At 44.0% G+C, this 144,179-nt stretch overlaps 2 protein-coding genes and 2 long non-coding RNA genes across 10 annotated transcripts in view; 2 read left to right on the top strand and 2 right to left on the bottom strand.

The window, feature by feature from the left end:
- Positions 1–2,406, bottom strand: part of LOC308597384 — a 21,838-nt gene extending 19,432 nt beyond the window's left edge. Inside the window, exon 1 of the long non-coding RNA XR_014012911.1 lies at positions 2,156–2,406. This is a non-coding gene — a long non-coding RNA (uncharacterized lncRNA). The remainder of the gene's footprint in view (positions 1–2,155) is intronic.
- Positions 2,407–8,846: 6,440 nt separating this feature from the next.
- On the top strand, positions 8,847–17,684 carry LOC308597381. The gene is made up of 3 exons (XR_014012904.1): positions 8,847–8,999; positions 14,629–14,794; positions 16,724–17,684. It is a non-coding gene; the product is annotated as an uncharacterized lncRNA (long non-coding RNA).
- Positions 17,685–29,305: 11,621 nt separating this feature from the next.
- ALPK2 (alpha kinase 2) lies at positions 29,306–101,068 on the bottom strand. 4 transcript variants are annotated; one of them, XM_081212612.1, is made up of 14 exons: positions 99,881–101,068; positions 95,078–95,389; positions 84,196–84,326; positions 83,076–83,193; positions 80,739–82,470; positions 58,867–61,843; positions 57,223–57,370; positions 55,616–55,743; positions 55,484–55,519; positions 53,198–53,472; positions 52,982–53,070; positions 50,093–50,310; positions 47,045–47,093; positions 29,306–30,882 (listed from the first exon to the last, which is right to left on the bottom strand). In XM_081212612.1, exons 3-14 carry the CDS (start codon positions 84,308–84,310, stop codon positions 30,666–30,668), a joined length of 6,102 nt encoding a protein of 2,033 aa, XP_081068738.1. In that variant the 5' UTR covers positions 84,311–84,326; positions 95,078–95,389; positions 99,881–101,068; the 3' UTR covers positions 29,306–30,665. The 4 variants fall into 4 exon arrangements, 3 of the variants coding, with proteins under 3 accessions (XP_081068738.1, XP_081068740.1, XP_081068739.1); XM_081212614.1 differs by having other exon boundaries at positions 84,196–84,321; XM_081212613.1 differs by lacking the exon at positions 99,881–101,068 and having other exon boundaries at positions 95,078–98,011.
- A 532-nt stretch (positions 101,069–101,600) lies between these two features.
- Positions 101,601–143,873, top strand: MALT1 (MALT1 paracaspase). 4 transcript variants are annotated; one of them, XM_081212776.1, is made up of 17 exons: positions 101,601–101,680; positions 105,065–105,231; positions 112,489–112,610; positions 113,428–113,578; positions 118,378–118,556; positions 120,532–120,628; positions 123,469–123,501; positions 123,890–123,916; positions 125,476–125,508; positions 129,155–129,358; positions 132,723–132,900; positions 134,721–134,795; positions 135,783–135,910; positions 138,715–138,864; positions 140,205–140,362; positions 140,545–140,670; positions 142,089–143,873. In XM_081212776.1, exons 2-17 carry the CDS (start codon positions 105,141–105,143, stop codon positions 142,542–142,544), a joined length of 2,208 nt encoding a protein of 735 aa, XP_081068902.1. In that variant the 5' UTR covers positions 101,601–101,680; positions 105,065–105,140; the 3' UTR covers positions 142,545–143,873. The 4 variants fall into 4 exon arrangements, with proteins under 4 accessions (XP_081068902.1, XP_081068899.1, XP_081068900.1 ...); XM_081212773.1 differs by lacking the exon at positions 101,601–101,680 and adding an exon at positions 101,692–102,257; XM_081212775.1 differs by lacking the exon at positions 101,601–101,680 and adding an exon at positions 102,322–102,624.
- The last annotated feature ends 306 nt before the right edge of the window (positions 143,874–144,179 follow it).

Here is a 144,179-nt window from a genome sequence, read left to right as displayed (position 1 = left end):
TGGGTCAAGACTTGCTACTCCATCCTGAGATGTGCACTACAATCTAATGCATGTCTGCTAGGAAGGAATTCCCATTGTGCTCAATAGGACCCACTTTTTTATACAGGTGTTTAGGCTGCAACCCTAAACCCACTTAAAGCTAAAGGTAAAGGGACCCCTGACCATTAGGTCCAGTCGTGGCCGACTCTGGGGTTGTGGTGCTCATCTTGCTTTATTGGCCGAGGGAGACGACGTACAGCTTCCGGGTCATGTGGCCAGCATGACTAAGCCGCTTCTGGCGAACCAGAGCAGCACACGGAAACGCAGTTTACCTTCCCGCCGGAGTGGTACCTATTTATCTACTTGCGCTTTGATGTGCTTTCGAACTGCTAGGTGTGCAGGAGCAGGGACCGAACAACGGGAGCTCACCCCATCGCGGGGATTTGAACCGCTAAACTTCTGATCAGCAAGTCCTAGGCTCTGTGGTTTAACCCACAGCGCAACCCACTTACAAGGGTCAAATGGCAATATTATTATTGATGTGTTTGCCGCCATGATAATGTTAATAATGAATGAATGAATGAATGAATGAACGAACACAGTGGAATTTACTTCTAAGTAACATGCCATTGGGCTGAACAATTCATTCCCTAGTCATAACTAAGATAATCCCCTTGATTCAAGTGCCAACATATAGAATAAAAAATGAATGATCTCATACAAGTGAGATTTCAAACAAGCCTGAATAGTAATGGCTTGTAGCTGGATAATTAACAAAAGCAGCACATGAAGGCTCTTGAAAGTAGTTGCAATTTTATTTTATTTTTTACCAAAAAAAAAGAAAAAAGAGATGAGAATCTAAATTACTTCTGCCAGCCTGTCAGGCTTTTCTGAGGGGAAAAATACCCTACTTAATAATAAAAGCTTAAGTGAGAAATGACAGATGCTTTTGATTACGAGGGGAAAGCAGCAGCAGCAGAGTTAATGCCGTGCTCTTCTCTGAACCTTAAGCGACCATTTTCTGTGAGTCATCAAGCTGGCAGATAAATTAGTAAAACTCCTTGAGAGAGACAGCCTCATCAATCGGAGTTTGCTACTCTTGCCTATTGCGGTACAGATTAAGCAGCTGAAATGCCTCCGTCTGTATACAATGAGGAATGAAAGGCCTGATCATTTTGTTCTTGAAAAGTGTAAGGGGGGGGCGGACACCAAAGAAAAATGGTTGAAGCCAGCAGGGAACAAAGAGACGAATGTCAGAGGAGACAGAATGCCAAAGGAAGCAAGAACTAAGCAAGCATAAGACAACTGTGCTCCGTTATACCTGGGAGTGCCTCTGAAGGCAGTTTGGAAACAAAAGTTTGGGATATGGCTGCTAGGAGGCTGCTACACTGGCGTCACGCTGATCACATTGTGCCCGTCCTTTGCCAACTTGCCCTGGCTCCCAGCCTGCTTCCAGGCCCAGTTCAGAGTGCTGGATTTGACCTTAATGACTCTTGTGGCTGTGCGTCAGAGTACCTGAAGGATTGTGCTGTGTTCACATGCACATGCTCATACTTTGGAATCAACCCTGGAGACACTCCTCTGGGCTTCCCTACCAACTGAGGAAGGGCAGCAAGTTATGGCTGGCAGGTCCTTCTTCGTGGTGGCACCTTGGCTTTAGAACGCTTAGGGAAGCTTGCCTGGCATTTCTTTCCAGCACCAGGTGAAGGCTTCCCCCCTCCGAAACCTTTAAACTCATTCCTAGTCTCAACATGTGTGCACATTTTCTGCTTTTTGTTTATTTTTCTATATTTAGTTATTCTAAACTTAAATAACAATAGCTTTGATTCCACAATATGTTTTTGTGGCCACTTGAACTATTTTTTGGTGTGGCTGAGAGAGCATAACAACGCATCATTATTTCCAGAGCACTTAACGTGTACTAGGCATGAAAATGTGAAAACAATTCATACCAAATCCTTGACCGCACATACTAATGAAGTTTGAGACAATAGGCGTCAGAGAGGGAACAGAAAGATACTATGTCAGTGTTGAGCAGAAGGGAATAAAACCAGAACGAGGAAAAGCTGCAAACCAATTACAATCCTATGTGTGTTCCCTCAGAAAGAAGCCCCGTTGAAAGAGAACCCTGAGGGTCAACAGGAATCTACCCCACTGTCCCAAAACCCTGGCCTACCTGCCAGCAAGTCAGGACGTCAAGTCTGCGGTCATTCCATGTTTCCGAAATCCAAACCAAACACTTGCAGAGATCCTGGAGTCTTGCAGAGACCTCAGCTTGGCTTCCCTTTTGCACTTGATTGCAGCATCTGGGCTTGATGAGGCCTGTGACCCTCACCTGTCCTGAGCCTACTCCAGCTGAGGAATCATACACCTTCTCCCAGAGCTAGCGAGCCCCACCTGGCCAGCTAGGAACTGGGCTGTGGACCCTTGCCTAACGTGACAAACAAAGAAAAGAAAATCAAGAGATACAAATTGAAAACAAAGCAGTTTAACAACAACAACAACAATATAATTTATTATTTGTACCCCGCCCATCTGGTTGGGCTTCCCCAGCCACTCTGGGCGGCTTCCAACAAAGATTACAAATACGTTAAAATGTCACACATTAAAAACTTCCCTGAACAGGGCTGCCTTCAGATGTCTTCTAAATGTCAGGTAGTTGTGTATCACTTTGACATCTGATGGGAGGGTGTTCCACAGCGCGGGCATATTGTAAGTAATATTTATTATAAATAATATAACTTATTATTATTTTTTTAAAATTAAAAGCATACTACAGTGTCCCCATCTTCAAGAGGCAGGATGACTGCCGCTGGCTCAGGGATTCCTTGACATCAAAATGGATGCAATTTCCCTGAGGGAAGGAAGTTTAGGAACCACAGGACAAAGGCAATTTAATTCATCTAGGCACAAGACAGACACGTTACTGCCTCTCCTCACCAGCTGACAAATGGTTTTATCTGCTGGACATTAAGGTACTTCAGACGGGTAGATTATTTTTCTTCTGAAAAAGAACAGCGGGGCTTCTTTCTGAGGGAACAGGCATAGGATTGTAATTGGTTTGCAGCTTTTCTCCGTTCCGGTTTTATTCCCTTCTGCTCAACACTGACATGGTTTCTTTCTGTTCCCTCTCTGACGCCTACTGTCTCAAACTTTATTAGTAAGTGTGGTCAGGGATTTGGTATGAATTGTCTTCACATTTTCATGCCTAGTGCACCTTAAGTGCTCTGGAAATAATGGTGCATTGTTATGCTCTCTCAGCCACACGAAAAGATAGTTCAGGATTTTTATGCCTTTAGCAGTTTAAAGGCTTCTTCCATATGATATAATAGGAAGCCAAGATTATAGGTGATGCAGCCTGTACTAGGTGTGATGTTCACAGGTCCCTGAAGCCACAATTATAGATGGTACAGCCTGTATGCAATAAAAAATTAACTGGTCCCTAAGCCTTGTTATTCATGACTATCATAAGTTCATTTCCTTTCAATGAGTCTTGTCAAAATAACTTTAGTTAACTGGGACATCAAGAAGAAAAAAGTCCATGCAGCCTCGTACAGGAAACTTGTGGCAGACCCTCTAAGTGTCCCTATTTTCCAGGGACAGTCCCAGATATACAGAAGCCATCCCGGTTTCTGATTTGATCCCAGAATGTCCCGATTTTCCTTAGAATGTCCCTATCTTCATTGGAGAAATGTTGGAGGGTTTGGAGTTACGGTATGTGACCTCCAAGCCAAGGAGATAAGTAACTATACAGCCTTTAGAAGACATCTGAAGGCAGCCCTGTATAGGGAAGTTTTTTAATGTTTCATTATGTTTTTATATATGTTGGAAGCTGCCTAGAGTGCCTGCTACAACCCAGTCAGACAGATGGAGTATTAATAATAATAATAATAATAATAATAATAATAATAATAATAATGGAATAGAACATCCCTATTGTTATGTACTGAGTTGAATAGGATCCAAAATGCAGCAGTCTGATTGGTCCTAGAACAAAAGGATCCAGAATGCAGCAGTCTGATTGGTCCACAGGAGCCACCCAATCCAACTCCAGGTGGAAGTGAATCCGCAACCTGATTGGCCCACAGGAGAATCCTGGAATTAGCCAATCATGTGGGGCCCATTGTGTAAATAATGTATATAAAGCAGACATTTCGGGGGAACTGGCATTCCTCACTACTATGAGCTGAATAAAGAGCATGAAATCCACTCGACTCCCGAGTATACTTCACCTATTTTCATCAGACAAATGTTGATGGGTATGCTGTGTTTCTCCAGATGTTGTTGGACTCTGACTCCCATCAGTCCAAGTCAGCATGGCCAATGGTTAGGGATGATAGGAGTTCGAGTCCAACAACATCTGGAAGGCCTCAGGTTTTCATCTCTGACTTAATGTCTGGGAGAAATTAGCTCCACTGCAGAGCCAATTCCAGTCCTTCCATCTATGACAGAGAGGATCTCTGAGCAAAGCAGAGAGTCCCTCTCCAGTAACCAGAGCTGTAAGACCAGGCAACCAGGCTGGAGAAAACTCAAAGGAAGCTTTTCTCCACATGTCCTCTAAAGCAGGAATGGAGAAATCTGTTCATTTTTGTTTCTTTCCATTGCTCATTTTCCCAGTCAGTTCACCACAGATCCATGATTTTGTGATTTATTTATTTTTTTAAGTCCTCATGAAAAGTCATCAGCATTTAAGTGTGCAATATACCTGAAGGAGTGTCTCCATCCCCTTTTTCCAGCCCAGACACTGAGGTCCAGCTCTGAGGGCCTTCTAGCAGTTCCCTCACTGCAAGAAGTGAAGTTACAGGGAACCAGGCCTTCTTGGTAGTGGTGCCTGCCCTGTGTAACATCCTCTGACTTGTAGAAAACAACATCTGAAGGCAGCCCTGTATAGGGAAGTTTTTAATGCTTGATATTTTATGGTGTTTTTATATTTTGCTGGAAGCCGCCCTGAGAGGCTGGGGCAACACAGATGGGTGGCAAATAAATAATAAAGCAGTAGTTAGTCTCCTAATACACACATTTTTGCAAGCAATTTCTCCTGAATATAATGAATTGGTGTATCTTACTTTCACTAATTCAGTTACTTTCACTCTAATTGTGGTCCATAAATACTGGTTGCGTGTCGAAGACCCCCAAGACACCCCCGAATAAAAACACGGTTCAAAGATCGTTTTTGTTTTGGTTTTTGGCATAATTTTGGCCACAACTTTATTGAATTACAGTATGTGAGTGGTTGCTTAGGCATTGGTTAGCGACTATCTGTTCCCACTTGGAGGTAGGAACAAAACTGACAATCGCACCCCTGTGGAAGTAAGGGTAAACAATTTTGGGGAGAGATTAAAGCTGGGCACCAGGTTCTCACCTCTCCCCAAATGCTCCCAGGGGCTCTTGCGTGGCCCTAGCCCTTTGCCAGGGATTCGGACAAAAGCATGGAGAGCCCCTGGATTCCTTTAACGGAATACCCTTGCAGCAGCAGCATTGGAGGGGCAGGCACAGCCAACCACATCCCCTCCACCAACCAAAAATTAACCAATGCCTAACCGCAACCTTACAAGTTGTGACAATTTGCCACGCAGTAGGCAAAACCCAAATGGCACCAGCCAATCAGCCAAATGGTAAAATTCCTACCAGGCCCCTGCCCAAAGCAGACGACCCCATGACAGGCATAGCAAGGTCAGCATGAACAAACCCTAAATAAAGGGAGGGTGGGTGGGTAATCTGATGTGCGCAGCGAAAAGAGGAAGCTCAACGCTGCACACAGGGAACATTTATAGCACCCCCATCAATCAAATAAAATTGCAACAATAACTTTTCCCCAGCAACAACTGAAGGTGTCCAATCAAATTCATGGCCATCCAAACAAACCTGCCCAGCGACAGGGGAGGTCATGGTTGCTCCCACCGCAACATGTGCTCTCCATGAAGGAGAACCCGCTTTGCTGGAAACCATAGAAGTGGAGATTGTTGTTGTGCTCAGATCTTGCTTATGAGCTTCCCATAGGCATCTGGTGGGCTACTGTGAAAACGGGATGCAGGACCCGATGGGCCACTGGCCTGGTCCAGCAGAACTTTCTTCTATTTTTTTATGGTCCAGCAGAATCTTCTTATATTCTTTTAATCACATGCAACTACGCACAATCCACGCCATATTAGGGTCAATGACTCTGGTGGGCCTGTGGCAGAGATGGGCAAGTCACCCTATTCTGAGTCCACATCCGTTTTCAACTTGTTCTTTGTTCCTCCAAAACGTGCTTCCTGCATTTCAAAAAACCAGTTGGTGCAATGGAAAACCCCTTACTCTCTTGGTATATGTTTGTTGAATGGGGTTTAAGAATATCCAACTCTTATCTGTGCAAGGGTTGATAACTAAGCATAACTTTGAAAGATTCCTTTCACCCTTGAAACCCCATGATGATACTTCAGCATCACTCTTTGTGACCTTTCTCTTCTGATTCATTCAATACCGCCAGAAACCCATCAGGCAGAAATTTTGGCTTGGCTTAGTATCCAAGCTTCTATATGTGGCCAGTGCTGACCCCCTTCCTTTCCTGAGTCATGTGCATTCACATGTGAGTCCAAGCATTGGCCAGACGACTGAGAGGTAGTGGCCTGCTGGCAAGCAGGCAAGTGAATTCATGGAATCTGGACTATTGTTTCAAAATTACTTGGCATGACCTTCCAAAGAACTGGGTCAAGCTGGGAACACATGACTTTTGCAACCCTACATTTTGGGTTGGCAGCTGCATGTGATGGGGGAAATCCATACCCTTTGCAAAATTTTCATTGCACAAGTCTTCAAAAGTCTCATCTGTAGCAACAAGGTGGGCAAGCGACCAAAGGCGAGATGCTGTATCACCGTGAACTCACACAGGGAAATTATTAACACGGAAAATAAAGGGCACAGAACAAAAAGATCACCAAACGAGGCTAAGTGTAAGTTAGGGATGCATCCACTCCAAATAACCCCCTGGTTTGAATTCTGCTTCAAAAGTAGCACATTTGTTGCTGGTGAACAAGCTATGGTGAAGAAAAAAGCCATAAAATATTTGTATTATATTGATGCTGCTCAACATCTCTTCTTCCCCTGGTCTGTTGTTGCTTCTCTGCTATTTTTGTTCTTTGCTCTCAGTTCCTCAGCTGTTTCAAATCTATTTGGCTGCATAACTCTGTTAGGCTGCATTCACATGACAGATTATTCCCCTTCCTGATGTTTTCCTATCTGTTAATTTCTGCATTGTATGTGTGCTTTCATGGAACATAAAGGCCACTTCTGGAAGACTAGACAGCAAGCTTAGCACTCATCTCTGTGTTATTTCCTTCTAGGGGGAAAATAATCTATTTGCAAATAACACAAGTGTCAGGAAACCAATAATAAGCCGCTCTATGAACGCTGAAAACATAGAAAAAAACAATAATTAAAAACACTTAAACATTAATAAATTAAAACTATATACATATATAAAATCTGCTTAAAACATACAGATAATTACAATAAAAACAGCACGGCAGCAGCCCTTTCATCAAAAGCAGTCAGTTCCCCAAAGCCTGCTTGTTTAGATGAACTTCACAGTAATGAAATTATTATTTATTAAATTTGTATACTGCCCTTCATCTGTAGGTCTCTGGGTTTGCTAGTGTGTTATATTTTCTGAGTAACAAAGAACTCAAATAACATTGAAATTCATAAACCCTAGTCAGTCTTGACCACTACTCTGTGTAGCGCTAAAATTGACCCTGGCACTATTTTAATGCCAGCCACTTGCTGCAGAGCTATAACCCATTTGAAGGAAGTCCCATTTGACTCAGCAGGGTGTGTTCTCAAGTAAAGGAGCCTAAGTTTGGGCTGCACATCCCATTCCAACCATGAAACGGGGATATGGTTGTGACTAACATCCATGGATTTCAGTGGAATTTGAGCCTGGTCTTCACAAACAGCCCTTGGTATAGAAAAGACTTGTTTCTTGATACTATCATTCCAGAATGTAAGTGAAGGCTCAAATGGAAGCTCACTGTAGATATCACTCCAAGCACATTCAGTAAATTAGTTATTTACAATAACTCTTTCCCCTATGTGCTTGCTTACTATATGGAGAGGGTTTTTTTTTATATGGAGGAGTTTTCAGTCATATTTGCCCCTACCTGCAGTCTATCTGGTGTGGTCCAGAAAACAGTTTTACTGTTTTATCTGCTGTGTTACAGAACAAGGCCTCTGGGATTATCTCTGCTTTGTGCAGTGGTACCTCGGGTTACATACGCTTCAGGTTACACACTCTGCTAACCCAGAAATAGTGCTTCAGGCTAAGAACTTTGCTTCAGGATAAGAACAGAAATCGTGCTCTGGCGGTGCGGCAGCAGCGGGAGGCCCCATTAGCTAAAGTGGTGCTTCAGGTTAAGAACAGTTTCAGGTTAAGTATGGACCTCCGGAACGAATTAAGTACTTAACCTGAGGTACCACTGTATGTGGTTGCATTGAGATACTCTAACCTTTTTTCTTTCTTTTTCCCTTGCTGTATTTTATTTAGGGGTTTTTTCAGGTTTTGAAATTTACAAACAATTATCAAACAACCAACACAGAAAGAGAATTCCAAATACTCTAACCTTCAGAATACTCTAACCTTTTTTCAGTAGGTCTGGCATAATCTAACAATTCCCTTCTCTTAGCCTCCGATTCTACAACTCTGTCCCAAGCAAAGAGGATAAATAACTTATAGTTACCCCCCTTCCCCCCCCCCCTTGGCTTACTACGTCCAAGCAAACCACCCTCGGCCATGCAGAGGAGCGAAAGCCGTCCCACATGGATCAATATTTTAATGTGACTTATCAGGCTGGGTTGTTTACTTAAAAACTCCGGATCCCATAAAGGCCAAGGGGGAGCCAGTTTGGGGAACAGATGCTCTGAATGCCTCTTCTAGTAAACCGTATAGACAGAACAACAGCGTTCAGCACTTGAGAGAAAAGCAAAAGCAAAGGAGCTTTAAAGCACAAGACAAAAATAAGATCATGCTGCAATCCCACAGGACGGTAAGCGAAATCACTTTCGCGTGTTTCATTAAAAAGGAATGAGGGGTTCAAACTGATGGGTGGATAATTGGTACCGAGAGGTACGTGCCATTAGCGGCAACCACGATCATATCCTCAAATACTTTTCAAAGCTTTCCTCCCATAAATAGTGTGATTATGCTGACTTTGAGGAAGAAAGACATTTCATGTCAGTGGCCCACTTGCATGGGCCATGTTAACATCAGAGCTGTTACCCAGAATCACAGCTCTTCACCCGCAAGATGCAAAACCGCAAGTTGCTGTTTTCTCAGCAGACAGACGAGAAGGCAGGGCGCTTTGTGAGTTTGCAGCGACTCCCCCACCCCACCAAGCTGGCTGCCAAATTTTAATATTTTAACTAACTCTGAATGTGCAGTTTTTGGAGAGGAGGCATTCCTGCTATTAGCTCCAGTGAGCCCTGAGAACAAAAGCTAGTTGAAAATTGACAAAATAATGATGCTAATAATAAGCACGATTGGATTTTTATCAGGGAGTATATTAGATTTATATAAACGACAACAGCTTTCTTCAAATCCTTTCTCCTGCGTGGAGCGCAGTCAGCTACGCAATTGTTCCTCGCTGATATTTTCCTTTGCCGGTTTTCAGCAATTGCTTTCACGTCGCTCCCACGCCATCCTTCAGCCATGAAATCCACCAAAGGGGATGCCAGGGGAACGTAGGGGGCATTCGTTGCCATGGGGCTACCAGCAGGCCTCAGCAGCCCTCTCCTCCCTTCTGCTAGCAAGCAGCCGCCTTGTCAACTCCACGTCTAATAACCATGAGGTTTGGAAAGAATGACAAACCCTAGGAACCAATATTTCTCTGCTGTTCATTTTCTGTTTCCCTCCGAGTAATTGCTATACTATGATGAGTCCTTGATAACGCTGTGGGGAGGGTGGAAGTTGAGCTCTCCCTCACCCCCCCCCCTTCCCAACTAGGCTTGCCACATTGCTGGTCCATTTTATTTTCTCACCTCTCAAACTAGATGTTTGCCAAATTTTGCTCGTTCATCTTCAATTGCTTATAGGTGCAGAGGGGTGATTCTTACATGTGTGAGTGGAGACTTATCTCTTCACTCTACCATGAGTGGACTGGAGATTAGTTCTCTCTCACACACCACACACAACTTGACTAGGAACCTTGGAAGGGAGTATCCGTTGGTGCTAATGGGGCTTTTTCTAAGGCTCCTTCCTATCTGTGTGGACAAGGAGTGGGGGCAATTTAGTCAAGGTGGGTGGTGGGTGGGAATGCAAGCTACCATTCCTCGCTCACTGACTTCTCTGTAAGAATCATCATCATCACCACCACCACCACCATCATCTACCCATACAAAGTACTTTGAGACATTTAGGGTCAGACTCAGCTAATCGGTCCCAGTAGCAGAAGCCTGTGCAAGGATTTCTGCTAGTGCAATTGGGCTCCCCCCGCCCCACTCTTCTCTCTGTATCCCCCCAATTTGGGTTGGGGGAGAATCCTAGAATCGCATGCGTCTGGAGGAAAGGTGAGCTAATTCTATCAGGCAAGCAGAAATTCTTGCACCGATAGAGCAATCTCCTTAGCACTGCATTGAATTCTTCCCATAGTACAGTATCCTGTTAATGTATCCCGTCACCAAGCAAGGATTTCCACTTCCACGGTGGGACTTTAATTCCTCTTCTGCCTCTGTGCATGACCTGAACTCTACCCAGGTCTACTCCAGAGGGTTGAGGGAAACTCTAGAACAGATTTAGGGTGCCTGGAGGAGAGTGGGGGAACGTTCCATTGCACAAGCAAAAATATTTTCACTGGCAAAACAGCTTTCTTAGTGCTACCAAGGAATTTTCACAGTGAAAAGCAGGGTATAAATGCATTAAATAAAGAAATAAAATGAAATGCATCCTGTGCAATTAAGCGAACGTTTAGTTTGGCCCTCAAGATAACTCACTCTTTCATACCTCCCACTTTTACCAGATTTACAAGGACTGTGTTTTCCCAGTGTGAGTGTTGTTTACTGTTGCAAACTGGAGCTCTACTCTAGCTCACTTGACAACAGTGCTTTCCTGTGAAAATGCTGAATGGCCTCTTTGCAATGGTTTCCAATCATTTATTTCTCAGGCCTCATCAGAGTTCCCCGAGAAGAGAGATTGCTTGTTAAAGCACTCTTGAGAATTGTAGCTCTGTTCGTGGAATACAGGCCTCCTAAGAACCAAATCACCCAGTTCCCCGGATTCTTTGGGGGAAGCCGGGACTGTTTAAAGTGGTATGATACTGCTTTAAATGTATGGTGCAGATGAGGCCTTAGGAAAATCTCTGGAAAAATATATTTTCGCTTAGATCACTTCTGCAGAACCCCCCATCACTTGATGGGGATTCTGGAGTGAGTTTCTGGCCACACCAGATACCCAGAAAGCCTCGCTATCCTATGGGGATTTAACATGAAATCTAGTGTGTCTCTGCTGTGGGTTGCCTTTCACCTCTGGAGGAGAGGCACATGTCTAAATTCAGTCATGTTGCTCTAATTTTGATCCCATTTTACTATTTACCTTTTCCTTTTAGGATGTCAGGTTTTATATTGTCCTTCCCGTTCAGCTGTATTTATTCTCCAGTTTATCTCTCATCTCTGGCCCCACTATAATTGCCTCCTCTGCCTGTGCATTCCTCTGGTTCATTGTCACTAGTTAAAGCTAGTTAAACCTTTTCTTCTGTTCCATGCCCTTGACCTTTTCCTATCCTTTATCCTTTTCTGTGGAACTCTTTATACTCACTGATATTCATCAAACCGCTTATCTTCCACTTAAAAAAAAATGCCTCAAGACTAATTTATTTCAGCTTGTGTGTGTGTGTGTGTAAAGGGCAGAGCTGTAGCTCAGTGGTGAAGCATCTGCTTTGCTTGCAGAAGTTCCCAAATTTGATCCCCGACATCTGCATGTAGGGCTGGGAGAGAACCCTCCCTAAAATCCAGGAGAGCCACTGGCTCTGTATAAGGCTAACTGTTAGTGGTTCAGCAGTAAAACTGCTCACACATTTGCAAAGCTAAGCAGGGTCCCATCAAGTTGGATAGGGGACTGCATGTTTAGATTCTTGCATTGTGGGGGTTGTACTAGATGACCCTAGGTGTCCCTTCCATTTCCTCTGAGATAATATGCCTTCTCTTCCAATTCTTAGTTTTTAATTTTTCTTTTTAATTTTATTTCTGTCTAAATTAGGTTGCAAGCCCATTGGGCTGGGCCTGTATTTAATTATTATTATTATTATTATTATTATTATTATTATTATTATACCCCACCCTCCCCAGCCAGGGAAGCTGACACTATTAAAATCACAGTAAAAACATAATGTGGGGGCGACCGGGACCAATGTAAAATACAGGTTACAAATGCAATTTAAAATGCAGCCTCATTTTAAAAGTAGCCCATTTCTGCACAATGCCTCGTTTGTTTGGGTTTTTTTAAGTCATTACAACAATAATTGTTCTCATAAGGTTAACCATGATTTACCTCTGTGCTACTCAAAGTGGTGCTTCACAGACAGGCGCCTCTCCGTGAGCCATTGGCTGCTGGACTGTGGTGATTCCATCATAACCCAGGTTGGGTGGGATGCTTCAAAGACCACATATGGTACCTGTCCCTGGCACACTGGGGCTGGGGAATTGCTAACCCACCACTTCATAGTTTGAAAAGCACCGATTTGCATGACAACAATAGCCCCTTAATGAAGTGGAAGGTTTGTGGTTGGGTGCACATTTAGATGACTGCGCAGACAGAAAGCTTAGCAGAAAGACAGTGCAAGGCCAGGCTCTCTAGACTGCAACTCTGAGCAGCAGAGAACAAGGCCAGAGGGAAGCTCTTCCTCTTAAGAGCCTACTGGATCAGGCCAACGGCCCATCTAGTCCAGCGCCCTGTTCTGACAGTGGCCAGCCAACCAGATGTCTGTGGGAAACCACAAGCAACAACAGATATCCAACTGCCTCCAGCTATGGAGGCAGAGCCAGGGCTTGCCCACCCATGAGGCAAGCTGAGGCGACTGCCTTGGGTGGCAGGATCCACAGGGGCAGCAGATCCGGCCTCCAAGGAATGCATTGCCTGCTGCTGCAGTGGTAGCGATGGCCGTGTCACGCTCCCTTGAGGCCTGATCTGCTGCCTCCTCAGCAGACATTGCTCCATGTTGCATCTGCAACGGCCTTTCTGTGACTTACATAAATATGTTTACCATCTGTGGTGTGGTTGTTCACACAGCAAGCTGGGGAAGTCAACATTGCGGCTAAAACTAGCCATGATGGAGACAGCCACACTTATTGTTCCCTCTCCCTTCTCATCCTTTGCAGCAAGCGCATTACTCTCAGCCTGGTTCCAGTACTTACAAGCAGAGAGAAAAAATGTCTGATGTGAGGTAGATAGTGTCAAGGGGAAGCTGCAGAATGGCTAGGGCCAGCCCTACTGTTAGGCAGGAGTGAGGAGGCTGCCTCAGGTGGCAGATGTTGAAGGTGTGGGGGAGCAGCAGAGAGATGTTGACGCTCATGCGGCCTACCCTGTGCCCTCTTAAGTTAGCCCTCAGTTGCCCCATCCCCAGAGTTGAAGTAATATTCCACAGCCAGTCTATTCTGGTTCCATAAATGGAATGAGGGTGCCATCTTGTCCTTCTCAGGCAACACAATGCTTTGGGCCAACTCTGTTGGCTCGCCTCAGCTGTGTGCACATTCTGATGGTTACATCAGATCCCACCAGGCATGTGACTGGGGTTGCCCCTATCAGGTCTGGCCCCAGTTTTGGATGCAGTTCAGTGGGTCCACATCCCAGTCAGTTACACCCAGTACTATCAACATACAGATCGTAGGAAGAAGCCACCTTGCACCAGATCAGGCTATTTGTCCACTGAACCCGGGCAGGGGCCCTCCAGGTCATTAACTATGTGGTCATTATTTTTTAAAGCAGATTTACCAAAGGGTCTTCTGCATGAATCTCTTCTCTACCCTCAAACTACAGATTCACCCCCAGACCTTTGATTCTGACTTTTCCCCAGTACGTACTATATTGGGTGTGAGTTGGCAAAAGTTCCCCCCGCCCAGTTACACAAAGAGGAAAATGTGTGGTTGGAGCTGAACCCTTGCTGGTGTTTGTAACACAAAGGTTGTCCAGATTGAAAAGAATCATGTGTCTGTTCCCGATTATCTTTGTTTCAGAAGCATTCCAACAAAAAACAGAAAAAGCCATCCCCTTCCCGCTATGGAATCCTGCAGGCCAAACCTGCTGTATCATAAGGAAAAATTGGCTTTCACTTTCCCCAACAAGTTTCTCACCTTGACAAGCTTTTCCATTTCATTTCTCGAAGGTTGACAAACACCTCTCTTTTTATTGTTTTCCTTCATTAGGGAAGGAACAAAAAATGGGCACTTAGGAAAATGAAATGCCTGTTCCTTCTGAAAACTAATCATTTTTACAAAATAGCCTTACACCCACAGTGCCACTTTAATCAGGTTAGTTAAATCTTTCTCTCTTTCTCTTCAAAGGGGCTTTTGAAATTAAGAGTGAAACACGATTCTGGTGGGGGTGAAGGAGAAAGGGCGGGGGAGCTCTGACACTGGAATACTTATCTCCAATCTTCTGACTTCCTTTTCCTTTCCTATTTGCAACAGCGTGCGTCAAGAACCAAGGCTTGACTTCTCCACAAAGCCATGTCAAGAGAAACCCCACAATGCATCTGTGATTTTATGGATCGTAACCCACTTTGGTATTAAGACGCAAGAGTTCAACAAGCAAGCAGTTCCTTTATCTTCGAGAAAAAAGCAAGTTCTCTTCCAGGTAACATGAAAGATGCTATTTGTATGCAACATAGTAATGCACAGTATTTTGCCCTGCCTCTTCCCTCCATCCCCCAAAATGGTGGCAAAGGAATGAGCAGGGGTACCCTATAACGGAGCCAAAATTCTATATACTTCAGGTGCAACAGGTGCCCTAGGAGTTTGCTGCACCAGCTGAGTTTTCAGGGTGTGATGCCACAAACGATGCAATATACTCAACTCAATGCCACAGTTTAGGGCATGTGAAATAATCCAGGCCTGAGTGCCAACTGCGTTTCTGCCACACTATGTTGAACTAAGGAAGACTTCGAATCAGGCTGGTGCCCGATGTAGGGTTTTAAATCAGCTAATAGTGTGTTGCTGTGACCAGTAAGGTCCTATTGGGTCACGGTCACCAGTTGCATCACCTGAATGGCTGATAGGTCCCATTAGGTATGAACATACCTGTCAGTTTCAGATTATTTTAATTTCTCTTTCTCTCTCTCTCTCTCTCTTTTTTTTTTTGTTTGCTACACTTCTATATCAGTTTGTGATGAAATTTCCTCTGCCTTTCTCCAAATATACCCATTTATAGATGCCATTTTCCCTAATGCTTTTTTTTTGCAAACTGGTGCATCTTTAGGCACATTTTCATCTAATATTTCCATTTCGGAAGACATTATATGGTTGGAAAACTGCGTCACATAATTCGGAAAAGTACCTGACTCATCTTGCTTAGCCACAGGCCCTCCGGGCTGCATTCTGCATCTGTCCCATTACCTACCACAGCCTTTCTCAACCTTCGGTCCCTACATGTTGCTGGACTACAACTCCCATCATCCCTGACCACTGGTCCTGCTACCTAGGGATGATGGGAGTTGTAGTCCAACAACATCTGGGGACTCAAGGTGGAGAAAGCCTGATCTACTCATTTGGGTAGTTTAAAACAACAACAACAGCAACAACAATAACAACAGCAGCAGCAGCAGCAGCAGCAGCAGCAGCAGCAGCAGCAACAACAACAACAACAGCATTTGACATTCATACCCATGCGAGATTTGTGCTCTCCTTAATCTTCACTCAATCTACAATCTGTTTGGGAGCTGGGAATTTAAGGATATTTTCTTCAAAGTGCTTTCAAAGTATCACTGGTTCAGTCCACATTTCTCATTAAAGAACAACCCATCAAAGGCAAGAGAGAGGGCAGGGGTGGATGTTGCCCTAAGGGGCATGAGCAACATGTATGGGATCTAAACCAGGGGGATAAATCCTATGTAATCAGCTTGAGATCTAGAGCAGGCTTCCTCAACCTCGGCCCTCCAGGTGTTTTGAGACTACAATTCCCATCATCCCTGACCACTGGTCCTGCTAGCCAGGGATCATGGGAGTTGTAGGCCAAAAACATCTGGATGGCCGAGGTTGAGGAAGCCTGATCTAAAGCAAAAGAAAGACGGGAGCAGTCCACACTGCAGCATTTTCTTTCTATTGCTCAGTTGGAATATTATCTGTTTCTGAAGCATGATATGTTATAGTTAGGCTGATATAATGGGAAATTATAGTGCAGGGTTGGTTGTTTCTTCCATTGTAAGTTCTATTACTCTGACTTCAGCAATAGCTGTGATTTAACGAGTAAGCTGTGGCTATTTTAGTTTACAACTAAAATGTCATTAAAAAATATTTTAGGGAAAGTGAATGGGCCAGACACCCTACTGTATTGACCAGGATTCTAGAGTCTCCTTCTGCTTCATTTACCATGAGCTACTAGGCTGGGCTCAGTATGGCTAAATTGGTTCCAGCCAAACCACATTTATAGGTTGGAGTCAATTGGTTTATCAACTGTTGACCGTCTAGATTGCCAAACAGCTTGAATTCACAATGAAAATTATTTCTGCCTACAGAATTTATCATGTTCACCTCTTTAAACGTATTCCCTTTCTCTGTTTTATTGTAGGTACCTGTGGTTATAATTTCGGAAATCTAGACCTGCACGTCTCCCCACTCCTCAGTGCCTCTTTCCTGCTGGAGCTGTGGAGTGTGACAATGGTGTTTGTATCCAATCTGTCAAACGCCATTATCACACTAAATAGCTACTGTTAGATAAGCCATCGGGTTCAGCAGAGGGAAGGAAAAAGAAGAGAATTATTGGAGCAATATATTTTGCGGTGCTAAAATCTCATGCAGTAAATAATACGATCTGCTTTCCTAAAAGTACACATTATGATCCCAGTTGCTTTGCAGAGATGTGTATGACTCATGTTTGTGTTCATGGGATGGAGAGATATTTTAGTGATCAAGCACAAGTGATTATGTACATTTATTCCTACATTATAACAAACGGCCTACACAACTGTCTTTCTTTCATTTTCACTCCCCAAAGCAACACTCTAAGTGTTTATTTCACTTATTAACAAGTTAATAGTTATAGCTATTTCAGTCTTGAACAGGAGCTCCATTGTTGAATTGACGTTTGACAAATGAGCCTGAGAATGGAGGCATAATTCCATTTTTGGCACTCAGCTGTGTATACAAGTCATCATTTAGTCAAATGCTGAGCGGTATTATTGCCATGTCGTTGTGGGGCTTGGCAGAAAAGCAACCGTGATCCTTGTTCATAATTGCTATATAAATATTCCATAGGTGTGTATATTTCACTGAAATCAATGTGAAGTATTTGAAGCACAATGCATAGACAACTTATGCCAGAAACGGAGTCAGAGGTTACTACTTCTTCTCTGCAAAGCATCCATCACCCTGCTCTACTTTGTGATCCATGATGAAAGTAAAAACAGGGTGTTTCACACATTATGCAGCAGCAAAACCAGGTTTGCCACTGAGCATACCCTAAACAGCACTTGCAGCCAATGTTAGCTCTGTGATTCATGTACCTGTATAATAAATGTGTACACTGCTGACATGTAGTCTTTCGTTTTTCCTTTTTTAGATGTATGCTTAAAGCAAGGGGGGGGCTTGTGGCCAGTGGTTGGGAATCATGGGGGTTGTTGTCCAGTAACATCTGCAGGACTACAGCTTCCCTGTCCCTAGTTTCAGACATCTTAGCTTTACACCCCAAATATATACAGTATTGTGTGAATCTGTCCTCAGCATAGATATCAAAATATTGGTGTGCATTCATTCTGAAATTCTGCCAAAGCAAACACATTCCAACCCTTCTTATTACACTGGTACCTCAGGTTATGAACTTAATTCGTTCCGGAGGTTAAGAAACCGTTCTTAACCTGAGGTGCCACTTTAGCTAATGGGGCCTCCCACTGCTGCCGCATTACTGGCGCACAATTTCTGTTCTCATCCTGAGGCAAAGTTCTTAAGCCGAGGTACTACTTCCGGGTTATCAGAGTCTGTAACCCGAAGTGTTTGTAACCCGAGGTGTTTGTAACCCGAGGTACCACTGTATCTGTTATGACAATATTGTAGGCCGTAGCTGTTTTAAAGTTCTCAGCTAGGCCTACAATCATAAAACCAAAACACCTCTTTCCCCTTCAGCCCTCTCCCCTGATATTTATTCTATCTAAGGGGTTAACCACTGCCCCCCCCAGCAGAATTCATAACATGGGGCGGCTGCAGCAGAAGATGAATAATCAAAAATTACTTTTCTAATTGTTCCTTTAATGGATGTCTTTCACCAGTGGATGGAATACCATTGGTGGCTACCCTGTTTCTAGGATCCGGGGGCTTCTTGGGAGGTAGCCAAGGGTTCCTCTGGGCAAATCAGAGGCCGATCATAAAAATATTTTCATTACTGACTGTCTTTGGCAATGAGCAGTCAGAGGGAAAATGGAGGCATTTCTGGTTTGCATGGGTAATAAGTAGGCTTGACAGACCTTGAATGAGCTGAAGTGTACCCTAGAATTGTTGATGCAGGAATACACACACACACACACACACACTCCTGGATGGCCAAGACCCAAGTTTGGGGCAAGTACTTTTTGGTGAGGGAACCCCAGCAGAGATTTAAAGTCACAAAAAATGCAGCAAAGTAAAGCATGGAAATATAGGCTGTTAAACTTTTAAAACAGGCTGTTCCAAGGTTCCCCGCTTTCCCCATCATAGGAAAAGACCTCACATTTGGTAACTTTTTTAAAATGGGCTACTTACAAAATCTTCAGAGCTCAGATGAATGTGCATCAGTCAGAAAACGTGCACAAGCAGAAAAACTTAGCTTTGTTACAAAATGGCAGAAGTTCCTAGATTATTGGCTGGTGAGAGTCATATGGCTGAGCTAGACCAACCAGCTCTTGACACGCTGAGTTTCTCAGGTAGACTGGGGGTAGGGAGCATTAGGCTTGATTACCTATTTCCTCCCAAGGTAAGAGGAAGTGACATGGCAGGAAGCCTGGCAGGAAACTTAAGCTATGGTATTAACCCCTTCATGCATTAACTGGACTTAAGCATGTTGGTTATATGAGGCTGGTTATCCCACAAGAATAACCCTCCAAAACCGCTTGCAAGTTCATTGACAGCAGAAGGCTTTAGAAGCTTTGAAATAGTGCATTTGCCAATTCAGATGTGACAAAAAGCCACGTGGGCAGGAGAAGAGAATCCTGCCTGCTCTCAAGTCAGGCATTGTTCCTGCAAAATTTAACCACACGTATTCATTTTAATTATAGTTGCTGCGTATACTTTCCTTTATTTTGCACTTGAGACTCCAGGTCCGGCCGCCATTAATACAGTGGTGCCCCGCAAGACGAATGCCTCGCAAGACGAAAAACTCGCTAGACGAAAGAGTTTTCCGTTTTTTGAGTCGTTCCGCAAGACGAATTTCCCTATGGGCTTGCTTCGCAAGACGAAACGTCTTGCGAGTTCTTGCAAGTTTGTTTCCTTTTTCTTAAAGTCACTAAGCCGTTAATAGCCGCTAAGCCGCTAATAGCCGCTAAGCCGCTAATAGCCGTGCTTCGCAAGACGAAAAAACCGCAAGACTCGCAGAACGGATTACTTTCGTCTTGCGAGGCACCACTGTACATTACTGTTGGCAGTTTTGTCAACACCCCACTGCCTGTCTCGTGTGCAATTTCAGAAGTGTTGTTTTGTTTAATTGACTTCCCTCAAGTCCTTCCCAAAAAGGATGTCCACAGAGCCAATGCTTCTTCCCTTAAAAAAATAATATAAAATGGATCTGGCCTTGAGCCTAGGATGAAAATCAGCACTGCCAGGAATGCCATCTGTCCTATAGTTGCCTTTGCTGTACTTGGGGAGACTGGAGCCCTGAATATTTCCCCATAGAATTGGGAGATGCCTGATGACAGTGAATGAGAACTGGAATCTCAGAGCCTTATTCCTCAAGTAATGCAGATGCCTAGAATAGATCTAATGTAAGAGATCAGGAAAATCCGGCCTACTCAGTGGTGAGTAAGCTACTCTTGGTCATCACGGTGGAGCGACTGAAGCAAGAAACTGATTTCAAAACCAAGAAAGAAGGCCAATTTGAAATCCAGTCTCCAATTTTCAAATCCACATATTTCCTAAACAGGCATGCATACTAATTGGTTGCTATAACAACGGGAAGATGTCTACTTGCCATTCAGTAGAGTCTGTATATGTCGCCAAGGAAAATAACCCCCAAACTCCTGATCACGCATCCCACATACATTTTACAACACGCACACGCAACACAAATGCACACACATTAAACATGGCCATGTACTAGAAGGCTTAGGTGCCAAGAAGTTTCCAGAAGCAAAGATTGGTAGGTTACGGGGCAGAACTCTTTGGGTGACAAAAGTCTGCAATTTGCAAAATGAACACATTTGCACGATGTAGCATGTCATATTTATAATGCTTACCCTCAAGAGTAATTTTTTTTTGTCCTGGTTCATTCTCATACATGTTTGATTTGCTTTTTGTATATTTTATATAATTGTTTTAGTGGTTTCAGGTTGTATTTTTATTTCTATGGATATTGCTTGTAAATTGTACATTGGCCATTAGTCAGATGTGATTCCTGCAGTGCAGGAAGTTGAACTAGATGACCTTGGGATCCCTTACAACTCTAAAATTTTATGATATTACTGGGAACATTGTACAACATTAAGGTGGGATCAACAAGCAAGTCAATGATCAGACAAATGATCAGATAAATACTCCCCCGCCCCTCCATTTTTGTAATCTCTTCATTAATTAATTTATTTACACTTTTTGTGTTAATTCAATATCAGTGTTAATTAGATTATTTTCTTACTGAATTTTATTATATATGTTCTTGTCTTCTTTCTTTATACATATCGCTGCACATACTCATGTGTATATATGGAAATATATTTCTTTTGGCACCCACCCACCCATATATTATTATTATTTAAATTTCAAAATGTATTGCATTATTTACATGATAATGATGGAAGTTTGGATTTTAAAAATAAAATAAAATTTCATAGCTGCAGACTGCTGAGGCATACTCATTAATAATTTCTATGTATGTAGAATAAACCCAAGTGCTGAAAACAGGATCCGTCCAGTGTTTTGTGGCTCACACTGAACAACAAATGCTTTCCCCTACTTTTTTTGTCCTGGATTGCTTAGAACTACCCAGGTTCCAGGTACTAAATGCAAGCATCCTTATTTGTTTTTCTCAGTAATTATTTCTTTCATTCAGCAGCGAACAGGCAGGTCAGGTTGGGAGTAAGATTTGCAAAACCAGTGAATATTCTCTTACTGTCACCTATAAGGCCCTCCAATCACCATAAGTTGCACGCCCACATTATTGTATGTACAAGGAACCAAGTCTCTAAAAGCTTTAATCACCGTAGCTGCAGGTAATTTAGGGTGTGCTTTTCAAAAAGGCCCCTTTCACAAAAGCTAATGGAAGGAACATCAAGACTGCAACCCCAGCAACCTTTCAGAGCTTGCAGAACGAGCCAAGTGACAAGAGGCTGGTGTGGGCATGTATTACTGGATGTGTGTTGTGTGTGCCCAAACTCAAATTTCAGCAGCAAAAACAACAGGCAAGGAAGCAAGGAAACCCTGAACTTTTTAATTGGAGCTTTGCAAATGCTGGACAGGTGCTTCCAAATTTGGCCAATTTAGCAGGACACCATAGTTGCTGTCCTGCTCTAAGCTGGGGGTAGCCATTATGTTCCATAATGCTGCCATCTCATGTTTCAAAACAACAACTTGGTACATCCAAATACAACATTTAACAAACGTGCACGGCAGTCACAACACGTCCTGGAGGAAGCCTGCTATTGAGAGATATCTCTGTTGTTTTTAGCTGCATTCCAACCAGCCAATTCATAGGTGCATTTTCCTTCTTATTGTGGAGTTGGAAGGGACTCCAAGGGTCTAGTCCAAACCCCTGCAATGTGGGAATCTCAACTAAAGCATCTGTGACAGCTGACCATCCAACCTCCATGAAATGAGAGTCCACCACCTCGAGACCAACTGTAAGTTCTTCCTGATGTTTACTTGGAATCCCCTTTCTTATTACGGTACTTGAATCCATTGGTTTGAGTCCGATCCTCCAGAGCAGGAGAAAGCAAGCTTGTTCCCTCTTCCATGTGACAGCCCTTGAGATATTTGAAGATGGATATCATCTCTCTTCTCAGTCTCTTCTTTTCCAGGCTAAACATACCCAGCTCCTTCAAACGTTCCTCATAAGGCTTGGTTTCCAGACCCTTGATCATCTTGGTCACCCTCCTTTGCACACATTCCAGCTTGTCAAAATCCTTCTTAAATGGTGGTGCCCAGAACTGGACACAGTATTCCATGTGTGGTCTGACCAAAGCACTAATATTGCTTCCATTGAACTTGCAGCACTTGACGCTCTGTGTTTTAATTTTGAATTTCTTTAAAATGTGCACATACTGGCCACCCAGTTTGGAATCTGAAGTGGTGTGTGCTAATTGTAAAACCCATAAGATGAGCAATGATAACAATTCACACATAATAGTAGAATGAAATTAAATTACAAATCAAATGCAGAGTTTTCCAACATTCAGCTTGCTGGGGGAGCTGAATAATATTTCTGAGCTCTTATTATGCTTTGTATTGGAAACTGTACATATGTGCATGTAAGGTTGATTAGAAAAGGAAGGGGGATCTTTTTTTTTTTACATCTCCTATTATTCGTTCCAATTGTAGGGCTACGTCCTTCAATCTGCCATTTGCTGCAGTTAGCCTTTGGCACGGAGACAAAAGTTTGCACAGAAGCAACCCTGCATTGTCCAGCTCCTTGACAGATTAGAGGAACATTTGGACAGGATGACTAAAACGTTTGCAAGCCAGAATTGTCTAATTTTCTCTTTGGACTCAGAGAAGCTATTGCAGCGTTTCTGCTTTAAATAAATCACGTGTGCATTTAGTGCCAACTTGGGAGGCTTCAAAAGAGGATGAGAAAAACTCGTGGAGGAGAAAGCTATCAATGGCTACTAGCCATGATGGCTATGCTCTTGTCTCCATGGTGGGAAGCTTTCACATTTCTGAACACTAGTTGCTGGAAATCACAGGAGGGGAGAAGGCTCTTGTGTGGTGTGGTGTGGTGTAGTGGTTAAGAGCGGTAGACTCGTAATCTGGTGAACCAGGTTCGTGTCTCCGCTCCTCCACATGCAGCTGCTGGGTGACCTTGGGCTAGTCACACTTCTCTGAAGTCTCTCAGCCTCACTCACCCCACAGAGTGTTTGTTGCGGGAGAGGAAGGGAAAGGAGATCGTTAGCCGCTTTGAGACTCCTTAAAGGTAAAGGGACCCCTGACCATTCGGTTCAGTTGTGGCCGAGACTCAGGAGTTGCGGCGCTCATCTCGCTTTATTGGCCGAGGGTGCCGGCATACAGCTTCTGGGTCATGTGGCCAGCATGACTAAGCCGCTTCTGGTGAACCAGAGCAGCGCATGGAAACGCCGTTTACCTTCCCGCCAGAGTGGTACCTATTTATCTACTTGCACTTTGAGGTGCTTTCGAACTGCTAGGTGGGTAGGAGCTGGGACCGAGCAACGGGGGGATTCAAACCGCCGATCTTCTGATCGGCAAGTCCTAGGCTCTGTGGTTTAACCCACAGCGCCACCCGCGTCCCAGGCTCCTTAGGGTAGTGATAAAGTGGGATATCAAATCCAAACTCCTCCTCCTCCTCCTCTTCTTCTTCTTCTGCTCAGGTCCTGCTTGCAAGTTTCCCACAGGCATCTGGTTGGCCACTGTGAGAAGATGCTGGACTAGACGGACCATTGATCGTATCCGTCAGGCTGCTCTTACGGTGTTATGAATTTGTTCCATTAAAAAAATGCACAGAGAATCTGCTGCTTTGTTCTCTTTGTCTCCTTTCATCTCTGGCCCAACAACATTTGCAAGTTTTTGAAGTACTACTACGCAGGTCTACAAATGCTACAGAGACAGTCATATGATGAGTGTTTACTTGTTTATACACCACTGGCAATCATCCTTCCATCATACCATATTTGATCGAGGGGAGACAACCATCTGCCTCCAGGATCTAAAATACGGTCCTTTATCTCTGGCAACATCACCCTTATGTACAACCTTTGTCTTGCCATTTCATGCTTTTGCTTCCATAAAAGCTACTCCATGGGCTGAACTCTTTTTCTCATCTCCAGGTTTCTTCTTCTTCTCTAGTTGTCTTTCCATCTATCCTGTCTTCTCTTAAAATTTCCAATCTCTCCCCTTTCTCTCTCTTTTTAATAATATAATTTTTATTATTTTCATTTAAAAACATAAAATATTACAACAATATAATAACCATTCTGAAACATTTGCCCGTGACTTCCCTCCCTCCCTTCAACTGGTTTCCAATTTCTTAATAAATTACATATGCATTTCTACTGTCAGTTTCTGTCCTTCAATACATATCAAATCCTTCTATTTATCCATGGTCAGATAGCATTTTTATATTGTGTTCAGGGTTAATATCAGTCCTGGTAGAGTCTTCACATTTTTGCAATGATCCCTTAAATATTCAATAAATTTACTCCAATCTCTCTGGAATTTCTGGTCGCTTTGGTTCTGGATCCTTACACTCAGTTTGGCTAGCTCCACATAGTCCATCATCTTCATCTGCCACTCCTCAATCATTGGTCATTCTTGTAATTTCCACCTTTGAGCTAACAAAATTCTTGCTGCAGTAGTGGCATACATAAATAGTCTTTGGTCTACAGTACTTTTGTAATCTCTTCTCCCATCAACCCAAGCAAAAACGCTTCTGTTTGGGGGGGGGAATCTTTTTTAGTTCATTATAGACCATTTCAAAAAAAAAAATCACCTTATCACAAGTCCACCACATATGGTAAAAATCTCCATCCTTTTCATTACATTTCCAACATAATTTATTTTTCATCCTATACATTTTGGGCAATTTTACTGGGGCCAAGTACCACCTATACATCATTTTCATTACATTTTCTTTTAAGGCCATACATGCTGTAAATTTTAAATTCTGATTCCATAATTTTGACCAAGATTCATACTGGATATTATGCCCAAAGTCTATGGCCCATTTCGTCATTACTTCTCAATCTCTCCTCTTTCTCATCCCTGTTTCTCCTTCATGCTCTCTGCTGGCTCTAATCTTTTCATTTAAACCCTGACTTATCTTGATTCCTTCCCATTTGTCACTGTGGCACTTTATCACGGGAATGCTCTGCCTTCTCAAGATTTGTCCAGCTTCACTGCCATTGATTTTTAACCAAAATTAATTCATACTCTTTCTAACATTTTAAACCAATCCCCCCCCCTTTGATCTTGGCAATTTATCTGTGTTTTTTGTGGTTACCTTCTGCCTCTGTCCCTTGCATGGCCCATATTTTGGGCTTACCTTAGATGGGGGGGGGGGCGTAGACTGCACTGCTCTAGGTAGAGATCTAACCAGCTACACATACTTGAGAAATATTTACCGTAAATGCTGTTGTTCTGTTCTGTTTTAAATTTTTGTTGTACCAATAAGGTTGCAATGTTAAATGCCAAGGGATTGTGCTGCGGGACACTTTCTCTAATGTCAAAGAAAGAGGAAATATTAGTCAGCTGAGTAAATTTTCCCACCACGCATCTCCCACAGATCCTCAGGGCAGTCCAGAGCAGCATGTGGGATTGAATTGATGACAGTGAGACCTTGTCAGCATATCACACCTTTGCTCAGAGACCTGCTGTGGTTGCAGATTTGCTTCAAGGCCAAGGATTTCCTCCATGAAATCTGGGGTGTTAGGGGAGGGGCAAGACCTTTGGTGGGGGACACTTCATGCTCCTTCATCCACAATTGCTTCCTGACCCTTGCACCCAGCTCTCACCTGTGGCTCCTAGAAGCTGTCAGCGTGCGACAGTGGCCACACCCCAGGATTGGCTTTGACTGGCCAGCTAGACCAGGTGAAGTTAGCCGATGGGTCTCAAACCCTCAGTGAGTCAGGGACGTCCCCTCCATGTGAAGACAGGCTCTGGCAGATTGAAGGGCCAAGATCAATAGTGGTTCCAATAGTCAAGAAGGCGGTTTCTGCATGTGCTATAGAGGGAAGTAAGGGGAAGGGAGTCCATCTAGGAGAGGGAAAACTCATCCTAAATTAAGGTTACCAGATATTTTTCAATGAATCCAGGGACACTTTTCAGCTTCTATAGGAATGATAGGATTTTGTCGGGACTGATTTGTAAATCTGAGGACTGTCCCCGGGAAACGGGATGTCTGGTAACCTTATCCTAAATCCCCACTGCCTTGCGGGATATCTTCAGATGCAGAAAAGGCTAAGGAGTGAACCCTACAAATCTGGATTGGAGTCCCTAAGACGGGTGGATAGCACCTTGTATGCCTCTTTCCAGCAACTCCTGCAGTCAAGCTGGTGCCAAACATATTGCTCTCCTTTCCTTTGCACCACACTAGCAAGGCTGAGAGGGGGGTCTTGTTGTCTGGGTAGCCCAGAACCTCCATACATACCGTTCAGGCTTGTGCCCTGGGGAGGTCACATGAAACCCATTACAGTTTGGGACCAGTTTACCTGCAAAATCACCTTACCCCATATATGCCCACTAAAGCACTTTGATCTGCAGAACTGGCAAGTGTTACAGGTGCCACATAATACTTGTTCTGCGTTTGAAAGAAACTGGGTTTTTTTTTGTTTTTTTTTTTTGTGGGAGCCCCCAGACTTTGGAACTCCCTGCTGATTGACAAAAAAGTACCTTTTCTGTACACTTTTTGGTGCCTGCTAAAAAAATGATTTGCTTAGGAAAGCCTATCCGAATATATAGTGTGCTGTTTTAATCTGGGTTTTAGCTTATGGTTGATTTTGATTACTTTTCAAAGTTTTACACAGTTGTTTTAAAGTGTGTTTTAAATGATAATTTCATATAACTTTGATTTTTTTGTTTTTGTTTACAATCGAGTGGCATACACATTTTATGAAATAAAATAAATACTTTGTGGAGACTAGATAAAATAACATTGAACTAGGGGGATCCTTTTTAAAAGAAAGAAAAAAGAAACATCCTTTCGTTTGGGAAGTTTGCATGAAATGGATGTGACTCCCTCAAATGCCAAGACGTTCTGAACCAGGTTGAAGAGCCCGCACAGCTTTTTTTAAGTTATTATTATCCTGCCTGGAAAATGGCTATGGTGCTGCCTATTGTCATGGCAACTGATTGCAGCACTTGTCGATAAAGACACTTGCTAAGATTTTGATTAATGAATCAAACTTGTTCTGCAGCTGACCCACACCTCCCACTGAGGCTTCCTCTCTTAAAATTCTGTCCCAGCAAATTATCCTTTTTGGTTAGATGGCAAAAAGGACCAGCTGAAAGGCACAAACAGGAATCTGAAACAGAAATTATTTGTGTATATTTTAGCACATCTGACAGGGATACCGTAATTAGTGCACTGTGATGAATCCTATCTCAGTGCAGAGGGCTGGATTAGCGATCTTGAAGGTCCTTTCCAACCCCTGCTTATAGCCATACAAAGCTCTTCTAATAAAAAAGAACCAAATTGCCTCTATGCATAGGGTGCAAGGTCAACAGTGCATTTAGAGCTGCATGTGGAACAATATTCATATGGATTTTAAAAGGAGTTGATTGCTTAGAGTAGGGATGGGGGGGCCTAGTTTTGGTCTCAAATCACAACAGCAGGCTGGTCCTCAATTGAATCAATAATTATGATTAATTCCATTTTTATGAATTGATGCTCACATTACTTTAATGCATTTTGCAGGTCATATTTTGTTTCTGAACGAATGCGTTTGTAGCAAAATTTGAATGGAGATGTGCCAATACTGGGATCCCATAGAAACATATTGCACATGCTGCTTACTTGCTATCCTGTCGAGATGAGCTATTTTGTCAGGTTTGAAGTTGGCACAACTTGCAGTAGTTATTTCAGAGCTGAAGACATAAGAAATAGGGCCGGTTTCCTTTGAAGCGTATATGCGCCACACTGCCACCCCTAGTAAACAAGTTTGGGGCTCATGTACTAATTCAAGAACCTGCAAAACCTGTTTCAGATAAAGGGTAAAGGGACCCCTGACCATTAGGTCCAGTCGCAGACAACTCTGGGGTTGCAACGCTCATCTCGCTTTACTGGCCGAGGGAGCCGGCATACAGCTTCCGGGTCATGTGGCCAGCATGACTAAGCCGCTTCTGGCGAACCAGAGCAGCGCACGGAAACGGCGTTTACCTTCCCGCCGGAGTGGTACCTATTTATCTACTTGCATTTCGTGCTTTCGAACTGCTAGGTTGGCAGGAGCAGGGACTGAGCAACGGGAGCTCACCCCGTTGCGGGGATTCGAACCGCCAACCTTCTGATTGGCAAGCTCTAGGCTCTGTGGTTTAACCCACAGCGCCGCCCACGTCCCATTTCAGATATAAGTGTGGGACAAAAATATGAGCACATGGTCCACAGATAATGCCTTTGCGGCACAACTCCATTAATACAACCCTCCAGACTTGTTTGACACATATTCAATAGGATGACATACTCATAGTATCATAGAATCATAGAAGGGACCACGTGAGTCCTCTAGCCCTACTCTCTGAAATGCAGGAATCTTTTGCCCAACGTGGGACTCAAACCCATAACCCTGAGATTAAGAGCCCCATGCTCTACCAACTGAGCTATCGAGAGAAGTCAATGCTTTCAAGGACATTTAAAGCAGAGGTGGGGCTTTGTAGGCCAGACCTTTATCAGATCCTAGCCTCATGGCCCAAATTTGACATGTGGTAGAGTCAAAGCCTGCCTTCCCTTCCTAATGCACAGGTGGGAATGCGCGGCTTCCCTATTGTACACAGGTAGCTGCATCTCCACCTGCCTCACACCTGACTTCACATATGACGGGAAGGTGGGTGTGGTTTCGGGGAAATGTGAACCTCTGGTGGGTCAAGCTCAGCTGGTTAGAGCGTGGTGCTGATGACACTAATTTTGGCCTGTGAGCTAGAGGTTCCTAACCCTTGGACTTCAAAGTTTCCTATGAACAGGAGCCAGGCCAGGCCTTTAACAGGAAAAACCTGCTGATGAATTGGTTATCATTAACTGAGCGGGGGGGGGGGTCCTAGAAATGGTTGGTACACTCCTTCACAGCATCAGGCGAATTATCAACATGTTCACAATGCTAAGTCTTGTTTCAGTAGGAATTTAATTGGAGAAAAAATGCATGGAGTATAACAAGCATTATTATTACTGTGCAAATAATTAGGAAACAAAACCATTATTCTGGTACAGTGGTATTGACCTGGAAACTGTTGGTGGGTGGGTGAAATATAGGAAATATCTTAATGGGGCTTCAGGTATAATGAAATGAACTACTCCTGCAGATCTACGTACTCTGAAATCCAATGAAAGAAAATGATGTCAGATTTGTAACATCCACTTATACACACACACACACTCATTTTGAACAGGCAGTCCCCACCCTTTCCTGCAAGGTTCAAGTCGAGCTTCAATCATGTTTAAAGGCACTAAACCACAGAATACGATTTGCTAGGCTTGGGGTGGGGATTCTTAGGGAAGGACACAGCACTGAGACCTTCAGTCTGATTAACATGGCTCTTATTTCTTCGGTTATAAGTCTCACAAATACAGCAGTAACTCTCTGCTCTGCACCATGGAAGCCTTCTCTAACCACTGATGTCACCCACAGACACACACACACACTCCCACAACTCCCACACCCATTTCTCTCTCTCATTTTTCTCACACACTTCTTCATAACAGCCACAGATTAAAATCATCTAGCAGAGGAGACATGATGCGTTGCTATACAAAAGTCAGCCGAAGGCTAAATTAGGGGTATGATTAAAGGATAAAGACATTGTGGGCTCCACACAGTCCCCAGGTCACCTGGTGAATGCCACTGTGTTGTTTTACATTATATCTTTGACATAACTTATAATATTGAAAACCAGTGCAAAAAAACCCAACAACCCAAATGCCTAAGGCCCGCAGGTGAATCCCTCATATGCTTCGTTGCATCCGGCACCTGTTATGCATGTCTGAGAAGCCAGCTTTCGGAAACTTCTAGAAACAGCAGTTCTTCGTTTGAGTAAAAAGAGGCAGGCGAAGCAGGTTCACGCATTCCGGAGTGTGTAGCTTTTACCTCACGTGGGTTGAAACGTCCTACATATATTTATAGATTTACCTAGCAGCTGAGTTATGTGGAAGAAATCTACTAAAAATGCAATTTTCCCAAAAGGCCTAAGTCCTGCACAGCCTTCCAAAAAGATGGATTGTGCAAATAATGCCCCCCAGTCCATTTAGGCAGTCTATGTGAATGGTTATGCTTGGTATTGGGGGTGCTGATCTTTTCAAACGTTCGCGTGTCCTAGACTAACCACTTTCTTCTTGCAGAATGTTGAATGCTCTGAAAGAGCCCCACTGCTGGAGTGTTCGGTTCCAGAAAGTACAGTCTGTATTTCTAGAGAGGTCCATTCTACAAAGATGAGAATGAGAAATGTCTCTTTTGGGAGGAAACAAGTTCCTATGTTCTCTTGGCAATCTGTGTGCTGACCGCGGTTTTCTTTACAGTACTTGAGGTTGGCAGTGCCTTGACTTTGGGGGTTGCTGGCTTCCTCTGCTTCTGACCGCTGGCTTGAAGGGGTTTCAGTCCCAGCATCTCACAGTATTTATTACATAGGTGGAGGACCTTGAACTGTTCAATAAACGAGATGGAGCAGTTACCTTTGAAACCTTTGTACCTGAAGAAGAAGACAGACAGACAGGATTGAAACTTTTTGGTTTCTAAGAGAAATAGGCTACACCTCAATTGCTTTAGCTGAGATTCCTGAATTGCAGGGGGTTGGACTAGATGACCCTCAATGTCCCTTTCAGCTCTACAATTCTATGATTCTATGAAAATGACAAGCTTAACATCTAGCCTCAACAAAATACAATGGCATGTAGTAAAGGAGATTACAATCGGCACCATCATCTATAGCAGAGGTAGCTAACCTTCTTGGAGCGCCAAGGGCCACACTGACCCACTGTCAACTCTTGGAGGGCTGTATGTCAAAGTGGGAGTAGACAAAGTGCTAAAGTAGGCATGGCAAGTACTGAAGTTCTCAAGACAGCCTTCCAAAAGACATTAATCCAGTGGGAGAGATTTAAACATGACCTTCATTCTCTCATTGAAATTAAAGGATTTCATGCACTTACACTTGATAAATTGTGTCCTCTGCTTTCGAAAAGAAGGAAAGGTGAAAAAGAGACTCAGGATCCCACCCCCCACTGTACTTATGCAGAACTGCACAGACAACACGAGGGATTGTTGCTCACATAACCACAAATAATAGTTTGCCTTTCATTAAAAGCACTATGTATTTATTTATACCTATACCAGTGTTTAACTTTAAATAAATAACTTTACAGATATCTTACAAGAGCTAAACATTCATTTATTCATCCATGTCCTGCCATTCCTCCTGAAGGAGCCCAGTTTGGGAAATCAAAAGTGCATCAAAAGTGGAATTCAAACTGAATCATGCTGCAGAAACGCTGCTTGCTCCTTTCTAGAGTTCAACCCAGGTTAGAAAACCTCACCCTGATTATCTCCTTTTTCTTTTCTTCCTCTTTTTTTGGGTGGGTGGGTGGGAGAGCAGTTCAGGTACATTCACCTGACAGAATCAAGGGGAAACAGCACAATGATATGAGGGGAAGTGTACAAAATATTATCCTGTATCATGACTGAGGGTGCCATGTAATCCTTACAGGTTTTTTATGGTGTTAACAACTGCGAGGAATTCTCATCTCTGTTCAGCCTGCCTGCCTGGTTTTAATAAAAATGCTAACAGTTCCCACCCCACCCCCGTGTTTTACGTATTTCCTTGGGTAGGACAGGCCTGTCATTTTGAACAGCCTTTACTGAATGCAGCTCACCCTAGGAGGTGTCAGTGACAAGGGATCTGCAAATACCCATGCGTGCCCATGGATTCCTCTACCTCCAACCTCAGCCCCAATTATAATAAACAACCTCTTAAACTTTAACATTTTAAAGCAGTGAATACGCCTCCCTTCCATCCTCTTGAATGCCGACTGAAAAGGCTTCAACATCAAAAGTCGTGATTCCTGAGCATCTGTAATCCTGTGCAGTGAAAAGCCACTTAGAAACACATCCTTATGCCAGACCATGATGGAACATGTAATTCCACCTTGGAATTGGAAACGGCTCTTTGACTGATTGCACAGATCTTAATGTTTTTCAAACATACCTTCAGCGTAATGCATTTTATAGGCTCTGCTGCTTTTCTTGCACTCCCACACACGTTTGGTGATGATCTTAGCGATGATGACACTGATGTGAAGCTATTACTGGTGCTGATTGAAAGCCTAAACCATTTTGTGACGCTCCCATCCAGAGCTCGTGAGTCCGTAATGTACAGCCACAACCCCCCAAAAAGGCTATTTCAAGAGCTGGAAATGGGGCAGAAGAGGGTGACCAAATAGATCAAGGGGCTTGAGCAACACTCCTCTGCAAAAAATGGTTGCAATGTATGGCTTCTTTATAGCTCGGGGGGGGAGGGGAGAACACAGCAGAGGTGTACAAAATTAAGCACAGTGCAGACAAAACAGATAAGAGGCTTCTCCTCTCCCTCCTCATAATGCTAGAACCCAATAGGGTCATCCAACAAAACCAAATGTTGTGAGATTCAGGATGGACAAAGAGGAATGACTTATTCACTCAGGACACCATTAAATCTGTGGGCATCGCTACCACAAGATACAGTGATGGCCATCAACCAGGTGATTAGGCACATTCCTGCAGGGTAAGGTTATCAGTGGTCAAGCGTAATGATGGCTGTGTATTATGTCATGATGGAGGCAGCATATGGAGGAGGAACCCACAGCTTCCCAAGCAGACCCACCCACGCCAACCTATGTCGACCCTTTAGTCCCCCTTAGAATCAGCAGCCATGAGGAAAACCAGCACTGTTTCTGTCTATTTTTAAAGAACCTTCCCCACCCCCCACCCCCCATTTTATAATACTCCATCCGCTCAAAGCCTGGAGCAGCTGGTGTGCAGGTCTTTTGGTGCTTTGAATCGGATAAAGTAAGTCCTCATAGAAGGGACAGAGCTTGATGGCATTCCCTTGCTCGAGAGGGAATTCTACAGGGGAAAACATGGCTGCCTCCCCCAGTTTTTCCCAGAGGGGCAGCCATGTTTGGTCCTTTATGACAAACAGCTGAAATACACTGTTTATTACCCCAGGCTTTTGCCATCTAGTCTTTTTAAGCTGCTTCTAAGAGACCACCCTCAACAACTCACTTTTCTGAGTTAGTGGCTCCTTCTTCTACATATCTATTAGAAATAGGAGTTACTGGTGCCAAAGGACCATCAGTGAGGCTCCTGGACTCTCATCACTAATAATTAGCCATAACCTGGCCCAACCTAGGCAAACATCATTCGGTTTTCACATTTATGGTCCCCAACTCATATTACCTCATGGTAATGAAGCCACGTGGCAGCTTCCCACATGATAAAGGTAATTTCAGGATCCCAGACCATGTGAAAGGAACCTCCTGCCACTCTGCGAGCGATAAATCAGTTTCCCGCAGCGGCAACACTGGTATGAAGAGCAACTGCACAACAGTTGCCCCATGTATCCTGGGCTTCCAACATTAAATTTCAGGGCAAGCCCTACCATTAGGTAGACTGAGGCAGTTGCCTTTGATGGCCAGTGCAGGAGGCAGGGATTAGTGCAAGGTGCTGGAGGGCAGAGTCGTGTGTGCCATGCCCTGTGCCCTTAAACTAGTCTACTGCCCTCAAATGCAGTAGAAAATGCTGCCCTACTGATAGTGCTGTTGTTGTGTTTTTTTAATCAGTTGCTGGCCCAGTTAACCACTATATATGGAACAGTGGAGGCAGTCTTGTCCTTCACCTCAGACAGCAATATGTGTTGAGCCAAGACCTATAGGTGTTGTGAGATGGAGCCATGCTGCAGTGACTCCCATGTGAGAAGATGAGAGGCTATGGCTCCTCCAAAACCGTATCAGAAACTCACAGGCCCACATACTGTTTTAGTCACCAAGCATTTGTAACCATGTTAAAAAGGGGCGGCCAGAAACACCGGCCTTTTGTTTCTGTTTTGTTTTTTGGCAAAGGAAAATGTTATTCATTTCCAGCCTTTCACGTTCAGCCCAAGTTTTGCTTTAGCACTTGCAAAGCTGTCTGCTGGCCACACTCTACCTTTTGTTTAGGCCTAGCAGAGTGGGCTTGATTAAATATTTGATTAACAAAGGCTAATTTCATTGGCTTAGATTCTCCCTTCCTCCAGAGGACTGAACGGGGATTTTTTAAAAGTTTGTGTGTATGAGAGAGACGCAGAGAGAGTAAAGTGTGCCCTCTACTGAGTTGGAACTATATTGCAAATAATTGCTGTAACGAGAACATTGTGACGGGAAACTGACATTACTATTACGATTACGATTGCTATCATCTACTGTGAAGGCTGAAAGCGGGTTATAATAAAAATATAAAACTCATTAATGTTCAAGTCAGCAACTGAGGGAGGAAACCACAAGTAGCAGGATTAACAGAGCAATCTTCTACTCAAATGGTGCCAGGCCAGGAGGAGGTATATGCTGCTCCTATGTGAGCAGGAAGGCCACCCTAGGACGCTGTGCTGCCTGAGGTAAAGATGGTGCCTCCTCATCATTCCATGTTCAGAAGCCAACTGGTCTGGCAGGTTAATTCTTATTTCAAGACAGGATAGTGTTCTCCAGTGGGATGGGTTAGGGCCCCAGGACAGGGAGCTGTGTGCTATATGCAGCTCTGTTTACCAAAAGAGGATGTGGGGCGCAGGAGCAACAGCCAGAGGCCTACCACAGCTGCCTGTCATCACCTGCTGCCTGAGGCAGCCATCTCACTCTGCCTAATGGTAGGGCCAGCCCTGGTCAGTGGAATGGATGGAAGGGGGGAAGACACAACCCAGAAAATACAGAGACAGACAGACAGACAGAAGCATAAAAACAATAGGACTCCCTCAGTGTCTGCCTACCAATTCTGTTGAACAGCATCCCTGTTGAGACGTTTTTGCATTGGCAAGCTTTGCTAGTGGGGTGAAAAGGTCTCTGTTTTAGGTCTTCATTTTGTTCTGTTTTTAAACCTACCCTCAACTGCGGGTTTTTTTGTACTATTTTAAACGGTATTTGCAGCTTTATTTTATGGCATGTTTATAAATAGTATTGAGACATATGGGGAAAGTGATTCACAAATTAATAAATAGTAATCGGGAACTGTGTTTGCAATGATGCCCACATGCCTGCCCACACAAGGACGGAGCCAATAATAGGATAATAAACACACACACACACACACACACACACACACACACACACACACACACACCAGCACATATGCTTCCCCTCAGTACAGTCCTTCTTGCAACAGAGTTCAAGGGCCATTCAGGAAGGAAAATACTTTTTTCACAAGCAGTCAAAAGGAAAGGCCAAGACATGCAACAAGGGCAGCCATGGAAACATGTCAATTATCAGCAGCTACCTTTGTTGGCTCTGGTCTAGAAGCAGGAGATGCGAGGTTAAACCTCCCCCACCCCCAGGAGGAGATGGGGGAAATGGCCCCACTCACTTTTTGCATGCCTGGACAAAGCACTCTATGGTTGCCTACCCTCTCAGCCACGTATCAGACATATAGGACATTTGCCTTCCCACAACCCTAAGATTCAACCACTGACACCAGGAGCACAAATGATGCAGGGGGAGCCAGGTGGAAAAGGCTCATGTTTCACATGCAGGAGAACCCAGACTCAAACCCAAGGCGCAACCCTGCACTAATCAAGAGATGAGCACCTTCCCGCCATCATTCAGACTCAGTTTACTGGATCAAGAGGGAGACTGCATGGGCCAAAAGCCAGGCTTTTGCAAAGTTCATGCCATGATGCATAAACAAAGGCTACAGTCGGCATCATCTGTAAGGTAAACGTAAAGGGACCCCTGACCATTAGGTCCAGTCGTGGCCAACTCTGGGGTTGCAGCGCTCATCTCGCTTTATTGGCCGAGGGAGCCAGCATACAGCTTCCGGGTCACGTGGCCAGCATGACTAAGCCACTTCTGGCGAACCAGAGCAGCGCACGGAAACACCGTTTACCTTCCCGCCAGAGTGGTACCTATTTATCTACTTGTACTTTGACGTGCTTTCAAACTGCTAGGTGGGCAGGAGCAGGGACAAAGCAACGGGAGCTCACCCCGTCGCGGGGATTCGAACCACCCACCTTCTGATCGGCAAGTCCTAGGCTCTGTGGTTTAACCCACAGCACCACCCACGTCTGGCATCATTTGTACCCTGCTCTTAATCTTAAGAGACATGCCACAAAATGAAAATACAACCCCAGAAGCTCAACACTGTACTTGCTAGAGGCTGACTGAGTATTACACAGTAATCAAATAGCCCCAGTTTTTTTAATTTTTAAAGCCAACTTCATCCTGTAAGAGCTGCTGAAGCAAGGAACTATTTGATCAAAAAACTCCAGCACATCTTGCAAGATATGGAACCAAATTTGGTGCTATTTGGTTTGCAAATTGCTACTTTGAAAACGGTTTCATTCAATTTCTGTTGTGTTTTCATATACGGATACCGTAATGAGAGTGGATTTGTCTCACCATCATTATTCAAGGCATCGGGGACAGGAGAAGAGGTGTTTGCAAAGGGCTACAAATGGCGAGAGAACCATCAGCAAAGCAGGTTCCTTTAACATTGTTAAATATGATATGAGAGATAATTTATAGGTTAGGAGAGCAGGGTACTTGTGGCTGATATTCCCCACAGCTTCTTTCCACACAAGTCAGTAAACATCAAAATCCAGTTGTCAGAGCTGCTTGAAGATCCTAGCTCACAGAGGATCACGCTAGCCAGCGATCATTAAGTAAAAGTCTTTATTGAATTGCAGTTTCCATTCTCACGCTGCTGCGCGCAACTCAACGTCTAGTAGCTAGATCGGCGAAGCTCCGTCTGAGTCTCCGCCCCTTGTGCACCAACTTAATATCCTAGCCCTGCTCCACCTTTTCCGCCTGACTGTCCTCCTCTGGGTCCCTCTACCCCCCGGGGTTTCTTCCTTCCTGGATTCTTCTGACGCTGACCCGGACCCTCCTGCCTCCTTGCGCCGGGCTTTAGGACCTGGTTCCCTTTCCGGGCTGCTTACTGCGCCGCCTTCCTCTGCATTTGAACTTGGCGCGCGCGCCCAACCTTCCACTTTCCTCTTAACCGTTTCTTCGCTCCCCGATGGAGGTGTGGCCACTCCTGACTCATGCCCTCCCTCCTGTGGTGAGCTGCCAGCGCTTGCCCCCTGGCTCCCTTCTTCTTCCCTGCTCCCTGGCGGTGACGCTGGTCCCGATTTCCAACTGCTCTCCCCTGAGTCCCCTCTGGCTCTATCTTCCTGGGGTGCCCCCCTAGACTCCCCCCTTGCCCTGGCCACTGGTGCTCCTTTCTGTGAATCCTCTGATTCACTGGAAAGACTAGGAGATCTCGGGTCGTCGTCATCACTCATCTTTTCTTCTGCCTCCTCCCCTTCGCTCTCTGTTTCCTCCCTTGGCCTTGCCTCTGCTCCTAAATCCCTGACATCCATCCCCCCCTCGAAGCCCCCCATTCCCCCCTCCCCTCCTTCCGGTGCTGGAGCTGGGTGCTGCTGTTGCAAAGGGACGAACGTCGGATATCGTTCGCTTCCCGTGGCGGGCCTCCATCTGAAGTCTCGCGGGTCTCCCTCCCTGCTCTCGTCGACGACGGTCACCTCCGCTTCCATCTCTGTGCCGCCGTGCTCGAAACCAGGGTCGTCCCCGAAAACGTCCATGTCCGTCTCTCCCTCACTTCCTCCTGGCGGCGTTGCTCGTCCTGGGCATTCCAGCCACCTTCTGCGGAACTGCTCCTCTGGTCTATCGTCCCACCAATACGAGGGTTCTGATGCAGATCCCGAGGGTGACCCCTCCGGGGAACGGACGTCTTGTGTCGGGTCCTCTTCCGAGTCGAACCCCCGGAAAGTGCTGGCCGAAAGCGTGGGCGTGAAAAGCCAGTCGTCGAAAAAGTCTGCTGGCATAGGTCTATGTGGGAAGAGGGCATGAAACTCGTCTTTGAGTAGAGGTTCGTCCAAGGCGTAGCCCGGCACCCAGCTGTTCGCACTGGCTGGGGTGCCCTCCTTGGCGAGAAAGTATTCTACCCCCTCTTCCCCCCATCTGGAGTCCAAAATCTCCGTGACTTCGTTGATGCGCTCCTTCTGTGCCACTCCCGCGTGCCCTGTTCTGTCTCTGACCGGACTCGGCACCGTTCCGGGTTCCTGGAACCTGTGTGGTGCCTTGTAGGGAGTGAGCACCGATCTGTGGAACACCGGATGCATTCTGGAACCCTCCGGAAGTGCCAGTCTGAAAGCTACCGGGTTGACCTGCTCTTCGACTTGGTAGGGCCCCAGTTGTTTATGCCCTAGTTTCTTCTTGGCCAACGACCTGGCCGGCACTGCGTGGGCTGCTAACCAGACCCAGTCTCCCTCGTGGAGCTCTTCGCCAACCCTTCTGTGTCTGTCCGCTTGTACCTTGTATGCGTGTTTGGCCAGCTCCAGGTGGCGCCTCAGCTGATCGTGGACTTCCTGCAGCTCCGACGCGAACGCATCTGCCGTCTGCGGCTCCCCCTCCCCCATTCTTTCCAGTCCCGGGAAGGTTCTGGGGTGCCTCCCGTTGTTGGCGAAGAACGGCGTGACCCCCGTGGACACGTGCTTCGTGTTGTTGTAGGCGAACTCGGCAAGCGGCAGGTAATCCACCCACGTCGCAGGCTGTTGATTCGCATAGCATCTCAGGTACTGCTGCATGATGGCATTGACCCGCTCCGCTTGCCCGTTGGTCTGCGGGTGTCTCGCCGACGCCAGCTTGATCTTGACGTTCAGGAAGCCCATCAGCTTCTGCCAGAAATTCGAGATGAACTGCCGCCCGCGGTCGGACAGAATAGACCGTGGCAGACCGTGAACCTTGAACACGTGGTCTATGAACAGTTTGGCGGTTTGCTCCGCCGTGGCCACCTTAGCACACGGAATGAAATGGGCCATCTTGGAAAACAGGTCCACCACCACCAGCACTGCCGTCTTGCCCCTCGAGCTGGGCAGATCTGTGACAAAGTCCAGAGCCACCCTTTCCCAAGGTTCGACCGGAGTTTGCAGCGGTTCCAACAGTCCGGCCGGCGGTCTGTGCACTGGTTTGGCCCTCTGGCAGGTGTCACACCTTGCCACGTAGTCTGCGACCTCCCCTCTCATTCCAGGCCACCAGAAATCCCTGGCTACTAATTCCACCGTCTTCTCCTTGCCAAAGTGCCCGGCCGTGGGCGCGTCGTGCAGCTGCTGCAGCACCTTGGCGCGAAGGTCGTCTCCCGGCACGTAGATGGCCCCTTTACGGATGAGCAATCCATCTCGTAGCTGGAAACCGTCGGCCACAGCCTTGCCCCTTTGCACCTCTGCCATCTTTGCTTGCGCGAAGGAGTCATCCTGCAACGCTCGTCGCACCGCCTCCAGGTCCACGGTGGCCGCGGCGCACGCCCATACTGTTGGTGCGAAGATGTGCATGGCTGCCGCTGGCGTTGCATCCTCCAGATACTGTGGCTTACGGGAGAGGGCGTCCGCCATGATGTTAGTGTCCCCCGGGACATACTCTATGCGGAAGTCGAAGTTCGCAAAAAACTCAGCCCAGCGTATCTGCCTCTGGTTTAGGAACTGTGCCGTGCGCCAGTGCTCCAGATTCTTGTGATCCGTGCAAACCTGCACCGTGTGCTTGGCGCCGATCAGGAAGTGCCGCCACGCTTTGAACGCTGCATGAATGGCCAGCAACTCCCTGTCCCAGATGGTGTAGTTCTGCTCGGACTTGCTGAGCTTCCTGGAGTAAAACGCTCCCGGTCGCCACACCCCCTGCTGGTCCTTTTGCAGCAGGACCGCCCCCACGGCTCTGTCCGAGGCGTCTGTCTCCACCCTCATCGGCCTGCTGGGGTTGACGTGAAGCAGCTGCTCTTCCGACGCGAAGAGACGCTTGAGTGCCTGAAAGGACTGCTCCGCCTCCTCCGTCCAAACGAACTTCTTTTTCTTGGAGCTAAGCGTGTCTGTGATGGCCGCTGTCTGCATAGCGAAGCCCTTGATAAACTTGCGATAGAAGTTCGCAAAGCCGACAAACCTTTGGACCTCTTTCCGGTTGCGTGGGCTCTTCCAGTCCAATACCGCTCGAACCTTGGCGCTGTCCATGGCAAGCCCCTTGTCAGACAACTTGTAGCCCAGAAAATCCACCTCCGTCACGTCGAATTGGCACTTCTCCAGCTTGGCGTAGAGCCTATGTTGCTTTAGTCTGGTCAGCACTTCCTTGACGTGCCTGTCATGCTCCTGCTGCGATTCCGAAAAGATCAGGATGTCATCTAAGAAACAGACGCACGTCTTGTAGAGAAGTCCCGCCAACACGTGATGCATGAAAGCTTGAAAAACGTGGGAGCCATTTTGCAGTCCAAAAGGCATAACTCTGTATTCGTAGGTACCCAGTGGCGTGAACATGGCCGTCTTCCACTCATCCCCCTCCCGCATGCGAATGAGGTTGTACGCCCCTCGCAGGTCTAATTTGGTGAACACTTTTCCCTTCCGCACCTTCGCCAGGAGGTCGTCGATTCGGGGCATGGGGAAGTCCGACGGCTTGGTCACACTGTTTAAAATGCGATAGTCCACGACCAGTCTTTTTTGGGGCGTGTCTCGCTTTTTAACAAAGAATACAGGACTGCCCCCCGCTGCCTTGGACTCTCGGATGAAACCGCGCTCCAAATTATGATCGATGAACTCTTTGAGTTCCTGCAGCTCGTCCTCCGACATGGAATACAGTTTCCCTTTAGGCAGCGCCGCCCCCGGCAGCAGGTCAATTTTGCAGTCATATGGTCTGTGAGGGGGTAGCCTGTCCGCCTCCTTCTCGCAGAAAACTTCCAAAAATTCTGCGTACTTGTGGGGAATCGCTTGCAGCGTGCCTAGCAGCAGCTGTGACTCCTCTTCCTCTCCTTCCTGCCGGTGCATGATGCAGTGTTCAGCACAAAAGGAAGAGCCGAAGACCAGCTGCCTCTGGTACCAAGCCAGCGTTGGGCTGTGCTTGTCCAGCCAACTCATTCCCAATACAATGGGCGTATCCGATAGTTGAGTGACATTGAAGCTGATGATTTCTTTGTGATTCCCAAGTCGCATCGCCATTGGCGGCGTCTGCTTCACCACTTGCCCCCCTAGCAACTCCCTGCCATCCACCGTGACAACCTGCAGGGGCAGTGTGGCCGGCAGCAACTGTATAGCGTGCTTGTCGACAAAGTCCTGCCCTATAAAGTCCGCGTTGCTGCCCGAGTCCACTGTGATGGGCACGTCCATGGTGATTCCATTGGGCAGCTGGAGAGATGCGGTGAGCCTCACCACTGGTTTGGGCGGGAGGGGGTTCACGGGCTGTAAAATCTCTGGGGACTGCGGCACTAACACGTCTGGCTGGGCCCCAGGGCCTCTTCCTCCAGCCAGACTACTTCGTTTCCCTGCTGTGTTCCTCCTTGCTGCGTTGCTGCAGTCACCATTGCCGAGGCTGCAGTGAGCTTGTGGAGCCTCTGGGGACACTCTTTCGCCATATGCCCTGGCTCCTCACAGACGTAACACTTCCTGTTCCCTCTAGGAGGCTTCGCTTTCACTGCTGCCGGTGCTAGGGCTCTGGTTGCTGACTGAGCCCTTGCACCTCCAACCTCCATAGGTTCGGCTCCTCCTCCTGGCGGAGGCGTGGATTGCGCCCGCGCTGCTTCTCTGGGAAGGAAGGAGGGGCCCCTGGCTGGTTCGCGCCCTCCACGCCCTTCGTCCCTGCTCCACGGGCGTTCTTCCAGCCTCACCCCCACTGCCAGTGCCCTCTGAACGACCTCCTGGGTGGTTCGGGGTCTCTCCCCCCTCGCGATCTCATCTTTAATCGAGCTGTGCAACCCCTCCCAAAAGAGGTCTCTTACAGGGGCCGAATCTCTGTCCCATTCCAGGGCACTGACCAAGGCGAAAAAGCGGGCATGGTACTGCCTGACGCTGGCCCTCCCTTGTCTTAGCCCATGCACCTCCTTCCGGGCAAGATCCACGTCAATGCTTGATAAAAAACACCCATCCATCGCTTTAATAAAGGCATCTGCATTCTGGAGCGCCGGATCCTTATCTCTCCATAAATTGCGTAGCCATGCTTTAGCATCCCCATGCAAATGAGACATGATGAATCCCACTCTCTCTTGCTCATCTCTAAAGTCTTTATGCAGCAGTTGCAGTGCGCACAGTACGTCTGCTCTAAAGTTGGGATACTGTTGCAGGTTCCCATCGAAGTGAGAGACCAGCCCGCCTGTGCGTCTCGCCAACCCAATTCCCTCCTGCCGGGGTGTCTGCTTTGTCAGCACATCTAACCTGACCTGGAGATCCCTGCAGGCGGCAGCTGCCTCCTCCTCTCTCTTCCTGGATGCGAGAGCCTCGGCATTCAGTTGTGCCACTGCTTTTCTGAGTTCCTCTATCTGCTGCTCAGCCGTCATGTCGTCTGCCGTTCGTGAGCTCGCTAGTGGGCACCTGCTTCTCTCCCCTCCTCGAGGTTGTAGATGCCCACAATTGAGGGAGACGGAGCTTACTGTCAGAGCTGCTTGAAGATCCTAGCTCACAGAGGATCACGCTAGCCAGCGATCATTAAGTAAAAGTCTTTATTGAATTGCAGTTTCCATTCTCACGCTGCTGCGCGCAACTCAACGTCTAGTAGCTAGATCGGCGAAGCTCCGTCTGAGTCTCCGCCCCTTGTGCACCAACTTAATATCCTAGCCCTGCTCCACCTTTTCCGCCTGACTGTCCTCCTCTGGGTCCCTCTACCCCCCGGGGTTTCTTCCTTCCTGGATTCTTCTGACGCTGACCCGGACCCTCCTGCCTCCTTGCGCCGGGCTTTAGGACCTGGTTCCCTTTCCGGGCTGCTTACTGCGCCGCCTTCCTCTGCATTTGAACTTGGCGCGCGCGCCCAACCTTCCACTTTCCTCTTAACCGTTTCTTCGCTCCCCGATGGAGGTGTGGCCACTCCTGACTCATGCCCTCCCTCCTGTGGTGAGCTGCCAGCGCTTGCCCCCTGGCTCCCTTCTTCTTCCCTGCTCCCTGGCGGTGACGCTGGTCCCGATTTCCAACTGCTCTCCCCTGAGTCCCCTCTGGCTCTATCTTCCTGGGGTGCCCCCCTAGACTCCCCCCTTGCCCTGGCCACTGGTGCTCCTTTCTGTGAATCCTCTGATTCACTGGAAAGACTAGGAGATCTCGGGTCGTCGTCATCACTCATCTTTTCTTCTGCCTCCTCCCCTTCGCTCTCTGTTTCCTCCCTTGGCCTTGCCTCTGCTCCTAAATCCCTGACACCAGTATTCATTTGGGACAGGTGAATTAGCATAGCACTCAGCTCCTCAGGGAGGTCTGTTTCTCTTGAGACCAATTTAGAAATCAGAGGTGTGTCACAGAGCTTATTGTGAGAATCCCCACATAGGTGCACCTCATAGGAAGGTCCACAGCCAAGCTCCCAAGCAGAGTCTAAAAATGAAGGTATCTGTGTTGCTTTTATACACAGTGCAAGATATACACCAGTAAGCTTTAGACAATTTTATCCTAGTCAGTATGTGCATTGAATTAAAAATGTTTTTATATACAGTGGTACCTCGGAAGTCGAACAGAATCCGTTCCAGAAGTCCGTTCAACTTCCAAAACATTTGGAAACCAAGGTGCGGCTTCCGATTGGCTGCAGGAAGTTCCTGCAGCCAATCGGAAGCCACGGAAGTCACATTGGACGTTCAGGTTCCAAAGAACGTTCACAAACTGGAACACTCACTTCCAGATTTGTGGCGTTCAGGAGCCAAAACATTTGACTGTATGAACATGTAGTAGTTTTTTATTGCTATATATATGCAATTGTTTTAACAGGTTTTTGTTAATATATGCAACATAGGAAATGAAATAAATAATAACATTTAAACCTGAGGAGTTTGCCAAAGCCAAAATATCACTTGTATTTTTGCAATCCCTCTATTTAAATTTGAATGCATCCTCTATTCAGTTTGGGACACAGTTTGCATTCCTGCGATGTGAACAATTCTGCCATAAACTTTCTTTAAAACACACACACACAACTGTGGCTAAAATATTGCTGAGAACCAACAGCATTCTTTCCCAGTCAAGTAGTATCTTCCCAGAATTCTTTTCGCTGTCTTAGGAAAAGATTAATGGGATTTGGCCATTGCAGGAAATATTGTGCAGAATATTAATCAGTGCGATCTTCTGCAACACATATTGTATGCTCATTAAAACCGTATATCGTCAAAAGGAAGAAAATAAATGGTCATGAATTATTCAAAGTGCTTTGCCTTAATGGCGTTTTATAAACCTGTGAACTTACATCAAGACATCAGAGTATCTTTTCTCCCCACTCAAAATCTACCAAGAATACAAGGCAGATGAAAAAAAGGTACGGTAATGACCGCAAGAATTAAAAACATTCAAAACTGGAAAAAATATGCACTGGGATAGTGAATTAAGTTTTTTTAAAAGATTTCCGTGTTTACTTACTTTAAAAACAAAACAGAAAAACCAACAACTTATAACCTACTTAATTTTCATAATAAAGTTAAGTTGGTCAAAATGTCACAACAGTATTGAAATATATCGCAACCCTCAATTTGAACACAAAGTCTATATATTAGGAGGCCTGCCAATGGCTCCGAGTTACAATACCTCAGAGGCATTAAGCCCCTCAATACTAGCTGCTGGGAATCACAGGTAGGCAGAGTGCTGTTGTGCTGTGGCTCTCAGTAAGTGAGACTGAGAAGGTCTTCTGCCTGAAGTCTTGGACAGTTGCTGCATTAAGCAGGCCTGCCCCATCCATGAGACAAGGTGAGGCGACTGCCTCAGGCGGCAGGATCCACAGGGGCAGCAGATCTGGCTTCCAAGGAATGCACCACTCGGTGCTGCTGATGCCACGGTGGCAGCGACAGCTGTGCGGCACACTCTTTGGAGGATGGATCTGTCTTCATCCCAGTAGCCCCGCCCCCTGCAATGCTGCCTCTGCAGTGGCCTCTCAGCAAATAGGGAACACTGTTGGTCTCCACACATCCTTGTTCCTGATGTAGATCTTCACACACCCCTTCTTCCCTGGGAGGCATTTTGTGGCTTGCGCAGGTGCCAAAATGTCTTGGGCCAGCCCTGGCATTAAGTGAGTAATCCTCTCATAAGGAAGAGGTTGCACTACCATCAGAAAGGACTTAGGTCTCTGGTTGAATTGCTATCTTCCCTCCTCCTCCGTTGCTGTGTACTGTAGTTACGTGATGCAGTTATGTTATTCTGATAATTGGTTGCTTTGTGGTTTTTATGTTATGGTTGTAATTACACATTTTTTATTTATTTTAAATGTCTTTTTGTATCTTGCCCTGACACCATTTGATGAGTAGCTGGCTATAAATACAAATCCTAATAACTAACACTAATAAATATATAAACAAACGAGCAAACAAGAGACCACATTGGTCCACCATTACTCTTTTAAAAAATGCAGAAGTACATGTTGAAGGCAAGAAAATGGAAAGATCCTCTGTGGAATCATGTTGTTTTGCATTTCAGGTGGCTCCTAGTTTCTAACTATGTAGTTGATGGGTTGAATTTTCTTATCCACCCACCTCTGCTTTCACTTGCAAATTAGCATCGTGATTCTCAGTGATTTGCATGATATGGTACTCTGGGCAATTTATATTTAAAGACAAAGCAGACCATTCTGAGTAGGCTGCATTACATCATTGTTTCAGTTTCCTTCCAGCAATGTAAACATTTCCTTTTTCTTTCCTAGTACAGTACATTATTTTATTCTCTCCGCACCCAGCTAGTTTTTCTTGAAGAAAATATTCATAGCCACTATGGATCATTTAAAAATATCTTTCCTATCTCCTTTCTTATCTAGAAGAATTTATGTTGAATACATCTTGTCCCCTATTTTACTTTTTTACAGCATGTATGCAAATTGCTGGACCTAAGCAGACTCTTGGAAGCATACAGAAGATGCATAAACTTTGATGAAGTCTTTTAGGAGTAACCAAAGCAAGGAAAGGATGGAATGAATTTCCCCATGCAACTAGGGTTCTGAATCTTGAGCATAACATGTCACCTCTTTTTTAAATTCATAAAAATGTATTTTAAAAAACCCACCCACACAATTTGTTTTCATAGAATTCCAACAGATCATTTCTTGGTTTAATGGTTTGTTACCTTCGCACATCACTTCCCCCTTAATGCTTCCCTTTTATCAAGGAAGCTCTTGATTCACCCTGTACTGGCTAACACAGCAAAACTGCATCAAGTATGTGGGTAGAGCTCAGTTTGTGCATTCTGTGCCAGTGAGGTCTGCACTGATATTAACTCTAATACTGTGAGCTCTACATTGGTGAGCCCTGATAATGGATTTGAGCAAAATAATACTACTATATCCTTTGGCTGCTGCTACACACACACACACACACACACACACACACACACCTGTTAGGAAGAATGATGGTTTGTTCCCAGATGGGTTAGGTGGAACATGATATTGTATGGGGGGTAGGGGGACAACCAAGAGTGTCTGCAGTGTGTTTATCACTCCCTCTCCCAGAAGCAAACCAATGAGCCCTTTCAAAAGGAAGGTTCCATTAACATTTTATCCACCAGAAGAAGTCAGCAAGGAAGCCCTACTGAAATGCATTTTGCTTTTAAGAGCTGTGGCATAAAATGGATGCTGCGTGCTGCAACCTTCTCTATTAAGTTTGCAACATCACAAGGCTGAGACAACAATGGGGGGGGGGGAAACCAGGTCATTAAAAAATGGTGCTGCTTCACTCACCCTTTGGCCTGTGTTGCTATGCCAACGTCGGTTAGTTTCATTCCTACACCTACAAAATAAAACAGCAAGCCGGGATCACACAGGGGTATTTCATGTATAGAAAAGCGTTATATATTAATGCAGTTTTTATTGGCTTCACTGCTGATTACAGATGCTATCCATCACACTCTCTGTATATACCGTCACAAATATTTCATTGCTGCAAGGCAGGTTATTCATTCAGCACTGTCATTGAATATAGGTCTACTCTGGAGCATCTCTTCCTCTTAAGGCTTATCTGCACCTTTTGCCCCACTACTGTGCCTCTTGATGAGCTGCTTCGGCTCAGGAAGACTTTTTGGATCTGACCCTCCACTCTTTGTTCGGTTCTGGTGTCCCAATAAAGATCTGCAGTGGGGATCCTGAATCCGCAAAGATCACAACTCACAGGGTGGAATGCACTTGAGTGTTTGTTTATTGCGTTTTTACTCTGCCCTTCCTCCAAGGAGATTCGACCGGGGCATATGGTTCTCTGCCTTCCTCTTTTTGTGTGAGATACCTAGATGAGGCTAAGACACAAGGGAACGGGCCAAGGTCACACAATGATCACTATGGCCAAGTGAGCTCCACAGAACCTCACCTCCTTCTGTTGCGATCACAGAAGTTGTTCCATGCATGGAATGATTTAGTTCAGAATAGTCCAATGTGCGGCTTGAGGGCCACACATGGCCCTCGGCAACATTTGACACGCACAGACCTCACACTGCCTTCCCAAAGCTGGGTAAGGAGGCACTGGGAAGGAGGCATGAGGGCTCTGACAGGGTCCTAGAACCATTCCTCTTCCTTCCCAAAGCCTAGTTGCACTTTCCCAGCTTGGGGAAGAAGGTGGGAGGGCTATAGGACCCTCCCACCTCCTTCCCAAAGCCCAGCACCTCACTTAGGGGGCTATGGGAAGGCAGTGCAAGGACTGAGGATGTGCATCAAAGTTTGGCCTTGCTCCCCCACCCTCACACGGCAAGGCAGTGTGCAGCTGCATTTTACAGGTTGAAAATGGTGGCCCACTTGGTATGAAAAGTTACGACTGTGCTGATTTGGTTGGTCGCAAGCCATTATGCCCATTGCACCTCGGTGAGGCCTGCTCACAGGCAGAGAGGCATTGAAATCCTGCAGCCCCAACATTGCATTGCTGAAACCTCTTTTTTGCCAAAAATGTGACTAGTACAAGACACACTCAGTAATGCAGTTAGGCAATTTTAGACTGTGGACTTAACCATCTCAGAGCAGCCACAACATGGACTGCAGCTGAATGTGGACCAGTCGTTGCGCGTTGGGGGAATGTGGGCAGGCAAGTGGTTCCAGCCAAGCCCAATCACTGGCAGCAGCTTCAACTCAGCAGTGCCACAGGTGAGAATGGCTCTGTGAGCACACCAAAGAGAGTGCAGGCATTCCCAGGCCAGCCCATTCACTGCCAGTAGCCATAGGAGAGCAGCTCAGTCAACAACTGAAGCAGCAGCTCTCAGCCCAGCCCACTGTGCACAACCCAATTGCTGCCTGCACCAGTAAAACTTCTGCTGTGCTGGCAGAGGGCTTGTTTCCCTTGGGAGTACACCCAGCTGAGCTTGTGTGCCAAAGTCTGAACCTAACAATAAGACCTTGTGAAGAGTAACAGATGAACTGAAATGAACACTGCACATTTCTTTTTTGAAAAAGAACCTATAATGCTTTCTATCCTCTTTTCAAACCGGTTACCAGCAGTGGAAAAATGTAGGAATTTCTTGCTGCATTTGTTATATTAGTTGAATATAGCACCATTGTGGAAGCTGAATACTTGCCACAGCAGGTAGATAATTCATTTCTTTCCTCTGACAGGAGGTAACACATTCTGAATAAAAAGCGCTGCAGCCTTGAGGAGGCTGGAGAAAAGGAAATATCCATAAATCTTTTGACAGGAGTTCTACTTTAGTCAGTGATGTACTGTACCTGCAGGCATCCAGCCTGCAGCAGCTACTGAAGGGGTGACCTGATCATGGGTTAGTCACACTTTCAGCTTACAAACCTCTACCCAACTTGGGCCCAGGGCAAGAGTCACAGGAAAAACCAGCTGAGCACCAACTGCAACAATAGACTGTGGGAGGGAGGGTTACCAAACTATTTCTTCTTCCATGTGAACCCGACCAGGAAGGTGAAGTGTAGGTGGGTTCCCAGGAGGCAGGACACAGCAAGAACCTTTATTGAACTACATAACTGGGAAACAGGGACAAAGCAACTGCTTATATACATTCCTGAAAGCCCAGGCCACTCCCACTCCCAACGTGATGGGCTGTCTAAACTTCCAAACTGCGAATCACGTGGGTCACGTGATGTCTGACGTTTATAGAAGCTTCCAGGTTAAACTTAGTTACTGTTCTAAGTGCCACCCTCCATTGAGGGGGGCCTCCTCCCCACCACACGGAACAGCAAAACACACACAAACACACAAATGGAACCTGCTCTGCTTCTATGCTGGTCATAGAGCAGAGGAAGCGCCTTCCTTTGTAGCTTCAGGCTAACAAAAAAGGAACGCAGTGCTCTATCCCTTCTTTGACACCCAGATGGAATTTCAAGCTTTGGGAAGAATGCCTGAAGGTAGAAGAATTCACTTCCATGCTTGTGCACCCCTAATTTTCATCATACTACACAGTAGCAGCCCAGGTGTTGGGTGGAGCTGCAGAGAGGCCTCCCCAACACCAGCCTTTCTGCAGCTTATTTGGACAGGGCTGGGCAGTGGCAAGGTCTGAGCTGCATGGATACACTGGTGGAACAGATCTATCCCTCCCACCAGTGTGGCTATGCAACCCTACCACTGCCATTCCACTCACCCATTGACACCAATGTTGGGAGGGTGGCCTTACTGATACCGCAGATATGGGGACGGGGCTTTGTCTGTGAGATGAATGGTTTGCCTGACGTCAGCCAGTGAACCTCTGGCTGAAGTGAGGCTTGAACCAGGGACTTCATCGCTCACTTGTCAGCTGCTACACTTCCATCAGCTTGACATCTAACACGGCCATGTAGTGATGAGACGCTCACCTTGCATATCTGTTACAAGCAAGCTGCCACTGGTTCTCTCGTACACCCAGTGCTGAAAGGTGCAGCATTTCTGGCCAGCTTCCGAGTCTCTTCGCAGGAAGTTTATTTCTTTTCCATCCCTGATGGAGTATTTCACGAATTCTCCAATTAGCTCCTCTTCCACGGTTGCATAAGGGACGTTGTTCTTGGGCCGATGAACAAGGAAAATAGGAATGATTCTAAAATGAAAACCAATAAATAAGACAATGACACATTATAATCCTAGGCAGCGCTTAAGGCTGCACTCATGAGTCCATGCAGACTGCTGTATTTTTTTCTGTATGTTCTCTCTGAGACTGATGGCACATTGTAAAATGCTGTCACTCCTGGGGGAACTGCTGTAAGATTTTCAACACGTGTAAAAGGAACACTAAAGGGGCATGAGGGGGAGATCACATCAGGATTATGGTTAAATCAACTACATCTGTGTGGATTTTCCCTTTAAAAAAACACCTCTGCATGGAAATGGAACGGAACTTACCAGTCAACAGATGAAAAACAGAAATGAGCTAGATAAAGGCCATTCCACCCACCCCTAGTTCTTTGTAACATATAGTTTTCAGCTTCGGAAAAGTAGTCTGTGATAACTTCGATTTAAAAAAATAAAGAAACAGACTCAAGGAAGTAAAGTGTTTGGAGAGGTCAGGAGGGACACATTTTTAGGAAGAGCTGGAACAGGATTCTTTAGCAAATTACCGCAGCGTTTTTGAGCTGGGTTTCCGCTTGGAAAATCCTTCATAGATATGAGTACAGCTGTTGTGATGTGTAAATAAGAGCCCTAAAGCTATTCCATCATCGCCTCCAGAGCTCAGGCCCAGCACAGTGTGCTCAGATGTGCTGCTCGCATCTTCCCTTTACATTTTCCAGAGGCGACTTCTATTTTTAACTCTGCACTTTCACCTTGTTTGAACCAATATTTTTTTACTGCAGATCTAGAAATGAAGTAGCAGCCCTGCTGAACAGAGAGGGTTGATGCACACAACCAGGACAAACTGTCTCTCTCTTTCTTTGCATTATTGTTGGCATCGGTGTGTCTCAAGAGACAATGGAAGAATGCAAGGGTAAAGTGAAACCGTTGGGAGAGTTACAATGCCTGCTGTGTCGGTGGAGGAATGACATGTTTTATTGCAGATGGAGCAGGTGAAGGCGTCTGCTTTTGCTGTTCCAGATGCAACATGGCATTTCTTCTCTCTGCGCTCCTCCTAGCATTCTCCTCTGGCTGCTGCTGTGGATACACAACCTCACTGCTGCTTCCAGGAACTACAGGGCAGGGTTGTTGTTGCCAGTCTTCACACCACATTCACAGACATCTTTATAATGCAGAGTTGGTCTGCCAACAGGCCTGGTACCTGAACCCAACTCCCCATAAAGCACATCCTTGGGGATCCTGCCATCTTACATTCTGTGGGCATGAGCAAGTCAGTGTAGCTGTTGCTGAGACAGAAGTGCAAACATGGGCTTGGAAGAGCACATCTTTGTGTTATGAGACTCTGTCCTGCCACACATGGCAGGTGCCTATTAAATTTATTTCAGGTTAACCTGCACAATGTATTACGTGTCTCCCTCACTAAGATACTTTTAAATGATTCAGATGCATCTGAAGGAGGTATCTTATATCCTCTTGAAAGAGATGACAAATTTCAGGAATATGCAAGACTCATCCCCAACGTCATGCATGAACAAGAAGGAATTTCAGCGATCACTTCAGGAGGTGGCTATATATGACTATCCTACAGTGGAACAGCAAATCCTTTGAAAAAGATCTGAGGTCATGCTGGTCCAGCCATCCATTACAGCATTTAAACGGCGTTTCCTTACCAATGTGAAGTGTTGAGCTGGCGCCCCACAACAAATAATAATAATGATAACGATAATAGTTTGCATTAACAGCAATTTGAGTGCTCAAAGTGCTTCAGATACATTGGGTTGTACTCAGTGCAGCACTAAGGAGAATGTTCTGCTGACGCAAAGTTTTCTCTTGCACAATTGAATCTTCACCCCCATCTGTTCTGGAGCTCCCCACCAACCCTCCAGAGCAGATTTGGGGGTGACATAGGGCATGCACAAGTAGAGGATTGGGAGGGGAGACCCATTGCACTAGAGATAATTTCTGTGCTAGCATAAATATTTAGTTGAATGCCACCCATTGTTTGTTTCTTGTGTGCATGATGAAAAAAGGATAAGATGACAATCCCTTGCCCTGGAGAGATTTCACCAGAGGTTTTCAACCTTTTTGAGGCCGCGGCTCCCTTGACCAACTACATTATAATGTGGCACCCCTGTGGGGATCAGGAACCTAGTTATGTCACCCCTTGCTTGCAAAGCTGGCAGCTTCTCATCCTTTTTTGAACACCCTCCAATGTCCATTTCCAACAGCAAGGGCTGGTGGACTGGCTGGCTGGGCTCCCTCACCCACTTGCTTGCTTATTCCGAGGCCACCTCAGCTCCTGGCAACCAGCACCTATGACCAGCCCCAAAGGCACCATTTGCCTGCAGAGCTTGTAGCCAGGGCTGCTGCAATAAACAGCCACAGAAGCCTTTGGGAGGCAGAGATGCAAGAAGGCATCAGAGGGAGGGAGGGAAGGAAAGAAGGACAGAGGCCAGTATTGCCTGCGGCACCCCTGACTATCATTCAAGGCACCCCAGGGTGCCAAGGCACACTAGTTGAAAACCACTGGCTTACATAATCCAGTATTCAAGGCAGAGGAAATAATAGAAGAAAGAGAGGCTAATTCACTCCTAATTCTCATTCTTGTCCAACAGCATGCATGGAGCTAGGTGTGGATGTTATCCATCACACCATTGTTACAGTTGCAACACACGTTTTATTTTTTAAAAAATGTTACTCACTCAGGCACCTCTCCAAAGCCCTCCAGAGGTTTTGTTTCCGCAGCATATATCTTGGCGTACTCTCTTGCCGTGTTCTGAACATAACATTCCTATATAAAAGAGAATCCAGTGGCATGGCAAGAAAGGAAACAATTAACACAGTTAACCGTGGCCATAGTTTAAAAGCTTGGATGTCCCCACAGGCCTTGATTACAGAAGGGTACAGCAAGCACTTACCTGCAGTGCCAATTTGTAATTCTTTTTCATGAGTTCATTGTTGTTCCTGGTCCCATATGCAATAGCATTGTGCACTTTCAGAACACAGGGGTGTCCGGGGCCGAACACGGGAACTAAGCCTTGCATGACTTTGCTTCGGAAAGCCTTTCGGTGCACTCCTTCCCCAAAATGCAGCTCTTCGGTTATAATCCTCCCATGCAGGCTGTTGCCGAAATAACTATCACTGATGAAATCTTCCCTGAACATAAGCTCTAAGAATTCAATCTCTTCCAACCCTACAAATATATAAATATGCATAAGACCTCAACGAAGAAACTACATTCTGCTGAGTAAAAAAGTTTATGCATATGCGCACCAAAGAGAAATCAACTGGGGGGCGGGGAGGAATCAAACTAGAGGAAGCAAAGGAGACAGAAAGAAGGCTCGGGGGGGGGGAATGTATGAGGGCTTCTGGGATTTTTCATGCCCTTCTTAATACTGCAGAATCACATAATTTTTGAAAAGCATTTCTGATAGTGAGGGTTACTATGTAGTGGTTTTTGATATACTGCAAGGTACTGCAAAATGTTAGTACTGATTCTGAGGCTGATTCGTACTACCGACAGATTCGTGGTTGCCATGTATCTCTTCCTCCTGTTGGCCATGTCTTGCTCATGGTATCCACATTAAGGTACTGTAATTTTGGCAGTGTGCAAAACTGGTAGATTATGTTCATGGTGAATCAGTCACTTAACCCACATGCCACAGCAAACAATAATTGGGTGTAACCCCCTAAATCTGTTCCAGAATTTATATGAATAACCTGCTTAACCACCCCAATATCTATAGACCTCCAGGCAGTGCAGTGTTGACATCAACAACCACTATATGACAGCATCCAAAGATAAGAGTTCTTTCTATGGTGCTCATGTAGCAAATGAACCCTTTTCAACTTTTCTTCAACTTTAGACGTATTTTTTTTAGGGAAGCAACAAGTATATCCATTTACATATATAGTATATAGCTCTGTAACCTTAATTATATTCTTTTGCTATTTTGTTATTGTAACCTTTTTCTTTTCTTCCTGTTTACTTTAATTCACTGTAATGTTTTCAGTACAAATAAATGACAACTTTAGACTTGGGCAGAGGAGGAATAAACTCTGTGATGAAGGTTGATGTGGAGCTTAAAGCATCTGTGATCATGCATGGAAGCATCCAAGGCTTCAGGTCCTACGTGGATCTTCATTGTTGGAAATGCAGCCTGAACATGCTGTGGGGAAGGCTAATCCTTCTGGCAAGTGGTGATGTGGTTGCTGTGTATTTGGGGTCAGGAAATCAGTAGGGAATCTATGGCCCTCCAGATGCTGACAGACCCTTCCATCCCGAACTGCATTCTTTACCATTTCTACGACTACCTGGGAGTCCCCTCTTAGCAATTCCATCCATGTATCAAATTCCAATAGCAAAGGCACACAAAGACGCATTTGCAGGTAACGAATGAAAAGCCATGCAACTGTTTTTAAAGGGGACAGAATGATCAATGCTGCTTCTTGAAGAGTCAGAACAACTAACCATCCACTAGACTGAATAAGCTAAAGCTGACTAGCACAATATGTCCAGCAGTGATGAAACCTGTTGGCAAAAGTGTTATCTATGTTTAGCACGGGCAAAGCAAAACACATGCTGGAGCGATTAGAGAAATAGCAACATATGGGGAAAGTATTTCTCGTCTCTTAATTCCTTGCCTTTCTCCTTGGGTAGTGTTACATAGCACAAGACTTTGCAAAGGCCACATGTTTGGGCACCGGGAATGCTTGTATCAAAACAGTTCATTGTTATGGTTCCTTTCTCTCAGCAGAGTCCCTGTGGGGCCACTTCAGCTGCTTCAGTTACAATGGGGCTTTCTGACCCTGCAAGCTAAAGCAGCAACCTTCGCCAAGCGAGTGAGGCAGACCCAGGGAACCATAATGATGGGGAACCTAGGTATAATGTTCCTCTTCAAGAAAAAAAGTCAAAAGCAGAATGTGGGCTAGGCTCTCAAGGAGTGGCTGATGCGATCAGCGTAGGAGAGCTCAGAATAAGGTGACTCAGTGTTGATGGGAAGACTCTTCATGTATACTCAGACAGACTTTCTTGTACATTACTGCTTCACATATTTCAGGGCAGACATTACAACCATCTCTGTCACTGCGTCCTAACAAGCCCTGGCTCAAATTAGTAACAGCTATGAAGAATATGCCCAAGTACGATTATGCCTTGGCACGATTCTCCATAGGTGAACAGGAAGAATTCCAAATGGACTTACCTTCAACATCCTGAAGACTGGAAAGATGTTCCAATACTGCAGAGAGAACAAAAACAACACAGGCAAGGTTTAGACAGTAAAATAGCACCTTTAATTGTGGTTTGTCTTAAGAGACAATATGTTAGAATTTACCTTCGGAGGTCAGGTGAAATTCTGCAGACGCTTTCCCATACATATTCTTCAAGCAGCAGTGGTACAGCCCTTGGTCCTTTTTACCAGCTTGAACTATTGCCAGGGATACTGGAAAGTCATCTCCTGCACTAGAAGAGATGTTAACATTGGAATGTTTGTGTTTTAATACCTTTTCTGCTTAGTTTTTCAGAGGTTTGTGTGATCTCTTTGTCTTCCTTCCCCTCTCCCTCTAGTTCCCCACCCCCATTACTGGAATGTAGGGAAATATGGCCACTGTTATTAGTTATTGCTGCTGGAACAGTAGGCAAGTAAGTGGCTAGGAAGGAGTTATTATTCAGCTCAGATTTAAATCCAAGCTGGGGAAGAACATGGAAGTCATAATACTTGCCTTGATTTTAAGGCAAGCACTATGAGTTGCTGAATCTCATACTTAGCAACATTTCTAACAGATATGGTGAGCCAAATTTGAGTCAGGCCTAAAAGCAAACAAGCATGTAAATAAATGCACCTGAATGACCCAATTCCATGTATACATCTGAAGTCACTTGACAGCTATAGGGTACCACACTCACCTATACCACCCACTCCAACAGCATAGGTTTCATATGTTTACAAAATGTGCAAAGGATTTTTTATAGGAGCTATAATCCATAAATGTTCATTTCAAATATATCTACAGGATGCAGTACTTGGTTTTTTTTAAATACTACTTTTATTGATTTTCAATCAATAAATTTTGAGAAAACAATTGTTACAACAGTAAACCACAAATAACTTGTCCTGATAAAATTAAAGGCCATGTGTTGTACTTGTTGAATTTGTTAGTTCTGTTGCCACTGGTTCCATGTGCTCTGTCAATGCTTAGAACGTGTGTTAGAATCCAGGAATCATTTAGGATTAAATCAATCAAGCCCTGCTTCTTTCACTGGTTCTACTGACTAACTGCTCTATGGTACAATAATTTATTGTATCCACAAATTGTAGAGATAATCCACACACACAACCAGTCCTCATCCACCCCTCATTATGTGTACTGCTGCTTGCAGGAGATTCCTACCAATAACTCCTCTTCCTGACAGCAGCACTCCCGTACCTATAGAACTGTGCACATGGCAAGGCTGTTTGTTGCTCAGCCTTTACCAAAAGGTGTCATGGGCTTTGAAGACAATAAAACTCAGGATGCAAGAGAGAAAAGTGCTAAGAGGAAGGCACGCTCGGCAAATCCACACCATGATCAACTCCCACCCGGAAACCAATGTCCCCACTGTGGAAGGATGTGTGGATCAAGAACTGGCCTCCACAGTCACTTACAGACTCATTGTTAAAACCGTGTTTATGGATGACAATCTTACTCGGCTACGAGTGATCGCCAAAGAAGAAGAAGAAGTGAATGAATGAATGAATGTTACCCAGACAATCTGAAGGTTGTTGAAGTAATCCATTATTACAATATCACTTGACTAGGTGCAGCTGTCATTTCTCTCCATCCCATGATACCATCAGAGCTTTGGTCACCAAAATAAGCACACTCCCTAACATGCACACTCCCCTCCAGCCATCCAAATGGCATTGAAAAGCATGTATGTTTATTGCGTAGCTCTCCTTACCTTCTGTGAACTTGGGCAAGTAGCTTAGCGTCTTTAGTCCATGTAATGGTGGAGTCTTCATGAATTTCACTAAACTGGCAGCACAATTTGATATTTCCAGAGAGGTCAGGGAACAGTTCAGCTTGGATTTTCTTCACCAGCTTTGGTGCTTGAAGTAAAACACAATTCAGTGAGTGGCTTAAACACATAGTAAAACCTCAGGACCAATTTAGACATTACATGTCTGTTGACATGTCATTCCTGTAAGTTCATTGTAAGAGTTTAAAAATAACAATGATGCATACACCTTGTAGATTGTGAACCATGTAGATTTATTTTGCTTAGGGCTATGGGTTTCTTTTCTGATGAAAAATCAATCAACCTTTTCACTTTACCCTGGAGCAGCGTTTCCCAAACTTGGGTCTCCAGCTGTTTTTGGACTACAAGTCCCATCAACCCTAGCTAGCAAGACCAGTTGTCAGGGATGATAGGAATTGTAGTTCAAAAGCAGCTGGACATCCAAGTTTGGGAAACACAAGTGAAGCGATTGTAGCAAGCAAATTAATATTCTTCCATAATATTGTTTATTTCTTTATAAATGTTTATTTAAATGTTCTAAGTCAGTGGTGGGTAACCTCTGAGCTTCCTGGTGTTTATTTATATCCATTTATAAAATCTTTTAAAATATTAGGATGGCATATGACAACAACTCCCATCGGTGCCAACCAGGATGATGGGATTCATAGTCTAGCAGTACTTGGAGAGCCTCTGGTTCCCTAACCCTGTTTTGAGTCCAAACCCTGGCCCTGAAGATGGGAGCCACAGCTTCACACATATGTTCATGTGCCAAACTATCACTAGCCCTGAGTCTAATTAAGCAGCACTGTCCACAATCCAATTAAACCAGAGTGGTTTGATTTAATTCTAAACCACATTTTTTATATTATATTTAATAAAAGGAAGGGCACACAAGATGGTAGTTATTAACCGATTGGGTAAGGACTCACAGTTTTGTAGAGAAAACTAAGCATGTATGCAATAGCTGATTTCTCACAATAACAATTTCATGGGACTGAGACGTCAGATGATAGCAATACTTCTCTTTTGGTAAACAATACTGAATTGGGGAGAGCCCATACTTCAGTGGTACAACTCATGCTTTGCATATAATAGTTTCTACATTCAATCTCTGGCAGAGGTGCCAGCTTGTGAGGCCGATTAGGGGGGCAATGTCACACACATGACATCACACACGTCTGGCACAGGACATCAAGAGCAACTAGGGGTGGAGCTTAGCATGGTGACCATGGAGATTCAATGGCCACTGGCAGGACTCTGCTTTGACCCTCCTTCCCTTTCATGGCAGTAGGAGGAAAAGGAGGAGCAGCAGCTGGCCACTGGATCCGCACTGTGCTAGGCTCCGCATTTTGCCTCCTTGCTTATGGGACATTGGGGGACCCTGGCCCCTATCCCTAAAATACTGAGGGGACCAACAAGGGCTAGGCCCCTAGAGCTGGCACCCCTGATCTCTGGCATCTCCACCTACAAAGCAACTCAGAAAGCAAAGACAGGAAAGACCTGTGTCTGGAGCCTAGGAGAATTTCTGCCAAAGGACTGCTGATGTGTAAGGACAATTTAAAAAAATAAATCAGTTTCTAAACTTACCTTTGCTGTCTTTTTTGCAAGGCAGTTTCCGTTGTTCCCTCTTCTCTTCCCTGTGAGTTGGCCCAGCCTCTGTTTTTGAGACTTTTTTGACACAGCTGGCCTGGTTGCAAACATTTTCCTTTGCTTCAAGGCGCGGCTTCTTAATTTGTACCTTTGGTGCCATCTTCTTCTTTACGGTTTCTTGCTTACGCTTCACGTCTTCGGTGCTACTGTGATGTGAGGGTGCCTTGCAGGGTTTGGAGGATTCCTGCGACTTCGTCTTCCCTTCTCCTGCAGTTGCTCCTGAAGTGCATGGCTGAATTTTGACCTGTGGCAGCTGTTCCTGAGAATGATGGCTGTTCTTGGAGGCACAAGGCAAGATGTTGACTAAGTCCCCTATTGCATGCTCTGATGAATTTAGGCTTTGCCTCTCACCATCTGTGAATGCTGTGGCTTGATTGTGACCTATAGATGGAACTACACACTCTCCCACTAATCCCCCTTCAGACACACCAGCTTGCTCACCAGAAAGGACCACAAATGGATGCACAAAGTCTGTAATATCATGCCAAGAATACATCTGTTCTGAATTAATAAGTGCCCTCATGTAAGGCTCCACTTCCTCTAGGTTACAGTCAGTGGGCTTTTGAGTTTCTCTGGCACCCCTTTCACACGGGATTATTTTAGTCTGACTTTCTCTGCCTACATGCTGGTACTCATCCTGTTGTAGTTCACTGTTTTCGTGCCAGGAATGTGTGTGTTCTGAATCGATTAGATTCCTCATATAAGGTTCTACTTCAGTTTCCTCAGGATCATGTGAAATAGACATTTGTCTTTCTCTCTCACACTGGACTGTCTCTGTGTTACTTTTTTCCACCACCCTTTCATACTGATTCTGCCAGTGTTCATCCTTATCCTTCTTAACTCTTACTTGCATGGACTCAGTTTGCCTTAGGCTTTCAACTGCCTCTGGTGTATTTGTACCAAACTTTCCTGACACTAGTTCATTTGTACTACAACCTTCGCATATGCTTTCCTGTCGAATCTTATGCTGAGCACAAACGATTGAATTGCCTACCATATGGCTTGCATTTTGATTATCCTGACCTGTACTGTGACACTCATTTCTGATAATACTTGAAGGCTGAACAGTGTTTAAAGCTGCTGACTTGCAAGGTTCCGATGGAGAACATGCAAAATCCAATCCTAACTCTAAATGGTCAGTAATGCTAGATTTTTTTTCTGATATCGTTTGATGAGAATCTGATGGTGGCATCATATATTTGCATTCTAGGGCAGTTTGCCCTATGCTTGTCCCAAAGTCCCTATTTTCTTCACTCATGTCATTTTCATTGTTCTTGTTTATTTCTAACAGAACTTCAGTGTAGAATCTAACTTTGTATGATGCTGTGAACACTGGTTCTGCTTTGTGCCCCTCTATTTTTTCATTGCCCTCAACAGCTTTAGGCTCAGTAGCTAAAACTGAACTGCGTTCTTCCGTGTGGTAGCTGCAATTCTGTGCATCAGATACAGCTTGAACATCTTTACCATTATTGCCTCTCAAAACATGATAAATATCACAATTATTGTCACTTCGAGCTTTCATTTCTGACTCAGTTCCTTTCTCCTGAAATTTCTCTGCAACGCTTTTATCGACCACTGTAATTGAAAAGTGTTCTTCAGTTCCAAATTGATCATTATTTTTGCCAGAGAAATTACTGGATGAATCCTCTTTCAGTGAAAGCTCAGCAAGATTAGCACACTCTTTTATTCTCGAGTGGCGCAGTGTAACATGAGACTCTTTAGTAGGCATCTCGTCAGCCTGCTTTGCTTTGGGGCCATCTGTACAATGAACAATCTGTTCAATACAAGACAATGGGCTGGGATAATTAGCAGGTAGGCCTTTTAACATTTCTTGGCCATGTTCTAAAGGATCGCCTGGAGCTTCTGTAAGTTTCAATGGAGATTCTACTCTACAAGACTGGAAGCCACCATCAGTCATAATTGTTTCTTCCAGATAATCAGACATATGAGCAGATCTATTATGATCAGGCTTTTCCTTTTGGATATGGCTGCTTAATGGATGAACAGATGGCTTTTCTGTTTCGCGTCCAAAGGCAGAGCACAGACACATGGCATCTGTTTCTGCAGGTAGTGCAAAAGAGCTGTTGTCCGTGGATGTACGGCTACATGCTCCATCTCCTTTTAGCGCACTGCAGTAATCAGTGTGGACTTTCATTACTCCTGCCAATTCTGTGACAAGCTGATTATCTTCTGTTAGATTTCCTGGCACATGCTGCCTAGTGCTTACATCCCTCGCAATGTTCAGCCCTTCAACCTCCTTGGCAGCATCAGTCCCAGCTGCTGAACTCCCAACTTTGCTGCTTGCGCAAGTGAAGTCACAGCCCCAGTCTTCTCCCTCATAAAGAAGCATCTGTAACTGCTCGTGCATGGATGATAAATCAGCATCTCTGACCTCAGGTTCTGCAGCTTCGAAGGTTCCCTGGGAATCCGATTTGGACAGATACTGAGCACAGGGAATATCATGGACTGCTTTTACCTCATTAGACTCACGGGGCTTCCCTCCACAGGCCTTTGCTCTTTCCGTCTGTATACTGGGCACAGACAAAGGAGTCAGAATATCACATAAGCCTTCCAGCTTAGAAGTGACATTGGGGTGTTGTGCTCCAGGCGGCACATTGCGGCTTGCCGTATCGTCCGTGATTGTAAGATGAAGAGTTTGATCCCAGCACGGCTCCCTCTCATTATGAGTCCCATTGGACACACAAAGGCCAGCAGAGTTTTCCAGCACTGCACTGCCCGTTGGAAATCCATTTTTGCCACTGACCTTTCCTGAAGCTGACTTTTCAGAAGCAGGGCTTTTTACGGGGGAAGATTTGAAAACAAATCTCTCGTCTAATACAGGCTCCGTTATAAATAGTTCCAGATTACCACTGATTGGCACTGTGTTGTCAGAGTCAGCTTCTTGTTGCTGTACCTGGAAGAAAGAGGGCGAGGGAAGGAATGAAGAAATAAGACATGTTTATGAATTACGAATTAGGCTATTCAATCAGAAAGCCCAGGTGGGACTGGACCCCAAAATGATAATACAGTGGTACCTCGGTTTTTGAGTGTCTCGGAAGCCAAACGTTTCGGTTTTCGAACGCCGAAAACTCAGAAGTAATTGCTTCCATTTTCAAATGCGCCTCAGAAGTTGAATGGCTTCTGTGGTGTGTTTTTCAATTTCCTCAATGAAAGCTGCAGATGGCCCTTTGCACCTCGGTTGTCAAATGTTTCAGAAGTCGGTCTTCCAGAACAGATTACGTTTGACAACCGAGGTACCACTGTACTCTAATGTGCGACTAACCCCATGATTTATCAACACCCATATTATACCTATTATCCATTCAAGTCAACACGCTAAGGCGTGGTATGTATGAAGTCATGTAGGTTTAACAGGGTTGGCCTTGACTAGGGTACATGCATAGGGACTGCAAAAATAAGGCCTTTTCAGGCCAACATTTAGCATTTTCAATGGGGGAAATGTAAGCACACACTTTACCTTTCCACTGGAATCAATGAGACATAAAAAAGGTTTAACTTTTGCTAGTTCACGCACCTAGTTTAAAACCTACTATTACTTTAGCCTAAGCCATGCTGAAGTCATATACTGTAAGTGACCAGGGATAGATCAATTAATAATCTTCTTATGCTTTCAAATGATGACTTCATGGAGAAACTCTGGACCAAGTCAATGAACTCACTCACCCTGATCTAGTGATTCCTTGTGGGAATCCCATACCCAGAAGGAGAGGGAAGGTCTAAATCAGGTGTGGGAAACCTCCCCACCCCTGCAGATGTTGTTGAACTACAACTCCCATCAGCCTCAGCAAGCATGGCCAGGGGTGATGGGTGTTGTACAACATCTGCAGTGTTAAATGTGTCCCTCATCTGGTCTACATCTACAAAGCACTGCATGTGGAGAGCATTCCTTTCTTTTGTAGCGACAGGGGAAGCTCTGCTAGGTGAGGTCACATTTCTGCAAATCAGAATCAACATGAGACTCTGGATGAGAGGAGTACTTGTGTGTGCGTTCATGAACCAAAGCATGGCACCTGTTCCTTTTCAAGACTGCAGAAGGCAAATGCCCTTAAAGGTAAAGGTAGGAGAGCCTAGTTTCTTAGATCAAATTAGTATCCATAGAGCTTGTAGCCTTCCAAATTCCACCAGTCCCACTCGGATAGCCAATTGTCAAGGATAATGGGAGCTGGAGTCTAACACCACCTGGAGAACCACAGGTTTCCCATACCTGCTCTATGGCATTCAGTAAAATTAATGAGCAAATGAAATGTCAATTAAATATAAAATAAAGCATTTAATGATCAGTAATTCCATTCAGTCACAACAGCTAATAGCTGCAGAACTCCATATGCAGGAACAACGCACTTCTTGGTATCCAGTGCTGAAATAATAAGGTAAGACCATCACCTTCAGATCAAGTTTATGAGCTTATGGAAGCATATGCTTGGCCACTGGTAGAAGAAATACACTAGGCTAGTTTGAGATTGGTCTGGTTCAGTAAACCAGTCTTAGTTCTTAGTTCTTATATATACCATTGATTTATAACTCTTACCAGAAGGGACCCCTGGCTATTAAACTTCAGTCAAGAGAGGAACAGCTTTTTAAAAAAAATTCCAAACAGATATAAAACCATGGATCAATTTATAAAGATGATTATTTTTAATCAAATTAAGAGGATTTGGAAACCTGTAATCTAGACTTTGATTTACTGCAGTGATGGTGATCCTATTCCTCTGGTTGCAATACACGTTCCCAAACCTCAGTGTTACCCACTAAAATATATTTTGGTACATTACTTCACTTGCATTCAGTGAACATAAGCTTATTTTGAAGTCTTAAAATTCAGTACAATTTAGGGTGTAACTTTATGCACTCTTATGCAACAGCAATTCTCACTAACTTAAATTGGCCTTACTTCTGAGCAGGAAAGTATAGGATTGCAGTGCAAGTCAAGTGCTCCTCTGACACTTTTTGCATTGACAGTCACCATTTCAATTTGTAAGATTAGCCTTCTGCAAAAAGTCAGCTCCGTTTCTTGTTGCTTGGTACACCCTCTGCCTAAATTGTGCCTAACCTTTTACTAAAATACTTGCTGGGATTTTGCTAACATCATATGATCGGTCTACCCACATGAGGTGGTAGTGTGAAAAATGAAAAGGGACAGCTGTCTCCAAGTTAGCAGAACTGCTAGATCAAACAGCTGATTGGTAATATGTTCTATAATATATGCTGAGCTCTGTGTTTCTGGCAGTGTCTACCTATATTACCGGTACTTTAAAAAATGCTAAGTATCATAGTTTCAGTCAGCAAAGTTTCAAAATGTAGAGACAATGCCTTCAGAAGGCTGAGGTTTTGATGCCATCATGGTTCAGATGAAGAGCAGCAGTTCCTGATTAAGCAGAAAGGATGTGGTCAGCAGAAACCATACATGCTCATCCACCTACCTGCTTCCCATGGTGTCAAGAACATGCTTCTCCCCTGATCTCAGTTATATAACTGAGTTACGTAATTCCTGCCATTATTATTCATCGATGTTATTGTCAAAGCTATGATAAAGAAGTAGTAAAATATCCATCCCTGAACACAGGTGGTAAATGTTGACAAGTGGCCCTGAGAAGCAAGAGTAGGAACATACTCAAGGCAATCCTGAGGTTTGTAGAAGTGCAAAAAATCTTCAGCATAAAGAGGGCAACTCACAACCCCATCAATTTCAAAAGGGACTGAACATGCCCAGCAGGCATGGAATATTTAATGCCAATTGTAAAAGGAAACTGGATTGTACTGCTTGAACTCCTTACAGGTTGCGGCATCTTGAAGGAAGGCATGGCTGGCTAGCAGGATCTCTGAACAAAAGCAGACCATCAGGAAAGTGAGGATACACTGCATCATTAAGGAGGAAATCGAAAGGGAAAAGGCAGCATTTTGGGTCACTGTACAATCAACTGTATTATTTTCAAAATCTCTTTCATCGTGTCTAGCTGTGGCATTTACAAAAACAAGCCTCTTTAGCAGTTAGGCCAGATTTCCACCATCTAGCAAGTGCGCAATTTTATACTAAATTGGCCAGAGTCTAAAAGGGCTGAGTGTGAAATATTTAGCTCTGGCATACCTTTATTTGGGGAAGTCAAATAAATGGTGAAGACGCTCCACCAGTTTATCATCACAAATACAATGCCTTAACTCGTAAGGCGTTTTTCTATACAGGTAGCTTGCACCTTATCTTTATTATACTTGTGCGATCTTAGTTATGTGTAGATGGGGTGGCTAAAAAGGGGGGGAATGGAGGAAACACACCCTCCATTTGCTTTCCTTCCTGCCCTCTACCACACCTGCAATCACGGGCTTCTTCAGCTTTGGGAAGTAACTGCAAGGGCTCTGGCGGGATCCCAGAGCCCTTGCTCTTCCTTTCCAGAGCTGGGCAAGCAGGGGTGCCAACTCCTGGGAACGGAGCCCTCCAACATCAAAAAAAATCAGGGGGTGGAGAAGGCCGAGCACAGAGCTGAGCACAGCACGGCTTCAGTGGCCAGCTCCTTCTCTTCCTCCTGCCATGGAAGGGAAGAAGGGTTGAAGCAGCCCCTTGCTGGTGGTGGCAGCGGCAGCAACAGGAGCTACCAGCCATTGAAGCCACCCTGCTGCCACATTTGGCTTCACCTCCTGGCTCCTCCCAACACCCTGATGTTGTGCATGCAACGTCACCCCCCCATTGCCCTGGCATGTTGATGCCTCTGTGGACAAGCAGCCTTACTCCTTGTAGGAGGGGTGGTTCTAGGGCTGCCTGGTTTTCAGCATTTTTGCATCTACACATTGGCCCTTGTGTAATATAATAATAATAATAATAATAATAATAATAATAATAATAATAATAATAATTTTATTTATATCCCACCCTCCCCAGCCGAAGCCGGGCTCAGGGCGGCTAACAACAATAAAACAGTACACAAGTACAGCATAAACAACACTCTAAAATCATTCATTATAAAATTAATTAATTCAAGCCACTGGCAACCATTGGGCCAGAGCTCCGCGAAGATTGCCGAGGGAGGGAGTCAGGCTGTGCCCTGGCCAAAGGCCTGGTGGAACAGCTGTCTTGCAGGCCCTGCGGAAAGATGTCAAGTCCTGCAGGGCCCTGGTCTCTTCTGACAAAGCGTTCCACCAGATCAGAGCCACGGCCGAAAAAGCCCTGGTTCTAGTTGAGGCCAGCCTAACTTCTCTGTGGCCTGGGACCTTCAAGATGTTTTTATTTGAAGACCGTAAGTTTCTCTGTGGGGCATACCAGGAGAGGCGGTCCCGCAGGTACGAGGGTCCTAGGCCATATAGGGCTTTAAAGGCTAAAACCAGCACCTTAAACCTTAAAGAAGCGAGTTACCTGTCTTTGCCTCTGAGGGTATTATTGAAACTGGAGGGCCTCCTATTAGAAGATATGGGAAATTCTGTTCTGCCATTCTCAAACTTGTGAATTTGGTCTAATCTTGGTCTAATCAAGGAGTGAAATTAAGGTTCTCCACAGTTGATAGTTAAGTCAGAACTAAATGTTTCTTTTTCTTTTTTTTAAATTCTGTTACTGTTGCAGTTCAATCATGCCTATGACTGTAGGAATCTCTGCCTAGTGAAGGAAAGGACTCTAAGTTAAAGAGAAAAAATCTTGTTATATTGAGCCTTTCTAGCTCAGATGAAACCAGAGTTATTTCTATGAACATTCTTAGTTTGAATAGGTTTAAATCTCTCCTTATTTGCCTCTTTGTCCACCAGAAAGAATGTCCATGCTGCTACATCTGTATATTCAGTAACTAATCTGTATAGTCCTCCTCCTCCTACCCAGTTATCACTAAGCAATCTCCTCTGCTGAGAATGAATCAAAAGGGATTTGTGCTTTTGCTCAGAGTCCAGAGGAAAACAGCCTATCCTGTTACAGCTTAATCACACTTGAAATGTGCCTTTTGAATTGAACATGCTTGCAGTATGACTTTTTCCCAACATTGAGGACAGCCTGTTGAAAACACACAGAGTTAATCTGGGAGACTGATCTATTGGGAAACTGAATTACTCAGTCTAATAACATCTTCATCTCATCAAAATAAGAAAAGGGGCACAGGAAGAGATTAGCTGATGGGATTTTCTGAAAGAATATTATGCCATGGTTGTGGAATTTAGCTCTCTAATATTCAGGATATGTGAACTAGCCTCTCTTACTGTCCTTTAAGCTGCACTGTGATTTTTTTGTTCCCTACGATTTTGTCAATGATGTCACAGTGCAACATCTGCCGTAGTGATGTCATGGACGCCCACAAAGAAAATCATGAAGGGTGGTGGTAATCTGATTAAAAGGCAGCAAGGGCAAATGAGCCTTGGACAGTGAGGGTGAAGAACAAAATTGTGCCAAAAAGCTACAGCCAGGAGCAAAAACAAAAGCAGTGCCAAGCATCATCAAGACAGAATAAACATTCAGCAAGATAAATATATAAATAAATATTTTGTTCCTGGCATCCGAATGGAGTGCGCTTCTGTGGTGTGTGTGTGTGACATAAAACCTCTGTGTTAGCAGCACCTAAGTGACCTCCCCGGTGCACAAAGCCTGGGCAGTGTGTCTGGAGGTCCTGGGCTGCCCAGATGTCAGGACCCCTCTCTCAGCCTCGTTGATGTGGTCCAAAGGAGAGGAGAGCAATATGTTTGGCACCCAGCTTGGCTGCAGGAGTTGCTGGAAGGAAGAAGACAAGGCACCATCCAACCGCTTAGGGACGCTGCTCCAGATTTGTGTAGGGTTTTTACTACTTCTATTTGTTTTTGTTGTATGATTGTGACAGGCAGATAAAGAAATCTTGTGCTTTTATCTTGTTATTTATTAATCTAGTAGAAGGCATTGATTCAGTTTAGAGGTTGGTCTGGTTTGCATGTATTGTGAAACCACAGTTTAGTGTAAGCTCTCTCTTTCTCGCATTTCACACATTTCAGTAGCTTTCTCCCTTAAGATTTATGAGCAGGGGTCAGCAACTTTTTTCAGCCCTGGGCTGGTCCACTGTCCCTCAGACCTTGTGGGGGGCTGGACTAGATTTTTTGGGGGGAGGGGAATGAACAAATTCCTATGCCCCACAAATAACCCAGAGATGCATTTTAAATTAAAGCACACATTCTCCTCATGTAAAAACACCAGGCAGGCCCCACAAATAACACAGAGATCCATTTTAAATAAAAGGACACATTCTACTCATGTAAAAATACAGTGGTGCCCTGCAAGACGAATGCCTCGCTAGACGAAAAACTCACTAGGCGAAAGGGTTTTGCGGTTTTTGAGCTGCTTCGCAAGACGAATTTCCCTATGGGCTTGCTTCGCAAGACGAAAACGTCTTGCGTTTTTTGCAAGTTTGTTTCCTTTTTCTTAACACCCTTAATACAGTTGTGACTGGACTTCGAGGAGCAACTCATAGAACACGGTGTGGTAGTCTTTTCTGAGGTTTTTGGCGATTTTTGAAGCTTTTCCAAAACTTTTCCGACACCGTGCTTCGCAAGATGAAAAATTCGCTAGACGAAAAAACTCGCGGAACGAATTAATTTCGTCTTGCGAGGCACCACTGTATGCTGATTCTGGGACTGTCCGCAGGCCGGATTGAGAAGGCGATTGGGCCGCATCCGGCCCCCAGGCCTTGGGTTGCCTACCCCTGATTTATGAGGCAGAGATATCTCCACTCAGTATTCAAGGAATTGCTTGGCTCAACCATTCACTTCTGTCTTAATTTTTAGCACACCACGTTATTTTCCGCCACGAGAACTACTCATTTAAAATCGGTAAGAGTCACCTCAGGCGGGAACTCACTCTTGCTACGTTCCAATTAATGCCTTCTACATTTCTTGAAGGTAGAGTGACCTTCAAGGTACTATATCCAGTGCTTTTTTGGGGGGTACTCAAGGGTACACAGTACTGGCATCTCTTTTTCTTGTTGTTAAAAAGTGTGGTACTTTCTGTAACAACTTCATGGTGAGTACCAGCACCTATTTTTCTAGAAAAAAGCACTTCCTATATCTGCTACAGTGGGTTGGATGAGGTTAAGGACTTGCCTATAATCAGTTTAACTGTTCATTGGCACAAGTTATTGGAGAAAATATATCACTGATCTGTTAAAAAAAAGTAAGTAAGTAGTAACTGATTTGTGTGTCAGAAGATAGATTTTTAATCATTTATTTTGCTTTTTAAGGTAAAAGAGTTCCTGATTTCTTAGTGACAAGCCAAAGGAGCAGACCATAATTTTAGAAATTATGGTCTGCTCCTTTGGCTTTGGGAAGTTTGATTATTTTGATAGTTTTGTTTTTATTTTTGTATGTTTTATTATGGTTAATGGTTACTTACTAAAACTGAAACTGGAAATTGGTATGATGGGGTTGAACTGGACTTATAGGTTATTGTACTCATGGATCCAACTGCAAAGCTTCAATAAAGTTGCTTTTTATTGATTTATGCTTGATTTTGTTCTATTTATCATCACATTTGTTGTCTCGCGTCCCTCTCCTCTGCTCTGCACTGCACTGTGATGACCCATGGTTATAAGCAGTAAATGTGAACTGAGTGGCATTATTTTCCTATGGTAGCTTGAAATATCAGATGTAATATCCAAATATAAATGAGCACACTGCACGATGGCCCAAATTCAGGAGTGACGTGAATAGCAGTATGTGATACATGCTGGTAAGTTGGTATAACTTACACATCAAGGGTGTGGAAGGACAGCAGGTTGCAGAAAGTACATTAGCCATGGGGAAAGAAGGTAAACAGAATTAACTTCTTATGACATAGCCATATGGAAATTCCCATTTCCATAGCTGGAAGGAGTTGGCGCTAGAGAGAACAGCTGGCTTCCCAGCTGCCTGACAAAAGGGTAATGCAGGGTGGGGGACAAAGAAGGGTCCTTGGTTTGGTGGCAGAGTGTATGATTTGCAGATGAAGAAAGATTGCAAGTAGATAGACTGTGAAAAATCTCTGCCCAAAGACTTGGGAGAGCTGCTGCTTGTACAGAAGAAGCAGTAGTTATTTTTTTCTTCAATTAAAAAAAAATATGTTTTCTGGGTGGCTTACAAATAAAACAAAACATAGAACCAAAGAAACAAAAAAGCTGATAGAAGCAGCATACATAAAATGACAATTAAAATGCCTTTGATGTGGGTCATTCTGAAGAGAGCTTTGCAAAAGCAGGGCACCATCGCCATGAAGACTCTTTCCCCATTATCACCTGAGATGGCAGAGTTACTAAAATGAAGATATCTGAAGATTACTGTACTGTGCAGGCGGGCTTATTTTAGAGAATGATACTTGGGTCTCAGACCATTTAAGACTTCAAAGGCAAGCACCGCCACCATTATTCTTTTTTATACCTTCTCTTATAACTCTGGAACATGTGGTAACCCAGTTAGATTGATGGGCAGCAGTAGGTTCTTGAAAGACTGTTTCCCACAATCCATAATTAACTGGTGAAATTCACTAATCACAGTATGTGGTGATGGCGACAAATTTAGACAGACTTTAAAAAAAAATGATATAAAGTTATGGTTCTATAGCCATAATACATCAATAGAATCCCCAGTGCCAAGGAGCAGTGTACATGTGAATAGCAAATGTTGGGGTTAAACAACTGGGGAGAGCTGTTGCCTTCATGCCCTTCCACGGAACATCTGGTTCGTCTCTGCTGGAAACTGAAACTGAATAGTGAACAAGTCAGACATTTGGTCTAACCCCTTCCCGCCCTTCCCCTTATTATATTTCTAAGACCATTTAATGCAATGTAACCCAACGCCCACTACCACTGCTTTCTGCTGCGTCAGAGGGGCCAAGTCAGAAGGTAGAAGCATTGCAATCACAGAGGACAGTACTCAGTGAAACATTTTAAGAAGGGAATTGACCAACTGGAGCATGTCTAGAGGAAGGCGACCAACCAAGATGGGGGCAGGATCCAGAAACCAAGTCCAAATAGGAGTGGCTGAAAACACTGGGTATGTTTAGTCTGGAGAAGAAAATATTAAGGGGGATGTTGTAGTTGCCTTCAAATATCTGAAGGGCTATCACATAGAAAATGGAGCAGATTTGGTTCTCCATGGTACCTCTGGTTGTGAACAGTATCCGTTCCGGAGGCCCATTCACAACATGAAAGGAATGCAACCACAACGGTGCGTCTACGCACGCGCGGGTTGCGATTCACCGCTTCTGCGTATGACATCATTTTGTGCGTCTGCACAGGCGCGAGTGGTGAAACCCAGAAGTAACTCTTTCCGGTACTTCCGGGTCGCCATGGGACGTAACCTGAAGCGGATGTAACATGAGGTATGACTGTACTAGAATGAATGTGGGGGAATTGCAAGGAAGTGGATTTCAACTGAACCTTTTTAGGATTTTTTTAACGGTAAGAGCTGTTTGACAGTGGAACAAACTGCCTCAAGAGATGACAGGCTCTCCATCTCTAGGGGTATTTAACAGAGAATGGGAGGCCATTCTCAGAATTCATGCAGTTGCATTCTGTACTGCAGGTCATGCACTGAGAAGGATGCTTTGACTAGATGCCTTCCAGGCTCCCTCCCAACTCTTTGATTCTATGACTGAAGCTGTATGCTTCAGCAAGGGCAGAAAAAGTTAGGGCAAACAAGCAGGGGAAAAGCAATAGCAACCAGGCAGGATGCAAGTCTGACAAGAACCTAGGAAAGACTTGGAAATGGTCAGGAGAGACCAAGTCATAAGAGACTGAGGGAGAAACAAGAAGGTTCAAAGATACACTCAATGTGAAGCACAAAGTGAAGCACAGCCAACAAGTTCTTTGCAGCAGCAACAACCTTTCCGTGATTTATTTTATAGGAACTATTGTGAAAATGGAGTGAAAGGAAGCACAGAATCTCATGGGCAAAACTACAGGTTGTGTGGTCCAGTGCTTTCTTTTAAAAATTAAAGCTGCTTCAGGAAGTGGAAAATTCAGTGTCAAGGAAGGGGGTGCTTAATCTTTTTTCTCCTGGTTTTCCACTGTTCAGAATACACACAGTTCTCCAAGCAAGCACCACCAATATTTTGGCATTATGTTAAAGTCTGGCTTGCTTGCATTTCAAAAGATGCTCCAAATCTGAAGATTAAAAGATGGAAGCTACATGGTGTGCTTTGCAACCGAAATGAGATTTGAACTCATGCCTTAGTTCAGATCTATCCATCCTTGCTGCAACTGGGTTCAGTGATGCCTGACAGACTGATGCAAAGTGCAGACAACTGCGATTACAAATGACACTTCATCCAGATCAGAGAAAAGGTAGAAACTCAGGCCTCAGGGGTGTTCATGTGAGAGGGGAGGGTGAAAGCTTCACCCTAGGGATTGGCAACTATATATAGAGAAAAGGCCCACTCTTGCCCATTTCATGGATGTCAGGGAACTGACATTGGCTCAGAGGCGAGAAATAGAAGGGCAGTTGTGTTACAGGGAGCCTCTGAAAATCTTGCGAAGCAGTTCCTCTTCCGGGGAGGAGGTTAGCCCCACCTCCAGTGGGGAAGAGGTGCAAGGACCAGAGGATGCTAGTTAGAGTCTTAACACCACTCCTGAGCAAGCCGGACAGGAGGGAAACACGCCCTTGCCATTGCGCATCCTGTGCAGTAGTCTGAGGTGCAGAGAGGGGCGGAGACAGTTGGGGGTAGCAAAACTTTTATGCTGGGGGAGGTACAAAAAAAGACCACTCCCGGATTCTGTTAGCGTTTGAGCCAGACATGAGCTTTGGGGCTCTTCACTGTAAATAGTTTGCACCAAAATAAAGCCTGTAAAACACAGGTCGCAGTCCTGCCTGGTTACTCTTGAGCAACTGCAACAGCACCCGACAACTCCCATCCCCGGTTTTCACCCAGCCAAACCCCTGTAGCTTAAATGCTCCTTAAAATAAAACGCTGCTTCTAATGGGACACCTGTCCTGGATTAGCTACAATAAATCAATATCTGTATTTATTTCAGCTCCTCTAGGGAGATGGACGAGAAACATTTTTTAAATAATTCAAGAGCTTGCTTGAGTGGCACTAAGTGTGAAAGGCAGGAGAAACCAGAAGAGACCTGACTCTATGGGCTTTGCAGGTCCCCAAGGGGCTGGTGTTTGATATGATCTTGATCTCCAGCCTTCATGCCACATTATGAAAATTAGTAAGTGTGAAAAATCAGGGGTGACACCAGAAAAAATATACATATGGGGCTGGGCATAGGGATGGTGGGCAGAAAGAGGAAAGTACATTTTGGCAGAGAGATTTTTTTTTAACAATTGCTTCATTTCTGAAAGAGAAATAAAGCTACAATATATTAAGGTTACATTGGATAATACATAAAGGATAATACATGACTGTGATCTTGGATTAAGTAAGTAAAGCTATTTTAAACTTACTTCAGAGTGTGATCTGTTTCATTGCATGTGGGTAGAAGGGGGGAGGGCAAGCTGTCTCAAGCAGTTGGTGTGGAATGAATGAAGGTTTAATATCCTATTCCTTGAATCAGGTAGTCATTCAAACAGATGAGTCTTTCAGTAGAAAATTGTTCTCTATAAAACAGGACACACATCCACTTGTTCCACCACAGAACAACCGTTTCTGACTGCGTGAACATGTGACGTAGCCTTGTTCCACTCATTATTTCATTTTCTTAAAAGAGCAGTTCTCAATATCTATTTCTTGGCACACTTGTGGAAGCTGGGCATATACCGAACATGAGATTATCTGAAACAAATATGATCAAAACCACTTTTGAGTGAAGCAGAATGGAGAGTGGGATGCATATCCTTTTCAGTGAGAAAAGGGTGTTTGCGTGTTCATCCTTTTTTGCTTCCTTGCAACTCCCTCACATTGTGACCAGCAGAGACCAGCTGTATCTAGAGAGCAATAGCACCTCAAAGAATGTCTGAAAGCAGTCAAAATGAGCTTGCAACAAGGTTGAAGAACACAGCATGACTAGCCTAACAATAACAAATGCTGCGTTTTATTGGGGTGTGTGTTCTTGTTCTTGTTTTTCTCTTGAATATGCATTTTGCGGTTTTATATTGTGGTTTTATCCTGTGAATTGCCCTGAGACCTGCAGGTATAGGGCATTCATTCATTCATTCATTCATTCAATAATAATGTAAAATAGTAAAATTCTTGACAAAAGATTTTGGGATTAATAAAGCAATAATTAAATTCTTTATGAATGTTCCGTCTGACAGCTGTTTGTTCAGTTGCCCAAAATGATGTATTTGATTCCTTGAAGACAGCTGCCCTGGCTTCTGTCTTAACAGCTATCCTACTTTCTTTCATAATTAAAATTCTTCTTCCTTCCTTGTCCTCATCTAACCCTCTTCTCACTCCAGTCTTCACAGGGTCCCATTGAATTACTGAAGGCTGCCTTTTTGATTGGTTAGAAGGACAGATCCTGAAGCTGAGGCTCCAATACTTTGGCCACCTCGTGAGAAGAGAATACTCCCTGGAATAGACTGGCACAAGGAGAAGGGGACGACAGAGAATGAGATGGTTGGACATTGTTCTTGAAGCTACCAGCATGAGTTTGACCAAGCTGCGGGAGGCCGTGAAAGACAGGAGTGCCTGGCGTGCTCTGGTCCATGGTGTCACGAAGAGTCGGACACGACTAAACGACTAAACAACAACAACATTGGAGACAGTCTGCCAGTCCTTAACCTGGTTCGATCTCAATTTCCCCCCCAAGGGGTTAATCAAAAAATATTTGATGTTTTCTCAACCCCCTAGAAAAATAAGGCCATGGTACAAGCTTTTCTTTATGTACCTGTGGAATCAGTGGAGAAGGCTGGTTCATTTGGGCAAGTGGGACACAGTCCCACCAAACACAGTCTGCCCTCAGCCAGCCTCCACCTCCCTGCCTCCTTCCTTACAGCTGGCTGTGTCCTGGCTGTGGCTATCAGCCTCCTTTCCTCCCCCCCCCACATTCTCAGTGTTGCTTTTGTGGAATTCAACAGAGTAGGATGGGGATGGAACCAGAATTAGTTGGCTTTGTCTACTACTAGCCCTGATTCCGTCTGCAACCAGCTCTGGCTGCACCTACTGTTGGACTTCTTGCCTCCCACTCAACCAATCCCAATGAGACCCAGCCTTCATGGTATGGTGTTAACCCATTGATTACCTTGGCAAGTGATAAATGCAATCATCAGAAAGCAACTGGGGCCACCCTGAGGACAAGAGGAACTGAAGCCATTGGTTGGGGACAGTGATGTTTTAAAAACTACACAGTGAAGCAGCATGTGACCTGAGGTGCACTCCAAAATCATTTGCAAGTCACATGGGATCTCAAGGAACAGCTCTCACACTGTGCACAGCTCTATGCAATCCAAAACTTGATCTGGTATATTCTGCAACATTATAAGTTGGTGTATTCTGCAACATTATAAGGCATTTTAAGCATGCTCCTGGATCATGTGGTGTACATAACTGGGGTGACAAAGGTGTCTGATTTGGTCCTAAAAATGACAAACAGTGACCTGCTTTTAAATACCTTGGTACACTAAAGCCCTGTCCAGGCATTTGCAATGGGTACACTTGGTACACTAAATTCAGGCATTATTAACATGTGTAAGCTACCACAGAGGGGCAGTGAGGACAAGTTCTTCAAATCAAAATGAGCAGGAAGTCTCAATGGATGTAAGAGACTGTAAACTCACATAAGGCAACGAAAGTGGACACAGAGGGGGGGAAAGCCAGTGTGTTCATCCCCACTGCCTCCCCCATGGGACCTTACATGTCTTAATAATGCTTGTGATGACATATTATAATATCAAAGGCTTCAGTTTTCAAATTAGAGGTACATAACAATGAGCTGGCTGTGGAAATGCATCCACATGGTGGTTTAGTCAGATGTGCAGTCTTCTTCTCAAGCGTAAAGCTCAGGAAAAGCCTGTTTCTTTCCCATGTAACCAATAAGGCTGTGCACAGCATGGATTGGCTGGTGCTTGTGACATCCCCAAACTACTTCCCCACCCTCCTTTGAGCAGTTTTTCTAACAATGGTGGCTTTTTCAATAAAGCAGGAAATATTGCCTTTTTAAAGAGAGAGGGAGGGCGAGAGAGAGAGGCAGCTTGCCTTAAGCACCAGAGTTGGAGTGTCAAGGAGAACTAATCATTGGATTTAGAGCAAGTGCACTTGTTATTTGTGGGGCTGAGCCACTCCCAGGGCCAGCCAGTTCATGAGGCAGGGTGAAACAGCCATCTCAAGCAGCACCCCAGTGCTAGCTTCTGATGAGATCTCACGGAGTGCACAAAATCTTGTGAGAGTTCTAACAAGATCTCACCAGAACCCACGATCACTGCCACTGCTGCACAACCTGGGTAAGGGTGGCAGAGCGAGCAGCACATTTGCCTTTTGCCTCAGGCAGAGAAATGGGATGCACGACCCCTGCTCACGCCACAGCAGAAAACCCTACTGCGATAAGCTTGGATAGCTCAATTGGTTAGAGCATGGTGCAGATCATTTCAAGGTTGCAAGTTCAAACCCTGTATGGGACAGCTGCATACAGCTGAATTGAGGGTGTTGGACTAGATGATCCTCAGGGTCCCTTCCAACTCTACAATTCTATGATACTATGATCTTTATTTGCAAGTATATCTGTATGCACCATTTCCTTGGGACAAAGTCTTGGAAAAAACTTCAAAAAAGTTATTCAGTTTACCGTATTTTTCTGTGTATAAGACGATGCTTTTTGCTAAAAAAAAAACCTGCAAATATTGGGTGTCGTCTTATACAGTATGCAGATAGTGAATGCAGAGGGGGGACATGCGATTAATGGCAGCAGCAAGTAGGAGATTGGCAGTGGTGATTAGGCAGGTGATTAGTGGCTGCGGCAAGACCTGCTGCCAATTGGCTGTGGCTGCGGCAATTGGGCAGGCGACTGGCAGCTGTGGTGAGGCGGGCAGGCGATTGAAGACTGCGGCAAGTGGGCGGGTGGGCTGTTGGTGGCAAGCGGGCAGATAATTGGCAGCTGCAGCGAGGAGTGCGGTGGGCAGTGGCTGTGGCAAGTGACTGGCAGTGGCGGGCAGGCGGGTGAGCAATTGGTGGAAGTGACCTCCCCAACCACCTTCAAAAAGCTAAACAACTTAATTTTTAATTTTGGATTAAAAAAATAGGGGTCATCTTACACATGGGAGCATCTTATACACGGAAAATTGCTTTGGTATTATGCCTTTTGAAGCTGTGCCTACATACAAACACAAATGAATTCTCAGGGAACTTCAATGGACTAACACTTCTTATAAAAAGTTAAGGTACACAAATAGCCTATGTGGGTGTTTTGTTGTGTCCCAGAAACTTGTCCAATGGCCAGTTCCCTCTGCATTTCAGTGACACCAATGACCTTTGGCAAGTTTGAGAAATGGCACTTTGTCATGTTAGGCCTGTCATTAACATTACTCTGAACTGGCGACATAGAGTGGGTATATGGTTGATGCTCTCCCAGCAATGCAAATATGTTATGATTCTGAAGCATGCTAGTTTCAGAAGCACTATCCAATGACTTACTTAAAGCTAGCACCATTGGCTTTTAGGATCTGTGAACATGTGAAGTGCTCTTAAGCATTCAAAAGCATTTCTGTTTTTAGCTGCAGTTTTATGGGATTTACAGTGGGCTGCATGTTTCAGACTGTATTTTTAGAGCTTATAGTTGCATCTTTTTATTTTAATAAAAAGACAGAAATTTGTGAATTACATCTGTGCAGTGCACAAATGGAGATATTAAAAAGGCTGCATTTTTTGTGGCCTGATGAAAGCCATGTGAAAGCTGAAAGTTTGTTTCTGTCTCTTCAACAAGTTGACACTGTTTATTTTGTCCTTTGTTTCTTTGCCAGTGAGCCATATAGTAAGGATGTTCCAAACAATGACCCAGGTTGCACATCACATTAAGTCATAGTTTAAAATATGCTTCTGCATACTCCTCAATGTTCCAGGAATGCTCCTGCCTTGGTTTGCCATGTCTTCCATGATTACGCTCCCAAAGAAAGCACAATCAGTAGCCAATAATTGTTCTTGGTTTATCACACACAGTTTGTTGTGGGAAATCAAACCACAAGCCGATGTTCAGCTGACAGAACAAGCCAGGCTTTTGTCAGTAGCACAGCAGGAGCGGGGACGGACGGAAACAGAGAACTTTTGAGCAGTGTGGACATTCACATTAAAGTACAGTTTGTTTTAAAAAATGGTAAAGTTTAACTGAGCAGCTGTGGGAGGGAACAAAGAGATATCAGTTGTTGTTTATTGAATTTATATACCACCCTATACCTGGGGGGTCTCATTGTACTAGATCCACAATGGCTATGTTCAGACTTCCCAAGTAAGACAGGGTTGCTGTCTTATCGAAGTTTTTCAGGTATGAGCTAGTGCACGCTGTCAGTCACTCCCACTTCACTAGTGGGAGGAAAACCAAACCATGAAATAACAATTGCCACATTTTTTCGTGTATAACACGGCCCCTATTTTTGGGGACTCCAATTTTAGAAAATGGAGGGAGATGGCCCAGAGTTGGTAGGGGGTGCTCAGAGCTGTTGAGCTTTATTTGGGGGGGGGGGATTGCTAAATATCACTCACCACTCACCTGCACTAGCGTCTGCCTGCTTGCCAACAGCAGCCGGCAATTGGACACAGTGACAGCCTATCCAGACCAGCTCTTGATGCAGCAACCAATCACCCACCAAATCACCGCTGATAAGCTCCTGATTCAACCAATCACACAACCCTCCTCTGCACTTCCCGTGTATAAGACAACCCCAGATTTTCTTATACACAGAAAAGGTTTCCCGTGACGACTGAACCTGGCACTGTAGCTTGCCTCTCCATAAGAAGCCAGGATCATGAGCCAGCCTTAAACCATGGTTTGTTGCTGGCTTACAAATCCTGGCTTGATAAGGAGAAATAAACCATGAGTGGTGTAGGAGAGCTGAAAACAATGCCAATATCTTTCACATCTGGCAACCAATGCACCCCTTTGGTTTCGGATCGTGCATGGGTAAACAAGTCTAAAAAGCCCGGGATACAAATTTTCACGGCCCTCTGGTGGCTAAGAAATAAGGTATTTAGCATTAACTCTGGAAGTGTAAACTTTATTCTAACCAAACTAAGCCTCCTGATGTACATTGTTCTCTAGGCACACACCCCCGTGACATGCGGAAGTGACACCAGCATGCCATGGGCGTGCCAATGTGACATGGGCATGCTGACGTCACACGCGCCAGCCCCGCTGCCACGGTGGCAAGGCAGCACACCTGGTGTGAAAAGAGGAGGATAAGAAATTACAGAAGAGGAGTAATTTCTAAGTTATGTTGTTGGGAGGAAAAATCTAAAATAAAAAGCATTCGCCACTTAAAGTCTCTGGACCAGTAGCTTGTGTCTAAAATGAGGAGACTAAGGAATGTTACCTCCAAAGCCAATGTTGGTACTTAGCTGGAGGAAAGCTGAACTATGGAACTCCTTGCCACAAGGGCATTTCCACTGACTCTGGAGGTAACAGGACTTAGTCTCTTCATCATGTCATTAAATGCCTGCTGATTATGCCAAACTTCACCTTAATTCTGTATTTGCTCTGCCCCTCCATTATCAATTTGTGATTGGCAGGCCTCAGTAATTTTGTGCCCCCTCTGGTGGGCGCTGAGAGTACAATGTCTTGAAACACCCCCCCCCCCGCTCTAGTTAAGATTTAAGAAATACGACACTAGATTCGCTTATTAGGATTGCTTTTGAACCAGCTGCAGATGCTGAGCCTTTCATACAAAACATTGTCTGCATCCATAGAAACAATTTCAGGATTTAGTCAGCTGCTGCAAAAGATGGTTATAGAAGTGCTCTCTTGAGTTCCAATTCTGATTGCAGGTCAGATATGTGAGTCAGTGGTTCTAAGGTTATATTAGCAGAGGCATGAGTGTGTGCTTTTTAATCTAAGTCTTGTGCTATACCTGACAAGTGGTCCAATTTCTTTCCAGCTGTCATGAGACCATTGGTGGATGACTAGTGCTCTGAATCAGAGTGCCGATCACTCACAAACTACAAATTCAGATGCAGGAAAAGGTCATCATTCTACTTGCCGCTAGTCGACGTGGAATAGCAAAACCAGCACAAGGTAGGGAGGGGAATGCGTAAGGCAAAGGTAGTTTAAACACCCACAGCAGGAAGCACCACCTTAACTTTGGTACATTGCTTTCAAGGTCTGGCTTCCTAGATGGCCCCAGAAACTGAACTCAAGCACCTAAGCATGCAACAATGGTGAACCAAGGTACTATAATCCAGATCAGCACCCTGGAAACCCCATGTAAGTCACGATGAGCCTGTTTAAATGAACAGTGGGCTAGATGTATAGTAAATAACTAGTAAGGTAACTTTGAGGAGATCAGTGCCCATTTTGGGGTTAGGATAATTGCACAATTGCACAGCAACTTCCATTCTGAAGTTGTTCCTAACTCCAAAGTATTTTGATTTCCACCTGCCCATTTGCTCCTCCACACAGGGTTGAGAAACTTTGGCTAGCAGCAAAGAGAAAGATACTGCTTGAATAAGGCGCATGGAACAGATTCAGTATCAGATTTCTCTTCCCAGCTGTCTACAAGTCCCATTAGTGCTGTTCACTATTATCAAGACCTTCCCACACCTGCCCTCTCTCTATAATTAGGATGGCTTATGGTTTATCTGGGCCTTTTTCAAAACCAGATTTCCTTAACAGCAGTAGCTGTCAATCACATCGGCTTGAATGGTGAAGACTTTCAGGATCCACATTCTGTTAAGACAAGTAGTACTGAAGTACATTAAAGTAACTGGACAAGTTTCTTTGCAAAAGGATAACAGTAATTTTCCTTACCATAAGTGTGGCATTTTCATTTGACGTTTGGGTTCTCTCCGATAGGTCACTAATCCATTTGCTTTCCCAAGGGATTCCTTTTTCTCTTTCTTCACCATGAAATAAACTGATGTGGTTTGAAGCATTCGCTATATCCCGCTTTCCTTGGTTTGAAATACTTTCTCCTTGTCGGTGAAGCAGTGCAGCAGAATCCAAACAACTTCTTTCCATCTGAAGTGTGTGAATTTCAGAGGTGTGCCGCTCTTTAGGATGTAACAAATTTAAAGTGTCTTTTGATGTCTTGATCTGATTGGCTTCAACTCTGGATTTACCTTCAGCTGGTTTCTTTCTCACCTTTGCTGACTGTTGTGAGTTTTTCCGAGAGTAGTATTTGTCTGCAACTCGTTTGGTTGCAGTCTCCAAAGAACCGCTCAAGTCACAAGAGGAAGACTTCATCGCTGAAATCCCATTTTCTATACCTTGCGAACCGGCAACAGAGACGTCCACAGCAGAGGGACTGCTGCTACTGTTTTCTTCCTCCATTCTAGGACAATCATTTTCAATTGCCATGAGAGTTGCAGACAGCTTGTACTTCTCTTTGTCTTTCATACTGGAAGTTTTACTTTGCTGTTGCCCAACAGTGAGAGTCATTTCTGCTTGCAAGGTTGATGGACTGTATGCAGTGAGGTCGCTCCTGACAGCTACTTCTTTGGATTTTGACTGATGACCACAGAAGCCAATGGTGGCTTCCATAGGCACAGTGTTATCTGACACTTGAAACAGGCGAGGCATTTCACTAAGGAAGTAAGCACACCCATCACAATCACTCCCCGGTATTAACTCATCTTCCTCATCATCGCTTTCCAACAGGAATCTCAGCTTGCTTTCCCAGTTCTTGTACGCTTCCTCTGTCATCACGTCAGAACATTCAAAGTACTCGAGGGAATCATCATCAGAAGACTCATCAACTGTAATAAAGTTTCTCTCCAAGCAGAGCTCAACGTTATTGCTGGCATTTTTAGAGGAATCCCCTAAAAAGCAGATCTGATCTCCTAAAGGGACACTTGTTTGGTTCCCAGACAGTGTGCTGTTTTTCAGAGGTTTACTAAAGCTATCCTCTTCATGTGTCTTGGCATATTCAGTTGTCTGACAAGCAGCTAAGACTTCAGCATTAAGGCAGCAGCTGTCTGTGTGATCAGTGATTTGACTTGCTGGTTGGAAATCCACATCATCTAGCTCGCCTTCAGTAGAGTCCGTAGATGCTTTAGTGCTCTCATAAATAAAGAGATCAGGCATAGGATTGGACATGCCACTAATGCTGCGATAATATTCCTTTAGATTGGATGCATTTTTAACTTCCATTTCGTCTCCTGAACTATGATTTTCCAATGGAGGACAAGTTTCACATTCCACTGTATGGAAAAACATTTCTCCCGTTTGCTCTGTAGATAAATCGCTAAATTCTGGCGCTGGAGATTCTGGTGAACCTAAATAGAAGCCACATTCATGGAGCGAATACTGTTTTTCTGCTAAAGCTTCTTTATCTTCCATATCATCATCTGAAATTTTCTCCTGACATACTGTAACTTCATTTCCTCTGAATGTTTCTATATTCTCTTCAGGACTACAAAGTAGATTTTGATATGCTTCAGATTGGTCATCAGAAGTCACTTTAAGAAAAGCTGAAGACTGAGTGGTTCCAAAACAGTTCTTAGCCACAATTTTGTAAACTCCAGCTTGCTGCTCTGTGCACCTGTGAATTTTAAAACATGAATATTAAATTTTAATATACAATGTCTGTATTAAATACTTAAACTTTTATTTATATTTTTTAAAAAGTTGAACTATCCTCAATGGAGAAGTATTCTCGATCTCAAAATGACAAAATGTTGGTAACTTAACAGGGGAAAAAACACACACTATGATGTTCAAGATAACTGGGGTCAAAGAATGAAGTAGTGTGAGGCAGCCACAGGGCGGTTGCCTTGGGTGCAAAATTGTTAGGGGCACAAAATTTCAACACCCAGGGCTGTCTTTTGTGAGGGAGATGGGGCAGGGATGGCTTTCACACTCTCCTAATGGCCCATCCTGATTGCTTTGTTTGTTATTATGTTATGGGGTGTGTGTGATATTGCAAACTGCCCTGTGATCCTCAGATGAAGGGTTGTATATAAATGTAATAAATAATAATAGCAATAATCTCTGTGTGAGGTGCTTTACATGATATCCTAAGCCAAACCTTGACTTAGCGAGACTGTATGAACGTGCATGCTCTACCGCAGTAGGCGTACATTTTCAGCCTTTGATTCATTCCTGAACATAGTTGAGAAATCAAGAAATGCTGAGGAAACAAATTACCTAAAGAGATGTAAGACCTGAGTCAGGTCATCCTCCAGTATTTCACAGCTAGAAATGTTCTTCTCTTGACTGATGTCTTGCCCATTCTTATACCAAGTTACCTCTGGTTTTGGGTTGCCTTGAAACACATGGAGGAGAAAACTGTTATTTCACACTGATAAGCAAATGTTTCTGAACGTAAGGAGCTTATGGACGAAATAAGCAGGAACAACATCTTACATTTGAGCAACTGCACGACTACAAAACTTTGGGGAGGAATCTGTTGCTTGATATGAGGTATGGACAGACAAGCATTGACATAAAAAATCTGACATTATTATTATTACCCCAACCATCTGGCTGGGTTTCCCCAGCCACCAAAGTATTATCATATACAGTTGCCATATGTCCTCTTTTTCCAGGACATCATCTTTTTCAGGGGTAAAATTTCTGCCAGGGTAGATTTTTTAAATTTGCCAAAAATGTCTCTGGTTATAGTTTCTGGATGAGACATAGACATAACTGGTGGGTGAAGACTTGCTTTACTCTTCTCTTCTCCTGCCCCCCCCCCCAATCTATCACAGCTTCTATAGCCTACATAGAGTAGGGGTGTTTAAAATGAGAGTCATCATAGAATCCTCTCTTTTGCTCTTCAAAATATGGCAACCCTAATGTTAAAAAATAACGAGTATTGCCACTTGAGGCTTTTAAATTTTTATGTAGACCCATGTCACTATTGTGTCATCTGCTGAGCCTGAACTATGGCTTTAGGCTCCATACAGATATTGGAAACATAAGATGTTTATTAAACTGGGTTATGTACAATTTTTCAGCAGAACTCTAAATACAGGCCTGCAACAGGGTTTCTTCAAGTGACAAGAGGGATATAAGATTCTAGAGGTTGGGTTGTACCAGTGCACTGCTAATTTACTGTGCCTCAAGAGACACAACCACACAACTCTATGTAAAAAGCTCTCCAAGTTGTTTGAATTTGATTACTGAGCCATTTCCCAAGGTCATTTTGATATAATGAATTTGTGATTCTTCTGAAAAGTGGCCCTTTCTTTTAATAATATACAATTCTTCTGAATTATGATTTCAACTAATACATGTATTTCAGTATTAAGTCAAGGGTGCTTACCAGATATCTTGCAGGAGAACATGGTATCTCCATTTTCTGGCACCGACACAGATGACAAAGTTGATAAAAAATAAGGAGCGCTCTTATTAACAGATGATTCTGAGCCTGACATCATCCTTCGCCCCACTGATCTGAAAGAAAAATAAAAGCCTAAGAAGCACTATGTCTCTCTTTTAAGTGCCAGCTACTGCAATGAAGCGTTTTATCTTCTGTGGCAGGACATGAAATAAAGTGAAAGTGGCAAGCAATTTAGGGCAAAAATCTTGTTTGACTTCAGCTGCCTGGGCTGCTAGGAGCAATGACTCACTGCTCAGTGACGGATATTCTTTTAGTCTCCATTTGTCAGTTGGGGCAAATTATAACCCAAAAGCTTACATTGCAGGTGTTTTTTGCACAGACTATTCCCTTTACCATCTAGCACAGGCTTCCTCAAACTCGGCCCTCCAGATGTTTTTGGCCTACAACTCCCATGATCCCTAGCTAGCAGGACCAATGGTCAGGGATGATGGGAATTGTAGTCTCAAAACATCTGGAGAGCAGAGGTTGAGGAAGACTGATCTAGCAGATCTAATGAAAATTCATTTGGTTCCCCCATTTCTCTGGAATGCAATGGTAAGCATTTATAACAGCCAACATTTCACAGCCATGTACACCCCTGTACTTGCAAAACATGATCTACACAGGAGTGTCAAGCCTAATGAGCACAGCACTAATCTGTGTCAGGTCTTGCCCTCATGAAACAGTTGCCAAGATTAAAGGTCCCCACCTCCCCACAGTCGCCTATGTCTGCTCCTCTCCAGGGGTTTTTTCCTCCAAGCAATCAGAGGCTGTACCTCCATGCCTGCCTTTGCTCTTCCCGCTTCATGCCTCTCCAGGTTCTGGGAGACTAGGCAGGAGGGGAGCTTGTCACGTCACATCTGTGCCTCTTCACAAGCCTCACTCATCTCTGCTTTGGGGAGAAGCATTTCTTCAGATAACCATGCAAGGCTTTGTACTTCCAAGATTAACAACTTGAATTCCGAGCCAGTGCAGATTTTAAGAAGCAAGTGTTATATGGTCCCCTAGGCACCAGAGCCATCAAGATTCTGGTAGGTACAATTAACATGGATATTTACAGAGAAATGAGTCCTTTTGTGCCTCACCTAACTGCATCCTACAGTGTGCTGCTCTCCAGCATCAACTATCCCTTGTATTATTATTATTATTATTATTATTATTATTATTATTATTATTTATTAAATTTGTTGTAACAGGGCCAAGGACCATGAAAGGAGCGGGCTGCACAATGTGGCTAAGTAGTAGTCCAGTAGCCCCAAGATGACAGATCTAAAATATGGCTGGATTGCACACACAGTTTAAATAGATCATAGAATCACAGAATTAGAAGGGACCACAAGGGTCATCTAGTCCAACCCCTTGCAATGCAGGAACCTTTTGCTCAACATGTGGCTTGAACCCATATGCTCTACCATCTGAGCTACCATCAGGTTTTTGCGATAGATAGACAGATCTCTCTATCTAAACAATTTTCACCCCACTTTTCAGCTGAAAAGACTGATAGAGCAACTTGCAATACTAAACCATTTTGTATAAAGAAACCTTGATTTAAGTGTTGCAGAAAGTGCCTGGGGACTAGAGAAAAATCTCAGCAACAGTAAACAAGTATCTCCTATTCGTGTTCAGATGCTGATTAGTCCATTTTATGGTAGAGACCTATAATAAGACTTATTATGCAAATTAACAGCAACACTGACAGTGACAAACCCCTATTATTTTTAGCCAAGCGATAACTCTTTTAAAATAATAATTTAACGTTTGCTCCAGGGTAATTTTCCTACACAAGAATGAACAAACAGGTAAATTAAGTGTATATGTGTAATTACTCTACTTTGCATGGAGATGTTTTTATACTTGATTGCCAAAGACTGAGAGCTGTTTCCCTCGCCTTTTCCCTCTGTGGAAAACAAAAGGCAATCAAAGCAGCTACTTGAAGTTAAATTGCTCCTGTCATTTTCTTATTAGAGGCCTTTTGGTTGATATCTGATCTTTTAACACATCACACAACCTCTCAAAATACTAACAAGCAGGGTAGAGCAGTGAGAAAGTGGCAGCTGCTTTCATGCAAGGTCTGCAACAGCTACCACCACTATTAGGGACATTTTGCATCTGCATGCTAGTTACTGTAAGGTTACCATATTTTTTTCAATGAATCCGGGGACACTTTTCAACTTCAGTAGGAATGATAGGATTTTGTCAGGGGACTGATCTGTAAATCCGGAGACCATCCCTGGGAAACGGGGACGTCTGGTAACCTTAAGTTACTGTGAATCATTTGCCCCTGGGTTGTGTTGTGGGGTTCCCATTTTAAACACGAGGCTAGGAGTGGCTGGCATAGATGGAAGCCAAGTTGGAGTGCACTGGCAGGAGAGTCTAGATTGCTTAAATTGGTGTACAGTGGTACCTTGGGTTACATACGCTTCAGGTTACAGACTCCACTAACCCAGAAATAGTACCTTGGATTAAGAACTTTGCTTCAGGATGAGAACAGAAATCGTGCGGCGGCGGCGCGGCAGCAGGAGGCCCCATTAGCTAAAGTGGTGCTTCAGGTTAAGAACAGTTTCAGGTTAAGAACGGACCTCTGTAACGAATTAAGTTCTTAACCTGAGGTACCACTGTACCTGCACTACCCCTACCTGACATTTGCCTTGCCCCACACCATCCTGGTAAGTGGCAGTGTAGGGAGTATAGATGCATAGCATTGTGCAAGGTGCTCCTTGATCAACTCCTGCAAACTCTCTTCCCAGGTTTCCTTGGGAAGAGGGAATAATAATACCATATTGGCCCGAATATAAGCCACATTTTATTTCCAAATTCTGACAGTGAAAAGTTAAAGTGTGGCTTATATTCGCAACCTTCCCTTTCCCCCGACGACTCAGGGGAGACTTGGGAACAACAGGTGGACTGCACACCTTTGCCCTGTCCTCCTGGGCTGCTCTCTGGGGAGGGGGAGGGGAGGGGTGCTGTGGTGCTTTGCCAGCAACCTCCCCCACCCCCCAAGAACAGCCAAGGATTGTGGGGCAACGGCACGCAGCCCGCCAACTGCTCCCAAGCCTCCCCGGAGCCGGGGGCGGGGGAGAGGGAAGGCCGCAGGCAAAGCAGCATGACTCCTCCCCCCAGAGCAGCTCAGGAGCGCAGGGCAACAGCCCACAGCCCGCCCACTGCTCTCAAACCTCCCCCGAGCTGCCAGAAATAAGAGGGAAGGGAGGGGAGGCTGCCAGCAAAGCAGTACGGCTCCCCCCAAGGAAGCAGCCCAGGAGCGCGGGGGAATGTCTTTTTTCCTCCCCCCCCCCCTTGAATTTTGATGGTGCGGCTTATTTGCAGGTGCGGCTTATATTCAGGCCAATACAGTAGCTCAATATCAGTCTACCTACAAAGGTAGCTAACCTTTTTAGGCCCCAGGGTCACATTCATCAATAAGCTGACCCTTTGGAAGAGGCTGCCACATGTCAGTGGGAGGTGAGGGGAGTCAATGGGTGTGGCGACCTCACTCTTGCACATACACTCTCACATGTATGCACACACAGAGGACATACAGCCGCCCCTCCTCAGCTTGCCTGCACATATCAGCTCTGGAGGAGGTTATCAACCCCTCTACTTATCAAATGATTGATCTGATGGTCAGTCACCAAAGGGTACCCAATGGCAGTTCGCGCAAGCTTCTAATATGCAATATTCCTGATGTCAGATTCCTGATGTCAGATTTATGTCCATTAGGAATCACAAGACAGAGAAACCAGTAGAAAAACACTTCAATCTCCCAGGACATTCTATACAAGATCTCAATGTAGCTGTCTTATTATAAAAGAATTTCAGAAGTAGACTGGAAAGAGACGTTGCTGAATTGCAATTTATTACCAAACTTAAAACCATGGAGAGACCTGGTCTGAATAGACACATTGGATTCTTATCTCATTATACATGATAAAGCTATTTTTAGCCATCTCACCCCTTGCTTTTTCCTGTAAAACCAATTGCAGTCATTAACAGTCGTCAACAGGTTTACCACACCTATCAGCCAATCACCCATTCCCACCACCCTTCTGAGTAATACTCCTCCCCACCCTCTCACTATATATAAGGGTCTGGTGACTTCTGTTTCAGTGTATCTGAAGTGTGCATGCACATGAAATCTCATACCAATAACAAACTTACTGTAGTTGGTCTCTAAGGTGCTATTGGAAGGAATTTTTTTATTTTGTTTCGACTACGGCAGACCAACACAGCTATCTACCTGTAACTAGAAGATGAGATAGATACTGCCACTCCCTGGAATTGTAAGTAAGAAGGCAAACAGGTGGCAGCTGGCTGAGGACAGACTAAAGTTGGTGGAATGGTGTCCCATTTGCCCAAATGAATGAGCCTTTAGGAGAAATGGGCAAATGGTCAATTTGTCAAAATGGTTTCCCTCCCCTTTTCATTATTTTGCTGAATCAAAGAGTCTTCCATGAACATGAGGACACAGGCTGCATACAACCCATTATGTTCTTATAAGCAAGGACTGCTGCACCAGCATATTCTGACAATCTGTGGCATTCTGCTAGCTGATCATACACCATTGAAGGCTTTGTGCCTCTGCATCAAATCTATTGTATTCAACCAGCTATAGCCCTTATCTGGTTTAATGGCAGCAAGAAACACACAAAGCGTTGAGTGGCACACAAATGAAGAAGAAAAACCAGGACGTAGCAGGTGTGAGCTGATATCAGGAGCTGTAGCATTCTCCCAAAAACACAGAGGACTCATGTAACAGAATTACTGTGGTGAGCAGGGGGGAAGCATAATGTGAAAGGATGTGAGATAAATAGCCACCTTAGAAAATATAATTTGAATTTATTAAGGCCTGCAAGAAATTCAGGTATGGCCTCTTCACTTAAGGGAGTAATTTCCTGAAGATAAGAAAATGCAATGGTAGAATGAAGATGATCAACAATCAACTCAACTTAGATTTTGCAGGTGAAAATAAGTAAGGGGTGGGGGGAAAGGTAATGCAGAATAAGGATATCATAAAGGAGCAAACTATACACATGTATGCATAATGAAACCCCAACTTTAAAAATGAAAGCAGCCACAATTTTGAGTTGAGATACAGCAAAGTACAGAGGGAGAGGGAAGAAATAAATCACTCTCAGAGAGAACAAAGGCGGATACAGGTTTGCATGAAATCTGCATATACTAATTTAGACATAATTACACTATAATTATTTCTAAATTACTAATAATTCAAAATGTCATTATTTCTAAATTACTAAGAACTGTAATTTTTAATAGAAATATGGTACATCTCACTTTAGTGAGGAAGAATTTGCCCAGGTGACCTTTGTGCCTGCTTACCCTGCTCTCTAGGCAGTAACTACTCCTGCTGCTCTCGCTTCTTTTGGGTAGGGCTGGGCGATATCAGCTTTTCAACACTGCGGTGTATCGCCAGCCAAACACTGCGGTTTAGCGATATACCGTGATGTTGAAAAAACAAGATGCACTGGCCTCTGCCCGTGAGACACCGGGTGAAATTGACTCAGCTCTCAACTCAAGAGCTGAGGCAATTTCACCCAGGCACTCACGGGCTAGGACAATGCAGCTTGTTCACACCGCTCAGCCGGGGTTTCGGAAGGTTTACCCTCCCCAACTGAGACATGTGTGCGGCAGGAGCACAGGGGCTGCTTTGCGCCACTGAGCTGGGGGAGTAAATGTTCCCCCTCCCCAGCTGAGAGAGCCCCGGTGCTCTCCCCACTTGCACGCAAGCGGACGGAGCAATGGGGCTCCTTTAACAGCTTGCTGCGGGGAACAACAACCTGAGCAGTTTCACGGAGCCCCCACCCTGCTGCCGGTTTGCAGGAGCCAGTGCCGGGCCAGGGGTACATTTAACTGCTTGACTGAGGCAAGGGAAGCTGCACAGTCCTCAGCCAAGCAGTTTAAAGATGCAGAGGGAGGAACAAGCTGTATTGGAGCCTCGCTGATACAGCTCGTTTCTCCCTCTGCGGCATATGAGGGCAGAGTGGGATGGCAGTTTCACTCAGCGATATATCGCTGGTGAAACCGACATCATGGTCTGCTCCTCATACCGGTCCTGGGTGATATACAGTGGTACCTCTGGTTGTGAACAGGATCCATTCTGGAGCCCCGTTCGCATCCTGAAGTGAATGCAACCCGCATCCACGTGTCTGCTCGTGCCGCGATTCGCCGCTTCTGTGCATGCGCGATGTCGTTTTGAGCGTCTGCGCGAGCAGCGAAACCCAGAAATTCGCCACGGAAATGCTTAACCCGAAGCTACTTCAACCCGAGGTATGACTGTATTGATATATCGCCCAGGCCTACTTTTGGGTCTTTATCTTTATATGAGATTTGGCCTGGTAAGCACATCAAAAAGAGGGGTGCCCTCTGACAGACCTTCAAACAGAGGACTATCTTCTGTAATGAAGGTTACATAGGAGAGTTTCCGTTCAGCCCTTTTCATTGTCACCCCTTTCTGTTCAAAATGGTTCCCCCCCCCCCTCTGTTCCCTCCAATGCCTCAGGATTCCAAATGCATCACTACCCTAAAAACATGTTTTAGGAATCCGGGAAGGAAGAGCACCTGTGCAGTGGCAATTTGAGCAAAAGGGGCAGCTGCGATATGGTTACACATTCACACATATGTGCTATTCTGCTCAGAAGAGTAGCTTTCCAAAACTGTTTTGTTTCTTTTTTTAACTACCCAGTCAGGGCTCTGCTTCATACCTTAGTTTCTATGCAGTGTATAGTTTTCCTTTGCAGTTTGCAGTTTTACAATTATGCAGATTTTTTTAGTATGGGGATAGATAATATTTAAGAAAGCCATGGAGATGAAACAGTATGGTTTGTGCATTCATGCACCACAATAAGAATACCCACATCTGACAGAATTTTGCAGTCTGGGAACATTGCAGTCTGGGAGCAATGAAGGAAGTGGCACACACGGTTGCAAATAAAATGGCAATCTCTTGTGGTGGTGCTTCGTGCAACAGGAGAACGGCTAACGTCACATTTAAGAAGGGAAATGATAACAGGAACCCAGGCAACCATAACCCTCAGTAGAAGGGCACAGGGTCTGTAGTGATATGGTTATGGAGGAGCTTTAATCCATGCAGGTGGTGCAGAGGAAGCAAAGCTCACATGAATTCTAGAGCCTGGGAAATGAAGAGAAAAGGCACCATGCGCATTTGTCCCGGTTTGTGCCACCTGCTGTTTTAATCAAGCTCTGGCAGCTGCACCCAATCATTCAAACTTCCTCTTATACACACTAATCATGCTGGTGAAGGGTGCTTTGTACATACGGTATTCTTGCTTCCCATTGAGGTGAGCTTAGAAGAGAACAGCCTAGCCAAAGGCTGAGAAAAGCAAGCGTGTGTTGCTTGTTCTCCCTTGGATTGTAGAGAAGCAGCAATTTGTGCTATTCATATTGTTCAAGTTGCTTTTCTTAAGTGCTCAGAGTGTCCTACTTTACAGAGGGCAGTCCTGTATTAGAAGGGCTCTCAAAGAGCATTCCTTCCTATCTGAAGGACTGTTTGCTCCAAGTCCAATTTCATGGTAACGAAACAGGAGGGGGAAAGCAGGGGTATTGCAGGTGTACCTGCACAGCAAACCAAGTAAGCACACAGATAGCATCTAGTCATACCTTTTCCCACTGTGTTAAGATGTTTCGTATTTCTATTAAAATATAATATCCTGTTTTGGACAGGATTGTTCTCCCCTGGAAGGAGCGGGTCTACAGTTTGTGGTGACTTGGAAACTTCAATCGGTCCAAAATGCAACACTTTGATTGCTGGGTGGGGTACCCTTTAGAACTCGTATAGCCTGCTTTGAAACAGTTGAACAGGATGCCAATTCACTTCCAGGCCCAATTCAAGGTGCTCACATTACTGCTTAAAACCCTAAACAACCCAGGCCCCGAATACCTGAAAGATTGCCTCCTTCCCTACAGAGCCTCTCAGCTGCTAAGACTGGCCACTGCCCTCAGATGTTTGGTGGGTGGTGACCCAGGAAAGGGCATTTACTGTGGCAGCCCCTAAGCATAGCTGTCAACTTACATATTTTAAAATAAAGGATCAGCAGCCAAAATAAGGGATTTTCAGGGCACAGGTATGTTCAACTTCTGAGCCCCTCTGAGCCAAAGGCAGAAAGCCCAGCCAGCAGCCAAACAAAGCCTCAAGCGGTGGTTCCCACAGCGCAGCAACCCGGCAAAGGGGATGCAGAAGGAAAACCACCGTCACCTCTCCGCTGGGAAGCGCTGAGCAAAGGCGAGTACCCAGGCAACGTAGCCGATTTGATTGGCACAAGGCATGCAAGCTCCACCCCCCAGTCGTTCTTAGACTCCTTATTGGGTGAGCAATGCAGCCAAGCAACACAGTTGGAGCCTCCCTCCTCCCTGGCCGGCCAGCAGGGAGGGAGGGAGAGGAGCTGCTTCCTTTGAAACCCGGGAAATTTAAGGGACATCATCAATAAGGGACAGCAGCGGAACACAGCGCTGGGATAAGGGAGTGTTGACAGCCAAATAAGGGACGGTTGACAGCTATGCCCCTAAGCCATGGGATTCGCTTCCCACCGAAGTGCTTCTGGCACCTTCATCATACAGGTTTTGGAGAATGCTGAAAACACACGCGTTCACCCTGGCTTTTGACACTTGAGATGCATATTTTTAGGATCCACCTTATTTTATTAATTTTATATTGTTTTAAACTGTTTTTAATATTGCATGATATTCTGTTTCGATATTAAAGTTGTGTTTTAAAAGTCATAAACCACCCTGGGACGTTGGGGTGAAGGGCAGGTTAAAAATTGTAATAATCATCACCACCTTGGGTGGGGATAGGTAATGTATTCCAACCCTCTGTTTCATGCAGGAATCTTGCAATTGCAGCATCCCTGATAGGTGGCTGACCAGCCTCTGCCTAAGTACCTCCCGCAAAGGAAAACCCACCACCTTCCAAGGCAATCTATTCCACTGGATCAGCAAGGTCTGGGTTCAAATCTTTGCTCAGCCATGCAGCTCACTGGGTGATTTTAAGCCACTCACTCTCAGCCTCCCTTACTTCATAGGGATGGTGCGAGGACAAGATGGGAGAAACTCATATATGCCATTATGAACATAGAGAAAGGATGGGGGAAATATAAAAATGGAAGTATGTTCATACATATACAGTGGTACCTCGGGTTACATACGTTTCAGGTTACATACACTTCAGGTTACAGACTCCGCTAACCCAGAAATAGTACCTCGGGTTAAGAACTTTGTTTCAGGATGAGAACAGAAATTGTGCTCCGGCGGCAGCGGGAGGTCCCATTAGCTAAAGTGGTACTTTAGGTTAAGAACAGTTTCAGGTTAACAACAGACCTCTGGAACGAACTAAGTACTTAACCTGAGGTACCACTATATCACCTAAGAGCATATAATACGGTATATTTTGAAACTACAATTTCTCCTCTGATTTAAGACCAATAGTGGCTAGCGATATGGTGCAGGTTGGGCTGAGCTGCTTGACATCAGCCTTCTTGACATCACATGCTGCTGCTGCTTACTGAAGCAGAGGGGCAAGGCAGTGGCCACTTAGTGTGGTGTCGTATGGATGCAGTGGCAGAAGCAGCAGATTGGCTCTGCCACTGCACCTGTACCAAGTTCTTGCTATAGCAATACAACATTGGGAAGACAAGTCAGCAATGCAGCCCCACTGATTGCTACTGCCTAGGACTAATTCTGAAAACTATTTGAGCCAAACTAGGTGAGATACAGGAAACTCAGGAGCAATCTCCTGATGGTTTTTAACCGAAATGAAACTGCAGTAGGATATGAATTTAATTGTAATAGTGGGAGGCAGAGGTGCTTTCCCATGGACCATTTCGCCAATCAAAATTGCCAGCAGTAGTTTTTCTCTTTCCAGGGGAAAACGTACAAGGATCATACTCGGAGCTCATTGCAACCAAATTTCAGTAAATAAAGAAGTTGGCAAACTGCTCTCACTTTCTCCTTGTCTAATCTAGTTTGGTCTTAGCTCTGGACATAAATGAGACATTTTAAGCACTGGTGACTTAATTATTTAAGTCAATGGTATTTTTTTTCCAGCAAACTCTTGCAAAAAATCTAGTTTAAGTTTAATGTATTTTTCCTAACCTTATTGATCGGTGGTAATAATTGTTGATTAATTTAGACAGGAAAAGCATTGCCTATGCAGATTTTAGTTTAAAGAGGAGCTAATGAAATCTAGTAAATCACAGACACATGCTGATCTTGCTTCCATCTATTTTTAAATGTTCATCACGTAACTGTATCCGACGTATTCAACATGTGCAGTTTCTTTGGTCTGCATTTTGGGTATGTAGTGTACACATTCTATATATTAGCCACACACATTCACGCCAACAACTATCTATGATAATTCATTAGATATTTCATATAATGAGGTAGACATACTATAAACGATTTTTCCAATGCGATTACAAACATCCATAACTACGGAGATAGTCGGCATTCTTTATGCACAGACCAGGTTTGCCAATTTTATTTCAGTGTTTATCTCCTAAATATATTATTCTGCACTTAATTTGAGTAAAAAGGTATGGGACATTATTTGAGGACACCCCCAAGTGCTGCAAACGACAACTATGAAAGGTTAGTAAAGCCTAGTAAGGTAAATAATTTACCAAAAGTAATATAATGAACAGCAATGCTGGTTAAACACGTAGTTTAGGGAAATATGAAAACAAAATAAATATGTAGCTATTTACACATCCTAAGAAAACGGAGAATGCAGATACAACTTTACAACAAGGCTATAAACTCTCCGCCAGCTGAAACAGCAAATGTGCATACTTACATTGTGAGGCTCTCCTCCAAAGGGCTTGTGTGACATAGAAAGAAGGGTAACTTGTTTCCCTCTGCTGTGGCGATATCCCAAGACAAAACCAAGTTGTAAGTAATTCCCGCTTGTAGCAAGCGAGGTTGAAAGTATCAGTGTTGTTTTGCTGGGTCTGATCATATCACAGCGATCAGTTAAGGGTGGGTTATTTCATCACAAGGCAGCAGGTGATTCTTCCCAGGAAGATCTTGGCGGGAGACTCTGGGCCTGGAGCTTCAGATCACATCTTCCCCCGTCAGGAATCAGGATACGTAAAAAAGAACCCCTGGGCTTTTTAATGGAAAGATAACAAGCCATTAAGATTATTACGTTTTGGAGCTCAGTACCTCCGTTTTAGTTCATAGGCATGTTCTTAGTTACACATCTGCTTTCTCAAGTAGAAATTAAAAGCCATTAATCCCCTCAACATCTCTAGCTGCCTGGGAAAGATTCAACGAGAGGGTTTTTTTTTTTTTTAATTGAGACAGGTGGGAATAAATGGGAAATCCTATTAACTCAGGAAATTAAAGAGCCTTAACTGTTACCAGCGGAAGAGAGTGCACTTTTAAGCACTTGTATGGAAATCAGTGTTAGTTCCTGGAGGGTAAAATGGGCACTGAAGACATTATATAAGTCAGGAGAATTTAGGCAAAAAAAGAATAAGCATATAATGGCACACCTAAAATGAGACCATCAGAAATGTTTTGAATTCTCTCACATATGTGTATGAATGAGAGATGCATTTGTGTTTGTCTGTGTGAGGTGAGTGTGTGCAAAAGAGTGTGGTACAGCCACCTTGTGTGAATTCTGCCTTCCGGATCAACTGCACATAGATGCTCCATGGTAAACTTGAGGTTGACTGTATTCTCCTTAATGTTGCTTTATGTCATGTCCCCATGGCAGCCATGCTGTGCTGTGTGAAGTGCCCTGAGATCTTTTGATGAAGGGTGGTATATAAATTTAATAAATAAATTTTAAAAATGCCCCACATGGCATCAATTTTGTGACTGGTGACTACAGCACTTTCTCAAAATTCAAAATGTTTGCACTGGTCCGAAAACACAGATGACCCCTGGCCTACATAATGCCTCAAATAATCCTAGCTCTTGGCTAAGACAACATTTCCCAAAGCTCAACCAGGAGAGTCCATTGGATTGCCTCCCACCACTCCTCTGCATCCAGCCAGTCCACGACAATTTCTGCCTTGAATATCCATCTTGCACTCCCTTCCCTTGAGTATTTCTGACAACGGGATCTCACCCAGTAGTTCCCTAAGTTTTTTTCAAATTGGCCTTCTTAAAGTCCAGAGAACATCTCTGACTACTCAGCTTCCCCTTGCCCCTATATCATGAAGCTCAAGAGGACACAATCACTTCCTCCCAAGGTTCCCATAACTTCCACTTCATCAACCAGCTCATCCGTGTTGGTGAGGACCAGGTCCAAGACAGTTGATCCCCTTGTTGCTTTTTCCACCTTTTGGGAAATGAAATTGTCACCAAGGCAATGGAGAAATTTGTTGGACCTTACATTCTTGGCAGAGTTTGAGTTCCAACAGATACTGGGATAGCTGAAGTCCCCCGTGACTATATATCTCTCCTGTTTGAATGTTTGGTAATCTGCTCTACGAAGGCATCATCCAAGTCTTCAGTCTGGCTTGGAGGTCTAGAGCAGACCCGTAAGGTCACTGTTGTTTCCCTCTCCTACCATTTTTACTCCATACTCCTTCCATGCTCCAGGTCATGGATCTCTTCACAAGTGTACACACCCTTTACATATAATGCTACACATCCTCCCTTCCTAATAGGTCTATTCCTTTTGAATAGGTTATGTCCCTCAATTTCTACATTTTAGTCATGAGTCTCATCCAACCAGGTTTCAGTGATGTTTATTAGGTCGTATTTGCCATCCTGTTTTAAGAGCTCCAATTCATCTTGCTTGTTTCCCACACTCTGTGCATTAGAATAGAGGCAACTGAAAGAATGTCATTCCCTCCAGCTTCCTTCTTGTAGTTTCTTGCCATTTAGCAGGTTTCTGGAGCACCACCTTAGTTTCCTGTGCATCAATGAAGCGATTATCTCCAGTACCAGGTGTACTGTTGTCTGCAATATTGCCTCCCTCCTCCTCAGGATTTAGTGTAAAGTTCTCTTGATGTTACAGACTGGTTGGATGCCAAGGAGTGGTGGGATGTGCCAGCTGGGAAACCCTCAAGGGAAGAAGGCTCAGAGCCCAGGGATTGGTGGTGGGATGACGATGAGCGGTCAGAAGGAGAAGACTCAGAGGAACAGATGTTGGAAGCTGAAGAGGTAACAGGGCTTAGTGAGCAGGAAGAGGCTATGGTAGAGAACAGTCCAGAATCAGAGGCAGAAGTGGAGGCAGAGATGAGGCAGGCTGCTGAAGAAGCCAGGGAGTCTCCTCCTCCTGCTGCAACCAACTCCCCTCCCCTCTGTACTATGAGGCAGGTTATGTGGAGTGTCGATCAGTAGCCTTCTGTATTCCGAATGTAAAACACAGCTGAGCTTTAACAAAAGATATTCAGCCGGCTGAAATGGAATCTTAGCTTTTAATCAGAAATACAAAGAAATGTTGCCATTTAAACAGCTAGCATGATGTACAAACCTCATAAAAGAAAAGGAAATAACTATCCTGCCTCTGCTTGATTATTTTCCTCCTTAATCCTCTACACTAATCTATCACACTCAATAGGAAAACTTGAAAGCCTAATTGCCACCCCATTCACTTCCCAGAACAAGGAGTTTCAAATTACTCTGAGATTTGGCAGATGACACATTTGACCCTGCTCTGAAAAAAAGTCTTAGGCTTGCACCGAATGTTTCCCTGCTGTTGCCCAACTACCTGTAATACTCAGCTAAACTGCATCCAACCAAAGATTATTATCATTTTTCGTAGAGATGCAATATTTTATTTTAAGGACATCCTTCTCAGCCAGATGGGCGGGTTATAAATAATAAATTATTATTATTATTATTATTATTATTATTATTATTATTATTATTATTATTATTCTCTGCAGCAGCTAATTCATTAGTCTATTTAATATATTGATATACCACTCTTCATTATAAAAGTCTATGGTGATGTCCAAAATACATTAAAACAACAACATGTTTAAATAGTAAATGCAGCAATTTGCAGTGGAATTAAAATCTAGGCATTAAAGTATCAACCAAAGTGAAACACATTTAAATTCCATTTAAAACATAGTTTCTTAACTTCCCAAGTGAAATCAAAGTATCCCAGTACTGCAAGCCTACAGTTGTATGAATGAGCTGCACATACGACTGCCATCCTCAAAGTCCCAGCACCTGATAACTGGACTATAGAATCTAGTTATTTTAATTCTTAACTCTTAAGAAGTCTTAACTATTCAAATGCTACTGGAGTCATCATCTGTCTAATGTAACACTTCATTGCTCATACAACTGTGAACACTCAGTTGTGCAATAAATCAGCTTATCTAAACAGTTTGTAAGATGCAAAAGCCAATGTCCACTTAATTAGTTATTTGCAAGGCTAAGTGCCAGTTGCTAAGATACGTTGCTGAACATATATAGCATTGCCAAAAAGGTTAATGCAGCCAGTGCCATAATATTTTAAAGATTTTAGCACACATTAGTTCATGTTTTCATTGTTTGCATGCCAAAAATTCCTCGCCCAAGTGGAAAGTGCTCTGCTCATGGGTACTTCAGAACAGGAGAGGAAACATTTAAAAGAGGATGGCATTCCTAGAAGAGGGTTTCCTGAAAACTTTCTATGCAAATTAGGGTAATCTGCATTGGAAAATTTTCAGCTTGCATCATAACATTTTCTGGCGCCATAAGAAGTGACCTAATTTAGCATGCTTATTTTACTTGTATTTGCTAAACAAAGCTTTTAAAAAGCATCCCATGATGTTTTGTTTTGTCCCAATGGAAATATTTGGGGGGGGGGAATAAAGCACACTTAATATGGTTTAAATGCCATGTTCTGTGGACATTTTTTATTGGATTTTTTATTTTAAAAATTAAAGAGAATAGGATGTACTCCCATCATAATGTTTAAATTTAAGGGGGAAATTCACAAGGTACTGAAAAGAGCTGACACATTAATATTTTTTAGTGCCCGAAGAAGTGTGCTTGATTTGCTAATTCACACACTTGGTTGCTATAATCACCTGAAAAACATTAATTACAACTTTGAAACTGTCACGTTTGCCTAATCTTGTACTTTTGGCATCCATTCAATGTTACTAATGAACTTCTGTTACCAGAATGAAAGAAGCAAATTATCAATGGGGGGGGGGGAGAGAGACACATTGCTGCTCCTGCACAAGAAATGGCTTTTGGGCAACACTCTATGCACGTAGTGTATCTGAATTAACCATTTCCTTATTATGAATGTGTTCCCCAAATGCCCTTTCCCTCTGTCTGTCTGAGCAGCTTTTCCCAACCTGTTGCCCAAAGAGTCCTGGTATCTATTATTTTCCTCCCACGGAGCTACAGGTCCCAGCACCCTTAAGAGATTACAGTTCCCAGGATTATTTGCAGCAAATCATGTGCTTGTAGCTCCATCAGAGAAGCTGCCAAAATCTGTGTGACTGTTTTGGGCTGGATGACACCTCAGAGTCCCCTCCCAACCAAGTGATTCATGACTGTGTTTCTGTGAATGGATTTTCCTGTGAGTGTAAGTTTCTCAGCACTCTCTTTTCAGTTAAGGAGAATAGCTCACTTCCAGAAACTCCCAGAAATGATTTTAGAGAAGTGGGCATGTATTTTCTTCCCTCACCTTTCCTCTCCCCTAGTTGCAGATGAGGTCATCAAGTTGCAATGCATGCAGAAACAGCTCTTCCAAGAGGAAGAAAGGAAGAGGGGCGCAGGTGTCTCCCCTAGTGGGACAGCAGTATCCTGGAAAATGAAGGAAACCAGAAAGCAAGGGAGAAGTGCTACAGCCACCGTCTCTACAAAGGGATAAATGGGGAACAAATACAACTTGATTTTTGAAAGATAGGGTATTTGGAAACGGGTGGAAGTGATAATAATGGCAGCAATATTTTTCCTAGAACGCCTTCCTTGTTCTCTTACAATGGCAATGGCGCCCACCTGAGAGGTGCTGGAACTCTGTGAACAAAAGGACGGTAATGGTTCCTAGAGGTTTACAAGAGAGGGAAGTCATCAGTGTTGTATGTAAGAACTAATGAAGTGCAGCAAAGGGCTCACAGAAGTTCAGTTCAGTGCTTTTAAAAAACTACTATCATGCTGCGCTGGGGCATATGAAATAATGAGAAAGTACTGCACCAGCGAGCATAAGAAAAGTTTATTTCTTATGCAACTAAGTTATCTGCACACACATCTAGGATAGCTGAAGAGGACTCCGGGTCAGAAGGTTGGAACCAGGCCAGTCTTGAGACGCAGGACATCTAATATTAGAAATGAAGTACTGGGTAGAGGGAGAATCTGGAACAAGTTGTGAGAAAGTCAAGAGAGTCACAACCATATGATTAAAAAACACACACAACTAGATGGCAATACAGAAGCCAGCCAGACAAAATCTTTTATCTGAGCTGAACAAAGTCAGATGGAAGGAGAGCTGAGGCAAAAGGGAGAACTTACTAAGAAACTGAGTGGTGTTTGTGTCCATTTTCAAGGAGGGCAATTTTGCAGGCTGAGAGGCCGTATGCTGGCATGGAAAGACATTGAGGAGGATAGAAGCAGGGCAATGAAATCCTACAAGGGGCAGCAGGAAGTATGAGGCTTCTGTCCTATACAGTGGTACCTCGGGTTACATACGCTTCAGGTTACAGACTCCGCTAACCCAGAAATAGTACCTCGGGTTAAGAACTTTGCTTCAGGATGAGAACAGAAATCGTGTTCCGGCGGCGCAGCAGCAGCAGCGGGAGGCCCCATTAGCTAAAGTGGCGCTTCAGGTTAAGAACAGTTTCAGGTTAAGAACAGACCTCTGGAACAAATCTGTCACTGCACGATTTCTGTTCTCCTCCTGAAGCAAAGTTCTTAACCCGAAGTACTATTTCTGGGTTAGCAGAGTCTGTGACCTGAAGCGTATGTAACCCGAAGAGTATGTAACCCGAGGTACCACTGTATTTAAGCATATGAAGGAAAACCACCAAAGATAGCAAAATAGGGTGCTGTGAAGTCTGCTTCATATATTGCATTTCAGTGGGCTACGAATTGCAGTTTTAGCAGGTCTGAATGCAGGATTTTTGTGGGGGGGGGGCAGGCCTTTTGTTTGGGGCTGCAGGGCAGAACCTCAGTTTGCTATGTATTTTATTGATTTTTTAGGGGGGCAGCTGCCCCTCCCTATGGCTACACTCATCTTAATGTACAGTACTAAAACTGGGGCAAGTGTTATCTGTTTCACAAGACTTCCCAGAATCTTGTTTCATAGAGTATTGCCACATCCAAGGATGGCCCAGGGCATTTTAGAAAACAAGGAGGAAAGCATGGCACTCTGCAACATTTCATTGCACAGGTCCAAACCTATAATGCATTGCTTATTATTATTATTCCTACCACCAACACGGCACCTTGAGCTCCTTGCAGGAAAGGCGGGACGCTGCTAGAGAGATAGGTAAATGAAAAAGAAATTAAAAATATGCACGCATTAACCCGCCCCCCTGATTTTGGAGAGGGGCCACACAGGTGCCTCCCTTTCAAGCCTGGCAAACACGAACTCCCCTCTGAGAGGGGCGGGAAAGGCGCGCGAAATTTCGGAGAGGCGGCGGCGCGGCCTGCCTGCCTGCCTGCCCCGGTGTCGGCTTCCCCACAGCCTGGAGAGGGCGGGCGGCTGAGGAGAAGCGAGGCGAGGCTCCGGCGCGGGGCCTCCGCGGGCTTCCTGCTACGACGGGGCGGGGATTTCCTGAGGAGTTTCGCGGCGCCTTGCTTCCCTTTCGCTTTTTGCACGCAAAGTCCGAGGGGGAAAGAAGTCTTTCTGAGGGGACGGGCTTCTTCCACCGCCACCGGCGGCCGCCGCCCCTTCGCTTCCCGAGCATGGCGGGGTCGTTGCCGCCGGCCGCCCCTCTGCCCATCCACCGCCTCGAGGAGCCGCTGCTGAGGAGGCTGAGCGGCTCTCTGGACCGGGCGGCTCCGGGCAGAGGCTGGAGGGACTTGGCGCAGCTGGCCGGCAGCCACCGCGGTGTGAAGCTGAGGTGAGGCGAGGTGTAAGGAGTGCGGGGACCTCGCTGGTGCCTCAGGCCGTCGAGGGAAAGAAAGGCAGGCCTCTCTCTCTCTTTTTGCGAGGCTTTCGGGCGCCACAGGAGTCTTCGTCGACTGGCCAGAAACCCGTTTGTGGGCGCCTTGCGTTGATGAGGAGGAGGAGGAGGAGGAAGACGCTCCCCCAGCGATGCTGGATGAGGAGACTCGGGGCAGGGCGAGAAAAGTGCTTCTTCGCACACAGTTTAAGCAGTGGAACTCGCTGCCACATGACGGCCGCCCGCTTGCATAGCTTTTAAGAGCGGGCTAGAGAAGGCTAAGCCATATGAAAGAATCTTTCATATGTGGTGGACCAGTAAGAGGGTAAAAGAGTATTGGGAAATACAGTACTGTAATTTATAATGATTTTTTTTGGGGGGGGGTCGGCTGGGGGGATGTTTAAAAGCACTTTCCTAAAAAACAAAACAAAAAAACAGAGTCCTTTTTGTTGGGGATAATTCAGATGGAAACTTCCAGGTGTCAAAAAAGGTTATTTATGTATGCCACTACTGCGGCTTGTGTTTCATTAGCCCCAGAATGGGAAAAGGAGCGAGGTCCCAACCAAAGAAGAATGGCAACTTAAACTGATGGAATATGCGCAGCTTGCTGACCTAACATATAGAATAAGAGAACAAGAAGAACATGCGTTTAAAGAATATTGGAAAATGTTTATTAAGTATGGGGGGGGGCATTGTGTACACTTGAAAATGTCAGCAGCAATCAGATAAATTCAACAGTGTAAATAAGTTTTGATGGATGTAATAATGGAATTCTGAATGGTTTAGTTTATGTAAAACATGCAGGGATTTATGTTATGCAAAATGAAGCATGGAAAGAGAAGAAGGGAAGTCATTGATATTTTAAGATTGTTTAAATGAAAATTCTAAACTGTAAAACAGAAAATTTAATCAACATTATATATATATATATATTTGTTTTAGTTTAGCCTATATATATATATATATATATATATATATATATATATAGGCTAAACTAAAACAAAAAAGTGCCTGCACATTTGCAAAGCTAAGCAGGGTCCGGTGCTCAAAAGGATATGTTTGCATGATGCTCTTGACATGACTGTTTTGCTCATAGCTGAGTTAATGGGGGGGAGGGGGGAGAACCGCCTTCCCCTAATCAAAATCAATACAGATCTGATGTTCTGCCCTCAAAAGCCTCCACGCCCCACAAAAATGCTGGCTACACCCATGACTGAGTTCACTTCTATATCCTGCATCGTGGACCCCCCCCCATAGTGTTGTTGGGTGGTCTTCTTTACAGCCACAGCAGGCACTGTAATTCTACCAAATGCACACTTCTGCATTGACTCCTGAGGCAGACGGATGCCAACCCAACAAAAATAATAGATTGGCTTTCAAGAGGTGGGACCAGGAGGAAGATCAGTCTCCCCCAAAGTTATCTCAAACCTCTTCACTGTTTCTAATGGACAAAGCACAAATCAAATTAGGCAACTGGAAGGGGTGTAACAGTGGCCAAATCTAAAATCAAAGTTGTAATTAATTTTTTTTGGGGGGTGTGGCAGCTATATATGTATCTGCCCAGCTCTTCAGGCATGCTAAAATTGGTATATTAATAATTTTCAGTACCTTTCCCCCTTTAATATTTAAATAGCACAAGAGAAGTGTGTGCTATTGAGCTGTCATGTCTTAACTTATTTCAAAGTACAGTATTCCAATAAAAATAATTTTCAGGTGGATCTTGGAAAAGCAGACCATAAAAGTAGAATAGAAAACTTCAATGAAAAGCGAGGGGGGGGGGAAGACCTGACAGTGCAGGTAAAACATAGCCATAGCAGCTATCCTTTAGGCTTCCTTTAATGGGTAGTTGAATCAAGGCAGCATTTAAAGGATAACATATTGGACTCTGTGTTTCTTCCCAAAGGAACCCATCATGATAAAAAATATAATCAGCTAAACACTATTATTACATTTCATAGAATCATAGGATTGCAGAGTCAGAAGGGACCCAAGAGTCATCCAGTCCAACCCCCTGCAATGCAGTGTATTTATTTCAACAATTTCATAGAATCATAGAGTTGGAAGGGACTCTGAGGATCATCCAGCCCAGTGTTTCCCAAAGTGGATGATACCCCCCCCCGGAGCGCACTGGGACGATCTGGGGGGCGGGGGCGGGCGGTAGTAGCCTCTGGATGGCAGGTTTCCCACTTCAGTTTGTTCTCTTGTCCAAGATAGCCAAATTGTAAGCAACAGTATTCTGATACTGGGATTCATAACATTGCATGAATCCTTCATCAAAGTAAATATACACTCTTTAGAAATGAGGCTAATGATAAGCTGGAATATTATAGACAAAAGAGTTAAGTAAATATGGGGCTTAAAACATCACTGTAAATACAGAGTCATATTCTTGTTAAAAGGAACCGAGAAGTTGTATTGAGGAAGTGTTTGATATAAATAGCTGGGCAGTCTACATTCACATATTTCACTCTAGCACCAGAACTCGTTTTTGAGGCATGTTCCAGGGGAGAAAGGTTTTTAGTCCCATAATTAGTCATAGTCATATCATAGTGGGACGTGGGTGGCACTGTGGTCTAAACCACTGAGCCTCTTGGGTTTGAATCCCTGTGGCGAGGTGAGCTCCCATTGCTCTGCAAGATGAGCACTGCAACCCCATAGTCGCCTTTAACTGGACATAACTGTCCAGGGGTCCTTTACCTTTTTACCTTTCATAATTATATAAATATAAAAAGATTTTCTTTTTTATATTTTATGATTCTTTGCAGTTCCCTGGAACTGGAACAGTGTTCTCTCCAAGTACTGGAGCCTGAAGGAAGTCCGAGCTGGAGTCTTCTTCAACTAATGGGAGAGAGAGGTTGCACTGTGTTGGAGCTGACAGAATTGCTGCAGGCCTTAGAACACACTGAGGCACTTCAGTGCCTCAACCCCCCAAGTGAGTTTATGGTTCTGCTAAATCTGAGTTATGTGTTATGTTGAAAATTTGGAAAGTGGCTTGGCTCTGCTGGTTCAGAACTTGGAAGGCTTCCAAAATATTGGACGCTAAAATCATAACTGGGAGGGAAGGAAGGGAAAATGGTCAGCTTTCTCCTCTCATTTCCAGTTACCTGTCTTTTTTGGAGCTATCAAAGTCCCTTCAGCTTTCTTCACCTGTTGGGAGGGAGACTTTAAAGGTCTACATGTTCAGAATCAGAGTCAGGCTACTTTTATGCTAAGTGCAACATTTTCCAGACTGGTAGCCACTTTAGTCTCTGGCAGCAAGAACAAATACAAATACCTTGGTTTATGAACTTAATCCATTCCAGAAGTCCGTTCTTAAACCGAAACTGTTCTTAAACTGAGGCGCGCTTTCCCTAATGAGGCTTCCCGCTGCCGGTGCCCTTCCACCATTTGGAATCCATTCTTAGACCGAGGTAAAATTCTCAAATCTGGACACTACTTCCTCTTTTGTGGAGTTCGTAAACCGAATCATTCATAAACAGGACTGTTCTTAAACCGAGGTACCACTGCACTGGCAAATACCGTATTTTTCGCTCTATAAGATGCACCAGACCACAAGACGCACCTAGTTTTTGGAGGAGGAAAACAAGAAAAAAATATTCTGAATCTCAGAAGCCAGAATAGCAAGAGGGATCGCTGCGCAGTGAAAGCAGCAATCCCTCTTGCTGTTCTGGCTTCTGGGATAGCTGCGCAGCCTGCATTCGCTTCATAAGACGCACACACATTTCCCCTTACTTTTTAGGAGGGAAAAAGTGAGTCTTATAGAGCAAAAAATACGGTATATTATGGAAGAAGCTTTTGTGGACCACAGTCCACCTCACTAGATTTAACATATGTAACCTGGCAATCCATGACCCAGTGTACTTAGGGTATGCTAAAGACAAAATATAAAGCAGACTTTCAGAAGCCAGGGTTCTGATGCAGTGAGCTGCCACACAGGCAAATAAGTATTTAGGATGGGGTGGAGTGACAGCTATACGAGTCGCATGAAAAGTAAAGGTAACAGTATTGGCCCATAAGAGACTTCCGGGTTGGCGCGAACAGCTAATGGCGGATTCCCTCCGAGCTCCGGAGGGAATCGGCTCCGCTGGGGACGGGTCCTGCCGCGACGGCGACGCGGGGACCCTCAAAAACCTCAGGCGCGGATGCCTGAGGACCTGGTGACTCGGTGGGCACCTTAAGCGCCCTCCCCGATTCACGAAGAGCCTTTTTAAAGGCTACGGAGAGGATACGGAGAGTGGCGTGGTGCTGAGAGTAAACCGCTACCCCAGCGGAGCGAAGCCGTGTGCCATGGCTGAAGAGCGCTGACTTGCTTCCTTGAAAATTTGGACTGAAAGAATTACCCGTGAGTAAGACGGATTGGGACTTTAAAAATTTTTCCCTGAATTGGAGACGACCGGGGGGTGTGCTAAAAGGAAGTCCGCACCCCCCCCCCCTGCAGACGATCTAAGCAACGACATAAGAGCTAAGCTGGAGAGCCTACCCTTGGTGGGGTGAGTTAAAAAGGACACTAACTTTCAAGATTTAGTTAAAGGAAATTTTGTGCTGGAGAGTGGAGTTTTGGAGACTCTCTTTATGTTTTGAACAACCCCCCCTCCCGGGCTCGGGAACGTCCTGCCTTTGTGCCTGTGTAAGAGCTGCGGAGTTTGACAGCTGTCAAAGCTGTCAAACGGGCAGTTTAAAGCGGAAAAATCACTATTTAAGATCCCTCTGGATTAAGACGAGTTATAATTGAGTTAAAATTGTTGGAAACAAAGTAACAATAACAAGCTAAAGGACTGTTGGAGAAAAGACTAATAAGTAACCAGATTCCCTCTAGGGGGAATTCTGTGAAACTACAATGGATACAATGGCTGTGGATGGAAAGTTACTAGTGGAAATCGAAAGGATGTTTCAACTGGTGGGAACCTTACAAGAGCAGAGCTTAGCCATGAATAAACAACTTAACATTATGACCTTGGGAACAGGCAACTCTGCTGTTTGTATTGAGGACCTGAATGAGAAAGAATCCACAGCTGAATGGGAAACAATGTCTACAGAGGTGGAAGAGACTAAACAAGAAAAAGAGAAAGCAACCTTGGAAAGCAACAATCAAAAGCTGACATCTGTGGAACACAAGCAAGGAGACTCTGGGAACACATCTACCACAAGTCTGCGAAAGATGCAGAAGAAGAAGGAGGAGGTTCTGGGACAATATGTACAGGAACTTAAAATAAAGAAATATGATTGGGGCCTCCTTTTGGACTTTGACTTTGAGGATACAGGCTTTGTGGAAATACTCCAGCAGTTGCTTTCAAATCTCCTTGTGGGAAGAGAATATGTTTTGATGGTGAAAGATCTTTTTCCAGATTCGACGACTGACATAAAGGACAACCAGCGAGATCGGCGGAGAGGGACTGAAAGGGACTTGAAAGCCTCGGACGTGAGGAACCCAGGCTGAGAATCTTGACTTTGGATTTTTATTGGGAAGGGACAAAAACCGGGGATGGGAGGGAGGGAAGAGGAGATTCTTAAAAACTCTTAAGACTTTCATGTTTGGTTAATATGACTTTTATTCAAGACAAAATGAAAAATCGATGGAAGAGAACTTAAGTCCAACTTAGGAAAATCAATTTTATTAGAAAAGAGGCAACAAAATGAATAAGATGGTTAAGAGGAGAAATACCAACTTGCTGATATAATCTTGGGGATTGGGATGCACGAGGGGTGGGGGGTGGGGGGAAGTCAGGGAACAAGGTTATGAGAAGAGGATCTGCTGAATCTATACATGTTTGTGTCTTGTGTTATTGTTGTGTTTGTACTGTCTTTATAAAAGCGGAAAACCCAATAAAAATTAAAAAAAAAAAAAGTATTGGCCCATAAGAAAAATCCCATGCATATCAGGGCAATACATTTGTCAGGCCAACCACAGTATCATGAAATAGTGTGCAGGCTTTTGAATTCTCCAGACCTCTTCATCATGCAAAACAAAAATGGTAAATAAGGCAGAGTGGGGGAGTTGGCTGTTGGTAAAGCCATGAGTCTGTGTCTTGAAAGAGTCTTAATACAGAATGTGGTAGGAAGTAGCATGCATGCAATTAGGCTCTTTTAGTTGGCACCATATCAGTGTAGCATCTTGCCTTAAGGTGTTGAGTTGGCCTTGTATGCAGTGACAGCAGTGTGTACTGGACCTCTGGTGTGAGAATCCATCACCTTTATTGGAGGTACTGTAGAAACCCCTTGTTTTAGTCCAAGGCTGGTGCAGGATGCATGATGGACAGAAGGACATGGAACATCTCTCATGTGAATTTTGGCTCCACAAAGCCGTCTTTCTCTCTCCCTCCCTTTTTAATAATATAATTAATTATAATTATAATTTATTACTTAGGGCTTTAAGGCCCCTCAAACTATTGAGATGTTATTGCACCAACATTTTTGGACTCATTTAAGGTTTCTGTATAATTTACCATTTAAACACCTAGTATCATAGAAAACACCTCCTTGTTGTAAAGTAACCAATGCTAAGCTTTCTAAATACAGTGGTACCTTGGGTTACATACGCTTCAGGTTGCATATGCTTCAGGTTACAGACTCCGCTAACCCAGAAATAGTGCTTCAGGTTAAGAACTTTGCTTCAGGATGAGAACAGAAATCGTGCTCCAGCGGCACGGCAGCAGCAGGAGGCCCCATTAGCTAAAGTGGTGCTTCAGGTTAAGAACAGTTTCAGGTTAAGTACGGACCTCCAGAACGAATTAAGTACTTAACCCAAGGTACCACTGTATTACCAGTTGAGTCTTAAAACAAGTTAAACATTGTCACGTTATCAGAAACCAGACATTAAAATCCGTTATCAATAACCAAATAAGAAAGAGAAATAAATAAAAAGTGGGTGGGGCAAAATTGCTTCCTTTCTTCTGTTAGATCACATAAAGAAAAATTTGCAAAACGTTGCCATTCATAAAATTTCTTACTTTATATATTTCTTGTTTCAAATTAGTTGTTCTGTATGCGACTTCACATGCCTGTTTGGTATCATTTGTTTATATTTGGAAATAGAGTCAGATTAGAGGGGGGGAATGTGTCTGTGTGTTTAGTAACACAAAAAATCAAATAGGATGTACAGATCAATCAAAGGCAAATAAAAATCAAAGGCAATCAAAGGCAAATAAAAAAAAACTCTTACTGTGAATGAGTGAAGTACAGAGATTGTTTACATCTTCATCTTCAATATTAAAAAGTAAATAAAACCGATGGGTCAGAATTTACATCTAAATGAAATCAGATCAAAAGCCATTTTAAAAGTAGAATTGGTTGGGGAAGAGGGCAGTCTGAAACATGAAGGCAAATGCCCCCTCCATAGCGATTCGTGAATCATGAATGAAATTTTATTTCACAACAGAATAAGATAGGTGTGCCATGCTGGTTGATTACTTTAGCTATGTCAGTTCAAGCTACTCTGTACATCTGTGTATACACAAAGGATGGGGTTGCTTATCAGCCACAGACCATGAAGGTGAATGTGGCTATAATGTTGCCACTTTGCAGTAGTGCTGAATAAAAACAGGTACTCTCTGCTCCTTCTGAAAGTTCTCTAACAGCAATCCCATCAAAATTCCAGGCAAATGAGAAATATACTGCTTGCATATGTTGACATTGTAACCTTGACTGTGTAGAGAGCAAATTGAATTTAATGACCATCTGCCAATGCAATGTAGAGGTCAAAGTCTTCAGTGTTGTGATTTTATTCACCTTTATTGGCTTAAGGTCTTCGTTGGCGCTGTGGTCTAAACCACTGAGACTCTTGAGCATGCCGATTGTAAGGTTGGCAGTTTGAATACCTGTGACGGAGTGAGTTCCCGATGCTCTGTCCCAGCTTCTGCCAACCTAGCAGTTCGAAAGTGAACCAGTGCAAGTAGATAAATAGGTACCGCTATGGCGGGAAGGTAAATGGCCTTTCCGTGCACTCTGGTTTCCGTCACAGTGTTCCATTGCGCCAGAAGTGGCTTAGTCATGCTTGCCACATGACCTGGAAAGCTGTCTGTGGTCAAATGCTGGCTCTCTTGGCCTGAAGCAATATGAGTGCCACACCCCATAGTTGCCTTTGACTGGACTTAGCCATTCAGGGGTCCTTTACCTTTTATCTTACCTAAAATATGGACAGCGTTCTCAGAATATTTTAATGGCATGCATAGAGATAAGAACCTAGTTAACTACCCTCTAGCCGCGATTCTTAAGTTCAAGCTAGCATGACACGGCTCATATGTCATATGAATCCATAGTGAATGTTTAACTGCAGTTTACTGCAAACAAGCAACAAACATGCAGCTTTAAAGTCTGTGATTCTGGCCACACTAATAATAATAATAATAATAATAATAATAATAATAATAATAATAATAATATTTATTTATATCCTCCCCTCCCCAGCCAAAGCCGGGCTCAGGGCGGCTAACAACAATAAAACAGTACAAAAGTACAACACAACACAACACTCTAAATCATTCATTATAAAATTAATTCAAATCAAGCCACTGGCAACCATTGGGCCAGAGCTTTGCGAAGATTGCCGAGGGAGGGGGGTCAGGCTGTGCCCTGGCCAAAGGCCTGGTGGAACAGCTCTGTCTTGCAGGCCCTGCGGAAAGATGTCAAGTCCCGCAGGGCCCTAGTCTCTTGTGACAGAGTGTTCCACCAGATCAGAGTGTTCCACCGAAAAAGCTCTGGCTCTAGTTGAGGCCAGCCTAACCTCTCTGTGGCCTGGGACCTTCAAGATGTTTTTATTTGAAGACCGTAAGTTTCTCTGTGGGACATACCAGGAGAGGCGGTCCCGTAGGTACGAGGGTCCTAGGCCATATAGGGCTTTAAAGGTTAAAACCAGCACCTTAAACCTGATCCTGTACTCCACCGGGAGCCAGTGCAGCTGGTATAGCACCGGGTGAATGTGATCTCGCAGCGAAGACCCCGTAAGGAGTCTCGCTGCAGCATTCTGCACCCGCTGGAGTTTGTGGGTCAGTCTCAAGGGCAGCCCCACATAGAGCGGGTTACAATAATCCAGTCTGGAGGTGACCGTCGCGTGGATCACAGTGGCTAGTTCAGGGCGAGAGAGGTAAGGAGCCAACTGCTTAGCTTGGCGGAGATGAAAAAATGCCGCCTTTGTTATAGCTGCAATCTGCACCTCCATGGAAAGGGAGGTGTCGAAGATTACACCCAAACTCTTAACGGACGGTGCTGGCACTAATTGCGCCCCCGCAAGAGATGGGAGTTGCCCCCCCCATCCCATATCGTCCCGTCCCAGCCAGAGGACCTCTGTCTTCGAAGGATTTAGCTTCAACCGGCTCCCACGTAACCATCCAGCCACAGCTTCCAAACATCTGGTCAGTGTGTCTGGGGCCGAGTCAGGATGGCCATCCATCAACAGAGTTGGGTGTCATCAGCATACTGATGGCAACCCAGCCCCAAACTCCGGACAAGCTGGGCGAGGGGGCGCATAAAGATGTTGAAAAGCATCGGGGAGAGTATCACACCCTGAGGTACTCCACACACCAAGGAGTGGCGCGATGACAATTCCCCCCCAAGCGCCACCTCTGTCCCCGACCAGAGAGAAACGAGCGCAGCCACTGAAGGACTGTGCCCTGGATCCCCACATCGGCAAGGCGGTGGTCCAGGAGTTCGTGATCGGCCATGTTGAAAGCTGCTGACAGATCTAGAAGAATCAGCAGCCCCGACCTGCCTCGATCCAATTGTCTACGAAGATCATCTGTTAGGGCAACCAGAGCCGTCTCGGTTCCATGATCAGCGCAGAAGCCGGACTGGAATGGATCCAGAGCCGATGTTTCATCCAGAAACCCACCAAGCTGTTCAGCAACCGCTCTTTCAATCACCTTACCCAGGAACGGAAGATTCGAAACATGAGAGGCTTGGGCTTGCTTTGTCATCTGAACCTGGCCATGTGGTTTGTTTCTCTCTAGAGAGAGTCCCAAGTCAAGGTTTGTTCTTGATTTGCCACCCATGGTTTGCTTGGGAGTACCAAACCTCCAGCTTGGGTTCGGCTGACACAATGATTTCAAAAGCCACTGAGATGTCAAACAAAAGAAGTAACAGGACTTTATTCTCAAATTGTCTTGCAAACAATTCACAATTAGGTTAATAATAAAACATCAAGTGTAAATTATTTAATCTTCCGTATTAAATATGGCTTGTCTTTTTTTTTTTACAGGTATAATGATATTTGTAGAACCAGAATCTCAGGCTGTTCTATCTGGCCAGACAGTGAAGCTAAGCTGCTGGGCAGCTGGTTATCCACTTCTTCATTATCAGTGGTTCAAAGAAAGCAAAGCGGTAAATCAACTTACGAGGAAGCTCTGGGAATAACGGGAGTGTTGATAAGTAAACTGTGAAGCAAAATGGTCATTATTCTTAGCTGGTAAATAAAACTGCCAGTATCATAATGCCATTCTGCAAACCAATGGTGAGACCATACTTGGAATGTTGTGTACAGTTCTGGTTGCTTCACCTTTAAAAGGATATTGTAGATCTAGAAAGGATTCAGAAAAGGGCACCCAAAATGGCCAGGGAATTAGAGCAACTCGCCTATAAACATTTGGCCTTTTTCTTTTTGAAAAAGCGAGGTTTATTCAAGTACAAATGGTGTGGAGAAATTGGAAATACTAGTACTCATGGCCATCCAAAGAGGCTGAATATTGGAAGATCCAGGATAGCCAAAATAAAATAATTTATTGCACAGTGCATAATCAAAACTATGGCATTTCCTGAACAGAATGGAATTCCCTCCCACAGGCTATCAACTTGTAAGGCTTGAAATTCTTGATGAATTCTTTGAGGATAAGACTTTTTTAAAGCTATGATTGCTATATTCTGCCTCTGCTGGCTTGCTTCTGAATGCCAGTTGCTGGAATAACATGGGGAGAGTGCTGTGGTATTCGGGTCCCGCTACCTATAGAGATCTGGTTGGCCACTCGGTTAACATAATGTTGGACTACATGGACCTTTGGCCTGATCCAGCATAGCTCCTTAATGTTCATGTGTTAAGTTCAAACTATAATCATCTTTGATTATAGTTCTTGTATGAAAAAACAAGTACTATTGTGCTTTATCCTCCATTGTTGCAATTTGTGTTTTTGTTTTTTTGTTTCAGGTCCCACGTGGCAATACCCAAGAACTGGTGCTCAACCAAGTAAGTGCAGAGGATGCTGGTTTTTACATATGCCGAGTAAACAGTGACTATACTTACCAGTTCAGCCAGTGGGCACAGCTCGATGTCTGCGAAATCCAAGGAGCTTGCCATGGTGAGTTAAGAAACGTATGTTGTACAATAAATGCATTCTGCTGCGACGGTGATGCTCTTGGGTTTTGTGGCCAGTGGGTTATGGCTGCTTACGTGTTACTGTTTTTTCTTCTTTTGTTAATGATTGTGAAGAATGTCTCAGAACCGGCGTAGAGCCACTGATGATGAAATTTTCCTCCTGCTCTATAGTTCCTGCTTCCAGAAAGTACAGGTGCTCCTGTCCTTTGTTCTCCATGCCTCCATCTTGAGAACAGGATTGTTCCCCCCTCTTTTTTCTGCTTTGTTTCAACTTGCAGTCACTTCCTATAACTAGTAGAATCAAATGGAAATGCTTTTACTGAGGCTTACCACTTCACCTAGCAGGTGCAGAGGGTTAATGTTTCCCCTTGGATAAATGCCACACATAATGAAAAGTCGCTTGTCACGAGTGTGGCCTTTGCGTAACATCTTAGCTTTCTTTGGGTGGGATGTTTTTCCCCATTAGGGAAGCATTCAGACTTGCCACCACCTGCAGCCTGAGTTAATTCAGTCTATAAAAAGCATAGCCATTTGATTCCACTGGCTGCATAAAAGGGCCCCGAGTTACAATTAAAGTATATGTTCAGATCCCTTCCTACCCTTCAGTCTCTTTTGGTCTTCCCTAATATAGGGCTTATTCAGCTGCTCAGTCAATGCAAGTCTCAAAGTCATTTTTGTGATATTTTGTGATAATCTCTGCGTGATTTATTGTTCTCCCCACCCCAGTCAGCCTCTGCTTGAGCAGGCAAATAGAGCACATACAAATAGGACCATAGCTCAATAGTTGGGACAACCCAGCCAGATGGGTTGGGTATAAAATTATTATTAGTGGTAGAGCACTTGCCTTGAATGCAGAAGGTCCCAGATTCGATTTTTGGCATCTCCAGGTAGGGCTGAAGATGAGTCAATAGTATGATACCATGATCTTCATGGAATGGTTGTGAGGCATTGTGAGGAGATAGTTCACCTCTGTCAAAAAAATGTATTCAGTATAGATTTGTTCTCCCAAACTGAGAGGGGGAACGTGCAGGTTCAACCCCCCCCCAAAAAAAAATCCCCACAGCCCTGAAAAACTACAAGTGAAACATTCACAAAATGATGGTTTATTGTGGAAAGGGGTACTTTTTACTACGTCTGCCACTAAGTTAAGGACTGAGTGAGTATTTTTGCACTCAATAAAAACAGGACATTTAAAGCATCTATAGTGGAGTAGATAGAGTTGTTACAGTCAGCATTCAGTAGATGAATTTGACAATTGCAGTAGCCGAGGGAAATAATGGCATTTCCCCTCAACAAAACATAGCCCACTGAGTGCAGGGGAAATGTGATACCTTGCAACAGAAGTACAAACTCGAGGGAGGGTGTCTAGACTTTGCACACTGTGTTATTTGTTATTCTCATATGCTACCTTTTCTTTAAGAAGCTCAAGATGATGGTGTATTTGCTTCACAGCCTATGAGATAAGATGGAGAGGGAGGGAGAGAGAGAGAGAGTTGCCTCACACTACATAGTGAATTCTATAGCCGAGTGGGGATTTGAGGCGGAATTTTCCATTTCCAAATGTTACAGACCTAGACACTGTGGGTGGTATCCAGCTAAGTTTTAATCAAATTAGACCCACTAAGATTAATGGACATAGCTTAGTCATGTTCATTAATTTCAGTGGGTCTACTCTGAGTAAAGCATAGCTGTACCACAAGGAAAACTAAGAGTATATTTATTGCTTCAAAAACTGATTATCTGCAGAGGTCCTGAGAATCATGTTCTGTGACCTTGTTTCGGTTTCACTAAAATTGCTTGAATCATCCACAGCCGTAATGAGCATTTTCTTCTGCCAGGTTCCCTTTTTCCACAGACACCAGACTGCACTTCTGGTTTCAGAAGGTTAAGTTACTTCCCAGTTTATAGTACACTACCCTGGAAAAGTTATGATTAATTATGCCAAACTGTTCCGTAATTCGTGAAATTTTGATGGCGTTCCCGGCATCCAAAGGTCAATGTGCCACCTTGAAACTGCACAGAGAAGAATCTATTATAAAGCAGTACATAACTGTAATTTTTGCAGAAAACTGCAGTATTTTGTGTGTAACATACCAGGGAAGTATTCATATGAGGAAAACAGTAATAACTACAGTGCAATTCCAAGGGAGCAGGCCATGACCCTGGAATGAGCCGTCCTACCCCAGCTGTTTATATTATTGTCATCACTCTCCTAGCGCTATGGTTTGTGCAAGAAATGCTCTTCAGTCTTTTCTGACTACTTGATCTTAAAAGAGGATTTCGTATTATTGTCAAACTGTTCTGACGTTACACTGATTTTTGCATTTATGCATGTTCAAATGAGCTACAGTTAAGAAAAAATGGGAGTGCTATAAGACTCCCCCAGGAGGAGAGTTCAGATGCTATACGTTTCTCTCTTTGATTAAAAAAAATTAAATTTACAATCTTTATAGACCATTTCTATTAACATTAGATGTCCTTCTGATAATTTAAATAGCTACATTTCCAGGGGCTTGTTTGAATTGAAAAGAAGGTCTTGATGTCATATGGCGCTTAATTTGTTCGGCTTTCTTAATTTTTATTATTATTAATTGAATTTATAGCTGAAGGAGCCCATAGAGACCAAAAGATTTGCAGTCAAAACATTTCCCTTACTTAGGAGGTCAGAGCATGGCTCTTCCTCAATCCTCCATTTAATTCTTTCTCCTGCCCCTATTCTGTGTTCAACATTTGTGTCAAGGCATGATTAGCTGTTAAGCAGGGTTTGTAAAGCTGCATATGCCACACTCTGGTTAATTGGTAACAGTAGAAGATTGGGAAAGAAGCATGTGTGCATATGGTTAAAAACAACTAAGAGATACGGAAATATTATTCATGTTATTTGTGAAAATCGGTTTAGTTGTGTGATGGATGAACTGACGTGGTAGTAGTGAATAAGAGAATGATCAACAGGAATGCCTCTGGGAAAGAACAAATGATTCCTTGGCTGGAACCCAGTTACCTGGCTGTTGGGCACATCTTGGGGAATTTTCTGCTTTGAATATTTCCTGTTTCGAAATTATTTGTATCATGTATATAACGGCTTCAAGAGATGTCTTTAAATGTATCTCATGAAGCCATTACACGCACAAAATACCTAGTAAATTATTTTGGTGTCTTCTATGAAAGCAGCCTTGTATACGTGCAGAGCACATCAATTGTTGGACCTCCTTGAACACAGTCTGCCTGCTCTTCGTGTCGTATAAAATGAGAGCACCTGGAGCTGTAGGAAGACCAGAGAGTTTCAATGCATGCAGTACATGATGATGTTGAACCTTTAATCCAAAGCCCTTGACAGGTTAGGTGGCAAGTGCAGCATGTGTCTGGGTTGTCTAAACCTTTTAATCCATGCACGCTGACACATGATTGATTGACCACAACAACTGAGTTAAAAACTTCTGACAGACCTTGCTCTGCTTTAATGGTACAATGTGTGCACTCTGTAGTGCCACACATTCAGTGCATACCTAACATCTTGCTAGCTTATGTTTGTGCATTAGAAATATTTGGCCACAGAAGCTTAGTTTTCGCTTTGTTTTGTTTTAAATACACTTAGGAACATGCATTAATTAATTCCAGGTTGTTGTTGTTGTTGTTGTTATTCAGTTATTGCATTTATAGCCCACCTTTTTCTCCAAGGAGCTCAAGGTGGGCATACATGGTTCTCCTCCCAATCAAGCACTTCTGATACCACTCCCATTCCTGGGTCTAAAGTGCAACTCCTTCAATGTACTCCTCTAGAAATACACAAGCGACCTGTGAAGAAACAGGAAGACTGATGCTATTCCCTTACTGTCCGTGGCATTGAGCTGTGTAGAATGAGTCTGTGTGTGTGTGTGTGTGTGTGTGTGTGTGTGTGTGTGTGTGTGTTACGCAGATTATATTTGGCAATGCCTTAGCGTTAACAGGAAACAAAATGCAGGAACTCAATGTGAGTTTCTCAGAATACCTTGGAGAAAGAGGAGGACGTCACTAACTTGAAATAACTTGCTGTGCAGGGTTCTGATCTTTACTTTTTTAAAAAAACTTTTCAATTAGCTTATCTATTAAGGCAAGATATTCAATAGTTAATGCAGTTTGAAACCTAGGCTGTTGCTTTTGCTCTGTAGAGTAGCAAGAGGACCCTTCCTCTGTCTGCTGATTTCCTTTGTAAGCCTCCTCCCCCCTCCCCCTGAACCCACCCTCACAATCTCTCTTCCACACTTGCTGTGGCAAATGGTTGTTGTCGGCATCCATCTGTCTCAAGAGACAATGGAGTGCGTCTCCAGGGGTGAAGTCAAGCTGCTGTGTTAGCAGCAGCAAAGTGACCTCCTCAGGGTGCAAGCCATTTATATCCTACCCTTCCTCCCAGGGTTGCAAATGCACAAAAAAGTTAGAACTGTGCTATTAAAAAACAAAATATATTTTAAACAATTAAAAGCATCTTTAAAAATGTGTTTTTAGAAAAGCAACTAGGAAGGGGTAAGTGGCTGTGCAAGGTGGTGAGCAGGGAAGCAATGAAACACTCCTCTTGCTGCTTCTCCACAAATTTTGCAGCTCCCCTTTCATGGGTCTTCTGCTAAAAAGAGGTAGCGCATGTTCCAAATCTGTTTACTATCAAATCGTGAACGTTGTTGTATTTTTAAATTGCTTTTATATAAGCAAGAGGTTTTTTTATTATAGAAAGTTGTATATTTTTACCATCTGTTTTTACCATCAGCTGCTAAAGAATCTCAAATTCCCTTTCTTAATCTTGCATTTAAGGAAACTGTCCGGATTTACCTGAAAAGAAAATACATATTTACATCCATCCACAGTGCCAAAACCTGCTAGTAGGGGAAACGTTGAGTCTTCAGTGCAGAGCTATAGGAATCCCTATGCCACAATATCAGTGGTACAGAAATGGCTCTCCGCTGCCTAATGGTGATAAAAAGGTCTATACGGTGAGTCTTAACTCTTTTGCCTTTGTTTGTTTGTTTGTTAGATTGCCATAAGTAATATTTCCAGCATGGCAGGCAGGAGTTACACAGCAAATACTGTAGCTATATACGCAATACTATTACCATAAAACTAAAAACATTAAAATCAGAAAAAAATCAAACAGCAACTGTTCACATCTCAGGACCTGATAAATTCAGGTATTTCCAAATGCTTGCAGAAAAAGATGAGTATTTGGTCTATGGCAGGCAGGTCCAACTCTCTAGAGACACAATATGTCATCCTCCCTACTTCAAACACTCTGCCACCGCGGAATGGGAAAAAAACTTTCAAAGCGTTGACGGTGGCAATGGGACATAGCGCCAGGGGTGGGGGGCGGAGCAATCGATCAGGAGCACGCAGGCGATCACTTTTTTTTAATACCACTATCGACATGGAGCGCCAACATGATCTACCTGTTGATCGCGGTCAACCGGTTGAACATGTCTGGTCTATGGCAACCAATGAGGGAAGCTGAATCTCCTGGAGGCGGGCATTCTGTAGCTGGGATGCCACAACCAAGAAGGCCCTGTGAAACCAGCAGGGTCCCCTTTGCAGACCTTAATTGCCAAGATGGCATCAAACCTAGTAGCACACCGTCAGCCAGTGCAGTTCGCACAGAATGAGTTTTATGTGATTCTGGTAAGACAAATCACTTAATACACTAGCAGCTGCATCCTGCACCAGCTGCAACTGCCAGACCATTTTTAAAGGCAGCCCCTTGTGGAATATTTTACTAATTGGCAATGAATCATGTGGTAGGTGCTTGTCTCCTGGCCATTTTGAGGACAGTGGATGCAAGTAAGGGGACATTTTGGGTGATGGCTGCTTGTTTGTGGAGCTCGCTTCCCTGAGAGGTCCGTCAGCTCCTTTCTGGTTGCCTTTTAGATGGGACCAGCATGTTTTTATGTTGGTCTGCTTTTATTAGGAGATATATTTTATTGTTGTTAGGATTGCTTTTAATGGCTGTAAGCGAGGGTTTATGTGGGATGGCTGATTCGGAATATTATAGTTTTACTACTCTTTCCATTTTAATATTTTTAATTGTACATTTTAATGCTTTGTTTTTAAAATGTCTTTTCCATTTTTTCTGTACTCTGCTTTATAAAAAAATACATCTGGAAAGGTGGCCTGGAAAATAAATAATAAATAAATCAGTGTTATCCAATTTAAATTAAAAGCCGCCTGGAAATAAATACTTTTTAAAGCATGATCTTGAAATTCTATATATAAATGAAGATGTTCTTTAACTTCCTAGTGCTCTTGTCATTAGCATGCTGATAATATCTGCTTGAATCTCTTTGGAGTACTGAACTCTGAAGCGAGTTTAATTGCATGTATCCTATTTCCTAAGGTATTAACTGGGTGGGTAGAGGCAGCACACAAGGTCTTTAATAGTTCATCATTACTTCAAATTTCATGCAGAGCTAGATGCAATCCTCCAACACAGTGACCTGTGCAAATATATCATTAGTTTCATGAAATGTTGGTAACAGTTTTGTTCTTGGACACTAAAGACTTATTTTAGAAAACTCTTCTCTCCCTCTTAAAATTCATATAAGATGTGGATTTCCCCCACCCCTTTGCACCCCTGTAGTAGACTTAAGACAGCCAGCGTATTAGGACAGGTCATGAAAGGAAGATTCAAAATCTGCAGATCTGAATCACCTCCCCACAAGATAGCAAAACTTGTTGGTTGGTTTGTTTTTTTAAAAAAAACTTGCAAAAAATAACATAGAACATGTGGCAGTTGTCTGTGTTAAGGGATAAAACAAAGGTTTGCCACCTCAGTGCTTAGATTTCACAGCAGACGATTTGGGACGTCTAAGCACAGTCTTCTAGAGTTTTTGGGTATACAATTTTTTTGTTAAGTCTTGATCTTAGTACTGATGGAATTATTGAGAATGCAGTTTAAGTATATCCTACCAGATATCCTTCTAGGTCTCCTGCATAGACACCGAACACCAAGGTACATATTGGTGCCGTGTATACAACAACCAAGACAATCAAGAAAGCAGGAAGATAAAAGTCGTTGTAGGTAAGAAACTTCTTTATTGGGTGTAATAAACGGAATCTGGCGTTGAGTGCTCATTAGTGAGCCTACTCAGTGACAAACTTTGCTGCCTCCGTTGCATCCATATTTTGCTGTCCAGCTTTTCCTGGTAGAGTGGAGTTTTTTACATTCTGGCCTGAAAAAAGGTGATAGAAGCAATGGTGGCTCACCGTGGCTTGTTTGCAAAGCATTTTGAGGATAAAATCGCTTTCATCTGCTGGGGCCTTGACTCCACTGTTTCATATATTTCTTTATTTATAAAAAAATACATACTGCTATTGATTTAAAATAATCAAAGTGCTTTACAACATAAGAATGGCCTCCTAGATAAGGCCAATGACCCAACTAGTCCAGCATCCTATTCTCACAGTTGCCAACCGGTAACAACAATTTTTCGTAAAATCATACAATAAAAGCTACATATAACGTTAAAATAAGAAATTGGCTAGCTATTGTTGGCAGGCGTTCTCTTAACGCCTGCATAAGCCTAGCAGAATATTAAAGTTTTCCACAGGTGTTTAGAAGTTCAATGGAACCTGCTGGAACTCAACTGATAAGAGTATTCCACAGTCCTGGACCATGACCCTAAAGGCTTGGTTTCTTCTTGTCAGAGGAGCCTCACCAACTCAGGGAACAATCGATGATGACCCAGCAGATTATCTCAGTGATCGAGCTGGAATGTAAAGGTTCAGGTACCCTGGATGTAAGCTGTTCAGGGCTTTGGAAATTATCACAAGGACCTTGAATCTGATTCGGTAATAGATGGGCAGCCAGTGCAGATGCTTTAACAATGGTGTCACATGTTGCTCTGTTGTGCTTGATGAGCTTCAGTTAGTCAGACCACTCCTTAAGAAATTCGCCCTAGATTCAGAAAATCTTAAGTCTAGTTTCCAGGCTCAGTTCAAAGTGCTGGCTTTGACCTATAAAGCCCAATACCCCAAGGACCGCTCTCCCCACAGGAACTGAACCAGACCCTGTAATCATTATCTGATGCCCTTCTTCATGTGTCCCCTCTGCATGAGACCTGGAGGATGGCAACATGAGAATGGGCCATTCAGTGGTGGCTCCCTACTTGTGGAATGCTCTCCCTGGGGAGGCACACCTGGCACCATCTTTAATTTTAGATGCCGAGCAAAATCTTTCCCTTTAATCTGGGCTTTTGGCCCTTGATTTGAAGGGTTTCAGGTATTTGCAGCTTCTTTTAATGGGGCAGGACCTGTAACACACGGGCTTTATCTGCATAGTTGTGTTTTTAGGTTTTATTGCTTTTGAAGGGTTATATTTTGCCTTAGTGCTCGTATTGTGTTTGTAAGTCACTTTGGGTCCCTTTTTTGAGGAAAGCAGCTAATAATAATACAGTTTAGTACATAAACATCAAGAACTACTAATGAGAAGTTGGATCACATATGATTCGCATGACACTTTTTTCTGGGACATGCTGTGATATGCTGTGTACATCTCAAAACTTGACCCAAAGAAAATTAACATATGAAACCTTTCAGGCTCAACCTCTTGATGCTGAACACCACCATAGCAGCCACTCTTGCAATTATAATAAAGATTTTTGGCATGATCCTCTTTCACTTACACAAGTTTATGACCTTGTCTAAATTGCTTAACCTCTGTGTTCCTCCAAGCTTACTCATTTCTGAAATAGTTAGACTTGCCAGCAGCATCATGTGCATATGAGAAACCTGACGCTTCAGATTAGCAGATAGGATCTCTACATCACTTATCAAGTTTCTAAGTCTGCTACCCATTACTGTATAACAAAAGTTAATTTGAGTTCCTAAGACTTGTTCACATTCACGAAAAGTATGTATGTGATTGGTGCCATAATCTCTTCATGCTGTTTTGAGTAGTCAAGTCGGGACAGCCTAAGAAACTAATGTGCAGTTCGCTGAATTAAAACAATTTTCCTCATTTTTGCTTTCATTTAATGTTAACCACAAAAGGAGGCTTATAATTCAGTGTATTATGTGTCTGTATATACTGTGCAGGCACAATCAACATAGGATTTGACTTAGGAGGTGACATTAAGTGATTATGAACAAGAACTTTAGTTCAAGATTGATCATATGGATGCAAGTTTTTTATATGTCTTATGTTGTAACTTGCTGTCTGGCTATGCAATAGAGAATGTCAATAGGTAGACCAGTGATGCATCTGCTACAGAATGGAGGTTGGGTTTTTTCTCCTCTGCAAAATATGTCTTGGCTGTCTTACTTACTTGTGAGAAGGTGATATATAAATATTTTTTAAAATAAATACAGTGGTACCTTGGTTTACGAACTTAATCCATTCCGGAAGTCTGTTCTTAAACCGAAACCGTTCTTAAACTGAGGTGCACTTTCCCTAATGAGGCCTCCCGCCGCCGGTGCCCTTCCACCGTTCAGTTTCCGTTCTTAGACTGGTAAAGCTGCTGGGGCTGACATGTGTTGGAATCCAAGAGTATTGGGGGGGGGCTGTTCCCCAGGTCTGATGTACATGTGCTTGTTCTTTTGTTTTCTTTCCATTTGTGGCATGCTGTGATCTCAACAGGATTATCTGCAGGGTCCTATTGGATGGCTTGTTTGCCCTTGGACTGGAGGTTTTTGAGCACATTCTGGAAGTGATTAGTTACATGATTCCATGCAGGATTAATTTGGCAGCATGCTGTCTTGTGTATATCAACACAAGGTTCAAAATTATGTAAGGTAGCAGCCGAACAGAACGATTGCCTTAACGCTACATTGGATTCTACATTTTCTTTATAAAACATGATTGTCATAAATGCAATCAAGAACTTCATTTCAGTATTCTTCTTTTTTTCCTTAAATCTCAAGGTGGAAAATCTATTGCAGTAGAATGCTCTGAAGGTAAACTCAGCCAAATGTTGTAGAGCTTATTGATGAATTCTGCATGCTGGGAATTCAGGAGATTATGGGATCTATCGCTAAAATAGAATTGTGCACTGTGTTGGACCATAATGCTATATACAGAGCTGATGTAACATAATCTCATATTTATGCATGAGCTTCTCATTTCTGCCTTACAACTTCCACTGCATATTTTTTTCTATCACTCTGAAGGTGGAGCTGCTTTATCTGTTTATCATGTTAAAGGGATCATCATGAAATGTTATCAGTAAACATTACTTTCCTTCCATCTCTGACTTTGTTAGATGTAGCAAAATCCTGCTCTTCAATCTCTGTTAACGTGCTTCTCAAATACATATTTGTCACAGTTTTCTGTTTTCTTTTTCAGAGGACTTAAGTGGCCTTGGAGGGCCTGGTAAGTAAAACATACTTTTTAATTGTGCATAAGTAAAAACATAAAACAATCAAAAGGACTTAAAAGCTAAAGAGTACAAGACCAAACAACCAAATTTAGATTTGAGTTTGTCATTTCAAGACCACCTGTTCACGTGCATGTCAGCCATAGTTGTTCATTCATAAGCCTTTCTAGAATATAGTTGGGAAAGGTGGTATAAAACTGAATCTGCCTCATTGCTTGAGTTAGCATGGAGTTAACGATGTAGCTTTGAATGGCCTAATGTCAAATAGGTACGATGACGCCCATCAGGTGTTTGGTAAATCTGTGGTATCAAATAATGACTCCATTAGGGATTGTGCCAAGCATTTTGTTCCCCAAAAGGTCATGTCAATCCTTCTCTGGCTAAAGGAGCACATGTCTGCTTTTTGCCAAGCACTACTGTAGATTCCAAAATACTCAATCACATTATATATTCGGTGGGTTACATGCATAGGAATGGAATCATTAGGAGTTATACATTGCTTGCATAGAATATTTGCTGTGCCTTGATACTGCAAGCAGCGCAGTAGTAGCAAAACATCCTTATATACAGCATGGAGACAAGGGTTGGTTATCTCACATCTTTGTGTAGTTTACACCAACAGAGGCCTACTCTACTCCCATCTCCCCCAAGCAGAATCCCCCTGTCTGTCACCAGTGCTATATTGCAAATTTATATCTTGCAACATGGCTGAACATAAAGAGGATTGGATGGTGATGTACTGCATGTTTTCAGGATTGTAGCCTCTTTGGTTTTAAATTGCACCTTTGAAGGTGACTCGGAAACTACAGCTAATCCAGAATGCGGCAGCTAGACTGGTGACTGGGGGCGGCCGCCGAGACCACATAACACCGGTCTTGAAAGACCTACATTGGCTCCCAGTACGTTTCCGAGCACAATTCAAAGTGCTGGTGTTGACCTTTAAAGCCCTAAACGGCTTCGGCCCAGTATACCTGAAGGAGCGTCTCCACCCCCATCGTTCTGCCCAGGCGCTGAGGTCCAGCGCCGAGGGCCTTCTGGCGGTTCCCTCATTGCGAGAAGCAAAGCTACAGGGAACCAGGCAGAGGGCCTTTTCGGTAGTGGCGCCCACCCTGTGGAACGCCCTCCCAGCAGATGTCAAAACGATAAACAACTACCTGACATTCAGAAGACATCTTAAGGCAGCCCTGTTCAGGGAAGTTTTTAATGTATGATATTTTAGTGTTTTTTTGGTTTTCGTGGAAGCCGCCCTGAGTGGCTGGGGAAGCGCAGCCAGATGGGCGGGGTACAAATAATAAATTATTATTATTATTATTATTGTACTAGAAATTAGAATACATGAAAATTCTGTGAACCACCCTGAGATCTTCAGATGAAGGGGGTTTACAAATGTAATCAATAGAATTAAAAAATCTACAAGCCACATTGTGGATGAGAAAAATGATGTAAACGTATTTAAAATGTAAACGACATGTAGGATCCAAGCTGAAGAACATTTTCATTTGCAAAATATGTTGACAACAGAGTGAACCTTTTCATTCATTTTTTTTTAAAACAGATCTTAAAGAACCATTGTCTGAAAGGCAATTTGGTGAGTAATTAAATTCTTCTTTAGAAACATGGCTATAATCTAGAGCAGCCTTCCCCAGTCTGGTGCTTGCCAGATGTTCTGGACTATAACTCCCATAATATCTAACTCTGGCCATGCTGGCTGGCTGGTCTAGAGAGGACTAGATTGGGGGAGGCTGATCTCTCAGTTTTCAGTACTTTGTACTCCATTTGGGTAACACTTCCACTTTTTTATTTGAAAGAAAAGATTTACTTGGGATAGAAAGTTTTGTGAACCAAAAAAGAAAAAAATGCTGTATGCTATAATGTTTCTTCTTGAATTCCCCTTTTGTACTGAGTAGGTGGTACAACCCCCCCCCCCAGACCTTCATGTTTAATAAATATCTGTTGTACTCTAACCAAAATCTATTAGCATTGTTTGGTTTTTGTGGTAGTACATGAAGCATTAGGTCCTCTGTGCTTTGGATTGCACACACCCATTTTGCACTCTATGTGGGAGCTTGCTTAATAGTAGTAAATTCTTCTCCACAAATGTTATTAAATGACCAGTTAAAATAGTGTTGCCCCGCTGAGAAATACATGTGGGTCTTTTGTTGGTGCTTTCATAATTCTTTGAAAATTGGGAGAGAGAAAAAGACCTGTAAAATTGTGAGGAGTCTCAAATGGGGCTTAAATACATCAGTGGGTTTTCACTGCTTTGTTTTAATTGTAGAGCTCCTAACGGCTAAATTAAGCAATGTCTCTTCAGTTTCTTTGCAGGCAAGGTTAATTTCTTGCTTCGTTGCCCAACGTGAGATTTGGCTTCCTATAGAGGGTGTTTGAACCCCTCCTGGGAAAGTTTCGACTGGAATTAGATTGTTTTCTTGGCATAGAACTTTCTCGATAAAAGAGATTAAAGTATAGGCCTGTACAACAAAAGGTCAGCTCATTCTGTTAGCACAGCAAAATGCAAACCATTTGTGTGATGACAGCGTTTCCATGCTGCATGAGAAAGGTCATTGCGGTGGGGAAGTATATTACGCTTGCTGCTGGACTGCTCCAGTTAAGCTGTACAAATTTATCTCTTGTGATGGAATGAAGTTGCCTAGACTTGTTACTACTGATTGAGTATTAGTACCTCATCAGATTTGCTGGGCATTGGTTCTGCAGGGACCATCCAGCAGCAACCTATGATTGACATTTTCAGTACTGGACAAGGCATTTAGGGCTCATCCATGCTTAGCTTTTGCCCCGTGCTTTCTGGTCACAGGTATGTGCTTTAAAGCTCTGTATTCAAGCTCTCTTTTTTTGGTCCTGGCACTTTCCGCACGGAAACATGCTCTTTAATGCTGCACACAGATTACTCCTTGCTTATTCCACAGTCTAACAGTTTATGCATCACTTCAGGGTGGTAAGGTTATGTACCACATCCAATGAGGTTAATCCAAAGCGTGATTGTTGCTGAATCCATAGATTGTCATTTGCTCCAATTCAGCAGTAAGGAGCTTGTTTTTGCACAGAAAGCTCTGGGGCAAGAAAAGTGTGGACTTGTGCCTAGAAGTGTAGCGCAAAAGGATAAACCTGGCTTTGATCTGGAAGAAAGGTGACCAGAACGCCTGCAGGGCAACTGTGTTCCCTTCCCTCTCCTTTGCCCCCCACCCCTTAAGCTCTGATCAAAGATGATAGCTGCGTGGTGGGGAGAGACAGCTGTTGTAATTACATGGTTTAGGGGCAGGGAGAGAGAACACTAGGACACCGTGGGGAAAATGTTCCAACCTACTCTCCTCTAGTTTACGATAGATAACTCCCTCCCCCTTTGTGCGCCCTTCACCCAGAGACATATTTATGGGAGGGCAAGTGGGGCAAATGTCCAGGGTGGTTAATTTTAAGGAGTGGCGTTTGCAACACTAGCAAGACTCTGAGCTTTCATTTAAGAAAAAAAAGTTCACAAGGCTACATGCTATCCCCTATCCCCCTGCAACTTCTGTGAAATGAGCTAGCCTAACTTGACTGCTCTACGCCACTGACAAACAGTGAAGTCAGAGCTGTGAGTTGAAGGCCTTTGTGCAGGAGAGAAAGTGGAGCAGCCACAGTTAAATGGTTTCTCAGCAGCGGTGGGCTCAAATATCTTCTTCCCAGGGGCAGTAGACTCTACAAATACACCTCTGCCTCCACCACAAATGGTAGAGTTACATATGAAAGAGGGGGAGAATACGTAGACCAGTATACCACAATGTAGCGTAGAGATGGAACATAGGCAATACACAGGCTGTGCACAGAACCATGGTTCCATTGGTGATTTCCCTCTTCAGCGCATCAGAAAAATGATATATGGGACAGAAATTGCATGTCAAGATTTTCTGTTCCTTTCAGAGGTAGTACTGTAGAAAACTACATCATCTTACTGGTAAAGGTTTATATGGAATAGATGCAGGTTTTGAATTGTATATGATCAGGTCAGTGCACTGGAATCTACTCTACTGAATGTCTGCCAACATAGCTAAGAAAACTGAATTTGAAAACACAAGGGCTTTTTACTTTCTAGGCAAAGTGGAGCTTAGAATTTGGAGTTTGTGTTCTAAGTTTCAGGAAGCAATGAAAGAACAAATGCATAATGTATTCAACTAACTTTTACTCAGAATTTAATGGCCATAACTAATTAGGTCAATTGATTTTAATAGGCATACTTTGACTAAAAGTTAGTTTTGAATTCTCAAATTGAAGCAATTATTTTTGCTGTCTTCTGCTTATAAGAAGACAGGCAGTCTGCAGATTGTTTCACTAATTTACAGTTTCTCATGGGATAAGAACAGCTCAAAGATACTTTGCTGTCAGTGTAAATAGACCTGTATTAATGACTCTGTGTTGTACCAACCCATTAAACAAGTGGTCATTGAAACCTTGAGAGTGTGCAGTCATTTGTAACTGTCTCTCTAAAATGGCTTTCATTGTGATAGAGCTTGGCAGATTGTATTTCATCTATAAATGATCTGTTTATTTCTAAAGCTACAAGTATAAACAGTAAATTAAGTCCAAGTTAAAGAGATCAGCTCATGATAGTTCCAGGAAATATGTCAAATCTTATTATGATAAATAAGGTATGTGGTTCTTTTAAAAAGCATTTATTTCAAACTGACTAGATAAATATACAGTGTTAAAGGAGCTATCAGTACCTAATATTCTCAGTTCTGATAACTTGGCAAACCATGGTAGAATATGCTTAACAATGGTGTCGTATGCTGTCTCAATTGGTACACCATGGTTTGTGATTTGCCAAACCATGATTTGAAGTGGGTTGTAAACTACAGATTGTGCTACCTATGCTATGGCATAGTGTCTGAATTGACAATTCATTGCTTCACCTCCTGGAGCCATTACACCTAAAGAGTGCTAAGCACATTTAAATCATGGTTTGCCTATACACGTGGAAGTTCAAGCCATGATTTGGGTAATAAACTATGGTTAGCAGAAGCAGTGACTATGGTGACTTAGTTTAGACTCCTTGCCCTCCACCACTCTGGAATATCCCATTATAAGACAGAACAAACCCTTACACCTTTTCAACATGGGGTGTACTCAACGTGTAAGAGATGATAATAATAATATTGACTGTGGAGCATCCTGTGGCCCAACTCTGAAAATGCTGTCCTACAAAAATTCTGTCATGTTTTTTGCTTTTGCTTTTGCAGCGGTAGACAAAGTAGCGCTGCTGATGGGAAACATGAGCTATTATAATCATCCCAAGCTCAAGGCTCCGTTAGTGGATGTTTATGAGCTGACCAACTTGCTGAGGCAACTGGACTTCAAAGTGGTTTCTTTGCTGGATCTTACTGAACCTGAGATGCGGAATGCAGTAGATGAGTTCTTATTGCTGCTAGACAAAGGAGTATACGGTAAGAACTAGTAGCATGACAGCCTGTCAAATTGATTGTCAGAATGTACCTTTTAAATATTTCCATTTCCAAATTACCTTGTCCTATGCTCTTAGTAGACCCAGGCCCCTCGTACATTATGTAACCATTATATAATTTTTGGTGCCTGAAAACTGGAAAATGCAACATCCATTAATTTTAGATGCACTCCAAGATAGACAGACAGATATGTTATGTTAAACTAGAACATTATTGAGACCATACATAAGAATCTGCCATAAACTGTCTTAATAACACCAAATATTTATTTTTCATGAAAAATTATTATTGTGGGGCCAAGCAGTGGTTTAAATTGGCAACAGGTGTCAGATGAAGTTACAGCAACAAGGGGAAGTTACTGAATATTTTCTTACTTACTTACTTACTTACTTAATTTCTATCCTGCCCTTCTTCCCAAAGCAGCCCATATTGAGAATTTCTTATTGATCAGATGGCTGACGCTTGTCTCATTTTGTGCTGGCTGGACTGACATTCAGAATGCCTTCCACCCTTTATACGCCTGAGCCAAAGGGTCACAATGACAGGAAGATTTATTGGAACAGCAAAAGTGTCCGCAGACTTTCTGACGGCAGCATACTTTCCCATTCCCTTTTTTTAGTGCTAGCTTGTCGGGCACCTTTGGGTCAGTTTCAGCTATAGATTTACTGCTGGGCACTGATGACGTCTCGAATCACAAACTACACCAAAATATGTTGACTTCAACTTTCTCTTTTATTGATGTCTTTTTCCATTGTAGCAAAATATTTTAAGAGTTCCAGAGATAGCACAGCACAATCTGAACACTCTTTCCACATCTAAAATTCTACACACCCATCTAAATCACGTAAACTAGGGCTGGGTGATAATTGGTTTTCAACATTGTGATATAGCACCAGCTGAACATCACAATATATTGATATATCATGATAATTGAAATAAGGAAGGAACTACTACACAGAGGCGAACAGAACAATGTCTTGGCAACTTCTACTACTTAAGGGTCTAAAATGGATAAATGATATTATCAATCACCTCATAGCCACTTTCAGCAGCAGGCAAGCCAAAATGCATCCAAATGAGAATTTGGTTTTGGATTTGGCTACCAAATGGCGGTAGTCAGGACAATCCAAAGTACGGTGATGAGTCACAGTGAATACAAATAATCTGGGACTGTCAGCAGGCCTGCTAGGCAGCAGAAGTGGCAGCAGCCTGGCAGCGGCAGAATCAGTGACGGCGGGGGAGAGGTAGAAGCAGCGACAGCCTGGCATCAGTGGCACAATAATCAGCAGCCTGCGAGGCCTTGCCATGACAGTTGTTGGCAGCAGAAGCAGCAGCAGCCTGCAAGGCCTTGTCATGGTGGGGTCAGTAATGGTGGCCTGCAAGGCCTTGCAGCCGTGGCAAAAGCGGCAACGGCCTACAAGGCCTTGTCATGGCAGTGGCAGTAGTGGTGGCCTTGCGGTGTGGCAGGAAACAGTGGCAGAAGCAGAGGTTGCCCGCAAGGCCTCGCTGAGGCAGGCTGCCACAGCTTTTGCCATCACCTCCCACTACCGCCAGGAGGAACTTGCAGGCTGCCACCACTTCTTGCCACCATAGCGAGGCCTCGCAAGCCCCACTGCTTGTGTCGCCATGAGGCCTCACAGGCTGCCACTACTATTGCCGCCACCTGCCATCACCACGAGGCCTCACAGGCTGCAGCCGCTACTGCCGCCATCTTGACAGCATACAGGTTTTTTTCTCTTTTTGTTCACATAACTTTCTATGCCAAGTACATCTTTTCTTTCAAATAAAAAAGTGCAAGTGTTAATCAAATGGAGTACAAAGTACTGAAAAGTAATTAGCTCCAAATAGTGAGCTTTCTGATAGTCTGTCTTAATGCATGCTTGGTGGAATACCCAGCTTTACACATATTTCAGCAGTGTTGAAACAAATGCACTGGCTATTAGCTACTAAAGTTGTTGACATTTGAAACCTTAGGCAACTTGCAACCAGGATACCCATGAAGCGCCCTGCTGGATCTGGCCAAAGCCCATCCAGTTGCGCCTTCTCACAATGGCTAACCAGATGCCTATGGGAAGCCCACAAACAGGACCTGAGAGCAACACCTTTTCCCTACTTGCAGTTCTCAGCAGACCACCACTTCCCCTGGTAAAGGGAGCGCCCACCTTCTGGAATGCCCTCCCCTAGGGGACGCTCAAGGGAGGTAGACAGTAGTAACCTTTAAACACCTTCTTAAATCACACATGTTTACTCAAGCTTTCCTGGATTCTTGACTGAATTAATTTTAATTATCTGTTTGTACACCACTTAGTTTTGTGTGTGATATATAGTTTAGTGTTGTTTTTGCCTTGTTTCCCCAAACTAGTTTTAAGGAAATTTTACTTGTATTTTATTCTTGTATTTCTTTTGTTTTTATTTAACCCAGTTCTCTGTGTGCATGTAACACTTTTGCACTCAGCTCCTGGTCTGTGTTTTAACAGTGGGGATGGTGCTCCTTCACTGTGCCAGAATGCCCTAGTTTTGCTGTTATAGCCCAAAGTAGGTCTGGTTCTTAAGGTTCTTTACAGTTTTTGAGTAGTGAACAAAAAGAGAATTGCCTCGAAGATTCGTTCTTTCCAGCTTCATTGATACTATTCTATCTTTTTTCACATGATTGGATGCTTCCTGTATTGGTTTTTTGCATTTTTGAGTAGTGTCCTTTGAATGTTTGTGGAACATGAAATAATTCTTTATTGCAGGGGTTGGACTAGATGAGCCTCCGGGGTCCCTTTGAACTTTACAATTCCATGACTCTGATTGGATAGGTAGAGAACCTGTGGCCCTCTAGCTGGACCACAACTCCCGTTAGTCCTGAGCATTGGCCATGCTAGCTGGAGCTGATGGGAGTTGTACTTCGACAACATCTCAAGGAACATAGGTTCCCTACCCCAAATTTTCTGCATTTTGGTGGGCTTACCTCCATACCCAGAAGGACTTGTGCTCACCATGATATTGCATCACCTGGTTACTCCCAGAAAAGTGTCATTTGCAATGCAAAGTGCAAAACATAAATTCGCAGCTGCTGCTTTCCTCACTTCAGTGTGTTGTATAGTAAAAATGTGCCACTATATGTGTATTGCAGTGCACAAGGCTCACCTCATTCCAAGAATGGGGAGATTGGAGCACATTCAGCACCTGCTTGCTGAATCCTGCTTGCAGTAAATCCACTGCCCCACTTATGGCAAGGGAGATTTTAAGACTATAGAAAACTGCCTTATTCTTGTTTTCTTTGCAACTTAATTTAATTGAATTAGTTTGCTTAATATAATCGCTAAAAGCTATTTTAACTGTGTGTGTTGTTTCTCCCCAGGGCTATTATATTATGCTGGCCATGGCTACGAAAACTATGGTAATAGTTTTATGGTTCCTATAGATGCCCCAAATCCCTATCGAGCAGCAAACTGTCTGTGTGTACAAAATATTCTCAAACGGATGCAAGAAAAGGATACTGGCCTCAATGTATTTTTATTGGATATGTGCAGGAAAAGGTATGTAATTGCTTTCATCACCTCCCTAGTAGATCAAGGCTCAAGAAGCCATGTTGGCGCTAGAAAAACAGGCCAATGGAACAGCTGAGAGGTTAGCTTTTATTAACTCAACCATCTGTATGCAAGTGTCGCAACCTTTCCGTTTTCTTCTCCAGGCTCGGGAGAGCGAAAGCAAAATAACAGGGAATAAAATAAACTTGCTACATGGTCATGTTTGACTTGTTGGGTCAGTCTCTGGGAACAAAGGAGGGCATGATTCACAATCCAGATAGCGGTGGTTCAGATAAAAATTCTTTTCTTCCCACTCAGAAAAAACCAGTGTTTTGATTACCACATGAAAGCAGAGTTGGGTAGCTTGTTCAAAATACTGAAAGCTCCTTTCTAACAGATGAAGCTGACATCCTATTGACTGGGAAGGTGGAATGTCAGGCTGGCATTTCCCCCCTCTAAGATCTTGCCGTGACAGTATTTCCCTGTTCTTCCTCCTCCCAGCTAGTAGGGAATATTAGCTAGGAAGTGATAACAGCTTTTACTTCAAGCCCCTCCCAACTTTCCTGGGCTATTATTATTATTCGTTTCATTTCTATACTGCTTTATATTGTTAAGAAAACATCTCCCAAGCAGTTTACAACACACTGAAACATCAAATAAAACAATCCAAAATAAAACATTGCTGAAGAAAGTCAGATATACAGTGGTGCCTCGCAAGACGAAATTAATCCGTTCCGCGAGTCTCTTCGTCTAGCGGTTTTTTCGTCTTGCGAAGCAACCCTATTAGCGGATTAGCGGCTAAAAGGCTATTAGCGGCTTAGAAAAAGGGGGAGGAAAGCGAAAAAAAATCGGAACACTCGCAAGACTTTTTCGTCTTGCAAAGCAAGCCCATAGGGAAAATCGTCTTGCGAAGCAGCTCAAAAACGGAAAACCCTTTCGTCTAGTGGGTTTTCCGTCTTGCGAGGCATTCGTCTTGCGGGGCACCACTGTAAAGCATACATTCAAAGCAACGTAATTAACAGGAAACTGAAATATTATTTAAAAGATTTCAAAATAAAACATTGCTTCAGGCAGGCCTGAATCTTCAAAGTTCTGGTCAGGCAGATTCCAGCTGCTTTTCATGTATGTGTAACCAGTAGCCCTGTTCTAGGTGTTGTTCCATCCAGTCATCGATGCCAAAGCAAAGCATTTTTATAGAGCTTGTGCACCATTTTGGGTTTGGGTGCTTTGTAACAGCATCACCACCCTTGGCCTAACTCTAGAGAGGTTTCAGGGCAAAAAGCATGAGTGTGGGGTCTTTTTCTGCCAATGAGCATGGGCAAGTGTCAGGGAACTGTCAGGATGCCTGTGGTGGGTGGTACCTGAAGCAAAAGGTAGCTGAGCAGCAATTTCTTTTGTACATTCCCACCAGGCAAAAAGCAGAGGTTTTTACACCTGCACATCTCTCCAACAAGGCAAGCAAGAGGCATTGATCACAGTTCAAGGACATACTCAAGGAGCAGGCAGAGCAGAGCCAGTGATGGGGCAAGGCCTGGGCTACATCTTATGCATGGGCTACTTTTATGCAACTGCAACATGAGCAGCTCATGAATGTGGAAAGAAGCACTTTGCACTGATTCACCAAAGCAAATTTGCTTAGTTCTCTGTTGCTTGATTTGTTAAAGGAAGTGATGGAATAAATGGCAGAATGTGGTGGGAGGGGGTTATATAGAATTTTCTATCTATATAATAATGTCATGGGTTTGGATATAAAAAACATTTTGTTTTATCTTCAACTTGCCCCAGATTCAGGCTGTTCTTCTCATTTTGTATTCTTACATTTATTAAAGGAATGAATATGATAATACCGTCCTCATCTTGGATGCCCTGAAGGTTACAGCTAACATTGTTTTTGGATACGCCACGTAAGGCTAATTATTTTACCTGCATATTTTTTTTTTGTGTGTGTGTGTGTGTGTGTGTATATATATATATATATATATATATATATATATATAATGACAACAGAATGATTGTGTTAATATTTTCTGAGCTAACTAAAAAAACTTCAGTATAGAGATGGATAATAAAAAAGACAATCTGCTTGTGTTCCAGCAGACCTTTATATACCTTGTGGGCACATTACATTTGAGAAAATCTTTGAGTTGTATTCAGGTTTAAGCAGACCCATTTAAATCAATGGCATTCAAGTTAGTTATGAGTAATTTAAGACCCAGTGATATCAGTGGGTCTACTCTAAGCATGATTTAAGTCCGGATTGAACCTCATGATTTCATTTTTGGATCAACTTTCAACCTTGCATGTGTGTGCCTCTCCCACTTCAACACAACATAAACATGGTACATTCCTTTTGCTTGTTTATCTGAGTGCAGCATCTCCCTGACCACTTGACCGAAAACCCAGATGAAAAGGCAGATTGGGGTGATAAAAGGAGATTGTGCATTCAGATAAATGTGATGTGCCTCATTCCATTAATTGGGGAGTTGAGAATTCTTACCTGATTTTAATACCTGTTTTACAGACAAGATAATAGGCCTTGCTCTGGTGTTATATTCAGGTAAGTGAAGTGGCTAATCCTGAGAACCCTTTTGTTCATGGTTTGGCAAACTAACGCCCACGGACCAGATCAGGCCCAATTGCCTTCTGGATCCTAGCAAATTGCATCCTGGCGGTGCAAACATTTGTGAGCAAACATTAATATTTATTAACATTTCTTGTAAAAGTATACTTTATTTGTATACTTTATTGTGAAACTTGAACTGATTTTTCAGAATCCTGTAAAAGTCCTTTTTATTTTACTTTGACAAAGCAACATTTTTGCCTTCTGTTGTGCTGCAGTTATACTTTCCCAACCCATCTTATGCCTCTGCTGTTGTTAATATGCATTTAAGGTGCCAAGGAGCAGAAGCTTTTGAAATTCAGCAGTCTGGCTTAGCCAATGGGATTTTCATGAAGTTTTTGAAGGAACGCTTGTTGGAGGACAAGAAAATTACTGTGCTGCTGGATGGTGTAGCAGAAGGTAAGGAAGCCCTATGAGAAGTATACCTGAGCCACTAGGGAAGTTTGCTTGATCGAGAAAAGAGTGGTGCAGTGGTTAGAGCAGGGGTGGGGAGCCTGTGGCTCTCCAGATGTTGCTGGACTACAACTCCCATCCGTTCCTGAAAACATGGCCATTGGCCAGTGATGATCAGAGTTGTAGTTCAGCAGCTTTTGGGGGGCCAAAGGTTGCCCACATCTGAGTTAGGGGGGCTGAGTAGAACTAGGGAGACTGGTTCAAATCCCCACAGAGCCACAAACTCACTGGGTGACCTTGAGCCAATCACTATTTCTCAGCCTAAAGGTAAAGGTAAAGGGACCCGTGACCATTAGGTCCAGTCGTGACCGACTCTGGGATTGCGGCACTCATCTTGCTTTATTGGCCGAGGGAGCCGGCGTACAGCTTCCGGCTCATGTGGCCAGCATGACTAAGCCACTTATGGCGAACGAGAGCAGCGCACGGAAACGCCGTTTACCTTCCCGCCGGAGCGGTACCTATTTATCTACTTGCACTTTGACGTGGTGCTTTTGAACTGCTAGGTTGGCAGGAGCCGGGACCAAGCAACGGGAGCTCACCCCGTCGCGGGGATTCGAACCGCCGACCTTATGATCGGCAAGTCTTAGGCTCTGTGGTTTAACCCACAGTGCCTCCCGCGTCTCAGCCTAATCTACTTCAAAGGGCTGTTGTGTGGATAAAACTCCTTGATGGAAAGGCAGAATACAAATGCAGTGAAGTGTAAAACATTTCATTTGCACATTTGAGGCCTTTGGAGCAAACTGTGTGTTATGCACAAATGCATGTAAAAGCTGTTTTGATTGGGGGGGGGGGGTTACAGCCAAAAAGCAGCCCTGAGAGGCTAATTTTTTAACAGAAGTTGATAGCAGGGGTAAGGTATATGCACACCCATGCTTCACTCTTTCCTTTCAAACTCCCCCCCCCCCGCCCAAATAGCAGCCCAAACCTCTTGTTCCTAGATGAGGATAAAGAACAAATGTACACCAGCCTTTGTAAATAATTGTTTTTGGACAGCTATGCCTGTCAGCTGAAATACAGCCTGCTCCCTGTAACCTTTACTTCCTTGAGATGAGATGAATGGCCTGCCCCAGTGCACCCTGTGTTTCCTACTGGTTCTAGTCAACAGAAACTGCCAGCAGGGGATGGCTGGGAAGACAGCCTGCTGGCAAACAAGACAGGCATCTTTTTCCCCCTCCCTGAGGAGCAGCCTGACAGGGCAGATAGAAAACAGCTGCTGGCCTCCAGAAGGCGTCAGAATTTCTTAGAACTCGGGAGAGAAGGATGGGGGTGGATGGAGGGTGACTGGGCGAAAGGCAAGCAGGAAGAAAATGCTTGCGGGAGGCTGGAATGGCAGGTTGGCAACAGGGAGAAATGTAGACTTTGTGTAACCAATGCCCTGGGTGGGAAACTGAGTGGAAGGAGGCTGGAGCCTAGTGAGCTGCAAACCATACCTGAAGAAAGGTAGTTCTCTTGAGTTCCTGAAGGGAGTGGATGCTGACACGGACCTCATTCAGAGGACTCCTTTGCTTCAATGTGGTCCTGGAAGCGAAGCGCAAGAAGGTCCCCGTCCCCCCCCCCTTTTGCTTTGGGGAAGGCAGAAGTGAAACTGCCAGACAAGGAGCTGCCAGATGGCAATAGCTGGATGCCTAAGTATTCTTGAGTGGGACCGCTGGTTGACTATTGGAGAGCGACTGTGTACAACCCGAATCCAGGGAGGCTGCCTTCACGCCAATCAAGACGTGCTTCTGGCATTGCTGGGGGTGGGGGTAACTACTGGAGGGTGCTATAGCACTTAATCCCTGATAAAAGCTGTGAAATGAATTGTGTCCATATGCAAAAGAATAATAGGGATGTGGGAATGGGTGTGCGTGCGTGGCTTTTTGATGTACCCCTGCCCTTGGAAGCACAACATATAACAATACTACTAACACATTGGGGTAGAAAGGGGGATCAAATCAATTGTGCATGTTTGCTTTGTGGGCACAGAGCGATAGATGCATCCAAAATGGGGGCATTGTTTTTTAAAGGCATACTTTATCTCCTTTCACAGCCCCAGAACACTGCTTCCAGCCAGGATAGACAGAACTAGGCAAGATGAGCCATTCGCCAAAGGCAGTTCCTTATATAGTTAATTCATTTTTTTTAAGTTGCAGAAGCGATGTTCAAAAACTACTACTGCTGCAGAATTTCCTTATGAAAAAGGCGGCTATGTAACAACATTTTAAAAACATATAGAGTACAAAGGTGTACAAAAATGCATTAAAATTGTTTAAGGATGCTAATGATGTGGCTGAAAATAGATGGAGAACCCCAACTAAAAAAAAGACAACTGTTGGAAAAGATTATCAGTCTAGCTTATCTGTAGTGTAAAACGATTGGAACATGTATTCTTGTAAGCAGAGTGCTGCAATTAAGAAACATGTCTTTTCCTGGGAAGGATTTCATTGACTGGAGGATCTATGCCTATGCATGTGGGAGGGAGAAGATGAAGAAACTTGCCATGCAGCTTAATAAATGTTTGAGTCATAATGAATGCTAAAAGAGCAGGGGAGGCAGAGTTCTCATGGAGAGGAACTTGGACGGTATGTTCCGGACTGTAGTGAATTTTGAACAGCAAGGCTTGAATGCCCCCTTGAAATCAGGTTTGTCATGGAAACGCTGACACAACAATAACCATAGCAACATGGCGGCTCTTCTGGAATGTAGGTGCTTTAATTAGAATTTTCAGCAGCTTTGGTTCCCAGAAAATGATTTGCATCTTTTATTTTTAGATATGGGCAAGTGTCACCTTACCAAAGGCAAGCAGGCTTTGGAGATTCGCAGCAGCTTATCTGAGAAGAGAGCATTAACTGATCCTGTTCAGCAAACAGTAGCGTCGGCAGAGTCATTAGCGCGGAATCTGCAGTGGGCAAAAGCTCACGGTATGGGTCAAGATGCTGTTCAGGTTGATCTATAGCTCCTCGTGTCCCAGGATGTGGGTGCACAACAGCCTTATGTACATACTGAAATAACTTGGCTTACCTCCCTCAAATGGTTCATTTCCCTAGATTACTTGTTCAAGGATAGCTAACCTTCAATGAAATACTTGAATACTGCACTCACCCTTGGCAAACTTTCCAGGGGCTGCATGCCACCAGTGGGTGTGGCCACCCCTACTCTTGCACTCACATGTGTGTACACACACATTCAGGGCACCTTCTCCAGCGTAGCCCCACACCCAGCAGATCAGTTGAAGAGCAGGGCTTATCATCAACCCCTCTCCGTTCATCAAATGATCATTCTAATAAGCATGGGTTTGTATCCCCATCAAGGTTCTGGGCTGTGCAGAGAGTTCTACACATCTCTGTCGACCCCAACATCACCTCTGTTTTATTCTCCCCCTTTTTTCTGCCACTAAAATCAGTGGAGCCTTGGTGGGGTGGGGCTCATTAACTTTTTCTTAGCGGTCAAGCTCCCAAGCCAAACACATTATTACATTTGTATATCCCCCCCTTTCCATACAAAACATCCACGGTGGTTAACAACTATAAATCCCACAACAGAAAATAGCCAGTTCACAAAACAGTCAGTCAGTACAGTGATACCTTGGGTTAAGTACTTAATTTGTTCCGGAGGTCCATTCTTAACCTGAAACTGTTCTTAACCTGAAGCACCACTTTAGCTAATGGGGCCTCCCGCTGCTGCCGTGCCACCGGAGCACAATTTCTGTTCCATCCTGAAGCAAAGTTCTTAATCCGAGGTACTATTTCTGTGTTAGCGGAGTCTGTAACCTGAAGCGTATGTAACCCGAGGTACCACTGTATCATAATGATGAGGGGACAGTGACATCCCATAGCCCAGGGGTGGCTAACCCATAGCTCACATGCACCCAGTTATATGAAGTGACCTTCCAGGCCCTCTCCCCATAGCTTCATCTCCTTATCTGCTCAGCTAATGATAACTTGTAATTCATTTCATGTGTTGCTAGTAAAGTGAAGGAGCAAGATCCTCTCCAGTGAAGTTACTTATCATTTTAGGGCAATAGCAGAACTGTTGATAGATGCCAGGAGGAGATGATCTGTGCAAAATGTATGAAGGAGTCTTGAAGACTGATTATAAACTGCTCCCATTAGTTTGTAGATCTTCTAGATACTGAAATTAATCCTGATGTTCCAGTCTGGATAATGACTAAGTACAGCATGAGGAAAGATGCAATTTCCCCAACTAATTTTGAAGGAGAGCATCTGTGTATTACCACTAATCAAAATGTGTTTGTTTCCAGAACTTCCCGAAAGCATGTGCCTTCAGTTTGCCTGCGGTGTTCAAATTCAGCTGGGTTTCGCAGCAGAATTCTCCAATGTCCTGATTGTCTACACAAGCATAGTAAAGAAGCCTTCTGAAATCACTGTTTGCAAAGCTTATGTTACAGATTTCCCCCTCGTAAGTTGGCGTCAGGAGCTTGGTATGAGTTTATTCTTTACAGGATTATAAAAAACATGAAATTTGCACTTTGGCCAAAACCCACATATTGCATGATCTGGCAGCTAGAGGGTGGTGGTGGTTGTGGGTATATAGCTTTTAATCCTATAAGTTAATTTCTGCTTTTTAACAAATTTGAACAGGACTTGGATGTCGACCCCAAAGGGGCAAACAAGGGGACTCCTGAGGAAACCGGAAGCTTCTTGCTGTCAAAGGACTTGCCCAAACATTGTCTCTACACTCGAATAAGTTCTCTGCAGAAGCTAAAGGTCATTTCACATTGCTTTTGTCTCACAAACTCATTCTGTTTGGCACTTTTATACCAGCTGCTGCATGAAACAGATTGCACGTTTTACAGGCCCACACCCATATTGGTAGCCTCCAGTTACTACTTGCCCTTTGAAATACCTCAGCATAAATGTATGATTTCCCTACGGATGCAACTTTGCAGGTTAAGCCAGTAGAGAATTATATGCCAAAGGCCTTCAGTCTCGAAAGGTTCAGAGTCCAGATTTCTGAATATGGCTTCATGGATATTGGGGGAGAGCAGCAGGCTGCAGCAGTAGGCGTTTTGTTTGTGTCAAGGCTGAGGTGGTGGTAGGATCACAACTGCTTTGCTTTCTTGCTGCACCACTAAGGTCCCTTCCAACTCAATTCTATGATTCTAAGCTATTGGAAACAAAACAAATCAGGGCTCCGATGATGGCTGTCACCCCATTTGCGCTATACATTTAAAGCTGTATCACACCACTTTAAACCTTTGCTGCTTCCCCCAAAGAATCCTGGGGTTTGTAGTTTGCTAAGGTCACAGATGATTGTTAGAGTCCAATTCCCCTCACAGAGCTGCAATTCCCAGCGTGGTTTTGTAGTCAGTCCCTCTTCCCAGAGAACTCTTGAGAACTGTAGCTTTGTGTTGGGGAAGAGGGATCTCCTAAAAAACTCTCAACACCCTTCACAAACCATGAACCATGACTGTTTTGAAGTGGCACGACGCTGCTTTAAAGGCCTAGTGCAGATTGGACACTACTGTGAGGTGGGAAATAGGAGACCAGGAGCCAAATCTGACTGGGCAATGAGAATGTACTGGGTGAAGGAACTATTCTGATCAGTATAAAACTGCAGTATGTGGCATTGGAATGAGGGTGGAATCTACATGATAAAGAACAGCTGGTGTCCCTTGGCTTATACATCATCCTAAATGATGAAGATACAGCAAGTGCTAAAATTGATTTATTTATTTTTTGAGGGGCAGACATGCTCATTTTTTGCTTTTGTTTCCCACGAAATGCAGATGTGCCGTTAATTCAGTCAGCATACAAAACTGATTATGTTAGTGAGAGTATTGGAGTTATCTGTGATGCAAACAGTAGCTTCTTTGTGTTTAATTTTTGCAAGTTCCATGTGGAAGGCAAACTCTTAACGTGGAAAGTGGAATATCTTTAGCAGCCGGTGTAACAGTTGCTTTTAAAATACAGTGTCTGTGTGCTGACAGCAAAACGCTAGAAATAGGTTTCCAGCGGCCCCCCCTTTTTTTTGTCCTGTGAATTTGTGTAATTAGGAGACAAAAGCACTCTGATGGCAGTGAATGCTGCATTTGATGTGAATGCCTGCATTTCTTTCTTAGGGCATAACAGCTGCCATTATTATGAAGATTAATGATGAATTTTCTTTTTTTATTATTTCACAGGAAGACTTAACCTTCACAGTTTGCCTGCACTATGAATACGCAGGAGTAGATGATGTTGTGGATGAAAGGAAGGTGGTTAACATTGGCAAGCCGCTCATTGCGAGACTGCGCATTCATCAAGGATACAGAAAGAATAGTTGTTTCCACAGCTTCTGCGGGCCTGATGGGCCTTGTTTCGCCCACTCGCCTGGTGTAGAGGCAGCTGGATATAGCCCCTCTCATCACAATCACCAGCCACATTGTTATACAGGTTTCCCCCAGCAAAGCCCTGCTCACTCAGGAAGTGTTTTGCAACCGGTGAGATGCCAGTGCAATATGTCTCCAAACAGGTTGGTCGCATGGACACCAACCTGGTCGTATCCATCCAATTCGAACCAAAGCAACGTACCTGTGGAGACGACAGATGAACTAGAATCTGATTTCTCAGGAAGCTTGAGGCTGTCTCATCAACAGTAGTCGAAACTTCTGTGTGGCAGTTTAGCGGCAACATTCCTCAGGCAGCGATTTGCAGTGCTGCTTGTGTGTCTTGGATTTTGGGGAAAGGGCATTAATAGGTCTCATTGAATTATTTAGCCAGGATCCCAAGTTGTTGGGATTATGAGTTGGCACGTAGGTACTTAAGAAATCTTCTTGGGCCACAGGAAATTCCCAGTTATTTCCCCCGATAAGGAAACTGCAGGGCATGTTGCAATACAGTAGTAAGAAAGAGTCTGATTGACTTCAAGCCCAGCTATTTATCATGGGAGAGTATGTGTACAGTATTCTCTTTTAACATGTTGAAAACAATTGGAACTGCAACAAAATGTTGCAGTGTGACGATGGTCTGCCTGTCCAGACTTCCAGCACTTCTAACCCCCCCACCAAACATTTCCCACCCTCTGCTCCCTAACAGTCAGCATTCCATGAGGCACTGAGCACATATAGTCCTGTATTTGGTGGGGGGCTCACTCCCTTGGGGTTTTTACCTCTAGAAATTTTTTCTATGCAAACTTTGGGGTTCCTCGTCTACTGATACCGTCTGCATGGTGCTGCTGCTTTGGCTACATAAGCAATGACATAGCCTGAGCACTGGAAGTAGAGCAGTGGTTGCTAGACACTCCCCCCCCTCCGCCCCACCCCCCGGGGGGATCACTTGGAAAATGCTGACGGTTTTGGTGAACTACGTAATGATTTTTCTGCCAATGATTTTTAGTTGTATTTTTATTGTTTCTTTTATTTCTTCTGCAGGCAACCCCCGATTTGCACGGGGATTGTGTTCCTGCCCCTCTCCCCACCAACACGTCAACAGAGTTTGCATAAGGCATAAGCCCACCCCATTATACCCCTGATCTGCCCTCATGTTCTGCGTAATTGAACATGTGCAAAATGGTCACTGCCTGTTGCTCTTTTTTTGTATTAACAACTTGCATCCAAGTTGCAATCAATACAATAAGAAATGAAATGCAAGGAAAATTCAGTTAAAAAGCAATTTGCATATTTAATATAAACATTCCATGGACCACCTGAGTAAAGCTCATGGACCACTGGTGGCCCACCAACCAGAAGTGTGGGAACCTCCTGACATAGAGGGGATGATGTTTGGAGGATGGCAGGATACCACTGGGTATCTGGTACTTTCCCTACATGTCTAGATGAATGCATGGGAACTGAACGATGGAATGAACGAAATATTGCTCTCATTCATCAATGATATTCTTATTTCTGTCCTCTGGAAGTTCCTGAACCTTTCCTCCTACAACAAGCACTGTACAAACAACCTTTGATTAAATAAAGGCACCTGCAGAATTTCTGGTCATTTGGGAACCAGTTTAGTTTTACATGATCAATGTCTGCAATCAGTTTAAAAGGGTAGGAAAGAGATTTTTAATGCACCCCAGCATGTGAGATTATAAAGGCAACCCAGCCTCTTTAAAAGTCAACAAGAGTGAATCAGCTTTACAGGTACTCCTCGTTTATACTGTCATTTTGAAAGGCCAGCATTATTATTATTTTGTTCATAATTATATGCAAGGCAATAAATTCCTTTTTAAAAATATTTGTATATATGTACTATATTCAATAAGAATTTTTTAAAAGTTCAGCATTACATTC

Source organism: Podarcis bocagei (assembly GCF_964188305.1).
Source record: "Podarcis bocagei genome assembly, chromosome: 11".
Classification (NCBI taxonomy): domain Eukaryota; kingdom Metazoa; phylum Chordata; class Lepidosauria; order Squamata; family Lacertidae; genus Podarcis; species Podarcis bocagei.
This window is presented reverse-complemented; position numbering and strand designations above follow the sequence as displayed.

Coding starts and splice junctions, on each gene's coding strand:
- ALPK2 (XM_081212612.1), bottom strand. CDS start 84,310: ATGATGTCAGGCTCAGAATCATCTGTTAATAAGAGCGCTCCTTATTTT. Junction 55,744..57,222: donor CTTGCCCAAGTTCACAGAAG/GTAAGGAGAGCT, acceptor CATCTCTTCTAG/TGCAGGAGATGACTTTCCAG. Junction 53,071..53,197: donor ATTACAAATTGGCACTGCAG/GTAAGTGCTTGC, acceptor TCTTTTATATAG/GAATGTTATGTTCAGAACAC.
- MALT1 (XM_081212773.1), top strand. CDS start 102,100: ATGGCGGGGTCGTTGCCGCCGGCCGCCCCTCTGCCCATCCACCGCCTC. Junction 105,232..112,488: donor TCAGTGCCTCAACCCCCCAA/GTGAGTTTATGG, acceptor TTTTTTTTACAG/GTATAATGATATTTGTAGAA. Junction 112,611..113,427: donor GGTTCAAAGAAAGCAAAGCG/GTAAATCAACTT, acceptor TTTTTGTTTCAG/GTCCCACGTGGCAATACCCA.